This window comes from Physcomitrium patens, chromosome 6 (assembly GCF_059467195.1).
Source record: "Physcomitrium patens ecotype Gransden chromosome 6, ASM5946719v1, whole genome shotgun sequence".
NCBI classification, from domain to species: Eukaryota; Viridiplantae; Streptophyta; class Bryopsida; order Funariales; family Funariaceae; genus Physcomitrium; species Physcomitrium patens.
The window spans coordinates 20,647,521-20,791,699 of record NC_143415.1 but is presented as its reverse complement, the minus strand read 5'-3'; the positions used below and the strand labels follow the sequence as shown (position 1 = coordinate 20,791,699).

General features: G+C 33.6%; 8 protein-coding genes, 2 long non-coding RNA genes and 1 other non-coding gene across 28 annotated transcripts in view; 5 read left to right on the top strand and 6 right to left on the bottom strand.

Annotated features, from left to right (window-relative positions):
• LOC112283576 (uncharacterized) overlaps positions 1-2,505 on the top strand; it is a 4,766-nt gene extending 2,261 nt beyond the window's left edge. For all 11 annotated transcript variants that reach the window (XM_024522462.3, XM_024522464.3, XM_024522461.3 and 8 more), the window contains one exon: positions 1-2,505. This exon is cut by the window's left edge. In XM_024522462.3, the coding sequence (XP_024378230.1) occupies positions 1-2,230 (2,230 nt within the window). In that variant the 3' untranslated portion in view covers positions 2,231-2,505.
• A 15,322-nt stretch (positions 2,506-17,827) lies between these two features.
• On the top strand, positions 17,828-19,831 carry LOC141045478 (uncharacterized). Its single transcript, XM_073534478.2, has 2 exons — positions 17,828-18,126; positions 18,254-19,831. The coding sequence occupies exon 2, from the start codon at positions 18,587-18,589 to the stop codon at positions 19,517-19,519; it is 933 nt and encodes a 310-aa protein (XP_073390579.1). The 5' UTR covers positions 17,828-18,126; positions 18,254-18,586; the 3' UTR covers positions 19,520-19,831.
• A 1,111-nt stretch (positions 19,832-20,942) lies between these two features.
• On the bottom strand, positions 20,943-22,586 carry LOC149989209 (uncharacterized). Its single transcript, XR_016503483.1, has 2 exons — positions 21,585-22,586; positions 20,943-21,364 (listed from the first exon to the last, which is right to left on the bottom strand). It is a non-coding gene; the product is annotated as an uncharacterized LOC149989209 (long non-coding RNA).
• Positions 22,587-37,028: 14,442 nt separating this feature from the next.
• Positions 37,029-40,565, bottom strand: LOC112283831 (PHD finger protein ALFIN-LIKE 2). 3 transcript variants are annotated; one of them, XM_024523058.3, is made up of 6 exons: positions 39,831-40,565; positions 39,369-39,401; positions 38,980-39,202; positions 38,439-38,616; positions 37,910-38,165; positions 37,029-37,504 (listed from the first exon to the last, which is right to left on the bottom strand). In XM_024523058.3, exons 1-6 carry the CDS (start codon positions 39,928-39,930, stop codon positions 37,491-37,493), a joined length of 804 nt encoding a protein of 267 aa, XP_024378826.1. In that variant the 5' UTR covers positions 39,931-40,565; the 3' UTR covers positions 37,029-37,490. The 3 variants fall into 3 exon arrangements, with proteins under 3 accessions (XP_024378826.1, XP_073390869.1, XP_090107676.1); XM_073534768.2 differs by lacking the exon at positions 39,369-39,401 and having other exon boundaries at positions 39,831-40,075; XM_090251550.1 differs by lacking the exon at positions 37,029-37,504 and having other exon boundaries at positions 37,902-38,165; positions 39,831-40,520.
• An 800-nt stretch (positions 40,566-41,365) lies between these two features.
• LOC141045514 (uncharacterized) lies at positions 41,366-42,529 on the bottom strand. Its single transcript, XR_012217703.1, has 4 exons — positions 42,245-42,529; positions 41,873-42,027; positions 41,601-41,738; positions 41,366-41,503 (listed from the first exon to the last, which is right to left on the bottom strand). It is a non-coding gene; the product is annotated as an uncharacterized LOC141045514 (long non-coding RNA).
• A 25,722-nt stretch (positions 42,530-68,251) lies between these two features.
• On the top strand, positions 68,252-69,043 carry LOC112284098 (uncharacterized). The gene is made up of 2 exons (XM_024523638.3): positions 68,252-68,520; positions 68,674-69,043. Exons 1-2 carry the CDS (start codon positions 68,376-68,378, stop codon positions 68,820-68,822), a joined length of 294 nt encoding a protein of 97 aa, XP_024379406.2. The 5' UTR covers positions 68,252-68,375; the 3' UTR covers positions 68,823-69,043.
• A 4,537-nt stretch (positions 69,044-73,580) lies between these two features.
• Positions 73,581-73,654, bottom strand: TRNAN-GUU (transfer RNA asparagine (anticodon GUU)). Its single transcript has one exon. It is a non-coding gene; the product is annotated as a tRNA-Asn (tRNA).
• A 1,271-nt stretch (positions 73,655-74,925) lies between these two features.
• LOC112283091 (uncharacterized) lies at positions 74,926-77,671 on the top strand. Of its 4 annotated transcripts, none has more exons than XM_024521395.3 (7): positions 74,926-75,560; positions 75,788-75,922; positions 76,257-76,405; positions 76,581-76,634; positions 76,772-76,864; positions 77,021-77,116; positions 77,400-77,671. In XM_024521395.3, the coding sequence occupies exons 1-7, from the start codon at positions 74,948-74,950 to the stop codon at positions 77,442-77,444; spliced, it is 1,185 nt and encodes a 394-aa protein (XP_024377163.1). In that variant the 5' UTR covers positions 74,926-74,947; the 3' UTR covers positions 77,445-77,671. The 4 variants fall into 4 exon arrangements, with proteins under 4 accessions (XP_024377163.1, XP_024377159.1, XP_090107675.1 ...); XM_024521391.3 differs by having other exon boundaries at positions 77,021-77,163; XM_090251549.1 differs by lacking the exon at positions 76,581-76,634.
• A 1,190-nt stretch (positions 77,672-78,861) lies between these two features.
• On the top strand, positions 78,862-80,408 carry LOC112283119 (uncharacterized). The gene is made up of 2 exons (XM_024521467.3): positions 78,862-79,248; positions 79,473-80,408. The coding sequence occupies exons 1-2, from the start codon at positions 78,992-78,994 to the stop codon at positions 79,990-79,992; spliced, it is 777 nt and encodes a 258-aa protein (XP_024377235.1). The 5' UTR covers positions 78,862-78,991; the 3' UTR covers positions 79,993-80,408.
• A 2,869-nt stretch (positions 80,409-83,277) lies between these two features.
• LOC112283202 (defective in cullin neddylation protein AAR3) lies at positions 83,278-87,545 on the bottom strand. Of its 2 annotated transcripts, none has more exons than XM_090251548.1 (11): positions 87,354-87,545; positions 86,814-87,036; positions 86,547-86,634; positions 86,270-86,321; positions 86,052-86,130; positions 85,753-85,835; positions 85,538-85,634; positions 85,371-85,416; positions 85,136-85,266; positions 84,685-84,959; positions 83,278-83,566 (listed from the first exon to the last, which is right to left on the bottom strand). In XM_090251548.1, the coding sequence occupies exons 2-11, from the start codon at positions 86,893-86,895 to the stop codon at positions 83,549-83,551; spliced, it is 951 nt and encodes a 316-aa protein (XP_090107674.1). In that variant the 5' UTR covers positions 86,896-87,036; positions 87,354-87,545; the 3' UTR covers positions 83,278-83,548. The 2 variants fall into 2 exon arrangements, with proteins under 2 accessions (XP_090107674.1, XP_024377397.1); XM_024521629.3 differs by lacking the exon at positions 83,278-83,566 and adding an exon at positions 83,943-84,324.
• A 2,336-nt stretch (positions 87,546-89,881) lies between these two features.
• On the bottom strand, positions 89,882-92,509 carry LOC112284058 (ras-related protein RHN1). 2 transcript variants are annotated; one of them, XM_024523564.3, is made up of 8 exons: positions 92,435-92,509; positions 92,113-92,259; positions 91,905-91,982; positions 91,542-91,709; positions 91,103-91,151; positions 90,884-90,957; positions 90,672-90,765; positions 89,882-90,375 (listed from the first exon to the last, which is right to left on the bottom strand). In XM_024523564.3, the coding sequence occupies exons 2-8, from the start codon at positions 92,149-92,151 to the stop codon at positions 90,272-90,274; spliced, it is 606 nt and encodes a 201-aa protein (XP_024379332.1). In that variant the 5' UTR covers positions 92,152-92,259; positions 92,435-92,509; the 3' UTR covers positions 89,882-90,271. The 2 variants fall into 2 exon arrangements, with proteins under 2 accessions (XP_024379332.1, XP_024379331.1); XM_024523563.3 differs by having other exon boundaries at positions 92,113-92,217.
• Between the last annotated feature and the right edge of the window lie 51,670 nt (positions 92,510-144,179).

Genomic DNA, 144,179 nt, shown 5'->3' with positions numbered 1-144,179 from the left:
TCGGAAGGGTGACTTTCAGAGTCCATTGGAAGATAATGCCGGACATGACTCTTTACCGGGTTTCAGACCTGAAGATAGAGAGAGGGATTTCAGGAGAAAGGAACCCAGCAAGGATCTTCGTTCTACATTGGGTGATTGGTTCACATCTTGTAAAGATTCTGGGTTGGTGTGGGTTGAACAGAAGCTGCGAAACGAGGATTGGAGGGGAGCATATTTGAATGATGATAATGTTTCCATTTTACAGGAAGCATTTGCCCTCAGAGCTGAAGACAAACCACGTGAGACGGTGAAGCTAGCAACCAGGAGAATTCCAGCCGGGGAGGAAAGAACTGCTGGGCTTCATTCATCCCAAACGCAAGGCATTGCTGATTTAACAAATCTAGATCTTCGGAGGTCGTCTCACTTAGCTATCGACAGAAGCTTTGAAAGGCCTCCCTCTTCCGTTGTTGGGACTAGTGCTCGAGACCTTCCCCACAACATTTTCTCACCCCTCCCGAGTTTCTCTAGAGGACATGGCTCTGTCACGCCATTTGAGAATGCCATACCTCCCCCTATCGAGCATCATATGCCACCACTTGTAACCGGTCCTGCGGAAGTCACTGGTCCTCTTTACAAATCCTTCGAAGACGACATGGACACAAGTGATGAGGAGTTTGATCACCATCACTTCCATCACGATGAAGATATGTATCTCGAAGTTGGGGAGAGACCATCGGATTCCAGGTTCATCTCTCGGGGCGAGAAACCGGCGGCCAATGGTACTTATAACCATCCTCCTCCGTTCACGGTGCAAGAGGATGTCTTGCCTTCCTCCAGTGACAGTGACGAAGATGGTATTCTTTTTACAAGCTTGCATCATAGGATTGGGGCGCTGGAGCCATCTTTTCGAAAGACCGATGGCGAAGTTCACAATCGTGACATCAACGTGCATGACCAGCAATCAGCACATCCTACAGGAACTCGTGTGGAAAGAGCTTCACACCACGACAATGTTCCTGAAGGACATTCCCCTCCGGTTAAGATTCGGCATGAAGAGAAATCAGTTCCAGCACCGAAGAATCATTCTGAAAACTATTCTTATTCTTCAGCAGCTCACAAGGCGAGCTCACTGTCCGAAGGGGGTGTGGAGTGGCATGAAATGCCGGAGTTGGAGGATATACAACCAGCGGGGAAAAAAACTCGTGAATTTTCTTCCAAAGTAGCAGATAGTTCAGAGTTTACACCTAGTAACCTTCATGTCACAGGTGGAAGGTCTCGTGGAGTTTCAGTCAATCATAAGGAGCCTGATGCGGCAGATGTCTCTAGAGACCATGCTACTGTCAATGAAAGATTCCGCCATGGATCTGCCGTGCCCGCTGATCTCACAGATGTTTCGGGGGACCCACCTCATTTTGCTGAGAGATCAATGTCACTGCCAGGTTTAGGAGGCCTTGCAGACACCGGGAGTGTAGAGTCGGCTCCAGCTCACGAGGATCCACCCTCATTAGACGAGTCACTTCCTGACAAGGTTCAAGAGCCTGTGCATTCCACTGGAGTTTTGAACCACTCGATCTCATCTCCTGGTGCCACAAAACCACTCGACCCGATAATCATACCACGAAGCAGTGCTGACCAAGGACCTGTAAGTCCTGATACAGATTTCGGGTATGCTACCACTCCCGATCATGAGAGGCGAGGTCTGGCGGCAAGACGTTTTTTAGCACCGGAGCAGTACGATTCCGTCACCTCTATCAGTGGGGACGAGCTTGAGCATGGGCCGCCTGTGAGGCAACTATCAACGAAAGAGAAGATCGAGCAAAAACTCGAGGCCTTGAGCAATTCTATGCCGCGTGATGCCACTCCTGGTCCTGCAGATGTGTCAATGTTGGGGGCAACAACTGATGAGCAAGTAACTCATGTTGCAGACAAAATGAAGAGCTTTGTCAAGGACTCTCCATCCAAAACATTCCATCCTGATGCCCCGGAACTTCAAATCAAGCCACCGTCCACGAAAGTCCCGTTGAATGCATCACCCAGCAAGCCTGCAATCTCAGCTTCTGCTCTCCCAAGGCGACCGATTCGGTCTTCCAGGTATTCCAGCACACTAGACTCAAGCGAAGATAGTTCTGACGACGATGAGCAAATAGATTTAGACTCGGACATCGACTCACAGACAGATTCTGAGGTGGAGATTGCTCAAACACGGTTCAAGCCACCTCCGAAGCCATCACCAAAGCTGCGCCCATCGTGACTTCCTGTACATGCTTCGACGCCTTGGAAGGAACTTGTAAAGTGGCTGTAAGGCATCCCCTCCTACCGTGAGTTATCATTTTTCTTCATCATCTTTTAAGGATCTTTTAAAGTAGCGGCTTCTGCCTTAATTCTGCAGGATTTCTATCCCCAACTGCTGGGATTTGTAGGTTGTATATCCGCAATGAGTCTTGACTGTTCTACAGATACCTGCCCCTACATTGATATCGTCGTTCTAATATATCTTGCCAATATCTGAGGAGATTTTTATGATCAGATCTTGACATTTCGTGTCGGTATTTCATCGCTGTAGTAGAATTAAAACGCGAATGGGTATGGCTTGTTTATTCGTGCTTGCATGTCGATCTGCCGATTTTCATTTGTGCAGATTTTTTGACAGGGATTTCCTAGTATCGGAGTATTATTATTGTTTTATTTTTATATAAAAACAACCAAAAACAACAAAATAGTGCACTGATAAACAGTTGGTAGAAGCACGTCAAACCACCATGTGAAGGTGTGACGCTCGCCACATTCTACCACAATCTAAGGTTTCAGTAGAAGCAGAATTAAACGCAAAGTACTCAAAAGAGATATCTGGCTCATTGAGTTAAATCTCTCCAGGGCTGTAATCACTGAAACAAGTGTTGTGAAGGGTTTTGTGACCCACATGAGGTCAGAATTGGTAAACAAAATTGTGTCACAAAATCGCACAAACATGTTCGGAGGTGGCCAAAGATTCTGATTTGACTCAATGTTTTAACTCCCTCTTGTGCCCCATCCATCCATCCATCATGGCCCTGCTACAATAATAAGGTGAGAGTCCATTCATGAAGGAGAGGACTTCAACTGAAATTTTCCTTGAAAGGGTGTATTGCTTTTAGAGATATGTTCTCAAGAAAACAAACCTAAAATCTTTCTTTGCTTTGTGTGATCCATATATTGATCACTTTTGGATCCTTTAACCCTTGGAAAGTTTTGAAGTATCGCTAAAGAGCCACTAGTAGAAGCCAATTCCCCTTAAAAGTCATTGAATCTTAGTATACCTTTTGAAAATTTTAAAAAGTTGTTTATGTGAAAAAACTATTAAAGGATTTGGAGATAATGATGAAAAAAAGGAAAAAGAGAAGAAAAGAAGACACAAATAAGGTACATATTTATATTTTAAGCAACAAAATATGAATTTGTATGTGTATTTTTAACTAATAATAATAATAATAAGATATTTATTTATTATCTTTAAAATTTAAAAATATCTATGGCTAATTTTAAATCTTTAATGTTAAAAAAAAAGTATACAATAATACAAATCTAATTTGTTAATAGAATATCAAGAAACATACATATTTTTAAAATTTTTTATTTTTTACTTTTTATCTACATATTAATTTACATGCCTATATATATATATATATATATATATATATATTTATATGTATTAACTAAGAATAAAGTAAAAATGCATATGCATTACTTTGTATTTATAATAATAGTATCAAATATAATATAAATACTAAGTAAAATATAATTTGTATTCTTTCTATGATATCTATAATAAAAAATAATATTAGGATTTTTTTGGTGTAAATTAAAATTTGGAGATTTACATGAGAACTTCTTGCAATTACACACCATCCTACACAAATTGGGATATACTTTAAATTTTTTACATCCTACAAGTTTACATTATGTAATATCTATAATAAGGATGAATTAATAGGCTAAATAGGTACCTTAAAGAGTTTGCTTTAAAGAAGAGATTTAATTGGTGGCATCAATAATACATATCTTGAGTCTTCTTTTAATTCTGTAAAAACAATATGGGAACTTATTTTTCTACTTCAAATAGTAAATAACTGTGTTTTATTTCCTTGTTAATCTTACAGATACAAAAACTTAAACAAAAACTTAAACCACTGCAAGTATTTTAAACCAAGTCAAATAAATATTGAGATTAGTCATTTTTTTAAAATATTGAAAAAAAAATCAATGTATTTAAAAATAAAAAATCTTAAAACTAATTATATATTTTTTATAATATTTTATATAATATAAACAAGTAAATATTTTAAATTTCATACTTATTTAAATATTCATTTTAAAAAATAAAATAATCAAGATTTTTTTAAAACAAAAATTTATTATTATGATTTATAAAAAAAATAAAAAACTATATTTTTATATGATTGTGTGTGTGTATATATATATATATATATATATATATGTATTCTTTATACTACTACTACTTCTATTATTATTATTATTGGAATAGAATATAAATGAAATGTATTTTATTATTTTCATATTTATGAAACAAAATATTTAAGTTAATCATTTTTAGTTTTTAAAACATAAAATAGAATTTTTATAAATTTTATTGTTATATTAGCATAAATTTTTACATGATTCTCTAGTACTTTTATAGTTATAATTCTTTTAAAACAAATACTCAAGAAAAATATTATAATCATTACATAATAACATAATGTTATCTATATATATATGGATAGAGGCGTTAGCATAATATTACCCTTGTATTAATGGGACATCACTCTCTTTATCCAACACTTACTTTCTTTATATTAACATGTTGGTGAAGTGCAAAGTTCTTATGTCTCACCACATTTTTGCTAAAAATGAAGTGAAGGTCTATATTTTTTGTTTTCTATTGTCTTTATTCAATAGAGTTGGAATCAATAATAATGGATTTATATAACTACCAATGATAGTAGAAACTCGTTTCTTTAAATTTTTTCTTTTCTTTTCTTTTCTTTCTTTCTTTTAAGGCATGACTACAATATATGCTAAGTTTTTTTTGTTAAGAGATTTGAGTAGTCATCCATATTGTTAAGGGAATGGAATTTATGATATTGCTTAATTATAAGCTTAAGCATTTTAGTGGTTAAAATCTTATAATCTATTTGGAAATTTTCAACAAAGAAGAAATTGTATGTCATTTAATGGAAAATGATACATTCTCAACAACAACTTATTCCAAAATAGTTTTTTATTTTTATTTTTATTTTTATTATTTATTATTTTTTAAATGCTTGGTGGAGATATGTGATTTTTGTTTCAAGAATTCTTAGATAACAGAATTTTTTTGTTGAAAATTTACAAGTTCTAATTTTCTATACATAGCAAGAAGATTTCTTGTGAAGACATTCATTCATGCATTCATTGTTGTATGACCTTTCTTAAGTTGAGGTTGTGCAACACGACCTAAATAAGAAACATTCTTAATCCAAGCCTCTATAATTTTGATCTTGTATGTTATTTATAAATTTTTCAAATACTCCTATATCATTAGGAATACTAATATATTAATATTGGCTCAAAAATATATATATATATATATATATATATATATAAATCTTCTATCTTCTATCTTATTATAGTAAAATATTTATTATATCTTCATAACCTTATCAAATTGGTCATTTGCTATGATGAAGGATTTTAAAAATTGCATGGATGTTTTTTTAGCACATATCAAATGCAAAGAATATTTTGAAATTTGAAAGCACACTTCAATTAACAATCATCAAGTCTAATTTCCAATTTGTAACAAAAACTAAGTGATCTTAATATCACAAAAATATATATGTATTCTTATAATTACCTAAATAATATAGATAGATAGAATTAGAAAAAATAAATAAATTTAATAATATCTTATAAAAAAGCTTTCTAAAAGCTTTATAGACATGATTTCATCTTTATACGTATCTAAAGGTGATTGCTAGTGGAACACTTGACCAACAAGTTAGCCATGTATTGTACATGTTGATAGCTTGTGGTATAAGCTAACTATATGGTGCATGTATAGAAAATTTGCCTTGCAAGTTAAGACATGTGTCTTGCAAATTAAGATACATATTAGAGAACTTATAGAATATTTCCAAGTAGCTCTTAGTTAGATAATATATATGGATGCAAGAATAAAGCCTTCTTCACTCTTGTCTATTCTTTTTTTTGCTTCTAGTCTAGTTTCAAGGATCTCTAGTTTTTTTTGCTTTTGGCAATAACTATTCTAGTTTTTTTAAACATATATATATATATATATATATATATATATATATATATATATATATTTCCATTTTTTCATCTTTCTTTGAGAAAAGTCTCACTTATATATTTTCTTTTGTTGAGTTCTTGACTTTGACTCTTAATAAAGATAGTCTCTAAAATATTTCTTCATTTATTCTAATATCTATTTATAATATTTTTTTACTATTCAAAAAATAATATAATAGTGATAAAGACTAAATGGTGGAAGTGAATTCTATCTCATAGAGCAAAAATACTTCATACATGTATAATGCAATAATAATTAGAAGTGAATGATTAAAAATTAAATACAATTAGAATGTCAATAACTTTTGGAATCAAGAAGTTTAATAGTTTTTCTTGTAAATATAATTAAGAAGATTAACAAATTTTGATGAGTGTTCTTTAACAATCTCTTTAGAGTTTTTTGATATAAAAAAAGATGTATAAGCTTGTTATTTTTATTTTTTTATAAAATCATGCTTTATCTTTTTTTTGATGAAGATGTCTAACAAAGCTTTAATTGGTCACATACTAAAAATAGTTTTCACCTTCAATTTATACCTTTGATTGTAAATGTTTTAATACATTACTAGGCAATTTATAAGAAAGAAGGTTTTTGCAATGACCTTGGATGTATCAATGGCTTTCAATAATATAGGTATCATTGCTTCTTCTTGGCATTAATTCTCTCCACTACAAATATGTATTAAAATATTCTCAACTAGTGTCATGTTATAACAAATCTATTGGATGAAAAAGATTAAAAAAATATATATATGTAAAAAAAACTTGGTTGAAAAATATAGTAGCAAATTAATTTTAAAAAAATATAAATTAAAAATAGAGATGTGGTAAAAAAATTTATTATTAATTTTTTATTTTTATAAAAATATTTTAAAACCTTATAGGACCATAAATAAGAAAAAATAAGATAAACTTTGAAAAGCTAATATAACAAGAATATTTAGGTAACAACAAAGAATAGCTTTAAAATAAATTTACTAAAAACACCTTTAGATTGATACTTAGAGAGGATCAATTGTGAATCAAGGTGAAACCAAATCCCAAGACAAAAATTTGTGTACCTACAATAATTGTAAACTTTTCATGTTGATTAAAGATTAAGATAAGAGATTAGATTTAATAAAGTATCCTTGAGTATTGATTTTAGAGAATTTGAATAGATAATGACTTTGTGAGAACTTTACAAAGTCAAAGATATTTTAGGTGATATTGGATTTTGTTGAAAAAAGATTAAATTTTGGAGAATTTTTGTAAGTTTTGTAATAATTCTATAGATAAAAAAATGGATTTTTAAAAATAGTTGTACTAGATGTCCATTGGAAAATTAAGTTCAATTGGACTATTTGTTCAAAGGTTATAAAAATTCAAATATATTAGAATCTTAGAAATTAGATTTTGAAGATTAGTAAGGATTATTTTGTAATTTTGAGCAATTTTTTGATTGAATTAAAATGATTATTTATATGCTTATGATAGATATAATTTTTGGCATCTTTTGAAAATTTTGAAATGAGTACAAAATGCGAAAAAAAACTATAAACGCTTATAGATTGACATCTATGTTAAAAAAAGAAGATGACCAACATCCAAGTAGATTAGGAGATTTTTCTTCAAATCTATTCTTATTTAATTTCAAAATACAAGTTTATCTATCACAACCAAGTGCCTATTAAATTTTCAACTAAGACAACATGTCATACAATATCATATTTTAAGAGTGAAATATTTTTACAATGATAATATTCCAGCCATGATATATTTTCTAATTTCTCTAAAGAATTTTTAGAAAGAGACATCTTATTCTTACATTAGTTATACTTCTCAAATGTTGCTCTTTTATTTGAAGTTTTTTCTTCCTCATGCAAATAAAGTCCATCTTTTTTATTTTTAATTTAACCTATATTCTTTCTTTACAAATTATGCCTCTCAAACCATATATTCATTTTCTTTTGCAAAATCTTCCACTGCCTTCTAAGCTTCTTAAAAGATTGTATAAGAAATAAGAGGTGAAGCTTGTAGTAGCATCATATTGCAAGAATGTAGGATCTATACCTAACATCTTTCAAGTAAATTAATAGTGATTTTTTTTTTTTCTCTAATAACATTTTTTTAAAAAAAAATTAAAAATATATATAGAGACTTGTAAGAGCTTCTGACCAAAATTGAAAAAATACATAAGAACTTGTTTCATTACTAACAACTTAATTTGAAGCATGTACAAAATCTTTGATTTGGCATAGATCCGCAATCAATGAAAATCCTCTTGAAGCCTAAATCCTTCAAATAAATTGGTAGAAGGGAGCATCAATCCAAAATACAAAAATCATAGAAGTAGTAACAAGTAGATGATATTGGTTTGTAAAATCCAACATCATTAGATGATTTTGGCTATTATGATTGGAAATGATAGTAGTGTAGGTAGGGGTGCTAGACTTAATAAATGAAATTTGTATTTGATAGGTTTTATTATTATTATTTTTATATATAATTTTTTAATTTATATATGATGGCTATTAATAATAGAAGTTGATGTCTTATTAATATATAGATAATATCTTGCTACCACGTCTTATTATATATATATATATATCCACATAAAAAATAAGTATATTTTTTAAAGCTTCAAAATTTAATTTTTTTTATTAAAATAAATTTAGAATAAACTTGATTTTTTTTTCATTTTTTGAATATTTATTTATGGTCAAAAAAATTTTAAAAATTATATATATATATATATATATATATATATATATATGTATATAAATCTGACTTTATAGGTTATCACAAATAAAATAAAATGCTGAATCAATAAATCAAAGAAGATATAAAAGAAGAAAAAGAAGAAAATAAAATAAAAATAATTCTTTTAAAAAACTCTATAGAATACTAAAAGAAAAAAATTTCTTTTTAATACTTCCAAATTAATATAAAGTAATGAAGATTGTGGTTACTATTAGAAATTTTATTTTTTATTTTTTAAAAAATAAAAATCAATTAAGTAGTTATTTTTAGATAAAATTATATATATTTTTATAAAAATTAAAATTATTAATAATAAAATAATTTTATCTTTTATTATGATATTAAAAACATATAATAAATCCGTTTATATATATATATATATATATATATATATACACACAAACATATTTTTTATTTTTTTATTATTAATTATCTGATAAATAATAATCTCTAGTAATCAATAAAAATTATAATTTTTATTTCTATAGCACATTATTGATAATCTTTGATTTAAAATTATTTACTTATTTATATCAAAATTTATTAATTAATAATAATAATTACCACAACCTATCAAGCTAATATATCACAATAAATATTAAAATCAATATTATTGGATTTAAGTTAATTATAAAATGTGGTTAGATTACTACTTTTGAAGAAGTTAGTTGAAAAGGCTATTATTCAAGTTATTGTAATATATAATAATAATAATAATAATAATAAGCTTAATTTTATGTTGATAATGACTTTTATATATTTAAAGTCAAATTTATTAGACATTGGTGATTGTTAAAATCTTATTTTATTTGATGTTTAGGAATTATATTATATAAATCTTATTAAAAAAAAGATCAAGGAGAGATCTTTATATCAAACAAAGTAGTTAGGGCATCCATCTAGATGGATAGAGATGGATGATTGAAATCTCCATTCTTTTTGGCCAAAGATCATGGCCAAAATTCAAGGTCTTATTAGGAATTTAGATTATTCATTTAGAGCTATTTTTTTAAAGCCATTTGAACATATGGAATTAAAATCAAGAGTTTTAGATTTTTGATATAGTTTTGGTGCAAAAATTGAATAATTCAAAAAAAAAATTATAAAGAAGATATAAGCACTTTTTTGGCTAGACTTTGCATATATAGCTCAATGAATTCTAAGTTGTAGTAAAAGAAATATTGAGAGTTGAAGTCAATGGTTGCAATGTAAAGGCAATAAGTAACAAGATTCATTTGTAATTGTACTTCGAACTATATTTCAATCCTTTTGAAAAGTTTTTTGATCATTTTTTTATATATATAATGTATATTATTATGTTATAAGATAAAATAAAAATTAATATTTGAGATTTGAATTCTTGAGGTATAAAAAAATTATACTTAGATGTCTATAAATTAGGGTTTAAAAGACCTACTTGAATTTTTAAAATATCAGATGGTTAAAAGTGAATCTCCAACTAATTCTTTTTTGGAAAGCTGAAAGATATAAGTAATATTTTAAAAGATCACTAAAACATTGAATTATTAGATAAAAGTATTGGATCCTAAAATAAAATAAGAAAAATTACTTTTCAGGTGATTAAGGTATTGGAAGGATTCTATTACAATTTGATTATTTTCTACAAATTAAGATATTTTTAGAAATCAAAACTTTATGAAGTTGTAAAATATAAATATATAGAGCTATAGTAAAATTTAGATTTAAAGATAAGTTTTTGAAAGATGATTATGATTTTTGTTTTTTGAACTTATTGAGATTCTAACTTACAATTGATTATTTATGATTTGGTATATCAAAGGGTATTAAAATATTTTTAAATACCATACAAAAATGTGTATAAGTTTATTTAAATATAAAATATTTTTATTAATATAGTATTTTCTAATATTATTATAATTATTATTTTATATTAAAAAAATTACTTAATAGAATCTAACTAATAATTTAAAGATAAATTATTTATAGCTATATATTTAATGTATTCTTAGATTAAATCACATTATCTTATTGTACACAGCTATTGAAAGCCATCAATAAGACAAAAAAAAAGGTAGATTAATAAAAATATTACTATAAACATCTTTAGGTAGAAGTAAAGAGTATCATTTAGCGAAAGTTACTTAAATAAATTTTAGATTGATATCTATGGATGGTGGTTTTGAACCAAGGATAAAACTAGACCTTGAGGCACAAAATTGTATCCCTACTCCAAATAGAGTTTTTTTTTTTTTTTTTTTTTTTTTTTTGTTGTTGTTGTTGTTGATTAGAATGTGGGTTTTGGAAGGAAAATTGGTAAATTTTGATGAATATTATTTTTGAGAGATTTGAAAGTTAAGGAGAGTTTCTTATATTTTAAGAAAAATGTTTATTGAATTTAAAAAAATTAAAAAAATGTATTTCGATTGTTGACTAAGTTTTTTACATTCTTGGAATTTTTTTAAAAAAATTAATAGTTCAAAAAAGAGGTATTTAAGCTTAAAGATTTACATTGAAATTGGAAAAAGATGACAATTGATATCTAAGTAGATTTTGAGCCATTCTTTTAATCTATATGTTTGATTCTCTTGAAATCTTGTGTACTTATTTTAAACCAATAAATTGAGGTTTGTGAGAGATTTGAATTAAGATCAATGGCTAATATAAAACCTATTGAAGATTAAAATTTGTTGTGGCATTTACTAAAGATTTGAATAGGATTTGTTAGAATTTCTTAAAGAATTCTTTAAGTTCTCTAATAATTTCTTTAGGTATTCTAGAATATTTTTTTAGGATTTTGTGATGTCTTAAAGATTTCTATTTATCTCTTTGGGATTATTCTTTTATTTCTTAAGGATTTGATAAGGATTTTTTAAATTTTATTTAAATTTAATTATATTTTAATAAGTCTATTTAGTTTATTTAAGATTATTAAGATGTTTCTAAACACCTTATACATTATATTTTTTGTTTGGTTTAAATCTAACTTTAAAATTAAATCAAATCCTTCTATAACCAAATATTTAGTACATTTCTAAGCTAATTTTTATATACACAACAATACCACACAACAACACCACCTTTAATGATTAATAACCTCTAATAATTAATATATCTTATTACAATAGATGATATTGTATAATAAAGAAAATATTGTACATATAATAAATGATAGAATGATAATATTTCTATTTATATAAGATAATAGAATGAAGTAGTTTTATTTGTATGTGTATTATAATGCTTCTATAAATTAAAACATATCAAAATTTATTTTAAAAAATAATTCTCTAATTTATTTATTACTAAATCTTATGTCATTTATCTTACAGGAAACAACATGGTTTTTAAAATCAATTTTCAAAAAAATGAATTTCATCAACCATGTAAAAGCAATCACCAACATTGTGTTTGTAGATAGTTGAAATGTATTTAAATAATTGATATTAATGACACAATCATCATTTAAATTATAAAATCAAAATCAAAAACATGATCTACAGAAATCACCATCTTTTAAAATATAATATTTTTAATAATAAATTATATTTTATAAATATATCATTTAAAATACCTACTATAAAATTCTCAGTCTCATTTCAAATTTTAATTTCTATAATGGTTAAATAAATTAGCATTCTAAAGAAAAATTCAAAAAAATGCACTTTTAGTGGAAAAACAATTCTTCTATATAAAAGGAACTTTTAGTCCAATGTTTTTTATTTATTTTTTTTATTTTTATTTTTTTATGGAGCAAATCATGCATGTATCATTCTTGTGTGATAAAAATGACAAAACTAACATCAGAAACCAACCTAGAATTGGTAAATGAATCCAAATGTTATAATCTATTCAATACAAATATTATGAAAAATGTCAATGCACAGATGATAAATTAAAATATAATTTCATTAAATTAAAACTAACAACTAAACCTTCCTAATCATAAATCAGAATCCTAAGAAAATTCAGCCATATCACAGTTGACTGTTCTGATAGATCATATTAATGCAACATTTATTAGTCTTATATACTAGCATATCATCATTCTATATTATACATCAATTTTATTTCCACTACTTGTTACCGTTATACAACTGCACGTCACATATCTATATTTTAAATATTACAAAGGAATTCAAAAATCCAAACTTGACATTAAAAAAAGTATAACCATGTTACAAGTATTGTAAGCTTTCCATTGCAGAAATGAACATACTATAAATAATTATACAAAATTGAGAGACACCCATGGAAAAGTAAGTAAGCCTTAAATTAACGACTTCAAAGGGAAGAAAAATCTGAAAGCTCAAATGTTCAAAATAGCACAAAAGAAAAAGGAAAAAGGAAAAAAATTAGGATACAAGATGAAGAAAATACATAGTATATACATAATAAAAAATGAATTTGGTGATTCAAATCTAATTTTAAAGAAAAAACATTAATTTTGTATTAAATTCGTGTCTGAGATAATTGAGTATTAAAATCAAATCACTTTCATATGAATTAATAAATTTTTTATTCTTACATGTTCTAAATAATTATTTTTAAAAAATTAGTAAATATTTTTGAAGACCCTACATTTAATTTTATGAGTAGTTAATCTTAATTTGCTATATACGTATGTATATGTATATTTATTCATAAATACATACATACATATGTATAGTAAAACCTTAATGGTATTAGATTTACTTTTAAATGAATTAAAAAATCAAAGCAAAATAACAAAAATTCACTATCACATAATAATATGCCTGTTTGATAAATCATCCAACATTGAATTTTGATTAGTTTAGAAATTTTTTGTCGTGCAGAGATACACGAATGACACATTTTATTCACATTATTCACAAACTTAAGTTAAATTAAAATTATTTCCAGAATCAAAAATAATAATTAAACAGCTTGTTGTGTATATTGTGATGCATGAAGATCAGTGCAATCATAGAATAGATTATGTAATGCAAAGTGATATGGTGCACTGAATTACAATTTGATATAAGCATTATACGTGTACAGTGCATGAATTCATTTCTTTGCTTTTCTTTTTCTCCCAAGTACTTGTATTTCACAAAATGGGAATAAATAATAAAAATTCAAACCAACTTATTAAAATGGCTGATCAACCACAACATGAAAACCAACAAAAAAAATGTCAGAGTGCTTAGGCACTTTTTTTAAATGGTAGCATCTGGAATGGCACAACTTACAAAGTTTATAAGCGTAGAAGTAATGGGATTTTTTATAAGAGTCAAAAGAAACAAAATGGTGCCGGCAGAGGAAGCAAAGATTTTTTATTTTTTATTTTTTGAAATTATTTGTAGAAATAAAAGAATGAAAAAATAAAAATAAAAATAAGAAGGGAAGAGGAAGAAGAAGCTACCAAGCATCTTATAAACTTTATTTACGCTCTTAAAATTTTAATATTTTCTTCCAACAATAAAAATATGTGGGGATATCATGAAATTTTTTTTTCTTAATTTGAATCTTTAATGAAGGATATGTTTGCATGCCATAATTAAATAAATAGGATAAACTTCACAAATGCATTGTACAAGGTTTTATCAATTTGTTAAGTACTAGAGTGGTATGGATGGATGCCTAATACCTAAGTTTGCTTTTATAAACTCAAAGAAATGGTAACACAATACTGAGCATGTGCACGTAAGTTTTTTATGTTTAGTTTCATGTCTATACAGAAATGGTGGTATTTTGTTTGATTTCTCAATGCTCATAGATTCTAATACAACCAATCTCATTGTGAACATGGCAATGAGCTACATTTTTTTTTAATGTAGAGTTGAGCACAACCCACATGTTGATAATTTTGATTGTGATTCAAGGAATAACATACAATCACTCAAATCAAATTTTAATTATAAATATGAAATAGAATAAAAGTATAGATATATATATATATATATAGAGAGAGAGAGAGAGAGAGAGAGAGAGAGAAAAGAATCAAAGGTGAACTAAACCACAAAAGTAGAACAAAATAATATATTTCTATAATATAACGTCTAGAATGGATGTAAAGATATGGTAATATTATTTTATAAAAATAAAGGACAACGTGATGGTTTACATGTTGCATTGACCAAATCATGGTAAAGCACAAGATCTTTAAAGTCATAACCTAAATTTATGAATATAATTTTATAACAAGAGTGTATATTCATGTACACCAACCCTGCTGACATGTGTGGAGGCCAACATCCATGACATCATCAAAAACAGTACAAAAGAATAACTTGAGCATTTGATGCTCATGCACAAATAGTGGATTAATAAAGAATTATTTTTACAGTGTAGTGCATGTCACAGTCAATATTAAACGTTTCTCATAATACATGATGTTGATATCAATTATTTGTTTACATTATTATGTTTGTTTTCATCAAGTTTACCTTGTATTTTTTCTGAAGTTGACTAGTTGTTAGTAAAACTACCTTGCAATAAACTTTCCATTATTTACATTATTTTTTGGATTACAAATTATTGTAGCTCAAAGGATGTTGATTGATGTGTTATTTCAAACAGTTGGAACCAAATGTTTTTGAAGACAAAGGTTTTTTTTTTTTTTTTTTTTGAATTTCTTCAAATAGTGAAGAAATAAAATTACACTTTCTATTATTGGTAAAAATTAGTGAAAAAATTCTCCAATAATTGTAAAAGATATGAACCATTATAAGTGGCTAAAAGGACCAATAACCAACATAAATAAAACATTTATATACAGTATTATTTTTATTAATTTAAAAAATAATAAAAGAGCTTACAAATTCAATAAATGCATAAATTTTATTGTTTATTTATTTATTTATTTTTTGGTCTGTTATGTGTATAATTAGCATAATAGTATTTTTGTGGAGTGGAACTTGATATTTCAAGAATTTCATATGCACTATTTATAAATAGAAAGTATTTTTTCATAAAGATTTTTTTATGCAACAATAAAATAATTTACTCAAAGATGTTTGAAATGTTGAAAATATCTCTAATAAAATGCAGATTTTTAAAATATAAATTTATATAAATCTATGTGAATGTAATTCTCTCACATACAATAATTTTTTTTTTAAAATAAAGAAAAAACATGCCAAATACTAAAGTATGTTGTTACCAAAACTATTTACAAAGTTTTCTTTGAAAAGCATAATCATTCTCAAGTACTAGTATTTTTTTTTTATTGGATGCTCTAATGTTTTATTCTATGTTTATATCTTTGAACTTCTAACTATCACTGAGTGATTGTGTTTTATTTTAACATTAAGATATCTCACAAAAAATACATTTACCCATTTTTCAATTAGAATTGATTGACAAATAAACCTCCAAACTTTAAACACTTTGTAAATTGATTCTTTATCTAAAATCGTAATTATTTATTTTACCAAAGCATAATTTTAAAAATATTCTCTTAAAGTTGTTTTCAAACTTAAAGTATCTTTTATTCTCAAAGAGTGAAAAAATCATACTATAATTGATTCTTATTAAGTTTTGGAAAGTATTTTGAATTGGAATTTTAATTATAAAGAAATAAACAGAGATAAATTTTTGTAAAGATTTTATTTGTTTTATATCATTTATCAAGCTTGTAATTATTAAATGTTGTTTTAGATTATAAATTGGGCTTATGAACCTATTTTTGATGTACCAAATATTTTACTTTACAACTATTTTAAAATTTAAATTACAAAATATTTGATTTAGAGCTTATTTTGACCTCTCTTTGCTTTGTTTGTTCTTTTACCTTTGTAAGCCTCAACATTAGCATTATTTTGCACCAAAACAATGTTGAGAATTGTATATGTACACATCTCCTTTGCAAGTTTGGAATAAAATTAATAAAAACCAAAGCACTTAAAAATCAAACAATGTTTGATGCTAAGTCATCTTCAACAATGAGAACTTCTATAGAGAGACAAAAAAAACTAAAAAAAACCAAATAAAAACAACTTTTTGATCAACATTAGAAATAACATACCTTTTTGTATGTATTTTTGTATTTCTTTATTTTTTTTTCTACCAATAATTTTCAAAAAAGAGTGCATATACTCTCAATATTACTTGTGTAATCAACTACAAAAAGGCTTCCACTCAAGTATTCATTTTTATATGTATATAATAAGACAAAGGTATAAGACAAAGACACAAAAAAATCATGTATAACTTGCAAAAAGACCTCCAAGTTACAATCTACAAACAACCTATCCGATCCCAATGGCATCGGATTCTGCTACTATTAAAAACAAACAGACAAACAAACAAAAGAAATGAAAGAGACTTAGTTAGTTAATTGGATGAGAAACATCCATCCATCCATCCATCCATCCACCACCACCATTTCTAAGCAGAAGCAGGCCGACGAGAGGCAAGGAACAAGGAACTACAAATCCAGATAATGCAGAGAATCAATAAAAATGGGCATCAAATGGGAACCCAATAGAATCAAATGCACCGCATTTCGAGGACCCATCTCCAGAATGTGTGTGTCTGCATGGCCACCCCACCTCGCGAGGTCATCATTCATCCATCCATGTGAAATTCCGTTCATCAACATGTGGTTTGTTTGTTTGTTTGTTTGTGTAGCTCACCGGCATTTTCCTGCGGCGTTTGTGTGATTGCTGTGCGTGCGTGTGTTCGTTCGTTGGTTCCAAGCTCGTCTCGTTTCGTCGCCCGGGTCCAGCCCCACATGCAGAATGATTCGCTGGTCCTGATGCTCGCCCAACACACCAGCCACACTGCGGCCGTGATCCTTGAACCGGGATCATACTAGCTTTCACAAAGTGTCTGCGGACCGATTCAGACAACAGGGATCTGTCTGCAGAACTTACCCAGGTAGCTTGTATCATCCCTGGATTCAGCTCCCAGTACTGCTGCCCTACTACTGCTCAGTGTCGATGATTGTTGTGTAGGACATGATGCCAGCCTCAGAATATGGCAAGCTTCCGGTAGTCCTGTAATAATGTGGGCCATGCGTGTGATGTGAGCGTCCTGACACTCTGCAAAGGGCACGTCACCGGAAGACCCATGTTTCACCAATGGGGCTTCTGTTTGAGGCTTCAAATTCATGGGAGGCTGTCTGCAGGATCGGTAAGGATATCTGTCATGTAGTGTGTTCAAGATGTGTGTGGAATGCGTCTTCTTATCAGCGGATATCAATTTGGTGGCATTATTAGACTCTGTCGGTTGAGTTAATTGCATGTGGTAAATTTTGCAGACACAACGACAACGACAACTCGTTGGATACGCCCCAATTTTCTCCTGGGATGAAGAATCTTTGCGGACCGAAAATTTGGTATTTAAGTTCACTTGGGGGGAGGCCGCTGGAGTATGTTCTGGACTCGGGGCGGTTTTGAGCTCGTTAACATCCAGTGGAAGCTCAGGGGACGAGAGAGGCCTTCCTTCTGCTTGTTTTTATTTCTGAGTGTATTTTCCAGAGTACATAGAATTCTGTGTTCCAGTAGATTTCAAAACGACATTGACGCATGGTGTAGAGACCCTGTTCCCTTGAATTGACAGTAAGTAATCCAGCGAAGGTCAAGCCCTCAACATGGCTGATAATTTTGGGCCCATGGTGAAGTCGGGGCTCCGACCCGATCCCAGATTAGAGGTGAACAATACTTTGTTTTTTGGTCCTTGGAGGGCCGAAAGAGCAGACCAGAATGGTAGTAAGATTACAGCAGAGTACACTATGTTCCTGCCGACCAAAGAGAAGGCTTACTTCCACATGCTGCTGGACGCATCCGGATCCACTTGGCCGCGAGTGAAGACGGGTGATAAGAAGCGATTATACAAGCACCTGCTGAACAGCTTCGAGACGATAGTGTTGGGCGGGGATGCTTTGCGGCCGAACGACGTCGTTTACGTCTGGCTTTTCAACAGGAAGACGACGCTGTTGTGTGAATTTGAACGGAAGGACTTCAAGGGGAAGATGGACATGATTCGTAGCCGGTACAAGAGCGAGTTCATCGATTCCGACAATTATAAAGAGACTCGCTTGTATGACGCGGTTGCAACAGTGATGGAAAAGATCAAGGAGACGCACAAGACGAACAAGAAATCGGATTACTTTCTGGTGCCCTTCACTGATGGGGTCGACTACAAAAGCGAGAGGACTAACCTGAACAACATGATGAACGACATCTTCTCTGTTCAAGGGAGGTTGCATACTTTCTTCATTACCATAAACATGCCTGCAGATAACGAATTGCACAAGAGGCTAAAATCCCACCAAGGCGAATTGTCATATTTCAATTGCGAGAAAGCCGAGCCTAATGAGATCAGTCGAGGGTTCAACAGTCTTCGAGACTGCATCAAAGTAATTCTGTGTGTTAGTAAAGACAAGAACACGATAAGGGTCGCGGATTACGGCTACAGCAGGTGCGAAGTGGCAGAGAAGATGATGGCTGCTGTGGCACAAGGAATAAACAGCTCATCCTTGCTGGAGAGCTTCTACCATGTCAGAGGTATTGATAAGAAATAACTAACTCAATCTCGAAGGAGTATCCAGAGCTGTCAGTGAGAGATTGATCAATCACCGATTCTTGTTTTACGTGCATAAGTTTTTACACGAAGTTCCTGGTGAATTGGATAAATAGAATCTAGGTCTGCGTGTGAGAGGACTCGACAGTCTCTATGACTGCGTGTTCCACGTTGTGATTGAATTTGATCCCGCTTGTTAGTAAAATAATCTGGCATCAGCATCACGTCTATCTCAGCAATTCACTGGATACTGTTGCCTTTTATAAAGCTTTAAAGCATTCTAATATATCGAAGGGCCATTATTCTGTGCAAACCCACCTTGTTTCATGTTTTGGGACTGTTCACCTCTTACCCTCCATTGGTGTATTCAAGATTTTCCGCAGCGGGAGTCCACCGCTGGTCGATAGTCACTGATGCTTTCGTGGCAAGACGTATTTTGATTATTGAGAAACTCATGGTCGATCAGTTGCAGAAGACACCGTTCTAATTTCTTTGGTATTAGAGACTTTCAAAGCATCTGGGGTTTCATCTGGAGTTCGTCTCTCGATCAATGGCGTCTTCTTGCCACCAAAGTTCACTATTTCTTTGTCTGGAAGCACCTGAGTGTGCCTGAGATTCTTGAATCTCTATCTTGTGGAGATTTAGCACCCTGAGTTACAGAGTTGTTCTTCGACGGGATAGGCCAGGGAGAGAAGCTGATGAATGAGCTATGATTTCATTCGTATATCACATAATTGGATACAAGCACGACGACTTCTGAAATGAGTCCTGAATTTCGCGGCGAATGGAGCATCGCAATTTGTGCAAATTCGACCACTTACACATTCAGTCCATCTACAGTATCTTTTATAATACGAGGTCTATGAGCGGGACAAAGCAATTTTAAGGCCTAAAGTATTGATCATTCTTTCTAGCCTAGCTATTTCCACCTTCCAAGGACATCAAAAGCGGAGCTACACTATTCGTTATGCGTAGGTGGATCAAAGGACTGCCGAAAGCCTCCAAGTTGGGTTGGGATGACTGTGAATGGAATTGTTGAGTGGTTGAGCAGTTTGGAGGTTTTTCTAGCTAGGCCATTTCTCAACAGCAACAGAACCTTTGTGAAAATCGTCGTGTTCGTTAACGATAACTGCAGAGTGAGCCTGCTATCGTGGTAAGTACTGCTTTGGACACTGGGCGTGCCATCACATTCTTCCAGCTCATATTCCAGCTGGAAGTATACTTCACATATTTACCACCAAAAACATACAAAACAAAAAAAATAAATACAAACGATTCTTAAATGAAATTTAACAAACTATTTTATTTTCCTAACACTCAACCCTTCATCAATCATTTCATGGGAGAAGGAAAAAAAAAAAAAAAAAAAAAAAAAAAAAAGGGTGAAAAAGTAGAAGAAGAGATCCTCTCTCCTCTTGTTACGCTGAGGCGTCCAACTGCAACCAGTTCAAGGGACATAATATTGCGATTAGATAATGCAATCAATCAGCACATGGTCTATTGTTGATTGATTGCAGCCTGTGGTGCGAAGCAGTCTGCCCCTGTTGTGACTCGCAAGTGGATCCCCAGATTCGATGTTGATGTGAAGGAAGAGGGACAGAGCTGGATGCCCGCGCACTCTGGACAACAGGAACCTCACCAATCATGCGGCACATGTGTGCTTGTCGCCAACAGTTCCCTGTCTCCTCAGAGTTTGGATAGAGGTTCCTTGTTATATCGGCATCGATTACCCTACGAGACCCATGATGATCCCCAGCTAACAATCGGCACACGACTCTGCACACGCAACGTCGAGGAAGGAGAATGGGACTGTTGAATGACATCACATTCTCTCGAACCACTATGTCTGCAAGACCAATTGTTGCGTTGATTAGGAACAATTACAATCAAAATTAGGAACTATCCAGTTGTAAGCAATATAGCAACTAGCATGAAGTTGTTAAACCGAATGTAGAAACAGCACAAAAAATAAAGACGGCAGAATCCAAGTGGATGAGTAGGATAAATAACAAAGCCATGTGTTACACAATGATGATGAAAATAAAGGTTTCATTCTTCACCATTACCTCGGTGCAAGTTAGCTTGTTCTTTCTTTGATCCAACATGATATCAGAGCGAGGTTGCGAAAACTTAGAAGGTAGAAACTTTGACAGCACTACATCGCAGACACAGAAAGGCAGATGAGGATTCAACTCTTTCTAATTGTCAAAACAGCAAGAGAAGCACAAAGGCAAGAAGTTTTTGCCATGGCAATGGACAGAGGTGGAGCAACCACAAGCACTCGAGCAAGCCAGGGATCGGACTTCAGAGCTCTCTCACAAGCCAAGAGCCGGCGACTCCGAGGCAGAAGAGAGAGTTGTTCCATGCTCCGAGCATCATTAACTTAGAACAAACCTCCTCGATGACCGAGTCACACAAGCTGGAAGGAGCAACTTCTCGGTTTAGAAGGTGAAAATATGAATCCTTTTAATGAAAGACAAGCTTTGGCACGTTGTTTTTCTACAGGGTACAAGTTTGCAGCACGCGATTGACACCGCAGAGGTTATCAATCCTGCAAGCGCCACAACATCCCAACAAATACAACACGACAAGTATCGAGCAATGGCGATGTTGATAATGTCCGTCAAGGACAACATCATACACCACATTGCCAATTTCGATGACGCATTGCAAGCCTGGAAAGCTCTGCACGACCTCTTTGACAACAAGAATGCAGCAAGGACATTACTGCTGCTCAATCAACTCCATTCTACTACGATAGAGGAAGGGAGTGGCGTTGCAGATTACTTGCAGAAGATAAACAAGATCACAACACAGTAAAGATCATCGGGAGAGGAGATATTTTAATCATGGTTGGTCCACATTGCACTAAATGGGTTACCAAAGGAGTATGAAGGACTCGTTCAAGGCATGTTGGTTCACGACGAGCTCCCCAGCTTTGAGAAGCTAGCAGAGAAGCTTCTTGTCGAGGAGTCACGAAGGGCTCAAAGAACAACACAACATGGAGAGGCTATATTCGTTCAAGACCAAAAACGACATCCTCTTGATCGAAGGCACAGTGGAGGGGAACTACGAAGACCTGAAGAAACAAACCATTCACCACTGCACAGATTCTATTTGACACTCCCAAAACCAGTAACTAGACGTAACGGGAGGTGTAACAATTGTGGCCAATGGGACTGTTGGGCACGAGAGTGTACATGACCATTTCGGCCTGGAAAACAAATCAATCATCTATAGGCAAACCTCGCGGCAGTAAAAGAAAATCCAAAGGTAAATGAAAATCAAGAGGAAGAATAAGAATTCTTCGACATTGCGATGCTCGCAATGAACCTGGAAGAAGCTGATGATTCCTGGTACCTTGATAGCGGGGCATCAGTCCATGTCTCAGGAGATAGTGCACAGTTATGAAAGCTTGCTCCGGTCACAACAAAAAAAAAACAAAAAAAAAGAAAAGAAAAAAAGGTACGATCTGTAGATGGTCACTTCCACTTGGTTGTTGAGCAAGATTCTATTTTGATGAATCATAGAGGATCGCATCGTGCAATACACAACGTACTGCATGTACCGGGAGTCAAGAGAAATCTCTTGTTGGCGGGCATGATAGCGGACATGGGATGTGTAGTGATTTTTTTGTCTGACAGTTGCTGGATAATGAAAGAAACTTCGCCGCCTATTGTCATAGCTGAAGGAATTAGAGACCACAGCACGGGGCTCTACAGGCTTGCGAAGCTAAAAGGAGGGAGTGTCAACATGATCAAATCCTCCGAAATGCACCTCTGGCATCGGCGGCTGGGATACATCAACAATATATCGTTGCACTTGCTCTTACGTTAGGGCATCATAAACGGAATGCCATACATGCCACTCAACAAGACTTTCTGCTACAAATTAGCATTGGCCAAGACTCATAGAGCATCAAAACCAAAGAAGAGTTACTCTTGGACGAACAGAAGACATGATCTCCTGCATTTTGATTTGTGTAGTCCCTTCAAAAATCCCTTACTAGGCGGTTCGAGATACTTTTTCACTATTGCGGACCACTACAGTCGAAGAGCGTGGACCTTCTTTCTCAAGCACAAGAGTGACACTCTCACATACTTCACCAAATTGTACCAACAAGTCAACATAACCAATGACAAGATACAGAGCCTGCAAACAGACAGGGGATGCGAATTTGTATCAATCGAATTCTTAGAATTCTGCAAAAGAACAGGTATTAAACAACTTACGGTTCCACATACTCCATATCAAAATAGAGTAGCGGGGCACAAGAACCGCACAATATTAGATAGGGCAAGAAGCATGGCTTTAGATGCTGAACTCCCACACGCACTTTGGCTGAAGGTAGTCGCAACAGCAACATACTTAACAAACGTCAGACTTATTAAAGCATGAAAGATCTTCATTCAACAAACACTCAAAAGTCGTTAAATCATTTTGGAAACAAAGACTCATAGGTTCCATGGGCAATCCATATCGTCTTGCATTTCGAAGATAACCAACTTTTGACGACTCAACTACTCTCCGCCATTTCCTGTTCAACTCTTGAAGCCGCATCAGCGACACCAAACCCCTATTCGATCGTAACCTGTGCCATATGTATTCAGTAACTAGGTTGTTTGGCAACCCAGGCAACAGCTCAGCCTTTGCACCATCGAAACTTGCATTTTTTTAAAAATAAAAACACTACACTGGACAGGAGATCCAAAACAACCTGCAAAAAACGAGATACAAGCAACGAAAATAACCATATGAAAACTCCAAGTAACTCGGCCAAAGACAAAAAATTGATAACCAAAAACAGCGACATACTGGTCATACGGAGAGAAAATTCTAAATCCGGAATACGATATGAGGGAGAGCGTTGAATCACATCACATTTTCTTAAACCACTACGTCAGCAAGACCTATTGTTGCGTTGATTAGAAACAACTACGAGCAAAATTAGGAACTACCCAATTGTAAGCAATGTAGCAACTAACGTGAAGCGGTTAAATCAAATATAGAAATAACACAGAAAATAAAGGCAGCAGAACCGAAGTAGATGAAAAGGATAAATAACAAAGCCATGTCTTACACAATGATGATGAAAATAATGGTTTCATTCCGCACCGTTACCTAGGTGCGAGTTAGCTTGTTCTTTGTTTGATCCAACAGGGACTTGGTCCTTCAGAGGAATTAGTGGTTTCATTCTACTGTAGCCGGAGGTCATGCCAAATAGGTCGTTACATAGTGTCGGAAACTCCTTCTGGGTGAGGGCAGTTCAGATGATACACTCTATATAAGACCCACTCAAATTCCCATATTCTCGTATACCAATGTGCTTGACTATCTTGCACTTTTCGAGCATTTGCGCCGGCCCACTTCTTTGCACCTTCATTCTACATAAATCTGACATTGCTGTCAGTCTCCAGGTTTGCAAAATGAATCCCAGTGTAGGCCCTTTTCTCCCTTCTTCTCATAAAAGCTTCAACTTGGAGCTAGAAATCACGTTGTGGTTGTGGCATGAGCACTGCAACGCAACAACTTTACATCAACTCATGAAAACCGGAAATACGACAAGATCACATATGAGGAGAGGGAAGGGATATTATTAAACAAGTCTTCTAGACCCATGTGTCTTAATTGCCCCGACCCATGATGTGAAGATTTCTCCTACGAACACAAACTTTTGAGCTAGTTAGGAATGTAGGACTGAGGCTCTAGGTACCACTGGGTTGCTCTGTAATCTCATATCAATGCAACAGTACCTCAAAAACCACAAAGGAACAGGAATAAGAAACGAAAAATACATGTTATGGCTAGATTGGCTCTTCTCACAGCTCAAGTAGGCCTTGGTTCTCTACACATTGCTTGCTACTCCTGAGGTTATCAATCTGTTTGGAATATGCTTAGAATTATTATTATGGTCTCAAGCAGCCAGTGGGCTCATGATTGGGAGTGGAAATGGACATCAACTGGCACGAAAACATTCCTGGAATATCTGACTGAGCACCGAAGTGGGTTTAGTTTAGAATAAAAGGGGGACAAAACCTACCTTGTCTGTGATATATTTACACTTCTGGACTGTGATGTGTGGCGCTTGATCCAGGTGCTGGTTTCTGACAAGTTGGGTTAAGCATCAGTCAGTCCTTGCAGACGCCAGTGCATGTTTACCTCGGCAAGTTTTTGACATTAACGTTGGAATAGCATCAACACAAAGTTTTTCTTTTTTCTCTTTTGTTTGTTTTTATTTTTTGATTGTGTGTTGATATTCTAAAATAGTATGTTTAATAATGTTTTTTTGTTGGTTTGATTAGAGATGTACAGTGGTTTTCTTATAAAAGATGTCCTCCAAGATGCCCATCCACAAGGGACCTTGGACAGGAACTGAGGATATGGGCACTTCTATTGGTGATTAGTTTTAAAGTAGGAAATATTGATTGTACACATTATATATAGGGTATTGTTAATGCTACCATAATTTTTGCTATTGCCACCACAATTTACTACCCACTCAAAATTTATTTTTAGTTTTTTATTCCAAATATTCTTTTTTAATATTTCTACTATTTTTAAAATTCAAATTATATATATAAAAAAAATTTGATTAAAAATAATTAATAAATTAAATAAAAACAAGTTATGATGATAATAGCAAAATGTATGGTGGAATTTGGTAGATGGCAAATTATGATGACAATAACAAAAATTGTGATGGCATTAGCAACATCCTTATATATATATATATATATATATATATATATATATTGGCCAAATTTTAAGAATTTATAATTAAGAAACTTGAAATTTAAGGTTATCATTTTAAGAGAAGAAATATTCTATATAATTTTTGTTTTTAATAGACATTTGAAGATATCATATTTTCTTCTCCTTTGTACTGAATGCAGTATATGAAATATATGAACTATTTTCCTGAATGAAAATCAAAAAATTAATAAAAAAACATATGTTAAGTAAAATATTTTAGAAAAACAAAAGTGGATATTATTTAAATGAATATACAATAGATAGTCAAAATTAAAATTTAATAAATTAATTTAAAAGATTAAAAATGAACTTGGTTTACATTTTTTATATATATATATATATATATATATATATGTGTGTGTGTGTGTGTGTGTGTGTGTAATTATAATGAAAATAAGATTAAATTATTAATTCTATTCTATTTAGTTGTATAAATAATTTTTGAGTTTAAAGTGAGTTGACGCCATTGATCTATTATTTTTTTATTTGAAACGACAAAAGCTTATTTTATTATGCTAATTAGACCTATATATTATGCATTTTTAAACTTTTAAATATGCATCTATATATATATAAATTAATTGATAATATAATAATAATTTAGAATTTTTTTATCAATTTCCTATAAATTAAGTTATTAAAAAATTTTGGCAAATTATGTTATAAGTATTTTTAATTAATTTACTATTTTAAAAATATTTATTAAATAAATCTAGTTTTTCATAATTGGTTTTATTTTATTTATTTTTAAATTTAAATTTTAGATTAAATTAGTATTATCTATTTGATTTGAATATTCTTATTCTATAAAATTTTAAAATAAATAAAATTATATTTTAGTCGTTTTAATGTAACAAAAAATTCTTTGTTACTTAACATCCTATGACTTTATTTTTAAAAATGAAAAATATATAAATATATATTAAAATAAAAAAATATATACATATATATATATATATATATATTAAAATAAAAAATAGCAATAGCTCATCACAGTATTGAATTATTACATTTTTAAAATTTTAGATTACAATATTTCTTTTATAATATTTTTATCAGATCTTTCAAGTTTTCAGGTGTAATTTTTAAAATTTCAATTTTAATCAATATAATATATAAAAAGATAAATAAATAAAATTTAAGATAAATACAAAAAATTTATTATTTTCTTAATAAGAATAAAGATGTTAGATGTCAAAAAATTCAAAAAAAAATACTTTATATAAGTTCATAGTTGACATTTTTTATAAAATACTTAGAATCTATATTTTTTAAAATATACCGATTGAAATTTTAAAATTGCCCAACTATTTTAAAGTATCATGTATTAAATTTGATCCTTTTTTAAAAAATAAAATAATTTTACTTTTTAATCTTACTTAAAAGCCAAAATATTATTTTCCTACTTTGTTGTAATTTTATTACCATGTATGAAATTTCGATGGAATAATAGAGATTAATTTATCAATAAATAAAATAAATAATATAAAAATAATACAAAATATAATATTTTAATATTAAAAAATTTATTAGATTAATTTCAATAAAAAAATTAGATAGATTCTTTAAAAATTAAATAATATGTACACACATATATTTACTACATCTTTTTTTTGTCTTTTTTTATTTATTTTATTTTCCTATTTCTCTTATTAATTTATGAATAATAAAATACATCTAAAAGCAGGATTTTTTAACTTAAAATTTTAATTTTCTTTGAATATTCATTTATATTATCCATTACTTTAAAACTCTTATTAATCATATTGTATATACTACCTATTTTTAATATAAGATAAAATTATTCCATTAAACATATTTTATCATATAGATGTCAATTGAATATCTTTCCATTCATTATTAATATGTTATAATAAGATATTATTTTGTCAAGAATTTATTTATTTAAGAAAATTAATTTCTTTTTCGTAATTTTAAATTTTAATATCATAATCTTTGTAGTTTTACAAATACTTCAAATTGAAGAATTTTTGACATTCTAAACTTATATATATATATATATATATATATATATAATACCTCTATAACTTAATATTTAGCAACTCAATAAGTTTTGTTTCTTGATATTATTTGCCTCCACTAATTCTATTCTATTATAATAATTTAATATTTCTATCACATATTATCTAATATAATATTAAAATTTTATTAAGCTTTCAAATTTTATTGTAGCAATGAGATAATTTGAAAGCTTTGGCAACCTTATACATTTTTTTTCTTTTTTTGTTGTCATTATAAGCTCCATTTTATTAATGCCTTATCTAACTTGGAAAAAAAATCATATATTCTTTCTTTATTGAAGGATACACTAGTTGCATACTCTTAAGGTTCTCATGCTACTTCAAGTTGCAGCAGTTGATAGATAGCAAGGGAGATTTAAAAACAGATTTCAAAAATTTAGCATATGATACTATGAGAGACAAACAATATATCTACTATGTCTCATTTTTTATTCCTAACCTTACTATATTTGCTTAGTTTCTCTTGATCTTCTTCTAAAATTTTATACTTATATAACAATGTGATGCTTAGTTGGGATGTAGATAAGTGACTTAAGTAAGTAAGTGAAAATAATATTATTAATCTCTAAAGCTGACATTAAGTTGTTGTTGTTAGATTTCTTGTTGATTCTCTTATTATCATGAATAGAAGTATAAACTAAGTAGTAATGGTAGAGGTAGCATGTGACTTGGCATAAAATACTATGATTTGTAATTATACTATAGTTCAAAACTCCAAGTATTCATTTTAACAATATGATATCTTTTGTTAAGTTATATTATTCTTGTTCAATTAACATATTGAGTTAAATATGTATATATATATAAATTTATTTTTTAATAACTATTTATTAGAAAATGCTGCAAGTTTTGTAGACTGTTTTCTAATTTATTTGAATTTTACAATCTTTTGGATATTTTTTAAAATGAAGAAAATAAAATCATAATTAAAAGATTATACTTAGAAACTATCAATATTTTGAAGTATAAAATCCCAAAAATTAATTAAAGTGTCAAATTGAAAAATAATAATAATATTATTATAATATATATTAATAAATAGATTTTATAATTTTAATGTATTTATGAACTATTAATAGTTTAATAATGTAATTATCAATCTTATTGTTTTTTGTGTATGTTTTTAATAACATTGATATATATATATATATATATATATATATATATTAAATTAAATTAAATAATATTATTTACCTTTATAAATATTTGTATGAATATATATATATATATATATATATATGTGTGTGTGTGTGTGTATATATATATAAATATATATTTATGTAATTTTTGTTCTTATATATTTATTTGAAAAGAAAAGAATAAATTAAATGCTTGTGATAAATTATAAATATTGTAATTAAAATCTTAAATTTTATTTTAATTTTTTATCTAAAATTTCTTCTTCTAATTTTTGATGTGCTATTATAAATATTAGAATAGATTTTTTGAAGTTGATCTTGGCAAAAGCTTAAATAATATGTGTTCTTATAATAGTCTTTTCAAACGTAGATAAACAAAAATGATGTTCTCAGTTTTATAAATCAGTTGGCAATCATATGAAACAAGAGCCAAAAGTTATTTGTTAAAAAAAAATAACATGGCTGTTTCTTGATTGCAATTAATTTCACTTTTTGGAATTAAAAATCCTCATAAATCAATAAAAAATTTAAATTAATTCTTTCTTTAAGTGTTTTTAGTTTTTATTACTAAAGATTATTTTGCAATATATTATTATAAAATAAATAAATAGAATAATATAATCTTTTCTACAAAAAAATGATAATTATTTTTTAAAAATATTATTTCTGTATATTTTAATTTTAACATACATTAAATTTTCTTATGTATTTGGCTAGAAAAAATATATTTAATAGCTTATTAAATTAAAAAATAGTATAAAATATGATTTCATATAAAATAAATCCAAATTCTAATAATCTAAAAAAATTTGTTGTTTAAACAATAAAAGTTACTTAAAAAAAAAACTAGAATTTACTGAATCTATAGTTGATTGAATTGTTGAACTATATTTTACGAACCAATATGGTAGAATAATAGTAGAAAAAATATCTAAGTATGTCGGAAGTTCTAAGCTTTTTAAATCACAACTATTTATTAAAAATAAATTTGACCACTATATTTTTAATGATATTAAAAATAGGATTTATATTTAAAAACATTAAAAATATTGTATCAATTTTATTTTTGTTTTGTTGAAATCAATAAAAACTATCAGTATAAATAGTTATTTTGATAAAAAAAATTATAAAATCTTTAAACAATATATATATATATATATAAATATAATAAAATAAAATTTTATTTATTATTTTATTGGTTAATTGATTAAGTTATAATTTAAAAGATATTCATATAAAAGCATAGATTTTTTGTATTATGGCATGTTGTGGAAGTAGAGAAGAATATGGACCACTAAATTTTAAAAATCTATTATATGAGGTTTTTTAACAAAAAATTGTGGTCTTGTATATTTAAAAAAAAATTACGTTTGATTCTAAATCAAAATGTAAACTTCAACAAATATTTAGATTTATTATAATATTGGATTTAAATATTGAGAATATTGAGAACATTAATAAATCTAATTCTGCAAACACTACTTCTAAGCTTTACTTCCTCAGAAATCATTCTGCCAATCAATTTTTGGCTACAACGACATCACATCGAACTACCCACACAAAGTCAACACAACCCATCTGAACACGAAACCTTTGGATTAGAATTCAAGGTTTGAACCGAGATCATCACCAGTTTTTATTTTAAAAATGAAACACTGACAAATGGAATGTTTCCTTAAACCCACATGTACAACAAAAAATCTGAAGGACAAACCAGCTTCAAATTTTGGCGTCGAAGCTGAAAGACGGTGCTACTAACATGCACAAGAATGGTCGACAAGAAAGTGTAAACATTTCTGTTGTGTGTGTGTGTTTGTTTGTTATGTGTGTTGTGGTAATGGGGAACGATCCTCGTCTACGACGGCGTGGCGGTGACCCTCAAGAGCAGAAAGCAGCTTCGCCGGCGTGGGTCCAGCACTGTGGGGTCTCTCACTCTTTTGGCTTTTTTGACTTAGTTTTTTTGTTTTTGTTTTGTTGTGTATGATTGACTGGTCTCTTTGCTACGTGACCCGCATGGATTCCATCTCTCAATATGCACCAGGAATGCGACAAATGTATGACGTAATTTTCGTGTGAATCAAAATCTCAATCTGGCCAAGACATCTACGGATATGACACTTGGTGTGTGGGGTCTTCATGTTAAGATTGTTTAAGAAAAGTTTGCTCTGGTTTTTGCATGTTTCGTGGAGTGCTAGAAATGTTCAAAAGTTGAGGTTGGTGATGCTTTCCCAATACAGTAGTACAAATTTTATGGACCTATTGAGGCTATGCAGCAGTTTTTGTGGTATGATTTGAAACGCTTGGTGTGATGATTTCATCGGTGTGGGTTTACAATGGTGGAATAGGATATATTGGAAATATATTGGATTGTAAAACAAATATCACTTGGAAAGCATCACTTTGTCTTTTTATTTGATTTGACATCTCAAAAAATCTTGAGGGAAGAGATTCAGACAAAATTGAAGTAAAGTAGACCTTTGGAGTATATCCTTATTGAGATTTGTATTTAATATTATTTAAACTCTTTGAAAACAACATGGTTTGTAATATCTCTTATCTTGATGCTTTTATCTTGCGCCAAAAGAAAGAAAAGAAACTTGTAATCAATGGCAAATAATTCTTTTGAAACTCCAACAATTTCATTTTTGAAGTTTAAAATCAATAATATTAGTTGATTTAATATTTTTTAATCAAATTTATCTAAGTATGTTTTTAGGATTTCTTGTATACGACTTAAAAAATTTTAAAAAATAAAATTTAAAAAATAAAATAAATAAATGAAATCCTCTAAGTTTCATGATACTTTTAGGTTTAAATTCAAAGACAATCTTATTTATTTCAAACAATGCTCATATGTTCCAAAAGATAAAGCACAACTACATTTTCTTTAAGTTCATCATAATTTTGGTATAAAAAAATACTTTTAACATAATAAGACTTTAGAGTTAGGCTCAAGAGATATTTAATGACCTTAAATATTGAAGAAAGTAAAAGTATTTGAACAATCATGTGATATTTTTTCACTTAATTAATAACTAATTGTCCTTGTGACAATTTAGATTATAATAGACTTGGATCATTTTCTATTTGTAAAAAGAAATCAATCTAATTGTATATTATTTATATCTATTGGAGTCAATGAAGATTTATCAATCTTTCTGCACATCTCTTTTTGAGACATTTAAAATAGTGGATATATTTTTTTTAAATAATTATTATATCTATATATAGAAGATGATATCAATCAATAGTTTAAAATAGAAGAAGTCTTGAATTCAAAGTAGTGCTAATATAAATTAAAATATCTTGTACATTGGCTCAAATATAATATTAATAAATACATATAGAAATTCTAAGGAATCTTGCTAATGCAATAAAGAAGGTTGATATTTTTAAAAATCTATCAAAAATGTAAAAAAAAAAAAAAAAAAAAAAAAAAAAAAAAAAAAATCTAAATAGCTTATGATATAAAACAAATGAGGTTTAATCTAGAATCCTTTTTTATTTCATTTTTTTGTATTCTTCATAATTATTTTGCAAGATTTTTCCTTTATTAAGATACAAAACCAAAAACCTTTAAAGTCACTTCAAAAATTATTATTTGTGGAGTTACCAAAGAAATCATTGAGAGTTTTTTAGCCTTTAAAACATTGTAATCAAAATGAATATTCTCAAGAATTTTTTTCAAAATAAATAAATTGAAAGATACAATACATTTAGTATTACAAACTTGAAAGAGAATCTCAATTTTTTGTGATATTATTAAAGATAGAAACTATCATAAATGGCGTCTCAAATGTAATATTTAAAAAAAGTTATATAGGTTACAACAATGATCAAAACATATGGTGGTCTTTTTACTCTTATATGGAATAATATAGTTGGTTGGAAAGACATATTAATTACCTTTAAAGTGAACAAAGATTATAGTATATGGCAAATAAAATCTATTGTATTTTAAATTTTCTTAATATATAATTACATTTCTTTTTTGAACTCATTTCTAAAATAGAAAAAAATAATATAAACACATATACTTACTTTTGTTTTCATTTGGATTATTAGAAACAAATATAATAAAATAAAAGTAAGTAAAAGTAAATTAAATTAATAATATCTTATTAGAAAAATTCTTAACAACTTTGTAGATGCATATTTGACTTTACAAGTGTTTATAATTAATTGATTAGTTGAAAACTTGGTTAAAAAATTGGCTATATGTTGTACATATTAGGCACTTGTATTATAAGTTGGCTTTATGGTGCACATATTGGAAAATTGCTCTATAAGTTAAACATGTCTCTTGCAAGTTGGATACATGTTTTGTGGCCTAAAGGACGTTGCCACATAGCTCCTTAATTAAATAGTATATATAAAGGCAAGAGTTAAGCCATTCTCACTCTAATCAATGCATTTCTTATTTTTAGTCTAGTTTTAAGAATCTCTAATCTTTTTGTCTTTAGCAATAGTCATTCTAATTTCTTCTTGAATATATACATTTTATAAAAAAATATATAATTTCTTTTTTTATATACATCTTGTTTATTTATTTATATTCTTCAAGTTCTTATCCTTGATAATAATTATTACAAAAAAAGTAAATGTAATAATGCATTCCAATACTTTAATATAAGAAAATTAATTAAAAGTTTATTTTATAAAATAAATAATTAAAAACTTAAAATAAAATATTAAAAGAGATCTTTGTAAAAAAAAATTTCTTAACATGTAATTACAAATTTTCAAAAATAATTTAAAAATAATAGCAATTGACATATTAAAAATTATTATACATAGATATCAAAGAAGTTGTATAAAATAAAAATTTATAAGTTGTCTACAAATTATAACTTTAAGTTCCACAAAAATTACAATTAAGAGTATCAAATTTTTAAGTTTCATATATCTATATACAAACTTTTTAAAAAAATCAAATATATTAAAATAAATATTTAAATTATTATTATTATATTATATATAATATAATTTTTACTTGACACAATAGAATGTCAAAAAAAATTGTCTTAATAATATAGAGTTACAACATATTTGATACAAGAAAATATTAAAATTAAGTCGATCAAATTAAAAATTTTAAAAATAATAAGAATATTATAGATCTAAAACAAAAATAAGAAATAAATATGAATATGTAACTAAAAGTATTTTTATATAAAAAATAATATACTAAACATTTATTTGAAAGATTACAGGATAAAAAAAATTATATAATAAATGTATTTGTTGCCAATTTTATTTTAAAATCCTATAAAGTTAGACTTCTTATAAATAAATTTTATATTTATTACTTAAGACTAAAAAAGTTATCAAATCATGCAATTTATAATTTGGGATCTACTTTGAATTATTTAGAATAACTCAATTTGATTAGGTCTCTAAAACTTTATTTATTAAGATATAGCAAGATGCACTCCAAAATCAGAAAAGATAACTTTGAGTATATTATGTCGTACAAATCTAATAGCTAAGAAGAACTAAGACTTGTATTTAATTCAGGTTTAAATAAATAAATAAATAAATAATGGTGGATCAAATAGATAGTTAGGTAAAAACAAACTAATTGTATATTTTTTTTTATTATTTTTATAAATCAAAGTATAAAAACCTCTTTAATGATGTTCTGGAAGTAATTTGGTTTTAGAAATTCTTCACCAAATTTGGCCAAATAAACACTAAAGATCTATCTATAAAATACATATAATATCCAACTATTACCTAATTTTATTAACATTAAAAATTAGTGAATTGTAATAAGTCATGTCAACTAAAGTTCAATTAATTAGAAATAAAAATTTAAAAACATGTACCTATATATTCAGAGAAACAGATTAAGTAATTAATTCTTTCAAGGAATTAATTACTCTATGTTAAAATATTAAAATGACCCAGGCTTTCGTTAAATTGACCCACAGATTTAAACCATTATTGCACCCCGCCGTTCCCTTTGTCGATGTTCCCCATGTTCCGAACCCTCGTCCCCAGTCCACCAGGATGTCACAGGCATTTCAACTGCGAGGTCGAGTTCACAGATGGTTGTGATTTACAGGAATACCAAAATGCTTGACAATCATTTTTAATTCTTTACAGGAGCGTTTTGAACAAGGTATCCAATTCTGCTCACAACGTCGACGCAATGTACAAAGTTGGAGCCAAGAGACTGAGCATGGAGGTGCAAAAATCTTTCAGCATGCCAATGCTCATCGTCGACCATAGCGAATTGTACTCGGAGTCTTCTACATGCCCATCTTTGCGGTGCAAGTTGTCGATGTATCTGCATCGCAAGGCGAAGTCCGCTATCTCCTTGTGCGTCGGGATTGTTCTTTGCGCCGTCGTCCTCTCCGTCCTCACATTTGCGCTAGACCTCTGGAAAGTTTCTGAGGCTCCTCGATTGCTGGTCTCATTTCCTTGCAGACTTTGGAATTACGCTTTGTTAGTGAAGCCTGGCGATGTGGTGGCCGGTAGGCGGCCTGAGATGATTGTGATGCGAGAGGAAGAAGCTGCGCTCGAAGGCAAGGGCATCCCTACCAAAAAGGAAAATGTGGAATGCCACAGATTGTTGTTGCGCATTTGTCTAAACCACAACTGCCAAGGATCTAAAGTTATTTGTTTGAGGGATCCATCGGAGCGGCCATTCGGCTAGGGGGGACCTTGTGCTTCTCTTCCCGTGGCAACCTCTTCCCCATTCTTTGCAAAAGTTATTTGCGACAAGGAGTTACTTTCAGAGACTGCTTGTGCTACATCACAAAGCGGGAGCTAGGAGGCCAACGGAGTTGGTTCATGAATCCAAGCTCAGCATTTTCAACGGGAACGGAGACGGGGGTTGGGAACAAGGGGAACGAGATGGGGCTGGGAACGGAGGGAACGACGGGGGTGCAATGATGGTTTAAACACGTGGGTCGATTTTACAAAAGCATGGATCATTTTAACATTTCTCTTAAATTGTAGTGAATACTAATATTTTTAAAATGTAAATCAAAGTGAAATATTTGTTAGTAGTTAGATTATAATGAACCAAATAAATTTTACAAAAGAAATTATTAAATTAAAAAGATGGCAAAGAAACAAAAGGTCGTCAATATGAGTTCTCAATGGTACATTCAAAACCACTAACTGATAACAAAATTATAAGGTTGTTGTAATAATATTTCTGTTTGATATTTCCTTACCTCTTTTCATCCCAGAAATGCACATCGATGAATCAACCTTATTTGATGACGCAAATAATCGTACAACTAGGAATTTCTTTCAGATTCACCCCACCTGACTATGACATCGGGATTTTATTGCTTCCGTTGCATTACGAACGTCAAATGTTCTTTTACTCATAGTTTACGATCCATTGCGTCAGCATAACCTCAATATGAAGTCAGCTTCCATGGTATCTTCACAATGGGACAATTCAGATTTTTGATGAGGAAAGTAATAAAAACATTTCAAGTCGGCTACATGCATCAAATACAATCCTTGAAAAACTTTCAAAATTAGCCCTCAAAAGATGTGAAATTAAGGGAGCCAGTGTGCTACTTAGTGCGACCATGAAACGTAAGAGCACACCTTTTAAACATGTGGCGAACGTGCACCTTCAACTACGTATTCCTCAAATCAGTGGACTTTTCGTACAATCTTCACACATGGATGCAAATAACAACTTCCCAATCTGTACAATCATGACCACCTGCTTGCAGGCATTTCCTTTGGCGGATCCTATTCGATCCTATTTTTTAACATGCGCCCCAAAAGCATCAGCCTTCCTGTGAATGTTAAGGTACACAGTGAAGCATTTTGAGGTATCAGCCTCACTATGAACCTCAAAAATCTGGCAACAAAAGCCAACTTCCGTGAATAATTCAACCCAACTTAATGTCATTCCCCATTTAGTAATATGACCTGCATATTCGAATCTACAGCAAATGTCTTCGCACGCATCCTTTCCATCTACTAGCCAGCGCGGGCAACTGCAACAGTCGAGAATACCATCCTCACGGATACAGTCAATGATCGCGCAATGTCGCATCTATCATGGGAAGGAAGCTGCAAAACAATATGCAAAATCTTGACTCAGCTGGGTCCTTGCACAAGAGGGAGAATCACATGAAAGATTATAATCTAGAGATGATTTAAAGAAGTAAAAATCGAGAGCCACCTCGATGAAAACGAGTTTGGACATCTAAACAAGCACGTCACGAAAATCAATACCGACTACCGACTACAAACAGAACAAATGATCACAACGATACTGCCCACTCAATCCTGAAATATCTTCGGATAACAACATATGACAGCAGAATTCTAGTGCAATGTCAGCCGAGTGCTCTATAAAACGCTCAACCAAGTACATGACCCTACTGCTGCGGGACGTTTACCTCACACGACCTTTCATACCATTTCTGCATCTAACTCGAACTCGGCAATACTAACTTATGTTCTGTTACGTACGCGCTCTTTTGTTGCTGCACGAAGGGCACTTGTATTGCTTGATGTGCTCCGCTCTTGCAGGAGTTATCTTCACACACTTTCCATGATACCATTTTTCACAGATGTCACACCCTATCCAGAACTCATCAGCAGTGTAACTCCCTCCACAGGTGCCGCAAGTTGTATCTCCATGTTCCTCCTCGTCGTCCTCAAAATAGTCTTCATCCTGGGGGGAAGGGGGGGCAGGTTTTGGCTTGACGGGTTCAACCACACGTTGCTGCACGGAATCGTACCAACCAGGAACACAGGCATGATGACCAGCGCACAAGCACTCAACCAAAAAGGTGAAAATACAAAGTTGTTCCTCCGCTGTCAAAACTATCACTCGCACGAGGGCATCAAATCACTTCAAAGACAGTTTCAAAGCTTATCTTGACGCGGACGTTACTAACTACGCCCCGACGTGCTATAACATAACTGCATCCGAACAGATCGTGGTGAATCCAAATCCACCTTTTTAAGGGCCACCAAACAAAAATATATCACTCACCACTTTAGCAGCAGACTTTATTTTATTTCCACCACTGTTGTTGTTGTTGTTGTTGTTGTTGTTGTTGTTGTTACTATTGTTGTTGTTGTTAACACTGGCCTTTTCCTTCACAGGCTTCTTCCCAGACACTACATCAAACACTGTAGGAAGCTCATTGATCAAATTAAACAACCGCTTCCTGCCAATGTACCCACCAATATAACCACAGTAAACGTCCAAGAGAGTAAAATAATAATAATAATAATAATAATAATAATAATAATAATAATAAAAAGGCTACATAACTTCACCAAACTAGGTCAAGAGCAAAAGTGACTTTGAAAAAATTTCGTAACCTAAAAGTACAGAAAATACAAATTTTCGTTTTTAAACAAAATTAAAAAAGGAACTCCAAGAACAAGTCTGACGAAGAATTATCACCAAATTTTGTGGTTTGAATAGCACTAACAGGGCCAACTCGGCAACAGAATTATTCATCAGTCTTACTTACGTTACCACCATTTCCCATAACATTGCCAACAGGAAAATCGTACGCCCTTACCTTTCATTTTTGTCGAATCGAGCTCCATAATAAAACGCTACGGCAAGCAGCCACGCATCACTATGGACAGCAACTAATGACAACCAGTCCTTCCGTTGCATTCCGTCGCGGGCGAAGTTGATCCCCAGCGCAGGCTCCGGTAGCTCCGGGGGCACTTCATCAGCTGGAAGGTTAACCTCCCATGATTCATCAGGGTATCCGTATAAACACAAGTTTTCCTTTTCTGCACGTTCCACAACTTTCCATCAGCAAGGATTGCTATGGTCGTATCCAGCGTTAAAGATCTCTGCTAATACTCAGTCAGTTTCCAAAACCGTGGCAATCAACCAAAGTCAACAATGCATCATTTCACGATATGATAACACCGTTTAGGTTCACGGAAATCGAACCTGGATCACATTGCCGATAAAATTCTTCTACGTCTTCACAATTCAAGGAAATGCAAAAATTAGATGCGGATTACCGTGCAGAACCACAATGTATGCTGAAAAAGGGAGAAATGAAAGAAAGATAGAAAGAAAGAGAGAAAAAAAGAAAGAAAAAAGAAATAAAAAAAGAAAAAAAGCATTCTATGGTTCGTTTTATATCGTGAGTTAACTATCACCATTTCTGTAGTTCTCAAACACACACAATCCTAAAAAGAATAATACGATCATTTGGAGGAACCAAATGCGACTTACAAACTATCTGAGAGAAAGCTGTACGAAGCTGCACATTTTTTTCTGAACTACAGAAACCAGTGCTCTTTTCTTTTCCTGATGAGGACACGATGCTGAAGACGCCTAACCCTACTCTGGCAAACCTGATGTGATCATCCAAGGTTCAAACACAACAACTGCCCCAAACCTTACCAGCGATGAGCGCCTTGAGCATTCCTCCTCGGCGCCCCCTATAATCCTTGAAGACTTCATCCACGGACCGAGGGTTTGTGGACACTGAAGCACCTTCCATAACGTCGCCAGAACTTAACCAAACTTCTCCGCAAAAAAAAAGAGAGAGAGAGAGAGAGAGAGAGAGAGAGAGAGAGAGAGAGCAGGAGGCGAACACTCCGCGAAACGAAGCTGTCTACACAGAGAGTGCACGAAAAAACCTAAAACGCCTCAGCCAAGGCAATCGACAAATCGCAGCTGCAACTAATTGTAGACCAGAACGGATCCTCTGTCACCCCAAGCTGCACATTGCTACAACACTTTCTGCTCCCAGCCATAAACTAATTCAATCGCACCGACAAACCAGAGATAGAGTACCCGTTACTCTTCCTGTGTCACGAGAAGTCAGAAAATCACAGCGAGGAAGCCAAACACCAGGGGAGAAAAAAATACAAATAATAATAATAATAATAATAGAAGTAGAAGTGACTAACTACTCAATAATATGAAAAAATATAAATAAAACAAAACAAAAAAAACAAGAAAAACTCGAGAAAAATCTTGTAGAACAAGCAAAGCACGTCCTCGCGATCACGGCAGCAAGCAAGAGGAGGAGGAAGAGGACGCAGGCGGAAAGCTGGCGAGATTACGAGCAGCAGCAGCAAAAAGAGGAGAAGGAGGAGGAGCTACAGAAGGAAGAGGAGCTACAGAAGTAGGTAGTCTGCAAATGAGCGCGGGAAGGGCTCCCTACCTCTCGCTTCTCTCGAAATCGTGCATTCAATACTATATGTGTATATATATATATATATATATATATTGTAATTTAAAAAAAATAGTTTGGTTATAATATTATTTACTAAATCATTTAGAATTATTCTTTAGAATTAATAAATAAATAATATATCAGAATAACATTTTTCGTAAAAAAAATTTTGTATGCGAAATTCTAATTCTTTACGTTTCAAAGTATAATTTAATTTGGGATTTTGATAAATTAATTCATAAGTTTTTCTAAATCGTAATTTTATTCACCAAGAAATCAGAAATTATTTAAATAGTGAAATTAGTAGAATTGGAAATTTATGTTACAGATTTTATGATTTTTTAATAATTAATTTACTTTTTTAAAGATACTTCTTTCCCTGTAAAATTTATTTGTCAATTTGAAAAAAAATTGATGAATTTATAGAGACATTTCCAATTTTATCTTCATGATTATTACAATTATAATCATTTTATCCTTTTGTAATATCTAAATTTTCGACATAAAAAAATCACAGAGACATGGATTGAAATGTAAACATCAAAGATTAAGAGATTGCACGAAAGGGTTTTCACAATAATGAACAGCATTCGAATGAACAACGTTGATGCGCACGAGACAATTCATTAATTTGCTTAACATTTGTGTCAAACAGATTATCTTCAGTAATTTACCTACCGAACAACCGATAAGATGCAGTTCTGCAAACTTCATAACTGCTCGGTGACCCTCCACAGACATCAGAGCATTCCATATTTTCCTACTTAGGGGAATATGGTAAAAGACTTCAAAAACCTACCTCACGTGCAGCGGCAAACTCAATTGAGGAGCTCCGAACGTGTTGAGCTGTGAGATGAATTCAGCGCAGGTCGACCATGTGAGATTCCACCATCTGCAACACTAAAGCTTGAGGTGCAGCTGACTTCAAAAGCATGGGAAGTAACTGAGAATTCTTGCAACTTGAGCCTGAGTGAGCTTCATATTCTCACCTATCCAAGCTTGCCTAGACGATACAGAAGGCGCTATTATTCTCCGCAATCCATGAGATGCATTCATCCTACCATCAGATCCTAATATGGCTGAAAACAGAGACAAGCTCTTCACATTGGCCATCTCGAAATGATGCCCTGACAGCAGTTCAAAAATTGAGTTTCGTTACTCCAGTAGCTGAACCTAACATCAAGCTTGGGAATCATTTGTGAACACAACTTTATGAAAAAAATTCTTACAGAATAGAAAAGCAGCAGAACGTCAAACTCACTGGCACAAGGTGACGCAAATTTCCAACAACTGCAACAAGAGATGGACCTCCTGCATCAACAGATAGGTTCTGTGGCTTATCGGAATTTCTGTGATACTGATCTGTCGTCAAGGGCTTTCGTCCATCCTTGAGAGTAACCGGTCTAAGCTGAGCCCCTGTCTCGCAAAACAAGACGGATAATTGGTCTACTTATGAATGTTAGGGATACTTTACGTCGGATCAGCACATCAGTAACTTTGTCAGCAATGATATGTTACAAAAAAAAAAAAAAAAAAAAAAAGGGAAAATAGTGAAAAGAAACATCGGGAATTAACGTTCTCCCAACCATACATGCGACTAAATGAGAATAAACTCGAAGATAGAATCTCTCACCATGACATGAGATGTGACCTTAAACCAAGAGTCCATGCCTGTACTGGGCAGGGTTACTAGCCACTCAGTGTTGAGAAATCGCCATGGTCATCTTACATGTCTGCATCTGGCTGCAAAACTAGACGTTGCATGCGATTGAATCCTCCACCTTGGCTCATCTCCAGCAACACTTCCAAACCTATCTGACTGAGCTTCTCCTTCTGGATCTGAAAGCCATTGTAAAGATACTCTAGAAATTGAACAAGCATGTCACAGAAGATATTCAGTTTCTAAAGCATGATCAGCATCCGGATCATCATAGCTTAAGTACAGCTTAATTGCGGCTACCTTAAAGCCCAGAAGTTCTTAATTAGGGTTAGGATAAGAATTGAGTTGCTAATCTTGGTACACGTGGTGTCATCCTATGTCACAATGTAAACATCGACTTTTCAGTCTACAATGCCGAATGTTCTGGAACAGAGGGTGGATGAGTCTGATTCATTCAACACTCCCTCTTGCATTCTTCATTTTTACAGAATGCAGCAGCGCAAGTTCCGTTTGTCTGAGGCAGTTCGAGTTTTGCAGATGTAGGTTGACGATTTGAGATCGGGGAGATCTTCGTTCTTGTTGTTGATGTCGTTTGTTTTGGGTTTTCCTTTGACTTGCCGTTCCTTAGGGTTTCGCATTTTTTGAGTATTGACATCAGTACAGTTTGAAGTTTTATTGATAGGAATATGGGCCTTTTTTGTCTTGCTTCGTTGCCTCTGCAATTTAATCCTTGTTCAAACAATTGGTCACCTGAAGTAATCTTTGAGAGGTTTTTCGAAGGAAGAGATTGATGATTTGTATTTGACTTCCTTCGAAGCTGAATTTGAAGGGGAAATTTCTTGCAAATTGTGTTCGGTAGGTGTTTCATAGGTTCATTCTGTTGTGACCTCTTCGATTGGTGTTAATCTTGGTTTTGATGCTTCTCGAGTTGAGGATCCAAGCTGTATCTCTTCTGAACCACTTTAGTTTACGCGATCAGAGTCCAGTTTTTTGAGGATAAAGTACAGTGATGCTTGTTCTTGAAAAGACTATTTTGCCGACCTTAGCAAGTGGTGGGATAATAGGTTCAACAACGTAAACCCGAGAGCACCTGATTTCAAGCACAAGATTACAAAGAAAGGGCTTTGGATTGTTAGCTCATCTACACTAGAATAGGTTAGAGCTAAGTTTCTCTAATTTTCAATTGAAAGAATTTTTATGTACCAAGAGCTTTTTTGAGCTTTTTGGAAGCTAAGATTAGCCCAAGACTGCCTCTTGCTGCGAGGTAGGGATGCAGTTCACTTGTAGGTTTCTGGCTTTACTTTTCTCTTGAATAAAATGGTGTTGTATTTCAATGTGCTTTGTTCTTACGTGAAGTACATGATTGTATACCAACTTTATACAACTCTAATTGTTGCTCAAAATTTTTAATGGCTCATCTCTTATGATTTGTAACTCTTGAAGTAGGGATTGAGATAGATCAGGTTGCAAGCGACTTTTATTTACACTTTGTACTTAGCTTTGATTGTGTTGAGGGCTATAGTAGGTTGCTATTTTGAGTTCTAGTCAATCACACCATCTCCGAGTTTACTTCAAAGTCCGAACAGCTTCCATAGTAGGCATCAATGAAAGTCGTGAGTTCTATTTTTTGTCTTTTAGAAAGAACAATCCCCAGACAAATGTTCCTGCTAAGTATCGCAAGATTCTCTTGGCTGCAATGTGGTGAGGTTCTTGCAGTGTAGTGATGAATCTACTGATACATCTTTCAACGTAGCCAGTGTGGATTCTTGTGATTGTGGCACAAATCAGGCACGTAATTGGAGCCCGATACAGTTGTTTATTTACTAATTTTTCTCCCATGTCTGTATTGAGTTTGCTATTTGCACACAGTGGAGTAGATGTAAGTTTACAATATTCCATGCCAAATCTTTGGAGCAACAATAAAATGTATATTTTTTTGGTAAAGCCACAATTTGTGATTTGTATGTTCAATTTTACTCTCAAGGTAGAATTTTACATTGTCCAATTTTGTCATGTCAAAGGTGTTCAGTAGGTGTCAAGTGATTCTATCGATGTCTTCTAAGTTGTCTTTGGTTATCAGAAAGTTGTCTACATATAAGAGTCCTACGGTGTGTTTTCTCTTGGATATCAAATAATATGGATTGGGATCATTTGAGCTCTTCTTTAGTTCACATGGGAGCAAGAAGGAATTGATTAGTGAGTACTAAGCTTAGGGAGCTTGCTTCAAACCGTAAAGTACTCGCAGTAATTTGACTACTGTCCTGGTGTTCTCTTTGTTATTGAATCAAGGTGGAGTGTGCATGTAGATGTCTTTGGTTACTGATCTGTTCAAGAAAGCCATTATTGCATCAAATTGACAAAGACTCCATCGTTTGTAGGCTGTTAGCCGGAGAATGATTATTATAGTGTTCCAACCCACTATGTGTGCAAATATATTAAGGAAAACTTCTCCTTCCTTTTGTTGATTATCCAATGCAAGCATCTTAGCTTTCTTCTTAATAAATTTCTTATTTTTGTCTTTTTTTATTTTAAATACCCATTTGACTCCAATGGCTTTTTTCACTAGAGTAAGATGGCATGGTATCAATGTTTTTTTTTGGTAGCAAATATTTTTTTAATTGAATTGTTAATTTCTATTTTTGATCTAAGATTGCCTCTTTATAATTAATGGGTTCTTTATTTGTTTTGGTGATTATTACATAGTAATTTTTGAATTGGTTTGGATGTCTTCAATTTTGAATTGATATTGGTATTGATACTAGAGGTTCAGTATTCGAACTTCTTTTTCTTGGTTTTCTTTGTATAATCTATAATTCAATAGTTTGGATTAAATTTTGTAGAATTTAAATGACTTAGATTTATGGATAAGTCATTTGGTTCTAAATTAATGGATTCGTTTAATAAGCTTATGTTTGTTAGTTCTAATGATGGTTCTTCTATATGTAATTGTATTTGGAAGCTTCATAATGTAATTCTTCTGGATTATTCTTTGCAAATAAGTTTGATTCTTTCATCTCTAGTAAATTATTTTGATAATATCTGATAGACTAGCTTCTTAGAAGTTTCATAGATATATTTTTATTTTTATACATGTTTATAGGTAATTGGTAGGTTAGAAACTTAGCCAACAAGTTAGCCATATTTTGTATGTATAAGTAGCTTGTGGAACAAGTTAACTACATGGTGCATACATAGGAAACTTATCTTATAAATTAAGGACATGTCCTGCAAATTGGACATGCATGGGAAGTCTTATAGAACATTGTCATATAACTCTTATATAAATAATATATATAGAAGTAAGAGTGAAGCCTTCTTCACTCTTATCAATTCTTTTCTTGCTTCTAATTTTGTTTCAAGAGTCTCTAGCTTTCTAGTCTATGACAATAGCTATTCTAGTTTCTTATTAAATGTATTTACTTTCTTATTTCTATTTTTTCATCTCTCTTTGATTCATTTCTCACTTGTTTATATATCTTCTTTGAATTCTAATCCTTGACAAATTGAGAAGAATCTTAAATCATTGTTCTTGTTTGGTTCTTAGAAGTGAGTGGATTATCCCATTTCTATTATTGTATTTTGTAGTTTGCGGACAATCCATCTTTGAAATAACATTCTTTATTTTTTAAACCTTGAATTATTCTATAAATAGATAAATTACCCCTCTTTGTAGAAATTTTTATTTGACATTTAAGGTTGTAAATTATTATCAAGGATATGAAAGTTGAAGAAAGAAATATTCAATATACTCTTGTGTCATTAAAAAGAACTAAAAAGTCACTCAAAGATGATATAATATTGAATTAAAAATGGCAATTGTCAAAAAAAAAAAAAAAAAAAAAAAAAAAAACTAGAAAGACTTGAAATAAGAATAAGGATCAAAAAGGCATTGACAAGAGTGAAGAAGACTTCACTCTTGCCTCTATATATACTCTTAACTAAGAATTATGTGGCAATGTCCTATAGAACCTCCAAAATGTGTTGACTTTGTAAGACACATATTTTAACTTGCGAGACTAGTTTTTTATATGTGTACGACATAATTAGCTTGTTCTATAGGTTATTAATACATGGTTAATTTGTAGACCAAATTTCTAACCTATCAATCAACTACAAATACATATAAAGTCAAAGTAAGAAGCTATTCAAAAAGTATTATAAAATTAATCTATTTTTATCTACTTTTACTTACTTTTATTTAAATATATATGTATTTATTAGAATACATATGTATATCCATGACAAATATTATATATAAAATTATTTCTTTAGATGTAGCAATTAAAGATCATAATTATAAAATAATATTTAATGTGATAAGATTTTCATCCAACCTAGTTATTTTAAGATTGTAGTAGTTAAAAAATTATAACCCTGAAATAGATTAGATTTCTTATAACCTTAATTTTTGCTATATTTTAATCCAAAATTTCTTTATAAAAATATAAAAGTCTAATACATCTAAATCCTTATTAGTATGTGCAAGAACTTTTATGCATGCAACAAAAGAAAATAAATCTTTTGATATAAATGCCACACTTATTTCTAATAGTAGAAAGACATCAAGTAATATTCCTAGCCAATATCAAGACTTTTAGGATGTTTTTGAAAAGAAGAATAGAATTATTCTTCCAAAGCATCAATATTGTAATAATTCAATTAATCTTTAAGGAGAAGTTCAACTGTCATTTGGACCAATTTATAGCTTATTGTAGAACAAGTTAGTTGCATTAAAAGAGTATATTGACAAGAATTTGGCTAAAAACTTTATATTCCATTTAAAATTTATAATTGGAGCTTCTATCTTATTTGTGAAGAAAAGCGCTAGATCTTTGCATATGTATATAGACTATCAAGGACTTAATAAGATCACCATTAAAAATAGATATCTTTGGCTTTTATTTGTAGGAGTTCTTAACCAACTGAATTAAGCAAAGATTTATACAAAAATAGATCTATAAAGAATTGTCAAAGAAAAGAACTTAATAAAAATAAATAAAGAAGTAAGATATTTTTTCAAAAAAAGATGACAAAATAGAAATAATTAAATATGTATATTAAGAAAGAAACTAGAATGGCTATTTTCAAAAGACAAGAAAACTAGAGACCCTTGAAACTAAACTAGAAGCAAGAAAGGAGTTGATAAGAATGAAGAAGGCTTCACTCTTGCCTCTATATATACTATCTATCTAGGAGCTACGTGGCGACGTTCTATAGGACCTCCAAAAAAGTGTTGAGTTTGTACAACACATATCTTAATTTGTAAGGCAAGTTTTCTATGTGGGTGCCACATAGTTAGCTTGTGTCACGGACATATGCATGTAAGCCAATAATTACATGTATAAATAAGTAGAAGTAAGTAAAAGTAGGTAAATATAAGTTAATTCTACAGTATTTGATATGAAAGCTTCTTAGAAGCTTTATAGACGCTGCTTTGACTTTATAGGTGTCTTTAATTGACTTTTTGGGATTAGAAACGTGGTCAATAAGTTGGCCATGTACCACATATGTTGTTAGTTTGATGACCAAACTAATTATATGGCCCACACGTAGAAAAACTTGCCTTGTAAGTCAAGGCATGTGTCTTAAAAAGTCAACACATATTTAAGGTCCTATAAAATGTCGCTACATAGCTCTTAGTTAGATAGTATATATAGAGACAAGAGTGAAGCCTTCTTCACTCTTATCAACTTTTTTCTTGCTTCTAGTCTAGTTTCAAGGGTCTCTAGTTTTCTTGGCTTTTGGCAATAGCCATTCCAATTTCTTTCTTAATAAATATATCAAGTTATTTCTATTTTGTCATCTTTCTATAAGAGAAGTCTCACTTGTTTATTTATCTTTATTATGTTCTTGTCTTTGACAGATTGACAAGAGTGCAGTTACAATATCAGAGCTTTGTCTAATCTTGATTAAGAGTAGATTACCCTTTTTTCTTGATAAGACACAAGCATATTAGAAGTTGTGAATTATCCTCTTCTAAACTGATAGTGTCCTTAGTATTTTCTTTGATCTCAAGTCCTCTCTTCTATTTGTCTTGAGCGATATTAGATATCTTCTCTTTTCTAAGTGTTATCATGTCAGAACTTGCTGAAATGAAGAGTGCAATGGCATAAATGCAAGAGCAATTGAGGGAGTTAATGCTTGCGATGCATCAACTCAATTTACCACCACAAGGAGTAAAAAGATTGGCAGGAAGTGAAGATATAGAAATGATTGGAGCTACTTCAACATCTGTACCAAATCATGTCTCTTCTCTTATGGTGGAATGCCCTTCCAATGTTAGAGAACCAAGAATTGTCCTAACCGAGAAGTTTGATGGCACAAGATCCAAGTTTTGAGGATTTATCAATCAAGTACAACTTGTGATTGAACTTCAATCCCAAAGCTATCCAATTCCAGGATCGTAAGTTAGATTCATTGATATGTTTCTTTCAGGTTCAACATTATCATATTTATCATCTTTTCTTGAACGATAAGATCCAATATTGAATAATCTAGAGGCTTTTTTGGTGGAATTTTGATCTATGTATGGAGAACATGATGCAATTCATGTTGCAACCAATAAGATCCGTATTATACGACAATCTAATCGATCAGTAACGTTGTAAGCTTCACAATTTTGACAACTTGTAATTGATATCAAGTGGGATGATGCTGCACTTATTAGCCAATTTCTCTATGGATTACTATATGAGGTAAAAAAATTAATGCTCAACTTATCTGATCCTCAAACATTGAGTCAAGCAATTGACTTTGCTATGAAGTTTGACAATTACCTTCTTGAATTTTGATCTGAGAACTGTACAAGTAGACCTCAACAATACTATAATTCAAAGGCAACACCAATACCTCTTCAATACATACATTCGAAAGTAAAGGATATGTAAATTAATGCAGTACGTTTCAAACCTCTTATTGAGCAAGAAAAGACTTGTTGTTGTCAAGAAGGATTGTACTTATATTGTAGAGAACCTAAGCACACTATTTAGCATTGTTCAAAGAAGTGATACAACCATAAAATGAAGAGTACGGTGATCAAAGAAGATAGTATGTTAGAAAACGAGTTTTTTCACCTACAATAGAGACCAAGCGGCTGAAACCTTGTACAATATCTTATAAAGGTCCTATTCTTTTCTCGGAACCCTCTACTTATTTTACAATAAATGTTATTTTAGGACCAAAACATCTCAAAGCCTCTACCTTGTTAGATTCAAGAACATCAACATGTTTTTCAGATGAAGAATTTGCTAAAAGACATAACATATTTTTACTAAAGAAAACTAAACTTGTTCATGTAGAAGTCATAGATGGTTGTCCATTGTCTTCAGGAGATGCTATTCATGAAACTCTTCCTATAGAAATAGCAACTAATGGTCATAGTAGCTTTATAATATTTAATATCATTAAATCTTTTCTAATCTAGTCATTTTAGATTTATCATGGTTAAAAAAATATAATCCTAAAATAGATTGGACTTCTCGTAGTCTTGACTTTTCTGAAAGTATAATTAAGAGTGTAGTTAATCAAGCAAAAAGTCATAAGTCTAGTATAATTAAACCTACATTTGTAGGTGGAAGTGCTTTCTCGCATATTGCAAAAGAAGGATCAGCTTGTGTCATTTGTGCTACACTTGCTTCTATTGGTGGAAAGACTTCAAGTGGCATTCCAAGCCAATATCAAGATTTTCAATATGTATTTGAGAAAAAGAATGCGGATACTCTTCCAGAACATCGTTCCTATGACTACTCAATTGACCTTCAAGAAGGAACACAACCGCTATTTGGACCAATCTACAATTAATCTCAAAATGAGTTAGCTAAACTCAAGGAGTATATTGAAGAGAATTTGGCTAGGAACTTCATACGCCATTCCAAATCTCCAACAGGAGCTCCAATTTTATTTATGAAGAAAAAAAATTGATCATTGCAGATGTGTACTGATTATCGAGGTCTCAACAAAATCACTATCAAAAGCAGGTACCTGTTACCTTTGATATCTAGACTTCTTGATCAGTTGAATCAAGCTTAGATCTATACAAAAATAGATCTACAAGGAGCATACAATTTACTCTGCATCAAAAAAAGAGATAAATGGAAGATTGCATTTCGAACAAGGTATGGAAATTTTAAATATAACATCATGCCTTTTAGACTTACAAATGTATCAGTAGTATTCCAACATCTAATGAATGATATCTTTCGGGAGTTTTTAGATGATTTTGTTATTTTTTACCTAGACGACATCTTAATCTATTTTAAGAACCTAAAAAAATATGAACTTCATGTTTGTGGTGTGTTACAAAAACTAAGAGATGCAGAACTCTATGCCAAGATAGAAAAGTATGTATTTCACACTACTCAAGTTGACTTCTTAGGATACATCATTTCAAATGATAGACTTATGAAGGATCCTAAGAAAGTTTAAGCTATTATAGATTGGAAGATCTCAAAAACAGTAAGAGATGTCCAATGCTTTTTTGGATTTATCAACTACTATTGGATCTTCATCAAAGACTTCTCTGAAGTTGCAGCTCCACTTATATGTTTGACTTGCAAAGACAAACTTCAATGGAATCAAGAAGCAGAAGTAGCATTTAAAGCTTTGAAGACAGCCTTTATTTGTGTACCAATCTTGTATCGCGTCGATTTTTCTAAGCCATTTTTTATGGAAACAGACACATTGGACTTTGCTTTGAGTATCGTATTGGCACAAATGGGTACAAATGACAAACTTCACCTAGTAGCTTTTCATTCCAAAAAATTTTGAGCAACCAAGATTAACTACGAGATCCGCGACAAAGAACTTCTTGCAATCGTGGATTCTATTCAAGAATGGCGCCATTATCTAGAAAGTACTTCTAGCCCAGTCATAGTGTATATGGATCATAAAAACCTTGAATATTTTATGTCAACACATGTTTTGAATCGTCGCCAAGCCTATTGGAGTATGTCTTTGTCAAGCTTCAAATTGAAGATTATTTATCAAATAAAAAAACAACAAGGTTTGTCAGATCCACTCTCTAGATGATCTTATCTTTCACCAAAGAAAAGAGATGCTGCTTTTGATCAGCAACGAAGAATTCTCTTGAAACTAGAGCATCTTCACCTTTGAGCAATGAAATCAACACTAATTATAGATTCAACTTTCATTAAGCAAGTTCAGTCAAGTATGTCTTCTGATCCTCTTATTCGTGATATAAAGAAAAATACTTCAAAGTCTCATGATACTCCTAAGTTTGAATTCAAGAAGAATCTACTATATTTTGAGGGATGCCTATATTTTCTAGAAGGTGAAGCTCGATTATGTGTTCTTTAAGCTCGTCATGACTTTCCAATAGCAGGACATTTTAAGTATAATAAAACTTTGGAACTAATATCCAAGGACTTTTGGTGGCGACAAATATGAAAAGCAGTCAAAGATTTTGTACAATCTTGTGATGTTTGCTGGAGATCAAAAACTCCTCGTCTTCGACCTTACGGACTTCTTCAGCCATTATCCATTCCACAAAAACCAAGATCTTCTATTTCTATGGATTTCATCATAGATCTGTTAATCTCAGGTTTTTATGACTCTATATTCATGATAGTAGATCGTTTTATCAAGATGGTACATTTTGTACCATGTACAAAATCTATCATAAGTGAAGAAACAGCTAAGCTCTTTCTTGACAATATTTATTGCTATCATGGATTATTCAAGGATATTATATCACATAAGAGAACTCAATTTGTATCAAGATTTTGGAAACTCTTTTCAAGATTCTAAAAGTGGATATAAAACTATCTTCAGCATTCCATCCTCAAATTAATAGACAAATGAAGCATGCTAATCAAGTTTTGGAGTAGTATTTAAGATATACCATTAACTACCAATAAGATGATTGGACAACTATTTTGCCATTGGCAAAGTTTGCTTACAATAACACGATACATTCTTTTATAAAACAAACCCCTTTCTTTGCTAATTATGGTTATCATCCATGACTTGATTCTTTTGACTTTTCAAAAGTTGATAATCCTCCTGTGAAAGATTTGGTATTTCATTTGTCAGAGCTACATGCAATGATGGAGGCTCAGTTAAAAGAAGCTCAAGAACAATAAATGATCAATGGAAATGTCTATCGAAATGAACAACCACCATTCCACATGGGTAATAAGGCATGGTTACTTCATCGTAATATTAAGACCACTCGTCCTTGTGACAAATTGGACTATTGAAAGCTTGGACCACTTTCTATTTCTGTACAAATTAATCCAGTTACATATCATTTATACCTATCGGAGTCAATGAAAATCCATCCAGTATTCTACATGTCTCTTCTTGAACCATACAAGATAATAGATATACCAAGAAGAAGACAAGCTCTACCTCCTCCTATAGAATTTGACAATAATGAAGAGTTTGAAGTGGAAGAAATCTTAGATTCAAGGCAATGTCGAAATAAATTGGAATATCTTCTTCATTGGCATGGATATGATATTAGTAAATAAATATGGGAGCCAGTAAAGAATCTTGCAAATGCAACAAAGGCGATGGAGCCTTATCATCGACGACATCCATCAAAATCAAGATGAAAACCTTCTTTTAAAAAGAAACAAGATCTAGGCAAAATAACATTCTACTTTTAATCTTTGTTTGAAGCTTCTTTGTAGTTGTGACGCTCAGGAAATGGAGAACCAACAACCAACGGATTCGACTCAACAACCTTCATTAACTAATCTATCGGATGAGACATTACGATTGTCTCAACCTTCAAGACGATGCAATCGAGATGAGGATGTCCAAGAATGACATGTTATTCCTCGAATAGATGGCAAGATACAATGCATTTGGTATCATGACTTTGGAAGGGTTTTTCAATGTTTGATCATTTTACTAGAAGTAGGAACAACTCCTAATTGTGTTCCAAATATTTTATTTGAAGGAAGTTCTGAAGGCCTCAACAATGATCAAATAACTGGGTGGTTTTTCTCGCAATAATATGGGACACTATCAATGGTTGAGAGGTCCTATCAATCATCTTCGTAGAGAACAAAGATCAGAGTATGTGGCGAATACAATTCATCGCATTATAGATTTTTTCAACATATGATTACTGCTCCTCGTGGAACTCGTCCTTAGAAGGAGGGATAATGTCATGGATAAATGCATGTAAGCCAATAATTACATGTATAAATAGGTAGAAGTAAGTAAAAGTAGGTAAAAGTAAGTTAATTCTATAGTATTTGCTATGGAAGCTTTCTAGAAGCTTCATAGATCGTGCTTTGACTTTATAGGTGTCTTTAATTGATTTTTTGGGATTAGAAACGTAGTCAACAAGTTGGCCATGTGCCACACATGTTGTTAGCTTGAAGACCAAGGTAACTATGTGGTCCACACCTAGAAAAACATGCCTTATAAGTCAAGGCATGTGTCCTACAAACTCAACACATATTGAAGGTTGTGTAGAACGTCCCCACATTGTCATGTTGTAACATGACTACATGGTGAAAGATGATAATATGGATCTTATTATAGAAGAGTCAAGTTAAAAGAAAAGGTAGAAAAATATGGATAAAAGATAGGAAGGTTGTAAAACTTTTAGTAGTAAAGCTACTCTATTAGAAAAAATAGCTTTTATTTACTTTGTAGTGCCAAAAATAAGTCAAAATAAGGTAGATTGGAAAAATAAATGATATAGATATCTTTAAGAAGAAGTTAAGAGTAAATTCTAAAAAAATTCCTTGAAAAAACTAGTTTTTGCTATTCAGAGAGGACTGCTTATGAACTAGGGTCGAAATCAGACCCTAAGGCACAAAACCGAGTCTCGAAGATGACTTTAGGACTTTTAAGCAAATTGAAGAAGTGAATTTGATAGGAGATTAAATAAAGTTTTTATACCTATTAATTTTGGGTGATTTGGAGTTGTTATGACTTTGTAAGAGCTTTGCAAAGTCAAGGTTTGTTTCGGATGACTTGGGTTTTATGAAATAAAACAGGGTTTACATTTTGGATGATTTCGAGAGTTTTGTAGCAGATCTATGGTTGAAATTTTTTAGATTTATATTTATATTTGTTATCAATATGTATTGTGAATTTGAACTCGATCTAACGGTTGAATTGAAGGTCATTGAGGTTTAAGTGGGTCAAGGTCTTAGAAAGAAGAATTTTAGGTCTAGTGAGGATTTTTAAGATTTCTTACATTCTACTCCTTGAATTGGAGTGAAACTTATGTAAGAGGATATTAAACTTATTTTCCTATATGCATGAGAATTTTGAAATCAATCGAATAGTGCAAAAGAGAGATATTGGCTCTCAAAGATTGGCATGAAGATTGGAGAAGGAGGCTGGCTAATACTCAAGCACATTTTTGAAGTTATCATCAATTTGGTAACTCCGATCATTTTCAATTTTTTTGTACTTGTTTTTAACTTATATTGAAGTGCGAAAAATTTGAGTTAAGATCGATGGTTTATTCATTAGTTATTGAGGTTGAAATCTGTTATAGGAATTACTAAGGTTTGATTTAGGGTTTGGTTAAGCTTTGATTTAGGATTTGGTTAGGGTTTGGTTTAAGGTTTAGGATTTGGATTAGGATTTGAATTAGGATTTGGTTGGAATTTATTTAGGATTTAGAATTTGATTAGGGTTTGGTTTAGAATTTAGAATTTGAATTAGGATTTGGTTAGGATTTGATTTAGGGTTTAAGATTTAGTTAGGATTTAGTTTAGGATTTAGTTTAGGATTTAGGATTTGGTTAGAATTTGATTTAGGATTAAAGATTTGGATTAGGATTTGATTTAGGATTTGATTTAGGATTTAAGGTTTGGTTTAGGGTTTGGTTAATATTTGGTTTAGGATTTGGTTGGGATTTGGTTTAAGGTTTGTTTAGGATTTGATTCAGGGTTTAAGATTTTATTAGGATTTAAGATTCAATCAGTTTTGGCCTAAATTTTGAATAAAGTTCAATAGGATTTCAACTAGAATTAAATTAAGATTGAATTGAGATGTATTTGAGTGATATTAGTGATCCTTCTAATATTTCTTTAAGAATTTTTAATATTTGTTTGAAATTTCTTTGAGTTTTTTTTGAATTTGATTAAGGTTGCTTAGTATTATTATAGTCTAATTAGAGCATTGTTAGTATTCAATTAGAATTAAGATTTCGTTACTGCAATTTCCATTCTTCCTTCCATAGCCAGGTGCCCGGAGCATTCTCAAGCAAGACTTCACGTATTATGACAATATAGATCCTAGTTAGATAGTATTTATAGAGTTAAGAATGAAGGTATTGTTCTCGTTGTATTTAAGCTTCAGTATACCAAAGCAATTGAAATAATAGAGGTGGGTTCGAACATGAGGAAAGACTAATTATATGAATTGGGTCTGTTAGTATCACAATTGACTATACTCTAGCTATCTAAAATCAATTATCAAACTAAAAAATACCAAGGCTTACTACTTCCATCTTAATTCAACACATAATCCATTCTACGACTATCAATTCAATAATACTTCTCTCAATCACAATTCTTCATAAGCAAATAATAAAAGCAAAGAAAATATAGAGTTAGCACCAAGCTTATCCCAGCTTACAACTCTCACAGTCTGGCTCTTGCTTACGACTCTCATAGTTTAGTCCCGATGTATAGTAAAGTTTAAGCCGATTGCCATTGATCAGTGTCATAAATTTAGTATCCATAAAAACTTCCAATTCTACTAAACCATTTGGAAATCCGTCAATAACTCGATATGGTCCATGCCATCGAACTTGAAATTTTTTTGGAATTTTTTTAAATCGACTATCATAAAGAAGTACCAAATCATTTGGCATAAAAGCGTTTGGTCTAAGCTTACTATCATAATAAGTCTTCCTTCGTTTTTGTGTAGTTTTCATGATCATTAATGCATTCGCTCTAGTTTCATCCAATTTTTTTTAATTCTTCTAAATAATACCATAATGAATCTTGATCTCTCAATCTATTATCTAGAGTAATTTATAAACTTTAGACTTCTAATTCAATAGGTAATATTGCTTCCTGGCCATAATCCAATTGAAAAAGGATAGCGTTGGTAGTAACTTTATACGCAGTACGGTATGCCTAAAAAGCTGTGAACAACTTAGTGTCCCAATCTATTCCCGCTTCTAAAACTATTTTTGTTAAGATTTTACATAAAATGCCATTAGTCTTTTCCGTTTGTCTATTGGCTCTAAGGTGATACGATGTAGTCTTAGGATGTTTTATCTTGTATTTAGCCGTGAGTGCTTTGATTGTAATATTTATAAAATGAGTTCTTCGATCACTAACCAATTCTCATGGACAATCAAACCATATAATAATATTTTCATACAAAAAAGTTGCTATTGTACTTGCACTATCGGTTTTCGTAGCAACTACTTCAGCCCATTTTGTTATGTAATCCGTTGCTACCAATATATACTATTTTTGTCTATTTCCTGAGGCTGCTGTAATTGGCCCCACAAAATCAATTCTCCATTTTTCAAAAGGCGCTTGAACCAGAATTTGTATCAATGGCATTGCTAAAGTTCCAGTATGTCGACCCATTCTCGGACATGGGTCACAATGATGGACGAATTGGTTGGCATTTGTAAACATTGTTGGCTACTAATAACCAACCTATAAAGCTTTATGAGCCGTGCTGTCCTCTGCAAAATATCCACTACAACTGTCAAAGTAACAACCTTCTAATATAATACTCACTTCAATCTGATAAATACAACGTTGCAAAACTCTATCCTTATCTTGTTTATATAAAGCGTCACCAATCATCGTATAAGTTATATATTTTAATATTAAGCATTGTCATGTTGTAACATGAGTATACCGTGAAAATATAAAGAAAGGGGACTTTTATTAATGTTCAGTTACTTCGAATATTAGAAGCAATGATCGATTTCAGTGCCAATATTCAAAGGCCAGTTCAGACACCCCATCACAGTCGGTTAAGGCAGACTTACCAGTAACAAAATACTCCGTTCGAGTCCAATAGTGGGAGTCAACAGAATTGAAAGGACTAAATCGATGACTGAGCGAGCTTGACGCGAAGGACCAATTTGACCCAATTACAGGAACATCCAGGTCTTACTACGGGCCTCTTAGCTAATATGAGACGTGATTTGGTTAGGTGACTCAATGTCGTCCCAATTATGGGGGTTTCGATTCCATTTCGGGCTGTCATGTTCTCTGTGCCGTTTCAGGGAACGTTGTTTCTGGAAAAAGAACCTTTTAAAAGGCAAAAAATGGAGGAGAAAGCTCTGACGGTAGAGCCAATTTTGAATCCAAGACGGAAGATTGAAGAAATTCAGAGGCTAAGATTTGAGAGGAGGAGAAAAAAAAAAATTGGAAATGATTAGGATGGAAGAGAGGATTCAGAGATTCAGGAATTAGGGAGGTTAAGAAAAAGGGAGGATACAAGGTTTTTAGGTAGGGGTCAGAAAAGGGACTTCTGGAAATCAATGCTAAAAGTTCGATGTCTTGTATTGGTGAATCGGGGTTTTAATGAAGTGGGTGTGATTACTCTTGACTGTTTTGTGGAAAAAAAAAAAAAAAAAAAAAAAAAAAAAATTGCAAATGGTTAGGATGGAGGACAAGATTCAGAGAGATGGGAATTAGGGAGGTTAAGAAAAAGGGAGGATACAAGATTTTTGGATAGGGGTCAGAAAAGGGACTTTTGGCGATCAATGCTAAAAGGTCGATGTGTTGTACTGATAAATCGGGGTTTTAATGAAGTGGGTGTGATTACTCTTGATTGTTTTGTGAAATTGAAATTACGTCTATGATTGAAGAATTAAAAGGGCATTTATAGGATTGAGTATGCGGAGTGAATGAAATTTTTTTGGTTAATCTAACAAGACAGTCAGTCGATACAAGGTCGTGAGTATAAAGCAGTATCGAAGATTAGCAGATTGGGTCATTGGGTAGAAGTAGTCTAAGCTGTCTTCCATATGCATTCACTAATATCATATCCGCACCAATGGATAAGACATTCTAATTTATTTTAGCGCCACCTTTAATCTATGACTTCTTCTACATCAAACTCTTCATTAATTTTCACTTCTATAGGAGGAGGTAGATCTTGTCTTCTTCTTGGTATGTCCATTCTCTTGTATGGTTCAAGAAGAGATACGTGGAATATTGGATGAATTTTCATTGACTCCGATTGATATAAATGATATGCAACTAGATTAATTTGTGCAGAAATAGAAAATGGTCCAAGCCTTCAATAGTCCAACTTGTCATAAGGACAAGTTGTCTTAATATTATGACAAAGTAATCATACCTTGTCACCTATGTGGAATGGTGATTATTCATTTTGATAGACATCTACATTGATCTTTTATTGTTTTTGAACTTTATTTAACTGAGCCTTTATTGTTGTATGTAGCTTTGACAAATGATTTGCCAAATCTTTTGCCACATGATTATTCGCTTTTAAAAAGTCAAAAGTATAAAGTTGTAGATGATAATTATAATTGACAAAAAAAGATTTTTGTTTTGTAGAAGAATATATCATGTTATTATAAGCAAACTTTGTCAATGTCAAAATAGTTGTCTAATCATCTTGTTGGTAGTTGATGGTATATCTTAAATATTACTCCAAAACTTGGTTAATATGCTCCATTTATCCATCAGTTTGAGGATGGAATGCCGAAGATAGTTTTATATCCACTTTTAGAATCTTGAAAAAAGTCTGCCAAAATCTTGATACAAATTGAGTTCTCCTATCTGATATAATATCCTTGAATAATCCATGATAGCGATAGATATTGTCAAGAAAGAGCTTAGTTATTTCTTCACCTTTGATAGATTTTGTACATGGTACAAAATGTACTATCTTGGTAAAACGATCTACTATCACTAATATAGAGTCATAAAAACCTGAGATTAACAGATCCGTGATGAAATCCATAGAAATAGAAGATTGTGGTTTTTGTGGAATGGATAATGGCTGAAGAAGTCCGTAAGGTCGAAGACGAGGAGTTTTTGATCTCCAGCAAACATCACAAGATTGTACAAAATCTTTGACTGCTTTTCATATTTGTCGCCACCAAAAGTCCTTGGATATTAGTTCCAAAGTTTTATTATACTTAAAATGTCCTGCTATTGGAAAGTCATGACGAGCTTAAAGAACACATAATCGAGCTTCACCTTCTAGAAAATATAGGCGTCCCTCAAAATATAATAGATTCTTCTTGAATTCAAACTTAGGAGTATCATGAGACTTTGAAGTATTTTTCTTTATATCACGAATAAGAGGATCAGAAGACATACTTGATTGAACTTACTTAATGAAAGTTGAATCTATAGTTAGTATTGATTTCATTGCTCGAAGATGAAGATGCTCTAGCTTCAAGAGAATTATCCATTGCTGATAAAAAATAGCATCTCCTTCCTTTGGTACAAGGTAAGATCATCTGAAAAGTACATTTGACAAACTTTGTTGTTTTTTTGGTCGATAAGTGATCTTGAATTCAAATCTTGATAAGGACATATTCCAATGGGCTTGGCGACAATTCAAAATATGTGTTGACATAAAATATTCAAGGTTCTTGTGATCCGTATAAATTGTGACTAAACTAGGAGTATCTTTTAGATAATGGCGCTATTCTTGAAATAAATCCACGATTATAAGAAGTTCTTTGTCGTGGATCTCATAGTTGATTTTAGCTATTGAAAAGCTACTAGGTGAAGTTTATCATATATTTCTATTTGTTCCATTACGGCACCTAAAGCAAAGTCTGATGTGTTTGTTTCTATAAAAAAATGGCTTAGAAAAATCGACACAATATAAGATTGGTGCACAAACAAAAGTTGTCTTTAAAGCTTCAAATGTTACTTCCGCTTCTTAATTCCATTGAAGTTTGTCTTTACAAGTCAAATGTATTAGTGGAGCTACAACTTGAGAGAAGTCTTTAATGAAGATCCGATAGTAGTTGGTAAATTTCAAAAAGCATTGGACATCTCTTATCGTTTTTGAGATCTTCAAATCCATAATAGCTTGAACTTTCTCAGGATCCATCATAAGTCCATAATTTGAAATGATGTATCTTAAGAAGTCAACTTGAGTAGTGTGAAATACACACTTTTCTATCTTGGCATAGAGTTTCGCATCTTTTAGTTTTTATAACACACCACAAACATGAAGTTCATGTTTTTCTACGTTCTTAGAATAGATTAAGATGTCATCTAAGTAATAAATAATAAAATTATCTAAAAATTCCTGAAAGACATCATTTATTAGATGTTGGAATGTTGCTAGTGCATTTGTAAGTCCAAAAGGCCTAATGTTGTATTCAAAATATCCATACCTTGTTCGAAATGCAATCTTCCATTCATCTCTTTCTCTAATGCGTACCAGATTGTATGCTCCTTATAGATCTATTTTTGTATAGATCTTAGCTTGATTCAACTGATCAAAGAGTCTAGATATCAAAGATAGCAGATACCTGTTCTTAATGGATTCTCTTCAATATACTCCTTGAGTTCAACCAACTCATTTTATGACAAACTATAGATTGGTCCAAATGGCGATTGTGCTCCTTCTTGAAGGTGAATTGAGTAGTCATATGAATGATGTTTCGGAAGAGTATCCGCATTTTTCTTCTCAAATACAACTTGAAAATCTTGATATTGGCTTGAAATATCACTTGAAGTCTTTCCACCAGTAGAAACAAATGCAGTATAAATGACACAAGATGATCTTTCTTTTACAACAAACAAGAAAGCTCTTCCATCTACCAATACAGGTTTAATTGTACTAGACTTATGACTTTCTACTTGATTAAATATACTCTTAGTTATACTTTAAAAAAAGTCAAGATTACGAGAAGTCTAATCTATTTTAGGATTATATTTTTTAAGCCATGATAAATCTAAAATGACTGAATTAGAGGGAGATCTAATGATATTAAATATTACAAAGCTATTATGACCATTAGTTGCTACTTCTGTAGGAAGTGTTTCATGAGTAAAATCTCCTGAAGATAAGAGACAACCATTTATGACTTCTACATAAACAGATTTAGTTTTCTTCACTAAAAGTATGTTATGTCTTTTAGCAAATTCTTCATCTGAAAAACTTATTGATACTCTTGAATCTAACAAGGCAGAGGCTTTGAGATGTTTTGGTCCTAAAATAACATTTATCATAAAATAAGGAGAAGGTTCTGAGGAAAGAATAGGACCTTCATTAGGTGTTGTACAAGATTTCAGCCACACAGTCTCTATTGTAGCTGGAAAAACTCGTTTTCTAACATACTATCTTCTTTGATCACCATACTCTTTATTTTATGTTTGCGTTACTTCTTTGAACAATGTTGAGTAGTGTGCTCAGGTTCTCTACAATATAAGTATAATCCTTCTTGACAACGATAAGTCTTTTCTTACTCAATAAGAGGTTTGAAACGTACCACATTAATTTACATATCCTCTACTTCCGAATATATGTGCTGAAGATATGTTGGTATTGCACTTGAATTATAGTAACATTGAGGTCCACTTATATGGTTCTCAGATCGAAATTCAAGAAGACGATTGTCATACTTTATAACAAAGTCAATTACTTAATTGAATATTTGAGGATCAGATAAGTTGAGCATTAATTTTTTTTATCTCATATTGTAATCTATAGAGAAATTGGCTAACAGGTGCAGCTTCATTCCACTTAATATTAGTTGTAAGTTGTCAAAATTGTGAAGCATATAATTTTATCTATCGATTGTATTGTCAAAAAGTACGGATTTTGTTGGTTGCAGCACGAATTGCATCATGTTCTCCATACATGGATCAAAACTCCACCAAAAAAGCCTCCAGATTATCCAATATTGGATCTTGTCATTCAAAAAAATAAATAAAAACCATGATAATGCTAAACCTGAAAAATGTGTACCAATGAATCTAACTTGTGATCTTAGAGTTGGATAGTTTTCGGATTGAAGTTCAATCAGAAGTTGTACTTGATTGATAAATCCTCTAAACTTTAATCTGGTGCCATCAAACTTCTCGGGTAGGACAAATCTTGGTTTTTTAACATTGGAAGGATGTTCCATTGTAGAATAAGTAGTTATTTTTAGAATGTAGATACCTAGTGTATAGTGTAAACACAGATAGATAACTGCTGAAAAGGTGGTTCAGCAGGTAGAATAGATGAATAGTCAGGAAAAGTAGTTATCATCTGTAGTATAGGAGTTGGTATCTTGAGGTAGTATAAAGAGGATGGGAGAGGGGAAGAAAATGCCAGACTGTGAGAGTTGTGAGCCGAGGGCCAGACTGCGATAGTACTGAGCTGGGGATAAGCTTGGTGCTATCTCTTCTTCTTAGTTTTCTTATTTCTTTTGTGTTAGTAATGATTCTAGTGAAGAGAATCGATTTAATGAATTAATGTTTGATTTATGAAGTTATTTATGGATCACTGTTTATCAATTGTTGTGAAAGATTGAGGACGTATGAAAGTTTCCAGTCATTGTTTATCGCAAGGTTGTAAGTTTAGTGGAGAGGAATTGTAATCGAAGGAATTGTCTTGATTAGATTTTATGGATTGGAAGTTGTTCGTTTCAGGGTTTGGGACATGCTTGTATATTTGTGAATTACACAAGGTACTGAAATCGTTGTCGTAGATGTTATTGTATTGATATGAGAGAGTGGACAGTAGGAGGAAAAGTTAAGTGTTCTTCGATATGGTAAGCATGCAGCAGTAGCAATTAATTACGTGATCCTAACAATTGGAACTCATATACATGATCATTCCTAGTGTTCAAATCCTCCTATATGGATTTATGCTGGGAGGTTTCTTGTGGAATAAGTAAAACGAGCAATCACATCCACTATGGAAAAAGGTACATGATTTGGTGCAGATGTTGAAGTAGCTCCAATCATTTTTATATCTTTACTTTATGCCAATCTTGTAGCTCCTTGTGGTGGTAAATTAAGTTAATACATTGCAAGCATTAACTCCTTCAATTGCTCTTGCATTTGTACCATTGCATTCTTCATTTAAGCAAGTTTTGACATGATAATACTTAGAAAAGAGAAGATATCTAATATTGCTCAAGACAAATAGAAGAGTGGACTTGAGAACAAAGAAGATACCAAGAACAATATTAGTTTAAAAGAGGGTAATCCGTAACTTCTAATATGATTATGTCTTATCAAGAGAAAGAGGTAATCCAATCTTAATCAAGATTAGACAAAGCTATGATATTGTAAGTACATTCTTATCAATCTGTCAAAGATAAGAACTTGATAAAAATAAATAAATAAGTGAGATATTTTTCAAAAAAAGATGACAAAATAAAAATAATTAAATATGTATATTAAGAAAGAAACTGGAATAGCTATTGCCAAAAGACATGAAAATTAGACATCCTTGAAACTAGACTATAAGCAAGAAATGAGTTGACAAGAGTGAAGAAGGCTTCAGTCTTGCCTCTATATATACTATCTACCTAGGAGCTATGTGGCGACGTTTTATAGGACCTCCAAAAATGTGTTCACTTTGCACAACACGTATTTTAATTTGCAAGGCAAGTTTTCTATGTGGATACTACATAATTAGCTTGTTTCGCAAGCTATCAATATGTTTGGCACGTGGTTAATTTGTTGACCAAGTTTCTAACCTATCAATCAAGTATAAACATATGTAAAGTCAAAGTAGCATCTATGAAGCTTTTAGGAAGCTTCTCTAAAAGATATTATGAAATCAATCTATTTTTATCTACTTCTACCTATTCATATCATTTTGGTAACAATTACAATAAATATATGTCCGTGACATGAACATACAACTTAGTTCACATCAAAAAATGAGATGAAAAAAAGATTACTTTTTAAACTAAGTATAGATATTTTAATATATTGACATATCTTTTTGACTTATAAATGCACCAACCCCTTTTCAACATTTGATAAATGATATTTTTTGTGATTTTCTTGATGATTTTATCATATATTATTTAAGCAACATTCTTATTTATTCTAAAAACACAAAAGAACATGAACTTCATATTTGTTATGTATTACAAAAACTTAAAGATGCATGATTATATGCCAAGATGGAAAAAATTACATTTCATAGTATTCAAGTTGACTTCTTAGGATATATTATTTCTAAATATAACCTCATAATGGATCATGAAAATATCCAGATTATCATAGATTGGCAGATTCTAAAAATAATAAGAAATGTATAATATTTTTTGAACTTTGTTAATTATTATTAAATTTATATAAAGAATTTTTTTCAAATTAGAACTCTACTTATACTTTTGACTTGTAAAGACAAACTTCAGTAGAATAAAGAAGCCAAAACATTGTTTGATGCTTTAAAGAATAAATTTATTTTTACACCAATCTTATATCACATCAAATTTTTTAAGGTATTTTTTTATATAAATAGATGCATCAAACTTTACTTTGAATGTAATATTGACATAAATAGGAGCAAATGAGAAACTCTATCAAGAAGTTTTTTATTCCAAGAATTTTTTAACAACAAAGATCAATTACCAAATTCATATTAAAGAACTTCTTGAAATTATAGATTCTTTTTACATATAACATTACTATCTAGAAGACACTTCCAGTTCAATCACTATATATTTGGATCACAAGAATCTTGAGTATTTTATGTCAATACACATATTAAACCATCATTTGGCTTATTAGAGCATGTCATTATTAAAATCACATATTAATTTAAAAAATAATAGGATTTGTTAGAAGCACTTTCTAGATTTTTTTATCTTGTACCAAAAAAAAGATACATAGATTTTGATCAATAAAGAATGGTCATCTTGAAGCTTGAGTAATTTCATTTTTGAATAATAAAATCAACATTAACTGTTGATTCAATCTTTCTCAAACATCAAATTTGTCCTATGATATTTTTATTTATGATATTAAAAATACTTCTTTTAAGTGTCATGATACTTCCAAATTCAACTTCAATAACAACCTACTTTATTTTAAAGGTTGTTTATATGTTCTAAAAAAAGAATCATATTTATGTATTCTTTAAGTTTGTCATAGCTTTTTAGGAGTATGAAATTTTGGATACAATAAGACTTTAGAACTTATATTTAGAGATTTTTGCATAGCTTCAAATGTAAAAGGTTATGAAAGACTTTGTATAATCATGTGAAATTTGCTCAAGGTAAAAAACTCCTTGTTATTAAGCTTATAGACTTTTTTAACTATTGCTTATACTAAAACAACCATAGTCTTATGTTTCTATGGATTTTATTATAGATCTTTTAAGTTTAAATTTATATGACTCTATATTTGTAATCATAGATTGTTTCACTAAAATGAAATATTTTATATTATGTACAAAAACTATTTTAGGTAATGAAATAGCTAAGTTTTTTCTTAAAAACATCTATCACTATCAAGGGTTGCTAAAAGATATTATATCAGATAAAGGAATAAAATTTGTATCAAGATTTTGGAAAATCTTTATTAAGATATTGATAATAGATATAAAATTATTTTTGGCCTTTCATCCTATAATTGATGGATAAACAAAACAAGTGAATGAAGTTTTAGAGCAGAATTTGAGTTGTACCATCAACTATCATAAAGATGATTGAACAACTCTTTTGCCATTGATAGAGTTTACATACAATTATTTGATATATTCTTATAGTTAATAAACACCTTTTTTGCTAATTATGGTTACTATCTACAATTGAATATCTTTGATTTTTCAAAATTTGATAATTTTGTAGTAAATGATTTAGCAAATCATTTGTAAAAGATACATGTAATAATAAAGGCATAATTAATAAAAGTTCAAGAATCACAAAAGATCGACAAAAATGTCTATTATAAGGAACAACAATAATTCAAGATGGATGAGAAGGTATGGTTACTTCATTGCAATATCAAGACTATTTGACATTATAATAAATTAGATTATTATAGACTTGATTTTTTTTTATTTGTAAACAAATCAATCTGATTGTTTCTTAATTATACCTACCAAAATCAATGAAGATTCACACTATATTTTATGTATTTTTTTTTAGCCATATAAGATAATAAATATCTCAAGAAGAAGATAAATACTACCTCCTTCTACAGAAGTGAATAATTATCAAGAGTTCAAAGTAGAAAAAATCTTAGATTCAAGACTGCAACAAAATAGGTTGGAATATCTTATTCATTGGCAGAGATATAATATTAGTGAACATACATGAGAGCCAATAAAGATTCTTGCTAATGTATTAGAAAAATTTAAATTTTTTTATCAATAACATCCATCAAAATTAAGATGAAGAGTCAAGTAATTCTTTGCTATAAAAAAAAGATATTCAATAAAGATTACATCCTATCTTCTATCCTTTACTATAACTTATTTATATTCTAAAAATTCTTAGAGATGGAGAATCTATAATTAATAGATTCAATTCAAGAGCCATTATTTGCTGAATTATTGGACAAGATATTGTAATTGTCATAACCTTGAAGATGACATAATAGACATGAAGATCTTCAAAAAAGACATGTTTTTTTAAATAGATGGCAAGATCTAATGCATTAGGTATCATGACATTGGAAGAAACTTCCAATGTTTGGTGATTTTATTAGAGGAAGAAACAACTTTTTGATGGTATAACTAATATTTTATTTTTAAAAAATTATAAAAGCATCAACAATGTTCAAATAACAAGGTAATATTCTTGCTTTAGAATAGAATATTATCAATTGGTAAGAAGACCTATCAACTATCTTCAAAAGGAACAACAATAGAGTATGTGGCAAATACAATTCGTCACATCTTAGACTTAATTAACATATGATCACTGTTCCTCATGGAACTTATCTCTAGAAAGAAATTTAGAAGTTAGGGTTTAGGGTTTCTTGAATAATTTTAAAAAATCACAAAAAAATTAAGAAATTACTTGTAAAAAAAATATTCAAGATTTTTTAGGAAAACCATTTATAAATACTATAAAGTATTATGAACCTTGTAATAAAGATTTAGAGAGTAGTCCAAAAAAATCAAAATGTATTAATTCTATGATCTTAATATCTCAATGAATTAAGTTTGTTTGGAAATCTTTTTCTATGTTGTTTTCCAACTAAACATTTTTCACATATGTCTTTTGAAGATGTTTTTGTTTTAAAAATATGACTTTGAGATTGTGCATTGGACAAATATTACCAATTTGGATGGAGATAGACTTTCTTGTAATTTAAGTCCTATAGAAGAGGACTTAATCAAAATTCAATAGCATAGAAATTATAATAGAGATGTAGATTTTGGATGGTATGAAATCACATGCTTCACTTTCATGTCTCACTCTACAACTATGATACTTAATTAAAGTTCAAATGAAGAATCTAATAGAATCTAAGTGATTAACAATATATGGAAGGACTTTGCAATCTTGCATAAGTTTTAATAAAAGATATTTTTTTAAACTATCTCTATTATAGAAAGAAATAGGATTTATTACCAAATAACAAGATTTTGTCGAGAGAATATTTTTTTTATTTTATGTGTGGTCTGATGGACCTAGGCACATACTTTAAGGCCAGATCAAATCTGATTAATAATAGATTTGATAAATCAAAATATTATTAAATTTGGCATATCAGATAAAATATTTATTAAAAAAGAAATATTTCTCAAGGTTTGGTATGCATTAAAAGTCCTTAAAAAAAAATCAAAGCACCCCACGTATAACACCATTTTGCACAACTTGACTGAAGTAGCCATTGTAGAGGCTAAGAAAAAGAACTAGTTTAATCACAGGGGGAAATACCGCCCCCGGTATCAGCCCCGATTTAAGCACCAGAATAACCCCCGGTAACATCCCCTGCAAAATCCCCGGTACCGGCCCCGCCAAATGCATCCGGTATTTGTAGTGGCAGTAGCGGCAGATTGGACCCGTCACGGGCACGAAGGCTGGAGTGCGAGCGATGTAGCATCCATTTCTCGTAGCCTCCGATCTGCCTCTCTCACTCAGTGCTTCTCTTTACCTCTTAGGCGGACTCGTTTGTCCCGTGGTGTCGTGAATTTGTTGCTGCGTGCTCGCCATTGTCGCAATCACGTCCAGGCTTGTGGCCTTGAGTTGTGTGTCTTCTGCATCGGTGCCGCGATGGGAATCTTTTTGGACGAGCCCAAGTTCCCTGTCATCGAGCGCAACCCTACGGCGTCGTCGACGATTTCCAACTTCAGCTTCAGCGACTATGTCCGCATCGCAGCCTTCACCGGTGGTTCTCTTCCCGTCGGTTACCTCGCTGGTGGGTTGCTCCGGTTCCTCTCAATACCCTGACAAGCCCTAAAATGACTCCCTCGTTTTTCTTTCCTTGGTTTCGTGTTTGGTTGGCTGCATTCGTGGTTTTCAGACTAGCGCCGACAAGCCTCAGGTGTTGTTTTGGTTTTGTGGAACGTAGGTGGGAGTGTGAACATCAGGGGGCCGTCCATGTACACGGCGGGAATTATAGGGCTGATGGGAGGGTTCATGTATGCGTACCAGTGCTCTGCTGGAAGGCTGATGGGCATGTTCCCTAATGACGATGAGGTTGCACGCCACAACCGTTAAGAAGCTCCACACAGTTCTTATCTGGCGTTTCGAGCGGGGTGGACGATTTTCGGCGTCTCGCCAATATCTCGTAGAGTTTCTTTAGGTTCGATCTGCAACAATTGTAGCAGCGTTAGTGAAATGCTTTATTAACTGCTGCCATCATGGTGGCTGTCTTTCTCTACGTTATTATCGTCATGTTGTGTTGATAATCACTAGGAATCCTATCTACATTCGAGGCACTGAATACTGGTCCTCTGTTTGTCTTCCAGTGAAAGTTTTTAGTGTAGAAAAATATGTCTTCCTCGGTGTATGTGAATGATTGATGCTTAGTTTCGATTCTAATGAGTGGTTCTGAGACTCTGTCCGCGTAGGAGGGCTTGCAGACCGGTGGGGATCGTTCATGAAAGTCCTTTACGATGAAATCATAGGATGTCGTCGGTGAGATTTGCAGTTAGGTGTCTGACGAAAGTGCCTGGAGGGATGTAATGTGTTTCAGCGTGGTAGAATCGTGGTATCATGTTTTGAAAGGAACCCTACTCTGTCTGGGGAAATAGAACTTTTGGCAAGTCTGCCATGGGTTATGACATGGAGTCATGCTCACGCCTTCTTCACTGGTCATTGGCGGGATCGTCTCTTGCAGTGAAAAAGTTGGCCAGGATTGATGCCACTGGCGTTCCTTGATCGCTCCTTGGTCACTGTTTTGTTGATAATGGCCGGAAGTTTTGAAGTTCAACAGCTCGGACACAACACAATCAACATGGAGGACAAAGACCGACAGTGGCAACGCAATTCTGTGACAGTGTCTAGTTCGAAACACCTGTCGCCGGGAGGTGTGCTTCACTGCTGTTGCGTAGCAGGCTTGGTCTAAATTTACTTTACAAGGCTGCCTTTCTTCAATTTGCTGCGATTTCCTCTTGAAACAGTCGCCAACAATATGAGCTACAGCAGGATATTTCCACTGAAGTAGTTGAGGAGAATCTTCCAATTCCGCATGCGCAAATCTCTGTTAAGTGGCCATCCGTGATAATGTAATGTTAGTCTTCCACAGCACATTGCGTCTCTCTTGTGGGTGTATATGGGTCTGCTGAATAGTGCCTCATGTTGAGGTACAGCAGTTCTGGCTTGATCGTAACCTCAGTCTTGTCTAGCGTCATCGACTTGATCAGCACGGCTTTGTTCGCGAGAATTACCGACCGTCTACCTCATGCAGGTTCCTGCAATATTTGTACATACGGCTCTGGTGTAGGACATTAGGCGCACATCAGTAATAACCTGTAATTGATTCGTCCCAAAGCTAGTATGCTATAGACGTCTGAAAGAGTGGCCTTAGCATGTCAGAGTGTTACATCGATCCTGACGGACGTTCCGTGGTTTTCAGCGTCTTCTTTCATGCTATGCTGAGAAGAAATCCTTGGAAACCCAACAATTTCTGCACTAGTTATAATGAGATGCTGTCGTTCTCTAGTCAAACGTACCAAATCTCGTCTCGATTTGTTGGATAGTATATGCCACGATTGAGCGCATCCTTCTGTTGCGAACCACGAGGGAACTCTCCTCAAGCATAATCCCTTCAATTGGCCAATTAAACGTGGCAGGCTACTGTGCCCCAAATGCTGGCACGTAACAGTCATAACGGCAAGGGCTGTGGCATCTGCAGGAGGTCACAATGGGTGAGAAAAGCTACGTATTCATACTTGAATTCTTTGCTGCTACTCTTACTGTTGTATTCCAGGCCGGTGGATTACTTGACTTCTGTGGAAATTTGTGATGATGCAAATTTCTGTAAGATGGCAATCTTGAATGATGTAAAGTTGGATCCCCAGGCACACCACCAAATACAAGTAATTTTGACAGAAAATTACTTGTATTTGGTGGTGTCAAAAGAAATTACTCATTGCTTTAAAGAATACAAAAAATAATATAAAAAATAATTGCAAATACATGTCATGAAACAATTTGCGGCATCTTAGACTTCCTCTACATGTGATCACAGCTTCTCGCGGAATTTGTTCCTCGAAGGGGGGATAATGTCATGGACATATATTTATTGTAATTGTTACTTATGTGATATGAATAGGTAGAAGTAGGTAAAAGTAGATTAATTTCATAATATCTTTTAGAGAAGCTTCTTAGAAGCTTCATAGACATTACTTTGACTTTACATGTGTTTATACTTGATTATATTTATATATATTCCAATATAAATGGACATCCTTGTCTCTTTGAACGTTAAAGAAAGAATTGCTCCAAGTACTCCATTCAACATTACTCTAATAGAGGTTTCAAAATATTGTCTCAGTACTAATTTTAAGCAATCTGTGGGAAGCCCATATATACTATGGTTTCTCTCAAGAAGTTCGAATTTATCCTGTCATAGGCCTTTTCAAAGTCTAAGAGGAAGAGGATGAGATTTGGCTGCTTTCTACAACCAAGTCCATTGAGGATTGGAATAAAAAGATGTTGTCAAAGATATAGCATCCTAGTACAAACGCAGTCTGAAAGCTACGTATCCAGGTAGGTAGGTAGGTAGGTAGGTAGGAGATCATTCTATTAGCTATAAGTTTGGCCACTATTTTATATACAATACCAAGTATGGAAGTTGGTGAGAAATTGTTCAAAAGTACCAACTCACCTCCCTTTGGTAGCAAGCTGATCTTGCTTGTATTTAGCGTTTGTATTGTAGAGCTTGTTTTGCTTTATTCACCTGCCCTCCAAGTTAAATAAGAGTGTAGTTTAAATAAAATCTATCTAAATGGGAATATATCATTGTTGGGGCATTACATCGATTGTCCCAAGAGAACTTCTTCATGGCTAGTTTCTTAAATTCGTCCGCCCTATAACTATCATGTAGGCATAGGTGTACCTATAAATTCCCCTAGGCTACTTGTTCTCTTTGGCCACGACCTGTGGTGTCTTGTCCTCCCTGCTTGTCATCTAACTGATGGATCATAGTGAAGTCTCCGCCTAGGATCCAGTGGGCTTTGGATAGTGATGTTGTTGTATTTTAGTCCATAGCCTTGTTCAAGATCCAGTATAATTAAATGCACATAAATTTATAATTCTGACTTTTAGACAAGGTGTCGATAGGAGGATAACATATTGTACCTCCATATTCGCAGATGAGGCTATTTTTTCCGATAATAGTATGCATGTGCCCCCTTTAAAACTGCCTTTGTGAATGCGGTAGCTTACTTCATTCCAGAGAGAGACGCCTCTTGCAAATTCAATCTGTTTTGTGTGTCTTTTCCCTTCTTCTAGTGATAACTTGTGCTCTTGAATCAAGATCATTTTTGGTTTGGGTTGAAAATTATGGAAGAAATCTCGTATCTCACGTCGCTTACGGACTCCATTGATGTCTCGACCCAGTCCTTGCACGTTTAGCCAAGCGAGAGTAAGGTGGTTATTCATCTATCCTATCCGTTTGCAGAGTTACGGACTTCCCTTCTTTATCATCTTTATTGTTCGGGGTAGTAGTGTTATGTTGTGACGTTGCAGCCCCTGTAGGTCTTGTGGTGTTAAAGCCAAGGAAGACTAGTGGTTCACTTGAAGCTAAGTCCCAAGCTTGTGTTCCGTCCTGTGTGCATCGCCCAAGGTCTTCTTGTATGTTCATGGGGAGTATTTCCCACTATTGCCTGGTGTTGTTACGCAGTGTACAGACTTCCTCATCGTATTTGATTAATGCTGTGATTGTGCATAAAGGTGGGTGTGTGGTCGATTTTGACCATGTGAAGAGCCAGCACGCGTCCTCCCACTCCCGAAGTGGATTGACATGTTTGTGTTTCAGAACAACTTGTCCCCGCATGTGAAGCATGGTCTCATTGACTACATGGGTACGGGCCGATAGTTGGGTCCATTATTTTTTGCTCCTGTCCGTGTGTCAAAGTGAGTATGTTTTGCGGTTTCCTTTGGATGCCCTCGGTCTCGGTGAGAACCTCTAAGACGCCTGTATTCTCTCTGTAGAATCCCGTCGCCACACATTCTAACCAACCAAATAACTCCAGCAGGCTTGGCACTTTGCACTTGCCAGGATTCGAATTCGAGCATGTACAGTGGCAGTGTATTATTCTACTACTAAACTACCGGGGCCTCGCAGCAGAGGCCGATTCCGCCACCGCCCCGCAACGCCCGAGAATGCTGCCCGCTCCCACGACTGCCTGCGCGCCTGCCCCACACTACACCCTCTCCGAACTACCCACTACCTGCCCGCGCTTGCTCCTCAATACCCTCCTCCCGTCCCTCCCCCGGTCTCTTATCTTCTCCAGAATGGGGAATGAATCCAGCCTTCACTTTGGTTCACCGTAACCCAATCGACCCCATCAACTCCCATCATCCACAACCCAGTTTCAGCCCTTGATCCACCCTTTGTCCTCAATCTAAAAAAACACGTCTATGATTCTCAAGAACTGGGTTGATCCATTCAATTTTTTAAGAAAATAGCCATAATAAGTTAATATTCTTGTCAAAGGATAAGAGACATGAACAAAAGACAATATATTGATGTGTCAATGACAAAGAATAGGAAACATAAGAAAAGAAAAGATAATTATAAGATAGAAATAAACTAGAACAACTACCATTTAGATTTGTACATTCAATGACAAAGAATAGGAAACATAAGAAAAGAAAAGATAATTATAAGATAGAAATAAACTAGAACAACTACCATTCAGATTTGTACATTACATCACTATAGTAGATAGCAAAACGTAAGGATCGAAGTACACGTACAGTAATAGAGTCCCCAACTTCGACAGATTGAGCGAAACGCACTAGATCCGCTAGAAGGAGGGGTCGAACCTCCGACCTTGTGGTTAACAGCCACACGCTCTAACCAACTGAGCTATTCCAGCAGCCACGGTACTCGTTGTCTGCCACTGCTGGGAATAAAGTCTAATTCTGTACCGTGACAGGGTATTATTCTACAATTAGACCACCGGTGCCTCTCAGCAGGTTTCGATCTCGCCACCGCTACCCGGAGCCCGAGAATCCCGCTTGATGCGATGTTTCTCAACCGTACTGCCCCGTCCTAAACCCTCTCCAAAACGCCCACCACCTGCCCGCGCCCGCGCTCGCGCCTCAACACCCTCCTCCCTCCCTCGTGTCCCTCCCCCGATCTCTTCACTTCTCCAGAACGGGGGAATGAATCCAGCCTTCACTTCACTTCACTTCGCTGCAACCCAATCGACCCCATTAACTCCCTAGTCCACGTCAACGTCCCAGGTTCAGCCTCTTGACTCACCCTCTGGGCCACCCCGTAACTGTATCACCAAACCACAACACCACGAAAACGCTATTTCCATCCCTTCCCAACACCTCCCCTCGCTCCACTACCTCAATCGCATGGGCAATGAAACCGAAGTTTCGAAGGTTTCAGCAGAGCATATTCAAATTCACTAGACTGCACATCATCTATTTCGATCGATTAAGTGGAACGACAGTATTCTAACAAGTTTTTCATGAGAACAGGGCCATAAGGAGATTCCCGGTTACTGTACGAGCAACTAACCAGAATCGGTTGCGAGGTGCTGAACGAGTCGGGCACGTGAGAAGCTGGTTTTGAAAGTGGAAGGATTTGAATGGAGAGAAGGCGGGTGTCCATCAGGATGGCGGGAGAGACGATCCATGCTAAGCTCCACTTCATCCATGTCGGATCCTCCTCTTCCATCTGGCTGCCCTCTTCCGACGAGCTCCTTCCGCAGGGTGAGAGTGCAAAAGGGATTTTTATCACCCTGTTTCCAGTTCCACCTTTTAATTGAGTCTACCCTTTCCATACTCCTTCTTTGGGATTTAAGGATCCAGTTACTTAGTTTGGACGTTTAAGTTTTTCAAGGAAATGAATTATTGAGCAAAGAGAACTCTCATGGAATTCTTTATACCTTTTAACGGTTTTTTAATTTTTTTTTATGCACAAAGAATGTCGATCAGCAAGTTTGGCGTTAAAACAATATGTAGCATTCCTGAATTGGTTATTTTCATTGAAAATCCAACAGTGAAATCCCAAATGAGAAAAGGATGCTGGCGCGAGCAGCGGATGCTGTCATTCATCCGTAAGAGAGAGCGGCAGTGGTCAATTCAGCATGTGGTAGTGTCCAGATGAGGAACTTGGCCATGGTTGACACGCTGATTGCGTTGGAGGTGCAGCTATGGCGCTTGCTTCTGCGTCGTGCTTCGCAGCACTGAAGCCCCCAGGAGTGGATCATCACATCGCATCCATTGTCCCGATCTGTAGTGAAAAATTTCTTGGCTCAGCACGTGATTGTGGATATCTTACAGGCAGTCAATCGTCTCGAAGGTTGTGGGAATCAAGAAATCCTGCATCGAGAATCCAGACCTCCCATTCCCCGCAAATTCTAGGGTACTACACTTGCAACGACCGCGTGCATTACTGCAAGCCATTGGAGAATCCAGCGCTCAGTACAGGATTCGATTGCTTTGTTGTAGAGTCATTGCAGAATTTGCTGGTCAGTCACTGTAGAAATATTGGCGGTGGAGGTGCAAGGAAATTGATAGCGAGAGCAGCGGGTTCTATGATGCAGCAGGGACAGAACAATGACGCAATTCTGTTGGTTGGGGTTACTGGTGGGACTGGGAGATCTGCCGTGAATGGCCTTCTCGCTTCTGGAATCGAGAGTTCGAGGCTGCGCTTTTTGACTCGCTCGCCGGAAGGTGCTGCAGCTCGCAATCTTGCGGGAATAGGTGCGCAGGCAATTGCAGGAGATTTGGACGATGCGAATAGCTTGAGCGAGGTCATGAAAGGTAGGTCAATTTGAAGGTTGCTTAGGAATTATCTGGACGAAAGCTCGAATCAACACATCACAGAACATTGCCCCTTCGAACGTTCGCACAGTAAATGGTTTTGAAGATTTAATTTTGGTTCGATCAATTGTAGCCAGAACAACTGGAAGCTTTAAGCTGCAAATTGAGCTATGGTCATGGAATGTTCGTCAGACGTCTTTCAACTACTCGCTTGTCATTTTTGCCAGGAGTAAGGGCCATCTATTGCCATGCTACTAGCAAAGATGGTGCGCAGGCTGATCCAGCAGGTGAAGTTCGAGCGGAGAGACTAGTTAAAGCTGCTGATTCTGCGGGTGTCGAACACATCGTTTATAATAGTTCAGGTATTGCTTGTGGAAATTACGGGAAAAGATATTGTGGTGGCCTGTGTAATATTTTCACCAGACCACCAGATATCCCAACGAGGTGTAATATATTGAGAGACGAATGCACCTATCATTCAATGTTAGTGTTATGGCTACTCATCCTCTGTCTCCCTTGTGATTTGCAACCTGTATGCATCTTTATTCTGATGTTGTCCTTGATATGTGTGTGAGTGAAGCATCTCCTGAGAGTGACAACACGTAGGACAGGATTGAAATGGTGTAAATAATTGTGCACTTACATGTTTGAACGCCTCTAGGGTAGTAAGTTTATTGTTAAAGTTTGTTCCTGTAGGAGGTGCTGGGCATGGAATTTCTCAGGTGGAACAGAAGTTCAACATCGAAAAGATATTTCGGGACTCAGGCATACGGACTACCAATCTTCGAGCAACTATGTTTATGGAAGAGTTTTGGAAGGTTTACACAAGACCTCAAATCTTGAAGGTTATTAAATTTTACGAAACCCCATTTAAAGTTTTCGGCCTCTTGTGTCCGCTTTGCCTGCCATTTGGTTATTTTATCATCTGAGCACTATCATGAGGGTCGTCAAGTTACGGTGAAATTACAAATATAGGAAGGAAAAGTGCATTTGCTGAAGACATCCACCATTCTTGTTCAGTGTGCAGAAGTTCTAATAAGTTCATGTCTCTGTTTCGTATCCGGCTTACACCGGGTATGGAAAGCGAACGCCAAGCATTCTGAGTCTGTGTGTGTGATTTCAGTTTCGATTTCTCACGGGATAATTCTTTCTCGAACTTGTTTTCTCACAGAAGACTCTCTCATCTTTCTTTTTCTTGCTCATAATTACAGGGGAGTTTCCCTTTCAGCATGCCGAGTGACAAGCCCCTACAACTGCTTTCAGTCAAAGACATGGGGTTAGCCGCAGGAATTGCTTTGAAGGATGTACGTGCATACTTGTATCTGAACTTCAAATTCTAGTGCATAATCTTGTGTTGGTAACGCATTGAAATCCATACATTGTTCACGATTTTTAGGACCATTTATGAAGTTTCACTGAAGGACATAAGCTGCGTCTAATTGACTAGTGATGTTACGTAGCCAGAGGAGTATGGTGGAGTAAGTTTGGAGCTGGCAGGGGATGAGCTTACTCCAGCACAAATGTGTGAAGCCTACTCAAAAGCTCAGAATTCAAGTGTGAGCCATTTCAGCCCTCCGAAGTTCTTGTTTTGGTTCTTGAACAGGCAAGTTACCAGTACTTCCATTATGCGCAATCTCACAGCACTCCGCTGATCTTAGCGAGCTTTGAAATTTCGGATTTGAAATGCGTGTCAAACATGATGTGTTCCAATAACACCTTGTTGAACTTGTGAAATTGCTTATATTATGAGTGGTGATTTCGCCACGTTCACACGAACAAAACTTTGCTCTTAGAGAATGGATATGGAGAACTTGACAACGCTTCTTTTGTGTGCTCCAGAGACCTGTACAGAATAGCAAAGTTTCTCTCCGAGGAAGGTTATGAAGCAAACATTGCTGACTGTCGCCGACGTTTTCCAGGATTGCTTACTTTCAGTGAATTTCTGGAGCTTACCCACTGGGGCGATACCTCTAGAACTTACGCTGATGGGTTCAAATACTGAGGGATTACAGTGAAGATACAAACGCGTGGTTGATTTTTAATATATGCCGGTATCTTGTTGATGAATCTCAATCTTAATTTTGCAAGTGATCTTACATTATTTTCATGGATACCCTCAGTCTTGTGCCGAATGAATAATGACGGGTAGCATCTGGACAGGATGTTTTGCCAAGGTTCGAAAACTTGTCTCATTTCTTGTGACATACCAACATGATTGCATTTCTTTGTCACGACGATAGATGTTACCACTGAAACGATATGAAGAGATGTGAGGGTTTTAGGTGGAAGTTGGAGTATGTTGTGGACCATTTTGGAGCAGTGTTTGAACTATTTGAATTTTGTGTAATTTGTGAAAAATTTATCGAGATTGTGGTCATTGCACAACTCTATTATATATAAGTAATTTTATTGTGGCATCTGCTTTGTTTTGGAAATAACGTGTTCAAGCAAATCATTGAGGTGTGATTTAGGTCTAGCCTTCAGGAATCTTGCTTTGTACCAAAAGTTGAATAGAGCATTTAATTTTTATCATGCCTAATCAACTAAGATGTTTTTGCTACATACATATATATATCAAAGACATCGTTCATTAAATACTAATTATTAAATTATTTCTTTTGAATTTAGTTAATATTTTTTTCATTCTGATATTTTTTCCAAATATTATGTAAACTCTAGTTAATACTTTTTTGTTTTGAAAATATCTCATGTACACAAAAATTAATATATTAATTAATAACACAAAAATAATTGGCCAATAAAAACACTAGTTTACATTTCTTTGTTTCCTGTTTTTCATATAATTTTTTTTCTTTTCTTTTTATTATAAAATAGACAATTTTTGAAATTCAATCAGTATTTTATAAATGATCCTCATTTCAATCATAGAAATAACAGTACTATGTTGCACAAAAAAAAAATATTGGGTTTCCAATGCAACAACAAAATGAAACATCACATACCACCTACTTCATAATTCTTCAGAAAAAAATTACTCAAAAACATTAAAAAAATCACTCATTACTAATTTTTTGTCAGGTAACATTTGTTTGTTTATCTCGACAATAGGATAACTTCTCTAAAGAAAAATACGCGCATGCAGTAAATGTTTTACACCAAACTTTTTGCAGAATCAGCAAGTGGCCCACTATCAAGAATCAATCTGGAACGACTGCGGAGACATGCGAGCTATTTTTGCATGTGGGTGTATCAAAGGAGCACACAGTTTATACTGAAAAAGCGCAACATTCTCATGCCTTAAAATGTTGATGAGGCTTCCACGCTCTTGTGGAGATTAGGCTACAGACTGAGATTTAGGGTTTGCGAAGGTGTGTTCACGGTGAGAGTGTGAGTTGCAAGACGACGACGACGAGGAGGAGGAAGAGGAGGAGGAAGAGGAGGAGGAGAGTGATTCCTAGCAGGTAGAAACGATGGAGGAGGCCGCGGGCGATGAGGAGTGGTACACGATCGCGCTGTGGGGTTATTTCGCCATGGCTGCGATCATGTTCGTTCTAGTGAATTTCTGCTTGTCTGCGCCATACGGGCGCCATGTGCGGAGGGGCTGGGGTTTCAGCGTGCCGGTGCGAGAGGGTTGGATTATCATGGAATCGCCAGCTTTGTTCGTTATGGCACTTGTCTACCACGCGGGCCAATTTCACTTGCAGCATGTTCCCCATGTCCTCCTAAGGTACAGTCTTGTGACAACTTCGGCAGGGTTTCGATTGCAAAAGCATTTGAATTCATCGCACCGTGTGTGTGTATGTAAACATACCTGTATCGAGTATCGTGCTTAATTGTTTGCCACTTTTTCGGATTCCTAGCCAGCTGAATGATTGTGAGAGGGTTGCATGGTGGATCATCATCTTGGATTGGTGGGGTTGAATCTCAGTAGTGATGTCTTCTTTTGACCAGAATGCATCAAATGCATTACTTCCACCGAACGCTTGTATTTCCCTTCCGCATGCGAGCCGATGGGAAGGCCATGCCAGCCGCCGTAGTGGCCTCAGGATTTTTTTTCAATGTATACAATTCATACATTCAAGCACGGTGGATATCCCACATTGGAGTTTACCCTTCCTCGTGGCTGACAAGCCCACAATTCTTGCTGGGCGTCGCGATCTTCCTGGTAGGATTTTTGGGTAATATCTGGGCTGACAATGTGTTGCTGAATCTGAGGGACCACAAGGAAGACCGGTCATACAAGATTCCAAGAGGGTTTCTGTACGAGTTCATCACATGTCCCAACTATTTTTGCGAGATAATCGAGTGGCTTGGCTGGGCGATCGCGACGAACTCGGTTGCTGGGTTCTTCTTCTTTCTGTCCACTCTTGCAAATCTAGGACCCCGTGCGAAGACCCATCACGAGTGGTATCATAAGAAGTTCAATGATTATCCCAGGAATCGCAAGGCTCTTATACCCTTCTTGTACTGAACAAAAATGTGAAGCATGAGAAATCTATTAGAGTATGTGCTCTCGAGATTGAAAGATCCTGTTTTTCATAGTGCATTAAGGTGTCGTGGAACTGCACTTGTGACCCTAAAATCCTGCCAAGCCTTGGAATTCTGCAACCCCGAGCAAAGCAGGCAATGTCACTCCCATATTGCTGGGTGTTTCATCCGTGAAACACAGTGGGTTAATTACTTAAGCAAGAGCACAACAGGTAATGTTCCGGGTTTGCATTCCTGTAGAAGAAAAACTTGTAAGCATATGTAGTATTAGCAGAAGTTTGTGCTATTGAACATGAAAATAGTTCTTGTCATTTCCAACCAATCTCCCTTTCTGGACTTCGGAGATATTTCATGTGCACTCCCTTTGACAAAGTAAATATATAATTTTGACCAACAAAAGGAGTTGTTAATGGAGATTGTTTGTCTTGATTGAGTATCTTTCATTTGAATTCTCTTCTTTATTATGCAGATTTGGGCCTTTCAAAGTGGGGAATGTATTTACAATGTTACATATGAACTCTTTCAAATGGTTTTATCTATCAAATGTGGAAAACTGAAACAATGCAAAGATTGTTTGCTAAAATTGACAAAAAAGTATTATTGATAAAATTTGGAATTATGGTTGAATCATAATAATATTGAGATTTTTTTATTTAAATGTAAATCTATCTTGATGATATTTTATATCTGTTATTTGTTTTATAAAGATAAACATAAAAAATTATTATTACAATGTTGTGCATTATTTTGACTTTCTTTGGCATGTAGTTTTTAAAATTAATTGTAAATAATGTATTCTTTCAAATTGAATTTAGTTTCATATGGTAAGTAATTGACAATTTTTTTTCAATTATGTTTTATCTTTTTTATCTTATATTTTATTGTCTTGTATTTTTTTAATTATCCAATATTTTTACCATATTATGGTCAAACCTTATTGATTTACATTTTTGTTATATATTTAACTTCTTTCTAATTACCTTTTAATAGAATTTTTTTATTAATCATAATAGTTAATACATAAATTAAATAATTTAGTTTCTTAACATAGATATATATTGATTATTTTATAGTTTGTAATTCTATTAGTAGAAAAATAAAGTTCAACCATTATTGGTACAAAAGAAAATGTTTATTTTTTATTTTTCTACTTATTGTAAAGAATGGAATATGAATTATTTAATAAGATATTATAATAAATAAAAATAAATAAATATTTTTGTAAGTTCTTGTTTTCAATTGTTAACTATTCTTTTAATATGTATTCTAGATAAATGTATCTACAATAATGAAAAAGAAATTACTCTTAAGCATATAAGTAAAAAATATCTTTATAGAAGACCATAAAAGAAGAAGTAAAAAAAATAACTTTATCAAAAGGTTTATTTTTATTTCTTTCAGGTTAGTATAAAAGACAATGTCTTATTAATCTTAGTTTAGATCTTATTTTATTACTTAATAAGAAATAAATTATATTAAAAATGACATATCAAAAAAAAAATTATATAGTTTTTACATGCATATTATCTAATTTCTACTAAATCTTCTTTATAAAGTTAATAGTAGCATTACTACATAGAAAATATTAAGTATCAAAATAGTTAAACTTGAATTGTTAAAAAATATTGGAAGATTATCAAACACATAAATAACAAATTAAATGACCAAATATTATTAATATAATTGTAAACTAATTCATCTAATTGTTGATTTTTTTACAATTAAAAAAACTACAATATTATTAGGGAGTTGTTAAAACCACATCTCTTCTTAACAATTTCATAATTGATTCATTCTATCTCTTGTCTCCTTCCTCCATTCACCCTCCCTTATTCCCTATTCCACGTCTCAAAATCCCCCCCACCCCCTCCCCTTCCTCCCTCATCTCCATTCTCATTCCTCATTCTTTGTCTCCCAATGTTCCTTGCATGCAATCAACATAAACTAGCATATTTTGTCTCCAATTCTTCGAAGTCTCTTACATCATAATGTATTGACCAATTCCATTTTTACATTCCAACATAGGATGTTAGAACTCCTCGGCCCATACTACAAATACGTCCTATACTTCCTTGCAATAGGGATCAAGCACAATGACCATCACATCACTGATCAATCTAGCAAAGCTTGAACAACTTGGGCAAATATTTCTCACCATTCCACATTCCAATAAATGAGAGAATGACTTGACAATACCAAGGTCATTGCCTCTTGTCAAAAATGGTTACTAGCTCTTAAGACTTCCTGCAAAGTTACATATATTGACACAAGACCAACCTTCTTTTCCAATTGCTTACCACCAAAAATTGGCAATGGGACTTACAATCTGTGATAGCCAATTCACCATATAATACTTGGTGATCTTCTTATGACCTCCTCAGAGAGTTGCATTGTTGAGAAATTGACCTTCACTCTTCATTGATCGAAGTAACACATACTAAAAAGTATCTAAGTAATTCTAGTAGTATCCAAGTACCCCCTTACAAACATCAATGTTAGGCTCAAAGAAGGTAGCAACCAATCCACACAAGGAACAAGAGATGGAAACAAAGGCTGGAGACTAGGAACATGGGATGAAATGTAGGAACAAAAACATCAATTCTTATGTTTATATATATTAACTTATTCTCATAATAATAGTAGGGATAAACTATTTTATTTGCTTATTGTATATTTAATATATATGATAGCATCGTATTGTACAATAATCAAATAGACTTGCACAAAAAATAAATTACATATTTCAATGTTAGTAAATAAATAAATTGTACCTGTATATGTATCAAAATAAATGAATAAATAAATTGTAATGCTTCAAAAAATTAGAAATATCAACTACATGAGCTTATTTTAAATTTATCTTTATTATATCTAATGTCTTTAAAAATGGTTGTGCTGGCATTAGACATTATTCTTGATTTTTCTTCATAGGTTTCATATGCTCATCACTTCCATGTACCCTGCTGATACTCTGATTTGGATTTACACAGTTGTTGAAACTTTTGAATTGCATATTGTATATGTGATGCTTAGATTATGAGTTAGTGCAAGTTCTTGCGTACAATCCGCAGAATTTTGTTTTATTTATTTTAATTTTTTTGTGACTAGTGTAAGCATTTCCGGTAATTTTCTTCTGACACTTCAGTCCATGGTGAGTTGGTTGCATAATGGACTCTGCTGCTTTGGATTGGTCAGATTTTAAGCCCAATAGTGACATATCCTGCTGCCAGGATGCATCAATTGCTATCATCTGCAAGTGTCGAGCATGTGGAGTAAAAATTTCAGAATCAAGAATAACGATAAGTTCCAAGCAGCTAACAGGTACTTTTAGTCCACACAATCTGTAATCTTGTCTATCTAATAAGGACCAACAGTAGCATCAGAGTGCAATTAAGTTCGTGAATTTTCAAATTCCGATCTTGGATCAGCATATTAAGCGTCGATAGTTCTGGATGTGGCGGCTGACACCACATAGCTGAATAGAAGATCCCGATTCTTTGAACCTGTTGAGAGGATACCTGTATTCCACAGGATCCCACCTATAACATCCCGAACTCCTGTAAATGCCAGATTAGACAAGATTCAGAACTCAACGAGTTTGGTCAATGAGTTTATATAATTGACTATACTCTTCAACTATGGTTAGCTAGATAATTTAAGGATCTCTTAATGCAATCAGGCATCTGCGAAAGTATTTTAAGAGCTATCAAACCAGAGCGTATCTCCTTCGCCAAGTAAGACACATAACGGCATACCAAACACTAACTCGCTTTGAACCAGAATGATGCATCAACTTGGCAAAAACGGCCACCACTGAGGGCTTGTAGTATTTCTCAACTTTTTTTCACGAACCTCTTGGACAGTTACAAAGATTGCGACGCGTTTCTCATTACATCATTTCCTTGAGAGAACGATCTCCAGCCACCAAACAGGTCACGAAAAAATCATCTACAAATCTTTATTGACAAAGAATCACGACAATCATGAAAATCCCAAGTATAGGAAAAAATTGTATGAGGCGCAACAGGGTCAACATCGTCAGAATACTCTCCTGAACCAGACAGAATCTATCATGTTTACAACCTATGGGAAAACAATGTGCCGTGCATCACTGATGCAAAACCAGATCTTGTTGCAGACTCATGACTGCAGAATAACCTCCACAAGCGGTAGGTTTTTCTGCCTTTTGGATATTAGAAGACCCATGAAACTGACCCCAACGACGGTTTTCAGTTCTGCTCTGACTTGGCCATGGCTGCCATGAAGGAGACATGAAGATATCATAGCGACCCGTGCTCGTATGAGATGGTAGATCCTGACGAAATCAATAGCTTGGGGCGTCAGTACATCAAAACCAAAAACTAAATCCATGGCTAAAATAATATCAGAATATTGATAACAGCTGAATAACATAACTGACTCAAGATGGTTCTCTTCCTTTCCCAATCAAGGAAAAGAGTCCTGCAGCCAACTTCAGCATACAGAAAAATTTCCAAGAAACAATGTTTAGACAACTCTAATCCTTCGTGCTTACGAAATAAATTCGAGCCACCAAGTACAAGATACACCCGCATGCTTACCTCAATAAATGCAGGAAATATACCTCTCGGTGGAACTACATAACAAACAGGTGCTGATAAAAGCGCAGCATACAACAAAATCTAAGAAATTTCACCTGAGCCATATTCGATCCGTGGGCGAGTTGATCCGAAACATTGCCTCTATCACGTTGCTCCCAAGTACCTCGTTCCTCCTGCACACTACCATCAGCATCTTCCATGGGATGGAATACTTCCAATGGAATACTTCCACTTGTCCGAATACGCTTCGTGCCCAGGGGACTGGGCATTTTCGCTAACCTTTGAGAAAGGCAGTTCACTGATTCTGCTTGGGCGGCCTCCTCAGTAGGGTCTTTCCACCGCCTTTTGCTTCCAGCCTGCGCTGTCATACCTAGGTGAATAAAAACATGTGAGTGCAGGGTAAAAGCAAGAAACGCAATAAAGCTCCATTGAAGCAAGAAACTACGATCGATATAAAAGCTCAAAAAGTACCTTCCACCCCAACAAATTTCAGTTAAAGAACAGCTTCAATGGAAGTTTCACGAGTATGAAGAAAGCGGTTCTTACCGGGCAATGTATTAACTCGGCAAAGCAAAGACGACCCTGAAGAGTCATCTGTGTTCAACATCGGCAAAGCATCTACTCCGCAACTACAAACACGGTGGGGATCCTTACTGCAACGAGAACAGGCATTCTTCCTGCACAAATCGACGCGAACTAAGCAAATTCATAAAACCATGGAAGCAGAAGCTACATACACCCACGCACTTCAACATTGCAGAAAGAGAGTGCAGTACCATACCTGTACATATTGTCGACAAATTCGTCCACCAGTACTGGCCAAGCACCTGCGCATGCAAAGCACAACAGTTTCTTTTTAGCGACTGCGGTGCATCGATGCCGTTGCATGATGCCCCAAAGCGTAACCATAACAAATGTACCTTTTAAGCTCCAAAGCGGAAAACTCACCCTCTGGGTCGTAGTTGCTAAGATCTTCATGTACGCTACGGCTAAATTCAAGAACTTGTCTCCAAGTGTCTTCTGATATAGCATGTCGCTGATGTATCTGCAGGGTCAAACCACACAGTTGCATTAAACCCACTTAATGCACTGGACTGTGTCTTCATTAAAACATTTGTAAGACAAGCATAGTACATGTGAATATACTTCAACAGGACATATACCTGGACAAAAGCACACCATTGATCAAGTAATCTGAAACGTCCCGTCAACGCCAATCTCCACGCTTTGACAGCGGTACTAACAGCTGCACCAATCATGCCAAAAGCTATCATGTAAGTCTTGAGACGACCTACGGCAGTAGTTTGCTACTGAAAAGCAAAAGAGAATCATATAGGTCATTCTTCTTTGTTGTCTTTCAAATCATGCTTCCAGTACTTAGCCCTGGTAATAGAGTTTGAATTTCTGTTCAAGTGAGCATGTAAATCTTTCGGCAAGAAAAGAGTTGCAAAAGTCAGCTTACAGATGCTCTTTTGACCAAGCTCTCGGCACATGAAGAAAACAAAACCGTAAAATATTGAGAAATTCCGCGTGTCCATAAGCTGCAGTGCACAGTACATCCACCTTAGCCACTAACCTCATTCATGATCCCAAAATGTTGACCAACTTCATCGAACAGCGAAGATTGGCACTGACGGCTTACAACCATAACTCAAAATCTACTGGTAGACATAAAAGTACCTCAGTTTGGAGTTGAGAGCATAAACTCCGAAGGCCATCAAATGCTGCCTGCCTGCATACCAAAGAGCTGTAACTAAGTGAGCATTACCAGAATCTCAGAGCTGCAATCTGATCATCAACAATTTTTTGAGCCTGTAGAAGATATTCTTCAAGATGATAAACCCTAATCAGATGCGCTCTGTTATTCAGTCATAGGTTAATCACGGTGCGATTTGGGATACTACAACACCTTCAGGGTTATGAAATTGCGCTCATCACTGCAAGGAAAGACACTAACCCTGTCAAGCCTTGGGACTCGGCAAACACGGATAAAGCTGACAGTCTCGCCTTTATCTTGCTGGGTGCCTCATTTGCTGTTACCGCATCTGGGAAGAAAATGGAGAGAAGGTCAGTCATCCACGCCAATGCAAGAGATATCAGTAAGAGTACACTCATACAATATTTAATTAGAAGAGGAGATAAAAACACAATCTCTGACACATAGAGACCTAAACCTAGTAGTTCCTCTCCCATAAAGCCAACATGCCTCCAAATGGACAATTACCTGCGTACTCAGAATGGATATCCATCGTTCGTGTGTCGCCAACTCCTCGCCCCAGGGTTCGGGTGGCGTACGCCGCGGTCATGGTGTGCTGGTGACACGGCGAAAACAAGCCTCTCGTGCTCCTCAGCCAAAAGGCGGATTTCCGAACACAGTCCTGAACAGGCTCCTGAACGGCATCGATCCACAGCTCACCAATTCTATACAGTCATCGCCCTCCTCAAATCTGAAACAGGAGAGGCACGCACTCAAAATTCAAAGGAATCATTGAACAGAACACCAACTATATTCGAAATGCGGCAAATAAGGAGTCAACTCAAAAGCCTAAAACTGCGAGAAACAAATAAACTTCAGAGAACCAACAATCTGTTAAGCAACGACCTGTCCACTACTCCTCTCCCAAATATATCATCTCATCATTTGAAATCTAACTTTCAAATCTCGAACGCCCTCCATTTCCTTGCTATGACTCTCTACGAGAAATTGGTCCCATAATAACACCGCAGGCATCCAACACCAATGCCGTTTACAAGGGAAACGCACCAGTCTCGCGAAAAACCCGAAGCAAACGACAGTAGCCCGCAGCACTGCTACACTCCTAAACCGACAGAGGCGAGATGTTGACAAAGCTTCTTCCACTTCACGATTGTGTCACTCCGCCGAGCAAATCAACGTCGCGATTGTCGACGACGACATGATCCGTTTGAACCGATTAGCGTGACACTCGCAAACGACCGACCGAATAGCGGCACGTCCCTCTTCTAGCTCTGTCTGTATCATTGTCAAACGCGAACGAACGAAAGAACGAACGAACGAGCGAATGAATAAACTATTTGGTTGAAATGGACGAATAGTGGAATTCATCTTTGGACGGATGGTTTCCCTTGGTTGGATGATTGTTCTCTCATCCAATGGTTCACTGATGCACGACTGGTCTCTTCGCCCTTTCACTGGGTTTTTGTAATCCATGTTCTTAGAAAAGTGAATAAAGTATACATATTTTAAGATCCATTTGCATTTCGATTGATACTATAGTTATTGGTAAAATGAAATTGGAATGAAATTAAAAAATATTGAAAGATAAAAAAAACCAGGACTTGAAATGCATTGTGGTGTGCAATACAAGTTTAGGGCAGCTGTGGTGGCATTACCAATACATGTGATGATAATAACAAAAACTGTGGTTTTACTAACAACACCTTATTAATATATCTTCTTATATGTATAGATATGTTATTTTTTATATTTTACGATAGAACTCTCAATTTTTTCTTACATTTACAGAGATTATGCCCATAAAATTAATGATATAAGACATCTTTTTTTAGTATTGTTTTGGTCTAGATCACTACAAAATTTGATAAAATTTTATTTAAAATAAAAATAGGAGTTAAATTGGAATATCTACATCAACTGGTTGCATGCATTATAGATTCAATGTAAATGAAATAAAAATCAATGGTTCACGAAGGTAATTATTACACTAAAGAAACAATTGATCTTTATTATTGAAGTTATTGGTAAGCAAAACCTTTGTGTTTTGGATGCAATTTTTTGAATTACAAAATAAAAACAAGGATACTGAAATTTTGTTTAAGTCTTTGTTTGTGCAAAAAAATTCAGAAATAGAGACTTTGATCTTTAAGTAGTTGGTATCATCTTCTAGTAGATGTTGAGTATTTTAAATAAATTTGTTTTACTAATAATCAAATGGCCAAATAATGGAAAGTGCAATAAAATTTTAAAATACAAGAAATTGCAAAATAGGATGTAAAATTTGTATTTAAAGTATTCTAAAAATATACTTTAATTGTGGAGAATTAGTCATGGAGCATGGACGAAATTTAGATACTATATATTTAAATGATCTTGTATAATATATTTAATAATAAAATAAATCATAGATATTTAAAGGATTTGAATTCCAAAAAATATAGCAACAAAAAAAAATTTAATGTTTCAAGGTTTAATAGTAACTTTCTAGAGTTGAGAAAAAAAATTAAAAAATAAATAGTATAATTTAATTAAGAAGAAGTTTGACTAAGTATTTTTTAATATTTTTTGGAAGAATTAATCACTTACTTTTTTCATCATGTAAAAAAAATATATATCTTTTTATATTAAAAGAAATCAACTTATTTTTTTAACAAATGCTTGAATATTTTTTTTATAATTCTATTTCTTCTATTATTATTACTATTATTATTTTATTTAGTCTAAATCCAATTAAATTGTCATAACTTTTCATGGTTGGAATTTGATTCATGTCATGTTTTATACATAGATTATATTTTATTAAATGGAATCTACTCCATTAATATCCAATTCTTAAAGAGAATGTTAAAATTAAATAACAGTATTAAATATTTACATTTAAAAAAAATGATTTTGAATCATAAGATAGATTTCTAAAAGAAACAATACAATGATGCAAATAAATAATTAAATATCATCTACATATAATGCAAACAACTATGGATATCTTGCATAATCATAATTCAAGTTGTAGTAATAATAAATTTAATAACCACTTAAGATATTCATGGCTGGTATTCATAAATAAAATAAAACAGCAGAGTAAAAATAATATATGTATATACATTTCAATATCAAGTTGTACAAATGAAAAGATCACTATCCCTTCTTATAGCTTCTTGGTGACTAGTAGGGTTCTAAAAGGGGATGAGTTTTTTTATTTAGTGAGGAGACTATTAGAGAATTTAAAATAATTTTATCATATTGTGGAATTGATAAGGTCCAGTTTCCTAAATCAAATTCCGAAAGAGGATTAAAAAATGTATATACACAAAAAATGAGCTCTCACTGAATATTATTAAAATACCTTAGCACCACCTTCATCCTCAATGTCATAAATACGTCATACTGTAGAATTTAGCCAACTTAAGTTGGGTAGTTAAGCAGCAGTGCACAGAACCAAAATTCTGAGACATAATCGCAAATCCCACTGACTGAAACATACGCAACCAAATACTCTAAAGCATGAGAGGAGATAAAACAAAAAACGCATTTTCTCTGCATATGCACGATGAAGAAAAAATTCAGGGCACAAATTTCCAAAATCAGACGCGCACATATCTGCATTGATCGATGCGACAAAATGAATGACAATTTGAAACTGAGCCTGTACACAACTCACTCATAAATCTCTTCTACACTGTCTGTTGGGACAAACTTTGTACAAGGTATGCCAAAGATGCAAAGCACCCTAAAATACATTCGAAGTGCGTGCACAATGAGCATGGACACCCGCAACCAGACAGCTGCGCCTCTATACCCTTCAATCTCCTATCAACCTTGCTGGTGTGACCAACCGCAACACCACAGACCACCACCCAAAACATGAGCACCATAGGGCCTGCTTAACCTGCTGTCCTTGTTCTCAGATCCCCACTTGGAGCAAAGACAAACCCTGCTAACAGCACCTGACATTCACGTTTATCTCAAGCGCAACATGTGGTTTTAGCAGGGGTAAGGCGGCTTGACGACTTATCTGTGAGTGAAACTCCAGTTGCCTGGGCGGGTTGCGCTTTGGGTAGCTTCCTTGCTGCGAAAATCATAAAAAAATCAGGTCTATGACAGACACCAAAATAACGTGGTGTTCAAATGCAGTCACCTAGTATAAAAGACAAGCTATCAGAAACGTACGTATCAAAGTTACCCAGAACAAGAGCATCAAATGTACTTCTCGACCATTCTTATAATGGGACACGAAGAGAATTCCTTCAAACATGTGCAACCATGATGTTATCCTCACCATCACCCTGTCAAGAACCTCAAAAAATACTTTTCCCATACATGAGATCGAACTGAAACCAAATTAGAAAAGCAATAAGCAAGTACCAATTTCGTAGAATAACTCGTTCACATTCTGAGCAGTTTTAGCTGAAGTTTCCATGAAGAACAGCCCATTCTCCTCGGCGTACGATTGACCCTCCTGGAAATGAAAAGCACCCTGTTGAGCCCGCCAATCACACCAACAACTTGCTAGCAAGATTCAAGTTCCAAGAGTTCCTTCAGACGTGCACGCTAGGAAGCAGGTAAGTGCAACAAACCTCTGCTTCGACTTTTCTCTTCGCAGATAGATCAGCCTTGTTTCCCGCCAACGCCATCACCAAATTGGGATTGCCTGTACAATCCACCAATCAACAAACTTAAATAACCTTGATCGTTGCCATCCAGTTGGGCCACATGCATACTCAAGAACGCATTATATTTCATAGAAATACTCTGCTTCCACAGGACTAAGTTACAGCAAAATCACACTCCAGTACCTTGTCTTTGAAGCTCTTGGACCCATTTCTTCGCTCTCCCGAAAGAATCCTGAAAACCCAGAGAAAAGGATAAGCATGAACCACACTGGCATTCCAAAGGCCACATTCGAAAAAGGCGAGCCCCTAAATTAGAATTTCTTTGTGTGACGCTGTTGCAGTCCACATGTATTATAACTAGATCCCCAACTGTTCTACACACGCACCATCTCTTAATTCATACGCCATGGAGGTTTATGTCATTAAAGCTTCACAATCCCGAACACAATAAAGACAAGGACAGGCTCAAAAAGCTTCACTGGATTCCCCCAATTCTAACTACCATCAACTTGAAATTCACATGAAAAGCTTGTCTGTCCGTGGCGATGACGCCCAAATCCACCGACTGCAGAGCCTTACTCTAGATGTTAAAACATGTATCAGATGGGCATGAACTACATACAGAGTTTGTGATGTCATATACGATGATAGCTGCAGCAGCACCCCTGTAATACATAGGTGCAAGACTGTGGTATCTTTCTTGCCCAGCTGTGTCCCATATCTCAAACTTAACCGTAGTCTCATTGACTGCCAATGTCTGTGTGAGGAAAGCTGCTCCAATTGTAGACTCCTACAAGAATAACCCACCCCCATTCAAAAACATATATTAGGTTTTACACATAGCAACTGATCAAACACATAGATCGTGCTCGGTCTCCAATCCCGTTAATTTAGTCATTCACCCAACCATGATCTTGAAATATAGACATGGAACTAATTGAGAAACGAGAAGGAACAATAATACACCAAATGCACCACCCAGTACCTGATAATCAAAGAACTGGCCCCTCACAAACCGTAGAGAAAGGCTCGATTTCCCAGCTCCCATGTCTCCAAGCAAAACCTGCAACAGAGGAAATTCGATAAAACCGCCAGCACATAAAATAAGACGAGTCCTCTAATCCAAATCCCCATGTGACACAAAACAGCACAAAACGAAGAAGCCGCCCCCAAAAAAAGAAATCACTACTCACAAGTTTCGCTTGCGTGTGATTAGCGCCTGTGGTGGCCATAGTGCTCAACCCAATTCGTCGCTGGCTGCAATTCTCCCCTGCCAAAGCTCCTGGTGACACCGCAACCTGGGAATAACCCAATCACCGACGAAGCGAGAAGCACGGGATCTGAAGTGAATGATTTGTGAGAAATGCCAGAAGTACGATGACAACAGAGGAATAGTAGGGTAAGAGGAGGGTGAGCAGGCAGGCAACCCCGAAAGAGGGTGATGAGCAGAAAGCGGGGTTGCAAGCAGAGAACGACGAAAAATGAGAAGGGGAAACACACACTGGTAACAAGAACCTTGGTGGGCGAAATACGTTGGAGAGACAGGCGATGCGCGGCGAGACAGGAACGTGAGGACGAAGACTGCAACGGAGGGAGGAGGGTGACTGACGGCAGCGTAGGACGAGGAGGAAGAGGAGGACGGAAGCTTCCAGCGTCGTCGGGGCAGGACTCCTCGTTGTGCGCTGCCATGTCCAATCATTCCATGCCACCTTAACTCCTCCCGCGGGTCTCAGGTGCCTACGTGGACTACGGGTACTGATTGGTGCCTGGGTCCTTCCCCTGCGACTTTATTCTTCAGGAATGCCACTGGATTTGCTTGCCTTCGCAAATTGGGTATCAACGACGGTGAGAAGCTTCTTGGATTCCTTTGAAAGGCATAATGCAATTATTACAAATCCAAAACTAAAAACAAGAAAGGTATTGACAAGAATTAAAAAAACTTCAATCTTGCTTCCATATATACTATATAACTAGAAGCTACATAACAATATTTTATAAGACCTTCAATACATGTCCAACTTGTATTGAGATTGAAGATCATTTAGTTGTACTTCACCTTCTAGAACACATAAGCGTCCTTCAAAATATAGGAGATTGTTCTTGAATTCAAACATAAAAATATCATGAAATTTAAAGGATCACTTTTAATATTATAAATAATAAGATATAAGGACATACTTGATTAAACTTGCTTAAAAAAAGTTGAATTGACTTTTCATATTGATTTATAGCTCAAAGATGAAATTACTCTAGCTTCAAAAGAATTATTTAATATAAATAAAAAATTAAATATCTTTTTTTGTGTAATATAAGAGTATCTAAAAATAATATCTAATAAATATTATTTTTTTTATTGATAAATAATTTTGAATCCAAATCTTAAAAAAAAAAATGCTTAAATAGATGCCAAGGATAAGATGTTCAAGACATGAATGTCAAAGAATTAAAAGATCAATTCACTCCTATATCACTCAAAAAGACTAGAGAATCATTCAAAGATGTATAATATTAAATTAGAATGGCTATTGTTAAAGACAAGAAAATTAGAAGGTCTTGAAATAAGACTAAAGATTAAAAAAACATTGAGAAGAAAGAAACAAGCTTCATTCTTGCCTCCATATATACTATCTAACTAAGAGCTATGTGACAACATTCCATAAAACCTCCGATATATGTTTAATTTATGAAACATATGTTTTAACTTGCAAAGAAAGTTTTTTATATGTGCACCACATTGTTAGCTTGTATCACAAGGTATTTGCATGTATGACACATAGCTAACTTGTTGGCTAAGGTTCTAATCTATTAATTAATTATAAACATCTATAGAGTCAAATATGTGTTCGTAAAGCTTTTAAAAAACTTTTCTACAAGATAACATTAAATCTACATACATATATCTTTTATCTAGTACTTTTTATTCAAATAAATATGTATGTTTGTGACATTACCTCCCTTTTTAGGCAAAAGTTCCACAAGAAGCAACTATCATATGTTGAGAAAGTCTAAGATGTGGCATATTATATTTATTACATATTCTAATCTTTATTCTCTTTGAAGGTGGTTAATAGGTCTTCTTAGCCATCAATAGTGTTCTATATCAAGGCAAAAAGATTAGTATGTTATTTCATCATTTTTAAAGCCTTTATAATTTTTTTCAAATAAAATATTTTAAATACCATCAAAAAATTTTCTTACTTCTAATAAAATTATTAAAATAAGAATATTAGAAGAAATTCTTAATATTATTCTAAAGTTCTAATATCAAATACATTATATCTTACTATCTATTTGAAGCAAAATATATTGTTCTTGAAGATCTTTATTTCTATTATATTATCTCAAATGCTATGACAATTGTAATATCTTATTCAATAAGTTAGTAAATGATAGTTTTTGAATTAAATCTATTAGCTATTGGTTTTCTATCTCTTTAGTACTACAAATAGATAAAAATAATAATTAAGAATAGAAATTAGGTTGTAATCTTTTATAAATCTTGTTTTTTTTGTAATAAAGATTTATTATTTTTATCTTGATTTTGATGTATGTTGTTAACAAAAAATATTAATTTTTTTCCTATATTTGTAAGATTTTTGGTAGGCTCTTATATATGTTCAGTAATATTATATCTATGCCAATGAATAAGATATTCCAACCTAATTTAATATCACCTTGAATCTAAGATTTCTTCAACCTCATATTCTTGATTATTGTCCACTTCTATAGGAAGAAGTGATATTTGTCTTCTTTTTGAAATATTTACTATCTTACATGATTCAAGAAAAAACTTAAGAAATATAAGATGAATCTTCATATACTTCAATAAATATAATCAATAAGTAACATGATTAATTTTTTCACATATAAAAAATGGTCAAAGCCTATAATAATCCAATTTATCATAAATATGTCTAGTCTTGATATTGCAACAAAGTAATTGTATCTTATTGCCAATGTAAAATTGAAGGTATTCTTTGTAATAGGCATCCACATTAGTCTTTTGTCATTCTTGAGCTATTTCTAATTATACCTTAATTATTCTATATAGCTCATGTAAAAAATTTGCCAAATCTTTTATTATAGAATTATTAACTTTTAAGAAGTCAATAGCATCAAGTTGTAGATAATAACCATAATTAATAAAAAAAATTGGTACATAGAAAAATATATCATATTATTATAAATAAATTCTATCAAAAGTAAAAAAGTTATATCATCATCTTATTGATAGTTGATGATATATTTCAAATACTTCTCCAAAATTTGATTTATGTACTTTGTTTGTTCATTGATTTGAAGATGAAAAGTAGAAGAGAGCTTTATGTCTACCTTTAAAATCTTAATACAAATTAAAATCTCCTATTCAATATAATATTTTTAGACAATCTATAATAGTGATAGATATTGTCAAGGAAAAACTTAGTTATTTCTTTACTTATGATGGATTTTGTAGATGGCACAAAATATGTCATCTTTGTAAAATGATGTACTATTAAAAATAAAAAATCATACAAATCTGAGACTAAAAGAACTGTGATAAAATCTGTAGAAAGAGGAGACTTAAGTTATTTTGAAATAGGTAATGGCTGAAGAATTCTATAAAGTTGATAACAAAGAGTTTTTGATCTTGAACTAATGTTACATAATTTAATAAAGTCTTTGAATGCCTTTCACATTTGAGACAAGTAAACATCTCTTCATATTAGTTCTAAAGCCTCATTGTATCAAATATGTTTGGTAGTTGGAAAGTTATGATGAGGTTAAAGAATACATTATTATATAATAATATAATTATATAGTGAAAAATAAAAATATGGATGTTATTATAGAAGATCTTATTAAAAAAATATAATAAAAAAATAATAATAAATGATAGAAAGATAGTAAAAGATTTAGTCTTAATATTATCTTTTTGTGTTAGGAACTATATACAAGACAAGGATTCAAGACCAAGAAATGGAATTAGCTTGATATTAGAATAATAATTGAATATAAGGCAAGAAGGTCTTGACTAAATCATAAGAAGTGAGTTGTAGAGACTGAGGATCCCTTCAACCTCGACTCCTATATATACTAGGTCTTAGAAAGCTTCTTGAAAAGTTTCCATGAGGCTTGGAAACAAAGCAAGCCTAAGATCCTTCTTCGACAACTTCCTAAATCATCTAAAGCCTCTTAGAATCTACTAGGATCTCTTATGACCTTCTAGAATTTTCTTAGAATCTACTAGAACCTTTTGGAACCTTCTTAGAACCTATTAGAACCTTCTAGAACCTTCTAAGATCTATAAGAACCTTCTTAGAATCTTTTAGAACTTATTAGAATCTTTTCAAATTTTCTTCAATTGTATGTGAATGACATCACCGCCTCTTCTAGCTTTGAGGTCTCCGAGAAGCAATATTGCTGCAAGTTAGTATATGTGCAAGAAGTTGAAGATCTGTTGCATAGTGTCCGCTATATATTCTAGTTGTTTTTTGCAAGGCAAATGGTTCATAGGTCCTTATAGCCACTGATAGTATTCCAAGTCTTTTACTTATGATTAAGCATGAATTTTGGTATCTTCATTATGAAATTGTCTTACAAACATTCTTTTTGGATGTTCTTTATATACAAGTTCTATCTCAAATACAATTACCAATGACCTATTATTAGATATCATTTGATGTCTTTGTGGTTTAGGGGGCTCTTCATCTTAAGGTTGTTTCTGCAAGCTAATTAGTTGAGATGGTATGACTGATAGGACATCTATCTCTTGACTATGTAGATTACATAAAATAAAAAAGACCAAAAGAATATAAATAAGCTATGGTCGTGAACTCAAACTATTAACTTATGTTCTTTTAAATATTTGAAAATATTGTCTCTTCAGAGATTGCCTCCTTTTTTTTTTTTTTATGAGGCCAAGAACTAAGAATCTTCTGGTGAAGCCATCTTATTAAGCTAGTGTTCTTTATTTTATCACTTTTGGTTTAGATAGATGTTGTTGATAGAACTTTTGAACCTTCATTTGTGCACTTACAAGATTGCCAGCTAGTTTCCACGTGTGATTGTTGATATCATACCAATGCCAATGAACTAGATATTCAAGCCTTCTATATCTTATCCTTGAATCTAATACCTCTTCTATCGCAAATTCAACATGATCATTGATTTCAACCATATGAGGTGGTCGTTCTCTTCAACCTGATATGTTCAATTTTTTATACCTTTTCAAAAGTAAAACATGAAAGATTGGATGAATCTTCATGGATGAAGGTAATTCCAAGCAATAAGTTATGTTATTAATTTGTTTTTGAATTCCAAATGGTCCCAACCTTAGGTAGTCCAACTTATGACATGACCTGTTGGTTTTTATATTATACCTAAAAAACCACACTTTATCACTAACTTAGAATAAAAGACATTCTTTCCTCAATTCATTTGCTATTAGCTTATAACATTGTTGAGCCATTTCTAGGTGAGTCTTCATGGTTGCTTGAAGTTCGGCCATTTTTGTAGCAAACTCCTCTACTGTTGGATTTGTCGACTTTAAAGATTCTATCATATCCAACTTTGGATGATGACTATAATTTGAATAGAATGGTGTTTGTTGCATAGATGCATGGATTGTGTTGTTATATGCAAACTCTACCAACAACAAGTAGGAAGTCTAGTTGTCTTGTTGATAGTCCATCTCAAATATTACTCAAGAATTTGGTTGACATGCTCCTTTTGGCTATTAGTTTGAGGGAGGAAGGCAAAAAAAAGATTGATATTGATCTTATGAATCTTAAAGAGTGCCTTTCAAAACCTAGATATAAATTGTGGCTTACGGTTTGACACAATACTATTTGGCAATTCGTTGACATATGGCATGATTTGTTATCTGGGAATATACTAGATATCTAGTTGTAGAGAATGTAGCTTAAATCTTTATATGAATCTTATGTTAGCCTCCCAAAACTCCTTTATTTTGCATAAAACTCAAAATATAACAAAACCCCTTCAAAACATATTTTTCCCACGAAAGATTTTTTTGTCTAGAACTTTAAAAAATCGTAACTCTTGATCTATTTGTTTGGTTTGTCTCAAAATTATAGAATAGATAGAATTCACCCTTAAATTATATTAAAAAAAAACCAACTCCAAATTCAATTCAAATCTTTTGATAACTAAGAAATCCTAGCAGACGCTCTAAACCCTAATTTACAAGCACTTGAGTACTATTTTCTTAATATCTCAAGAATCCAATATTCAAATATCATAAAAATTATATAAAAAGTTTATTAACATAAAATTACACATTTTTTGAAATTTTGAACCAAAACTTTATCAAATTGCTTAAGATATAGCTCAAGAGACAACCACTAGCAAATTAGGTTACTTACTACCCTTAGATTGCATGCATTGACTTCAAAATCCAATAACTCTTTTATTTCAACTTCGAATCCAGTAAGCAGTATATAAAAAGTATAGCCGCAAAAGTGCTCTCTTCAATTACAATTGCCGATTCTCAACTGCTATCTGTACGCGTGCGTTATGCCAAAAAGAGTGACAGTAGCTCCCAAATCAATACCTTAATTTTGAGTGCCTACATCTCCTTTATATTAACTCCAAACCATACAAAACTTGTACCAAAACCATATCCAAAAACCTAAGCTTGCTGATTCTAGCCTTTAAAGCTCAAATGGTCTCGAGAAACTAACCCTAATCTCTAATATGGCCTAGGAGAGCCGCCTCAAAGTCCATTAGTCCTGATTTTTGACCAATAGGAATGGAGATTTTCATCATTCATCTCCATTCATTTATAATGGTGCCCTAATTACTCCTTTTGCTACCAAAACCCTTCTTCAATCCTTTTTCTTATAAGATTTATATAATTTATGCTCTAAACACCAAATAAAAGAAATAAAAGAAGTTTTCAAAGATCACCAATGTCTAACAAAGGTGACTCTAAATATTTAGAAGTTACTATCAACCAAAACCAATCTTAAAAGCCACTATCAAAAAAAAATTAAAGTTATACAAATTCTATAGTAATCTTTTTAAACGACCTCTTTTCAAAGTAATAATCAAATTATATTCTACAATCAACTAAAATCTACTAACATGGCTTTTACCATGTTACTTAGTAAATTATATATTAAGTACATAATTACATTATTTTCATCTAATAGCCGAACCACAATACGAGATCATTCCCTAGTGATTCCAATCATCAAGTTCAACAAACTTTGAAAGAAAAGGACTTACGAGATCCTAAACAAATTGGCCATTAGTTTATCAATAACACTCAATGAGTTAAAAATAGGATATATAAATTTTCTATTACATGTTGAAGAAATGAAATTTAGAAAGATGTTAAGTCCACATGGAAAGACTTTTACTTTTGAACCTTTAGAAATTACATGTGTCAATCCAAGTATTGTGGCACCAATGATTATATTTACAGTTCTGCATATTTTTTGGAATTTAAGACCAATTTTTGTTCCTAAATACCATCTACCTAAACTTATGGAGCTTTTAAAAGAAAAGATACAAATGAAGATCCTAGTGCCATCATTTGCACCACATTCTAATCGTTGGTTTACAATACCAAAGAAAAATGGAACACTACAATTCATTCAAGATATGCAACTAGTGAATCAAGTAACTATTAGAAATACTGGAGTTGGAGCAATTGTTGGAGAATTTACTAAGGCATTTGCTGGTAGAGCTATTTACTCTATTGGAGATATTTATTCTAGATATAATCAATTTCAACTAGCTGAAAGATGCAAAGATATTACTACTATGAGGACATCTTTAGGGTTGGTTAAGATATGGACATTGCCACGAGGAGCAACAAATTGAATAGCTCACATGATGAATGGCATGAATAAGGTTCTTCATGATTTCATTCTAAAAAAGACTTTGCCTTTCTTGGATGATATTCCAGTAAAAGGGTGTGTGAAAGAAGAGAAAAATAAAACAATGGATTAGAAGGGGTGTTGTAAATTTGTATCTAATCATATTTCAGACTATGACAAAATTTTATCTCAATTTGAGGAGGTTCATTTGATACTATTTGGAGCTAAATCTACCTTTGGAATTCGAGAAGTTGTTATTGTGGAACATTTGTGTGGATGGTTTGGTTGCAAACCTGATCCTAATAAGGTGGATGCCATACAATGAATGAAAGATATTTATAGCTCACAAACAGAGGTAAAGAGGATTTTAGGAGCTTGCATATATTATTATGTATGGATTCCTCATTATGCATATGTAACTGATCTTCTTTATAGTTTGCTACGAAAAGAGAAGAGATTTAAATGACAGAAGAAGCACATAAAAATAATTCAAAAGCTAAAGCAATTATTATCTTCTCTACCTATATTACGAAAGATAAGTTATGAAGTTGGCAAATCGGTGATACTTACAGTTGATACTAATCCAATAGCTATCGGTTGGGCTTTAGGACAAAACGATGAAGAAGGTAACAGATTTGTTATTAGATTTGGAGCTAAAGTATTCAGTGAATGACAAAGAAACTATCCATAGGTGAAACGGGAGCTATGGAAAATAGTTACAACTATGAAAAATGAAAGAGATTATTTAATTGAGGCACCAATGAGAGTAGAAACAGATTATTTCCTGCTATTGGAAATGATTACTAATTGTAACACCCCTGATATTGCTATGCTAAGATGGATTGCATATATTAAATCTTGAAATCCTGAATTTAGGCATATAGCAAGTAAGGATAATCTTGTAGCAGATATGCTATCCCGAGCTAGATATGAACAAGAAGATTTGATTGAAGATACTGAAGATATACATACTACCTTTTATTCTAGGGCACAACAAGGAGAGGATGAATATCCAAGACCATTTACAGAAGAATTATATGAAGAAGAATGGATTGATATTGGACACTATTTAAGCACATTATCAAGATAATTAGGATGGAGTGATATTCATTTCAAACAGATTAGATGGAAGGTTTACAACTACCTCTTACAAGGTGGTTACCTATGGAAGCAATGCAAACGTGATAGTAGAATGCCACAAAGAGTAGTTTGTAAGAAAGAGATGCAAGAACAATTAATCCATGAATTCCGTGATAGTTTGTGGGCTGGACATAGAGGTATTTATGCCCCCTTTAATAAGCTCAAAGAAAAATATTGGTAACATAACATATATAGTAATGTGATGAAGTTTGTAGAATCATGTCAAACTTGTCAAATATACTCGGAGATTCGACATAGAGATGAATTGCATCCTATATATCCACTTGTAATACATTATAAATGGGTTATGGATCTAGTTACTATGCCTATGGGGATATGGAAAATGTGGTACTTGGCCCTTGCACGAGAAGATTTATCTAATCAAGTAGAAAGAAAAGCTCTACAAACAAAATCCACTAAAGGATTTTGTAGATTTTTACTAGAAGATATGATTTGTAGATATGGATGTATTAGAAAAATTACTGCTGATCGTGGGGAATTGGATGCACATGAGGCTAGATAGTTCTTTGAGAGATGTAGAGTCAAGTTAGCACTTATTACATCTTATAATTTGGAAGGCAATGCTAAGAGTAAGCGAGGTCATCCTCCTATTGTAAAGGCCATTGTTTAAGCTTGCAAAGGAAGAACAAGAGAATGGGGAAGATTATTACCATTTGTTCTTTGAGCTGATCGTACTACTCACAGTTCAATGACAGGATATATGTCGGCAGAGCTAATGCAAGGACAGAAGCCCATTATGTCCATTGAAGAGCAAATACCTATTTAGAGTATCTTGCCTTGGCAAGATAATTTATCTAAAGAAGAATTTTTTGTACTTCAAATTTATCAACTAGAAAGAAGACTTGAAGATATAAAAAAAGTAATTATAAGGCTGAGGAAGTCGTGCTTGAAGAATAAAGATAGATTGAGGTCAAAAGATATTGAAAAAGGTGATTGGATTTTGGTATATGACAATAGCTTGGATAACCAACATAATGCTCTCAAAAAGTTTTCTAAGGGTTAGTTTAGATCTTATGTGGTTGTACATATTTTGGATAATGCTATATATACGTGAAGGGAATTACATGGATCAAGACTCAAAATTCCAATTGGAAGAAAACGTATAAAAATTTTCAAACAATGAGATTAAGAACTAGTCCTCGAAGATGTTGAAGAAGAATTTGATCTATTTAGGTATGAGGAAGAAAAATTGGATTTTAAAAAAGACATTAATGAGGAGGTAATATGATGCCGACTACAACTTTGGTTCTTCTTGGTGCATATCGGAGGATGCACAGGTTTAGAGGGGGTGGATATCATGTTGTGGTTCAGCTACTATATGAAAATAATGTAATTATGTACTTAATATATAATTCATTAAGTAACTTGGTGAGAGCCATATTAGTAGATTTTAGTTTGTTGTAGAATATAATTTGATTATTACCTTGAGAAGAGGTCATTTAAAAAGATTACTATAGAATTTGTATAACTTTAATTTTCTTTTGATAGTGGCTTTTAAGTTTGGTTTTGATTGATAGTAACTTCTAAATATTTAGAATCACCTTTGTTAGACATTGGTGACCTTTGAAAACTTCTTTTGGTTCTTTTATTTGATATTTAGAGCATAAATTATGTAAATCTTATAAGAAAAAGGATTGAAGAAGGATTTTGGTAGCAAAGGGAGTAATTACGACACCAATATAGATGAATGGAGATGAATGATGAAAATCTCCATTCCTATTGTTCAAAAATCATGACCAATGGGCTTTGAGGAGGCTGCCTGAGGCCATATTAGGAATTAGGATTAGTTTCTCAAGGCCATTCGAGTTTTGAAGGCTAAGGTCAGCAAGTTTAGGTTTTTAGCTATGATTTTGGTATAAGTTTTGTATGGTTTGGAGTTTATATGAAGGAGATACAAGCATTCAAAGTTATGGTATTGATTTGGGAGCTATTGTCACTCTTTTTGGCATCACGCATGCATACAGACAACAATTGAGGATCGGCAATTGCGACTGGAGAGAGAACTTTTGTGGCTACGCATTTTATATACTACTTATTAGATTCTTAGTTGAAGAAAAGGAGTTATTGGATTTTGAACTTAGCACATGCAATCTAAGGATAATAAGTAACCTTATTTATTAGTTGTTATCTCTTGAGCTATATCTTGATCAATTTGATAAGGTTTTGGTTCAAAATTTCAAAGAATATAAAATTTCATGTTAGTAAATTTTATGCATAAGTTTTATGATATTTGAGTATTGGATTCTGTAGAATAGATATTAATTCGTTTTTGAAAGATATTGATAAAATATATTAATAGTCCATATAATAGGAAATTTAGGAGGATGGATGAGTGATTTAGTTATTAATAGTAGTTAACTATAGAATTTTGGTTAGAATCTAGAGAATCAAGGAAAAGTATATAGGAGTTGTAGAAGTTAATTAAGGTGCCATCGCTGTGATAGTTGTGAGTCGAGGTAAGCTTGATGCTATTTTTTTTTTTTTTTTTTGTTATTTTCTTTGAATAAGAGGATTGAGAGTTTTTGAATATTGTGAAGTGAATTATAGAATGGAAATATGATTGGTATTATTTGAAAAGAAGAAAGATTGAATGCTAAAATCTGATTATAGTTCAGTAGAGAGAATGAGTCTATATTTGTGTGAAACACCGTAATGTGAAGGAGGAGATTATAGTTTCCTTGTGTATTCAGATATTGGAAATAGAGACGATACATTCAGGAGGTAATTGATTGTGTGACCCTAACGTGAACGCTTAAGCAACTAGTCATTCTCCATATTCGAATCCCCTTATACGAGTTTATTTCCATTAGATTAATTTTGAATAAGTAAAACGAGCAATCACATTTTGGCGCCGCTGTTGGGGAGTGATAATAGCTTTGAGTGTTAGGAATTAATTAACAAACATGTGAGAAAATTGGCAATGGAAGACGATTTCAATAGTGTTTGAAGCAAGACTATGGTTAATAAGAACGAGAGCATTGCATTGAGGAAAATAAATCAGTTGAGAGAAAGACAAGGAAGAGCGCAAGGAAGGAACTTGCTTAGAGAGGAGTAAGAACGTAATAATAAAAGGAAGCATCAAAAAAATTGGATTAAATCATGGTTGCAAGCTTGTCAACGCATCCGAACATATCAAGAACTGGACAGACTTTTAATTCTGCAGTCATATGTATCATTAGAAAAACTGCCAAGAATACTCGTAGAAAATTTTGTTAGCATTCCAATGGAAATCTTGAGGCCATTAATTAAAAAAGAAGGAGGCATAGAAGAATTTGGTACTCCATTAGGTATTTTTTCAAAAGGAGATACCACTAAAACGAGTAATAGTGGCTCTTCAGATTGGTACAAATTAGTCGCCAATAAAGATTACTATATTGTATTTCAAAATTTGACGTTTTCACCTGCAATTCAACCAATAAAACTATTTGTGGAAAATAACAGTAAAATTGAGGAGCACTAAGAGCTCGAAAATTAGAATAAGAAAAAGCAGAGATTATTTTAAAATAGAGTTTAGCAGAACAAGAAATTCAATGGTGTCAGAAGGACCAGCCGTTTCGATTGCAGTACAAATGGGTGCAGTAGGCGATTGTACGACTAGTGTCGTGCCACTACATACTTTTCAAGGATTTTTGGGTACAGATCTTGATCAACATTTGTCACAGTTTCTTACAACATATGTAGCTAATAATGGCAGAACTGAAGATATTTGGTTGCGATGGCTGCCAGCAATCTTAAAAGACACGGCATTTGAATGGTACAACTGCCAACCAGTGGGTCAATTTTTGAATCAAGAAACATTGAAGAATACATTTTTATCTCATTTTTGATCAATTGGTTTCAAGGACCGCCTTCGAGAGAGGTTAATGAATAGCAAAATGATCCTAAGGGAGGCGATGGAATTGTACTATGGCCTAGTGGTTGATATACTCAGTAAGTGGCCAAATCACCAAATGTCGAAGGCATTTATCTTATCCATATTAATCAATGGTTTGCACCCACCAGAGCTAAAAATATTTGTAAAAGAAGCTCAAACCGTTGCGGTGGTTGTGTCCTTTAATAGAGCCAAGGTTTGGGAGGAATGCCATTATAATCAGTTTTTAACTGCAAGAGCCACGATGATTCCAGTTCAAGGTAGATATCAAAATGTAACTTGGAACGAATCAGTAGATAGTTATCCATGGATGTTAAAAATAGGGGACAATTCCAATAGCAATATTTAGGGGCCAGTTAATGTCATCCCATTACAAGCTATACCATCGAATGTGACAACAACGTATGCTCCATATTTTTCGTATCAACAACAAGCGTTAACTACGACAGAGATACGAATAATGCCAGTCCTAAAAGATTCCAATGAAACCTTGTTATTGAATTTGACGAAGAAAATAGAAGAAATGGCCGTGAATATGGTCAAAGATAAGGAGAAGAGGCAAAAGCCTACCAATACTAGGACCAATGTATGGTGCAGTAATTGTAAGGACCACAGTCATTTTGTAACAGAATGTCCCTTACCCTCACAAATAATAGATCAATGTATGGTGCAGTAATTGTAAGGACCACAGTCATTTTGTAACATAATGCCTCTTATCCTCACAAATAATGGATCAATGTATATTTTGTGGAGGAAAGCACCTAATACCAAATTTTTGGAATTGACAAAGACAACAATAATAATTTAGTAATCAGACCATGATCCTACCAACCCAGTGGAACGTCAATCAAGTACAAATAGGAAATACGTTTGGATGGAATAGAAATCGATTTAATCGATAAAATCGAGCATTCAATAACTTTCAAAGTTCTAATTTTAATCAAGGGTATGCATCGAACCCCCAGAACTATAATAAAGAGCAGCAGAGATATCAGCAATATGCTCCACTGACGTCATCAAACTAAGTTCCCTCAGTACCAACAAGACAACCATGATCATTTTCTAACCCTACATGGAACAAGCCTAGTAGGTATATACTGGTGGAGATACCCAATATGCCTGATGGAGGTGCAAGAAGACCACTTCGTTGTTTCCATTGTAGATAGATTGGTCATTATGCCAATGAATGTCCCAATCCCAGAGCCAATGACGATTATGCGCCAGTTTGTAGAAATTGCAAGTAGTTGGGGCATATGTATTAGCAATATAATGCTTCGTTCAATGTCAATAATTGGGATCAATAGATCCAAAGCCAAGAAAAAATTTAGGAGATAAATCGAGGTTGTCAAGATTTTCAAGTAAATTGGATAGAATGTGTCTAAGTTGTTCTTATCCGGAGTCAGCAAAAGAAAAAAAGACCAATTCAACATTTGAATAATCCCGATGGAAAAGACCAATTTGACCCAATTAGGGGACCATCTAATTCAGGTCCTGTTACGGGCTTCGTACCCAGTATGAGACCTGACTTGGTGGCACAAACCAATGAGGTCCCAATTACGGAGGCTTCGATTCCGTTCCAAGCAATTCCAATCTCTACACAGTTTCGAGAAACATCCTATTCATTGAAAGATCCTCTCGGGGGCAGAAATTCTAAGGAAGCCCCAGATGCTATTCCAATTTCGGGTCTAGGGCGGAAGAATATCTTACCTCACGGAGTTAAACTCAAACTAATGAAAAAAAAGAGGGTATTGGAAATTACCCTAAATATGAAATCCTATGATATTTTGAAGGATTTGGACGCTATTTGGCCTTTTATTTCTATGAAGTAACTTCTAGCGGTCGCACCAGAGTGCCGTTCTACATTGAATTCATTGTTAACACTGCATAAGCACCGTAATAAAGAAGTTTGTGAAGTTAGTTTGAACCCTGACCCAGGTGCACCAACCATCGATGTTTTGATTGACGGTGTTATGATCTCGGGTGTTCAGGTGGATGGTGGTTCCAGCGTCAATTTAATAAATGCTGATATAATGGATGCTTTAGATTTGGAACACTTAGTACCCACGATATTAGTATTACGGATGGCAGATCATAGCAGGGTTAAATCAATGGATATCTTACAGAGTATTCAAACTATGATTGCTGGTATTGCATATGTAATCGACTATATCGTCTTTTAATTACAATGTTTGACTTTATCATATCCAATTTTATTGGGACGACCCTGGCTTTATTAAACAAAGGCCAAGAACGATTGGAGTTGGGATACTTTGATAATTGGTAAGGGCGGAGACAAAATGGTGTTATAAATGTACCCAATATACTATCATGGGGAGTCTCAATTGCCAGCATCTGAATTAACCTCGGACGATGAGCTTAGCTCTGATGACAACACAACAGCACCAATTACGGAGGCACCAGTGGAGGCAGCTCTACACCCTGGAGTGGTGTACCAATGTGGAGGTCTGCGGGAGTACTTGATATACCTGACAGACTCAGAAAACTCGGATTATGTTAGTATTGATTGGATGACCAAGTATAATGTGCACTATGTTAGTGCCATGGACACAAGATTCAATACTTTGTACATGTCAAACTTATCGACTGACTTTAAACCAGGTTGGGGATTGAAACAGAACATCGCCATTGCACCTTTATGTCAAACTATCAACTTGGTGACCACAATAGAACCTCGGATAATTAAGGTCTACGAAGGTATTAAAGAACAAGAGTTGACCTACTGGACCGAATTTTTCTTGCATCATAAATTTACTTTTGCTTGGACTTATGATGATTTAAAAGGTATTCCCGCTGAAGTCTGTGAGCATCATATCATTTTAGAGGAGAACGCTAAACCGATCCGGTAGAGGCAACATCGCCTTAATCCTAAATTTTTCCTCATGGTGAAGGAGGAATTGGACAAGCTTCTTGCGGTTGGTTTTATTTACCCGGTACCAAATAGTGAGTGGATTTCTCCAATCATGATGGTGCCAAAAAAGAATGGAAAAATCCAAATTTGTCAGGATTTTCGGAAACTTAATGCGGCCACCAAGAAAGATTACTTTCCATTGTCCTTCACGAATAGTATATTGGACGCTGTAGCAGGTCATGAATGTTATTCGTTCCTAGATGGATTTTTTGGATATAATCAGGTTCAAATTGCAATGGAAGATCAACTCAAGACGACCTTTACTATGGATTGGGGCACATTCGCTTATCGTAAGATGCCTTTTGGGTTATATAACGTCCCAACCATGTTTCAGAGAGTGATGACTCAGGCCTTCCAAGACTATCTCCAGTTGTTTATGGAGATCTTTTTAGATGACTTCTGTGCATTCAGTACAAAATAAGATCATCTTAATTATCTCGAAAAATGCTTGACTGAGTATGCTTAGTTTGGAATATCGTTGAACTTGGATAAGTATCAATTCGATATTCCGTCACGAAAATTATTAGGACATATCATCTCTAGCCATAGTATCACTATGGATCCGGACAAAGTGACACATATAATGAACTTGTCCAGACCAGAGACGATCTTTGGTGTTCGAGGATTCATCTGCCATGTTAGTTATTATTGACGATTTATTCGTTTGTTTGTAGTTATTTGTCAACCTTTAACGAACTTACTGAAGAATCCTCCGTTAGATGGGACTAGTCCCATCTGGACCATGGAGTGTATTGTGGCCTTTGAAGTATTGAAGTCAAAATTGGTGTCTGCACCAATATTGATGGTCCCTCGTTGGAATGAGCCCTTTCATGTGTATGTTGATGCATCCAATGTGGCTATTGGATCGGTGCTAAGTCAGAAGGATGACCAGGATCTGGATCATCCTATCTATTATGCTACTTGGCAATTGGTAGCTACCGAACATAATTACACTACTATTGAATGAGAAGCGTTGGGTATGATATACTCGATTCAGAAATTTTGGCACTATTTGCTTGGATATCCATTTGTCTTTTATGTGGATCATGATGCCTTTAAATACATGATTAATAAGCCTCAATTGAGTGGACGCATAGCTTGATGGGTGTTATTACTTCAAGAATTTAATTTTACTATCAATGTATGACCAGAAAAGAAACATGCCAATGCGGATCACTTGTCCCTATTGTCCAATATCTTGGGTAATGAGCCTATTAATGATACACTTCCTGACGCAAAGTTATTTGCCGTCGAAGTGATTACAATCGACTATAGTGAATTGATTCAATATTTGACATTTCAAACATTTCTACCTACATATAGTGAGAAACTCAAGAAACGGATGATTTTAAAAAGTGCACCATATACGATGATGGAAGACGCCTTGTATAAGCAATGTCGGGATGGAATTCTACGCCGTTGCATCTTTTCTAGTGAAATACAATTGATACTAGAGGGATGTCATTTAGATAGTTGTGGTGGGTATTTTGCGGGAGATAGTAATGCTCGTAAGGCTTTAATGGCCGGATATTGGTGGCCCACAATGTTTTTTGATGTGCACCAATTTGTTCGTTGTTGTGATCCCTGTCAACAAATTGGCCGACCCACGGATATTTCAGTGATGCCGTTAATACCAATCTTGGCAGAGGCACCATTTGAAAAATGAGAAATGGATTTTGTTGGACCCATTGCACCAACATCGAGACATGGACAAAAGTGGTATATTTTAGTCGCTACAGATTATGTATCAAATGGGCGAAGGCTATTGCAACCCGTAATGATAATGCCAGTACGGTGGCCACTTTTCTATATGAGAATATTATTACTTGATTTGGGTGTCCAAAGGAATTGGTTAGCGATCGCGGTGTCATGTTGTAACACGAGTATATCGTGAAAATATAAAGAAAGGGGACTTTTATTAATGTTCAGTTACCTCGAATATTGAGAGCAACGACCAACTCCAGTGCAAATACTGAGTGGTCAGGTTCAGTCACCCCGTTACAATCAGCCGGGGCATACTGAAATGCTCCATTCGATTCCAATAACGAGAGTCAGCAAGAAGAAAAAGGACCAATTCACACGATGGGTGAGCCTGGTTTGAAGAGCCAATTGGATCCAATTTCAAGAATCCAATTCGGGTCCTCTTACCCAATATGAGACCTGAATTGGCCGGACAACCCAATACAGTCTAATTACGGGAAAATCCAGGTCTTACTACGGGCCTCAGCCAATCTGACGTGAAGGACCAATTTGATCCAATTATGGGGACATCCGGGTCTTACTAATGGACTCTTAGCCAATATGAGACCTGAATTGGTCGGGCGACTCAATGTGGTCTCGATTACGGGATTTTGATTTTGTTTTAGGCTGTCCTGTTCTCTGTGCCATTTCAGGGAACGTTGTTTTCGGTAAAAGGATCTCTTAAAGGTAAAAACGAGGGAGAAAGCTCTGATGGCGAGAGCCAATTTTGGATCCAAGCTCTGACGGTGGGAGCCAATTTCGGATCCAAGATGGAAGATTGAAGAAATTCAGAGAATAAGGTTAGGGGAGAGAATAAGTTTTGGGGGGAGGTTTTTGAAGGATGGAGGGGGGGGGGGGGGAGAGCTAGCTTCCTGCTTTGGGCGGGGAAAGAAGACAGAGAATTGGATTTTTTTTTCTTCATAGGGTTTTGGGAAGACTGAGGCAATCATTGCTGAAGTTAGTGTTGTAATGGTGAATCGGGATTTTTAATGAAGTGGGTTTGATTACTCTTGGCTGTTTTGTGAAATCGAGTTACGTCTGTGATGAAGAATTAAAAGGGTGTCTATAGGATTGAGTATGCAGAGTGAATGAAATTTATTGGATTAATCTAACGAGACAATCAGTGGATACAAGATCATGAGTGTAAAGCGGTATCGAAGATTAGCAGTTTGGGTTGTTCGGGGTTCTCTGTAACATCTAGAGACCTACCGGCTGGGACAAAATGGACTTGAAGAGAATACTTCTATAAATAATTCGAAGAATGTTTCAAAACAAGGATATGTACAAAGATGCATTTGGTGTGATGATGCTTCACACACTAGAAAAGATTGCAATGAATTTAATAATATGATACGGCAGGGAATTATTTGTTGGAAAGATGGAAAGATAGCATTGAAAGATAGGGATGATCTTCTTCAAACCAATTTTGGCAAGGGAGGAATGAGAGCATTGATTCAAGATTATCTAAAAGAGCATGAAACAGCAGCATAAGAAAGTGCAAGTTATGGTGCTAGAGTAGATGATGAAATTGGTGGAAGTACGAAAACTAGTGAATTTTGGGCTTCTGTCGTTTCTAGAATGCAAGAAGGGAAATTACCTCGAGAAGCATTATTGAGGACTACAGCTACAATATGAAGTAGAACAGGTTGGGAGGATCCTGTTGAGTCTCTTTCAGTTCATGCATATATTGCTAAGAGCCAACATGAAGCTTTGATGGAAGAAAAGAGACGAGGAAATTTTGATGATACAAGAGAAGGAAATTCTTCTAAGAGGCAAACTCGAGGAGACAAGGCTCGGGAGGCAGCTTCACAAGAATTGCCTGTAAAAGATACCTCAGCATTATTGGGAGAAAAAACAAAGGAGACAAAAGATAAGGACAAATCAATTGCTTATAAGCTACTTTTTGACATTGAAGCGGCAGCAAATTTGAAAGGGGTGTTGGAAGAACGTATATTAAACACTAAGGTGGAATTCATATTGAAAGAAGTTTTGGAAATTGCAAAGAAGGAGTTTCATGATGTTATCATTGACGGCATTAAGCGAAAGAGGTAATTAATGGGTGAAACTGGAATGAGTCATGCTATTGATGCAAGAATATATAAAGAAGAAGAGGAGGTTGATATTGGTTACAAGCAACCAACAAATGAAAAGAATGGGTATAATCAACGAGTACATTTCGAAGATTATAGTGATAAGAAAATGGAAACTTTGAGCCATTATACTCGAAAGCATTGAGCAAGAGCAACTACTGAGGTATTGGTGAAAGTAGGAGATATAGAAGAACCAATTGTTGCTTTAGTCGACCATGGTTCTGAAATAAATCTCATGTCTAAAGATCTTTATAAGAAGCAAAAATGGCCAATTAATATGGAACATGGATGGGCAATTCGAGTAGCTAATAACATACGGGGCGAATTATATGGAGCTTGTCCAGATGTCAAAATTTGGATTGGAGATGTTGCGACGGAGCAACATTTCTTTGTTCAAGATACAACGTCTTATCCGTTGATTTTAGGACAACCTTATATTACGGCAATACGGATGGAAACAAAAGTACTTGACGATGGTTCTGCTTATGCAAGGGTACGGAGCGAAGATGGGAGGAAAGCTGTACAATTTCTAACAGTACCTCCTAATCATGAACGGAATCGAGATAGGTTGAGGGAGAAACCATTGCCAAAGATTGTTGAAGGATTTAAGGATTTTGGGGAGGTACCACAGTAAAGCGAGATTATGGAGGTACAAAAGAGGAGGTACTCTTGCGAGATGAAGGTGCCTTTGATGCGAGTTTTATTGGTGTATTGGAGGATGGAAATATTATGTATAAGAAAGTTAATGATTTTAAAAGAAAAGAAAGAAAAAGATTATATGATATTGAAGGACAATTATGCAAGTTAGGGACATTGCAAGATGATTAGAGGATTTTAGGTGTTTATGAAGAAAATGGACTGGAAGATTCATTGGAATTGATTACATCTATTGGGTTAGGAGATAATGATAAGATTGTTGAGATTCATTCAAAAGAGGTTTATACCATACTTGAATCTTTTCAAGCACCAAAAGTCACTGTAGAGACGAGATATAAAATGACAGATAAGAAGGTAAAGCCTGTTGCCGGACCATTACCACAAGATTCTAAAGAACAAATGGGAGAAGCATCAAAAGAAGCAAGTTTAAGAGATCCAATGAGTATTGGACATCAGTTTATTAAAGAGACTTTTGAAGAATTGATGATTGGTTCTGATGTTTCTTTATTGCCGGAGGAAATTACTTGCTTCAAAAAAATGTTGGCTAAACAAGGTAGATCGTTTGCTTTCGGATCTCATGAAATTGAGTGTGTGGATCCAAATATTATAACACCTATGGTTATCTTCACTATACCGCATGTATCTTGGAATCTAAGACCGATTCCAGTACCGAGGGCACATTTACCAAAATTGGTGGAACTATTGAAAGAAAAGATAAAGATGAAAATATTGGAACCTCATTTGCGCCGTATTCTAGTTGATGGTTTACTGTACCTAAGAAGAATGGGTCACTACGGTTTATTCAAGATATGCAAACGGTGAATGCAGTAACTGTCAGGAATGCAAGAATTGGACCTATTGTGGATGAATTTGCTGAGGCGTTTGCCTGAAGGGCGATCTATTCAATGGGTGACTTATATTCAGGTTATGATCAATTTCAACTTGTCGAAGGAAGTAGAGATATGACAACAATAAGGACACCACTTGGATTGGTTAGAATGTGCACTCTTCTTCAAGGCGTGACCAACTTAGTTGCGCATATGATGAGTGGGATGAATAAGGTATTGAGAGATTTTATTCCAAAAAAGACTATGCCTTTTTTGGATGATGTTCCTATAAAAAGGTGCAGAGAAGGAGACAAAGATGAAACTTTAGATACGAGGGGGTGTCGCAAATATGTTGTTGATCATATACACGATTGTAAAAAGATTTTAACTCGGCTTAGAGAAGTTCATCTTACATTATCGGATATGAAGTCCGTATTTGGAGTACGAGAGGTGGTGATTGTTGGACATTTATGTGGATCTTACGGAAGAAAACCAGATCCGACTAAAGTTGATGCAATTGGAAGGATGAAAGAGGATTGTGATTCTTTAACAGAGGTTCGCAGGTTTTTGGGTACATGTGTATTTTATCAAATCTGGATCCCTCATTTTGCTCACATAGCGGATCCATTATATGAACTGTTATGCAAGGGTTACCGATTTAAATGGGAAGAAAGGTATATTCAGGCAATGCAAAGATTGAAGAAATTATTGATGTCACCTCCAATATTGAAGAAGGTTGATTATAAGTGCAATAGACCTGTGATTCTTAGTGTGGACGCTAGTCCAATTGCCATTGGATGGGCTCTAGGTCAAGATGATTTAAATGGAAATAGATTTGCAGTTCGATTTGGGATTAAAGTTTTAAGTATTCGTCAGCGTGCATATTCGCAAGTCAAAAGAGAACTTTGGAGAGTTGTTTCGGCTATGAAAGCTAAAAAGGACTATTTGATTGGGGCTGTAGTAGTAATTGAAACAGATTGCTTGCCATTGCTTGGAATGATTATTAACTGTTCAACGCCAGATATTGCAATGTTGAGATGGATTGCTTATATTAAGTCACTAAATCCAGAATTTAAGCATATCACTGGGAAAGACAATTTAGTAGCAAACATGCTATCTCGAGCAAGATACGAGAGAGAGGACAAAATGATTGAAGACATTGATGATGTCGGATTGAAATTCTATTCAATATCAAATCTCAACAGGGAAGACAAGCTATTTCTTGAAGAATCTTATGAAGGAGAATTATTGGATATTGGTCATTACTTGAATACCTTGACTAAGCAGGAGAATTGGTCTACAGAAAAATTCAAACAAATAAGAAAAAAGGCATATGGATTTTTACTTCGAGATGGATTCTTATGGAAGAGTCCGAAGAATGGAATTGGGATGCCACGACGAGTGATAGGCAAAAAGGAAGAAAAACTAAAATTATTAAAGGAGTTTCATGATAGTTTATGGGCATGGCATAGAGAAATCTGGGCTACTTTTGCTAAACTCAAGGAACGATATTGGTGGAAAAATATGTATCGAGATGTGCTCTCATTTGTAGAGTCATGTGAAATCTGTCAATCGTATTCTAATATCCGACATCGAGATGGTCTTCATCCTACGTATCCTCTGACTATTCATTTTAAATGGGTTGTTGATTTGGTTATTATGCCAGTTGGGTTATGGCAGATGAGATATTTGGTTTTAGCTCGTGAAGATTTATCAAATCAAGTAGAAGGAAGAGCATTGAGGACAAAATCTACAGAGGGGATTTGTAGGTTTTTGCTTGAAGATGTCATTTGCCGTTACGGGTGCATAGGAAAAATCACTGCAGATCGTGGAGAATTAAATGCACAAGAAGCTCGTAAGTTCTTTGAAAGATGTGGAGTTAAACTATCACTGGCTACTGCTTATAATCCGGAAGGGAATACAAAAAGCGAACGCGGTCACCCGCCGATTGTGAAAGTATTAATTAAAGCTTGTAATGGGAAAGTTAAAGAGTGGCCACGGCTTTTGTCATTTGCATTATGGACTGATCGAACAACACATAGTTCGGTGACAGGATATATGCCAATAGAACTTATGACAAGTCGAAAACCAATTATGCCGATTGAAGAAAAGGTACTTACTTGGAGTATGCTACCATAGGAAGATGGATTGCCAAGAGAAGAACTTCTGGCTATTAGGATTCGACAATTGGAGCAAAGAACGGAAGATGTCCAGATAGCATTTGGAAGGTTAAAAAGAGCAAGGTTACAAAACAAGGCGTGATTCGATAAGCAACATCAATTGAGACCAAAAGCAATCGAGGAAGGTGACTGGGTACTTGTTTATGACAATAGTCTGGATAATCAACATAGTACTTTGCGGAAATTTTTAAAACGTTGATTTGGACCATATGTAGTAACAACTATTCATGATAATGCGACTTACTCGTTACGGGAGTTAGATGGTACAAAATTGAAAATACCAATTGTAGAGAAGCGAGTAAAAATATTTAAACGAAGACACGCGGAGATGAATATGGAAGACTTTAATAAAGGTATAGAGATTCCACTGTCGTGTGACGTGTTTCTCATTCTGGGAATACACGGGGTATCTAGCTGTAGAGAGTTTAGGTTTCCTTTGTATATAATGCCTTAGCTCCCAAAAAAAAAGGTCTTTGTTTTGTATAAAAACTCAAAATATATTGAAATTCTTCAAAATATATTTCTTCCCGCCAAAGACTTTTTTACATCAGACTTTGGAAATTCATATATGTTGATCCAACCGTTCACTTTGTTTCAAATTTCTATCTAAGCTAGATGCTATACTTAACTTGTACCACAAAAAAAACCAACCGCAAATTCACTCCCGATCATCTGGCATCTAGCAGACTTTCCAAACCCTAATTTACAAGCACCCGAAAACTATTTTCCTTATGTCTCAAAAACCCGAACTCCAAATCACACTAAACTTGTATAGAAAGCTTTATAACAAGATTACACTCAATCTTGAAAATTGTGAGCTAAAACCTCATCAAATTGTCTAAGATATAGCTCAAATCACTAGCACAAGGAATTCGGGCTACTTACTACCCTTAGATATCATGCGCTGACTTCAACTCCCAATATCTCCTTCATAAAAGCTTGGAATTCGATAAACAATATGCACAAACTGTAGCCGAAAAAGTATTCTCTTCAAATCCGGTCGCCGATCCTCGTTTGCTGTCCGTACGCGTGCGGTATGCTCAAAAGAGTGACAGTACGTCGAAAACTTACACCTTAACTTTGAGCGCCTATAACTTCTTCATATAAACCCCAAATGACACAAAACTTGCACCAAAACCATATCCAAAAACCTAAACCTTCTAACCCTAGCCTTCAAAGTTCGAATGGCCGCCGGAAACTAACCCTAATCCCTAATATGGCCTCGGGCAGCCTCCTCAAAGCCCATTGGTCATGATTTTTGACCAATAGGAATGGAGATTGTTATTTTTCATCTCCATTCATCTATATTGGTGCCCTAATTATCCCTTTGCTACCAAAATCCTTCTTCAATCCTTTTTCTTATAAGATTTACATAATGTATGCTCTAAACACCAAATAAAAGAACCAAAATAAGTTTTTAAAATATCACCAATGTCTAACAAAGGTGACTCTAAATATTTACAAGTTACTATCAACCAAAACCAATCTTAAAAGCCACTATTAAAAAGAAATTAAAGTTATAAAAATTCTATAGTAATCTTTTTAAACAACCTCTTTTCAAAGTAATAATCAAATTATATCCTACAACCAACTAAAATCTATTAACATGGCTCTTACCATGTTACTTAATAAATTATATATTAAATACATAATTACATTATTTTCATATAGTAGCCGAACCACAACACGACATCCACCCCCTCTAAACCTGTGCATCCTCCGGTATGCACCAAAAGAACCAAAGTTGTGGTCGGCTTCATATAACCTTCCCAATATTGTTTTTTTTTTTTTTTTTTTTTTTTTTTCAGATTTTTACACACCTCTTTGCTCTCAATTTTGTAAGTCACTAAGTTGTGTATGTACAACATATTCATTCCTATATAATTTTGTAACACCTGTATGAAAGATATTATTCTTTCCATGCGAGAATACTTTCTTTGATGTACCACTATATTCCCGCTCTATAGTGGTACTGTGCAAAAATCTTTAAACTCTTAACTGACCCTTGGTAGTAATTCACTTCGTAAATAATTTCGATTGCACTCATGATTTGCAGGTACTGTTAGAAATTGCACTGCTTTTTTCCCATCTTGACTTCTAATACGGGCACATGCTGATCCATCATCCAAAATTTTGGTCTCCATCCTCACAGCTGTAATATATGGTTGACCAAGAATCACCGGGGTATGAAGTAGTATCTTGAACAAAAAAATTTTGTTCTGTGGTCACAACACTGCAGCAACAATTTTTTTTTTTTGTGGGCACAACACGACACCGCAGCAAGAGATTGAAAGTGATTTGGATAATGAAGGTGACGAAGACGAACTGGACAAAGACGTAGAGGATATTTTCAAAATCAAACAACAATTGGGTAAATTGGTGCATACCGAAGGATGCACAGGTTCAGAGGGGGTGGATGTCGTGTTGTAACACGAGTATACCGTAAAAATATAAAGAAAGGGGACTTTTATTAATGTTCAGTTACCTCGAATATTGAGAGCAACGACCAACTCCAGTGTAAATACTGAGTGGCCAGGTTCAGTCAACCCGTTACAGTCAGCCGGGGCATACTGAAATGCTCCGTTCGATTCCAATAACAAGAGTCAACAGGAAGAAAAAGGACCAATTCACACGATGGGTGAGCCTGGTTCGAAGAGCCAATTGGATCCAATTTCAAGAATCCAATTCGGGTCCTCTTACCCAATATGAGACCTGAATTGGCCGGACAACCCAATGCAGTCTAATTACGGGAAAATCCAGGTCTTACTACGGGCCTCAGCCAATCTGACGTGAAGGACCAATTTGATCCAATTATGGGGACATCCGGGTCTTACTACTGGACTCTTAGCCAATATGAGACCTGAATTGGTCGGGCGACTCAATGTGGTCTCGATTACGGGATTTTGATTCTATTTTAGGCTATCATGTTCTCTGTGCCGTTTCAGGGAACGTTGTTTTCGGTAAAAGGATCTCTTAAAGGTAAAAACGGGGGGGAAAGCTCTGATGGCGAGAGCCAATTTTGGATCCAAGCTTTGACGGTGGGAGCCAATTTCGGATCCAAGATGGAAGATTGAAGAAATTCAGAGGATAAGGTTAGGGGAGAGAATAAGTTTTGGGGGGAGGTTTTTGAAGGATGGGGGGGGGGGGGAGGGAGGAGAGCTAGCTTCCTGCTTTGGGCGGGGAAAGAAGACAGAGAATTGGGTTTTTTTTTCTTCATAGGGTTTTGGGAAGACTGAGGCAATCATTGCTGAAGTCAGTGTTGTAATGGTGAATCGGGATTTTTAATGAAGTGGGTTTGATTACTCTTGACTGTTTTGTGAAATCGAGTTACGTCTGTGATGAAGAATTAAAAGGGTGTCTATAGGATTGAGTATGGAGAGTGAATGAAATTTATTGGGTTAATCTAACGAGACAGTCAGTGGATACAAGATCATGAGTATAAAGCGGTATCGAAGATTAGCAGTTTGGGTTGTTCGGGGTTCTCTGTAACATCTAGAGACCTACCGGCTGGGACAAAAAGGACTTCGGCGAGCAGTCGAAGGGCATCCGTATAGATTTATGGTGTATTCTTGCAGTCGTTTATATTCCAACAGTCAAAAACTGATAGGCTGCTTGACTATTGGCGAATCTCCATACTACCTTCTATAGCGAGACGCCCGGCGTGTTCTCGAGCAGGAAAGCACGTAATACGACAGCGACACCCATTTCATAAATGCTACCATAGCAGCCTTGACAAACACATACGAAATCAAGCACAGGAAAATAACACCATATCATCCTCGGGTCAATGGGCACATGGAAAAGACCAACGGTATTCTATGTAAAATTTTAACCAGAACAATTTTGGGCACGGGAATGGATTGGGATACTAAATTGTTTGCGGCATTGTGGGTGTATCGTACTGGATATAAAGTGACTACCAATTCTACAGCATTCCAATTGGTGTACGGGCAAGAAAAAATATTACCAATTGAATTGGAAGTTCAGAGTTTGCGCATTACATTGGATGAACGTCTTGGAGATAAGGAATCACTCCAATATTGATTGGCAGAGTTGGATAAATTGGATGAAATACGGGCTACAGCTCTCTTCAACATGGAAGCTACTCAAAAATGACAGAAGAGTTACTATGATAATAAACTGCGTCCGAAGAGTTTTATGTCCAATGATTTGGTATTGTTGTATGATAGCAAGTTTAATCATTTTTTGGGCAAATTTCAAGTTTGCTAGCATGGCCCATATTGTGTGATTGAAGGATTTTCTAATGGATTTGTTCAATTGGAGGATTTCATGGATCATCGATTCAGTACCCGCATTAACGGGAACCGATTACTGTTATATCATATATAAAACCTGGGATGGGTTTTCAATTTCTCGAGGAGGTCATGTCGAATGTACTTAAGATAGACCTAATTAAATGCGGTAGAGTGTAGATGCGACTGAAAGGATAGTTAGTAATTACTAATGTGTCAGATGGGACGGAGGTGAGAAATGGACAGTAGGGGTAACATGTTGTCGTTATCACCACTAGGTAAAAGAATAGGAATGGGGCATCCATTTATGGTCATTCTTAGGTGTTGCATTCTGTTATTGTTTCTTTTTGGTGTTACAATTTTGGATGTTTTGAAGTACTGGAGCGTAGTATTGACGGTTAAAGCTTGAAAGAGTGTGCGTCATGGCGATTGAGAGTGCAAAGAGAGCTACGGACAGAGAGAAAAGTGGCCAAAATGTAAAAGCTAAATGCAATTTAGGACCACCATCCATAGTAATCGTTACCAATATGGAGCCTATGAAGTTGGAGATTTGCTGAATGCTAAGGAGAATACAAGATTTTTGAAACGCGCAAATATTTCAATTTTTACGAAGGTCAGATAGTTTGCCTTCAATTAATGTGGCATTAGTGGAAGAATACATCGTGAACTATGACCTATAGGATGGATCGAGCATAGTACAAGGATACGTTATCGATATTGATGAGAAGATCCTCGAAAAAGTATTGTTTCTTCTAGTTGGAGAGATTGCGGTGGATGCTGAGGAGTCCAATGACTTCCGACTTGGAAGTTATTTCAAAGGTGGCATGTCATCGTTTGAGAAGAACCAAGGTTGGCAGACGGCTGAGGCAATTACACCAAAGCTCATGGAATGCTTGTGCTTCGTGTTGAGGCATCTAAGATTGTATCGACACAACACATATATGCCAAGACGGTTAATGTTTGCAGTAGTAGGAATATTTGAAGGGATGGTATTCAATTGGGCAGCTTATGTAGCAACTCGTATTCATGCAGAAATAGGAGTCAAGCGCAAAATAGGAAAGTTTACAGCATTGCTATGTTTCAATTATGTGTATGCTATGATCGCGTACACATTGCGATAAACATCGCCAGTAGAGGGAAGTTCTGAACCAGTGCCAATGCCTCCGCAGCGAGAACAGAATTCGTTGGTATAGAATGTCAATACAATGGAGGTAATACATGAAATTGGGGAATCCAGTCGTCCTGTGGCACCAAAAATGGATCCGATTTGTTCGGTGGTGAAGGAGAAGAATGAAGTCCTGACGTTATTAGATATCAATCAGTTAGCGTTTCCATAGGGCTGACTATCGGAAGGCGTACATCTTAAAAATGCTCTATTGAAGTGCATTTCATAAATACATTATATGGTGCGAGCATTAGATGTAGAAGGTAGTAGTAAATAGGAATTAGAGGCAAGCAAAAAGGTGATATCAGAGCAAACCCAAAGAATTGAAGAGTAAGAACGGATCATCCAAGCGAATGTAGAATCCAAGCTGCTATTGGAGCGAAAAATTAGGGAACAACAGGAAGCTTGGAACAAAGAAAGAGAACGCATGTTAGAGACTTATAGACAAAAACTATTCCGGGCTCGCACTCATTCAATTTTGGAACTGAAAAAAGTGAAGGGTGAGTTGGTAATGGAATGAAAAAAGGCTGAGTTATTGGCGCAAGAGAAATTGGTATTGAATGATCAATACAGATGTGAAACAGAGTGGTTAAGGGCTAAAATTGAGGCCTTGAATACTGAGGTGACAAGATTGGTAGAGGATTTAGTCAATATTGGTCAAGCATAAGTATCAACGTTGCCAGTTTTCGAAGTTCCAAAAGAGAGGAGTCACATTTAGCACCAGTTGGAATTGAGAGATGCCCAAATCTTGAAATTGGAAGCTCAAGTCCGTGAAATGAGCGAGTATAATGAAGATCTTTCAGCTCGATTGAGGCAGGAGCCGATGGAAGGATTGGAAGAGGATGAAGATTTGCAGTTGGAACTAGAATCAATGGAACCAATAACAGATACTGTAACAATTGATTAATTAGATAGGCCAGAGGGATCGCAATTTTTGTAGAGTTTTTTTAGATAATTTTTAGATAGGTATCAATTGAGTGTTTGCGAGGACACTGCACAGATAGGAGTGGAGCTATGTAGAATAGATATTAATTCATTTTTGAAAGATATTGGTAAAATATATTAATAATTCATATAATAGGAAATTTAGGAGGATGGATGAGTGATTTAGTTATTAATAGTAGTTAATTACAGAATTACGATTAGAATCTAGAAAATCAGGAAAAAGTATATAAGAGTTGTAGAAGTTAATTAAGGTGCCATTGCTGTGATAGTTGTGAGCCGGGGTAAGCTTGGTGCTATCTCTTTTCTTTTGTTTGTTATTTTCTTTAAATAAGAAGATTGTGAATTTTTGAATATTGTGAAGTGAATTATGGAATGAAAATGTGATTGGTATTATTTGAAAAGAAGAAAGATTGAATGTTGAAATCTGATTGTAGTTAAGCAGAGAGAATGAGTCTATGTTCGTGAGAAACATCGTAATGTGAATGGCAGTTCTGTGTGAAGAATTCTAGTGATTGGAATGAAGGTAATTGTGTGCTGAAAGCTGTGAGGGCATAGTATTATAATTGGAGATTATGAGGGTGAATATATTAGTAAAAATAGTAGTTATTGATATGACTGAATTACTGTAAAGAAGAGATCGATAAGGTGAAGGAAGAGATTATAATTTCCTTATGTATTCAGATATTGGAAATAGAGACGATACATTCAGGAGGTAATTGATTGTGTGACCCTAATATGAACGCTTAAGTAACTAGTCATTCTCTATATTCGAATCCCCCTATATGGATTTCTTTCCATTAAATTAATTTGGAATGAATAAAATGAGCAATCACAGATTCTTGAGATATTAAGAAAATAGTACTCGGATGCTTATAAATTAGGGTTTAGAGAATCTGCTAGAGTTTCTTAGATACTAGACGATCAAAAGTGAATTTACAATTGATTTCTTCTATGATAAAAGTTAAGAGTGAATTCTACCTATCTTATAAATTTGAAACAAACTGAATGGTAATATCAAGAATTATGAATTTTTAAAGTTTGGGACAAGAAAACAATTCGTGGAAAAAATATGTTTTGAAGGGATTTTATTATATTTTGAGTTTTATGCAAAATAAAGGAGTTTTGAAAGGCTAACACAAGATTCATCTAAAGATTTAAGCTACACTCTCTACAGTTAGATATCTAGTATATTTCCAAATAGCAAATCAAGCCATACGACAATGATATAGCTACAAGTTTAATTTTCCTCTCCACAGTCTTGTATCTAGTTTCAACTTTGACTTCATAATCTTGAAATGCTTATATAGCTAAGTAGAGCTTACTTCAATGTACTTTCACCACTTGATCTTCATTTCCTTGTTCAACCTCTAAAAGTTCTTCCATAAAATCTTCTTATCCAATCTCCATATATATACCTACTATCTTATCATCTCCATCAAGCACACCCACTCTTTTTAGGTCTTTTTCAAATTTTTGCATGACTTTTTTCCCCCACTTTGGTAGATCAATAAGTTGTGTACAGATAGCAAATCCATTCTTAGATAATTCTACAACACTTGTACAAAAGGTACTTTCTTTTTCATGCAAGAGTACCTTCTTTGATGTACTACTACATTCCCGCTCTATAGTGGTACCTTGCAAAAATCCGTAAATTTTTTCTTAATCCTTGATAATAAATCACTTCGTAAATAATCTCGATTGCACTCATGGTTTATAGGTATTGTTAGAAATTGCACTGTTCTTTTTCCTTCTTAACTTCTAATACGAGTACATGCTGATCCATCATTCAAAACCTTGGTCTCCATCTTCACAGCTATAATATATGGTTGAACAAGAATCACTGGATATGAAGTAGTGTCTTGAACAAAAAAAATATTTTGTTCTGTGGTCACATCTCCAACTTTTATCTTCATATTGGAGCAAGCACCATAAAGATCTCTTCGTGTATTATTTGCTGCCCAAATTACCCATCCATGGTTAATATCAATGGGATATCTTCCACGTTTATAGACTTCTTTTGATATAATATTAATTTCAGATCCATGGTCAATGAGAGAAATTACTGATTCTACAAGATCTTCTATTTTTACTAAAGTCTCTGTGGTGGCTCTTGCCCAATGTTCCTTAGTATAGTGTCCAAGGCCCTTGTCATCATTCTTGAATTCATTCAAATCAAATTGTCCCTTTTTATTGATACAACATTTTGTCAATTCATGTTCCTCTTCTTCAATCAAGAATGTATCCAAAGCATTAGATACAGCACATTCTCCTATCAACTCCCTCTTTCGCTTAATGGTGTTGATGATGACTTCATGAAACTCTCTTTTTGTAATGCTTAAAATATCTCATAGAGTAAATTCAATTTTAGCATTCAATACTCTTTCTTCTAAGTATCCTTTCAAATCTATTGCTGCCTCAATATCTGATTGTAGCTTATAAATAACATGCTTACTCCTCCCTTTGTTTTTATCTACTTCCATCCTTTCTTCCTATTTCTCTTTTTACAGTGGTACTTTTTCAAGATATGATGTCGATGGCCCAGCCTTGAATGGTCTATTAGCTTGTGGTATAGATATTTCTTTATTTTGTGTTGTTTCTGCATATCTTTTGGATCTCCTCTTGTTGGTTGGCTCTTCAAAATTTTCTTTTATTTCATTTCTTTTCCTTTTTACCTCCATTAAAGATTCATATTTGGATTTTGCCAAATAAGTATATACAGACGTAATATCTACATGATCATTTCATCTTGTATCATTTCTAATTATTATGGCTATATTAAGTAATTTTTGTCTTATTATATTTTCTTTATTAATGTTGATAATAGCATGATTCTATAGATTCCCTGTGTTTATATGCTTGTCAAAAACATCTTCCTTCTCTTTTACAACCTCAATGCCATAAATAATAGCTTCTCTTGTTGTTATAGCTTGTTGAGATAAATGCTCTTTCAAAACCTTTTTCATCCCTCTTTTTCTAAAATTGGTTTTGAAAAACTCACTTGTATCTCACAATGCAATTTTTCCATCTTTTCATAAAATTACTCTTTGCCACAAAATATCAACAAAATCTCCACACTCCCTTCGAGGATGCTCCATACTATTGCACCAAATATATCTTTGTATATATTTTGGCTTTAATATAGATTTGCTCTCAAATAATCCTTCTTTCTCATCTAGCTTTGTCAGTTTGATTTGTAAGTCTTTCATTCCGTTTATCAACTCATCAATTGCATCTTTCTGCAGTGCACCTGTTGACATAGAAATTGGAATAGTACTTACTGGTATAGTTGGTTTTGGTAATTGCCTACGAGGTATTGTGTTTGATAGAGGTCTAGTTTCTTGCTTTACTACCATCTTACCTATCTGGTACTCTCTTTTAGCAAGTATGCTTACAACTTCACAGACTTTCTTCCAATCAGTAGTAAGTCCATTGTCCTCTATATTATCCTCCAATAATAATTCCAACTCTCTTTGTAAATCATTGCTAGTTGATTGAAGAAATAATTCTATTTTATCATTTTCAAGTGTAAGCTTTTTCACTCGAGATAATTGAAGAAATTGTCTTTCAAATTCTCGAAATAACTCTGTTGCAACCAATCCCTTGTTGGATTTATTGATCCATTCCATAAACGATTTTCTTGTCATCCTTTCTACATCTTCTAAAGAATACTCTTCTTTTAGCTGAAGGATAAAATCCTCCCATTTCTCTCCATGAGTTTTAATAATCTCCTTTATATACTCACAAAGCTCTGGTATAGTTACAAACTCAAATGATAGGATCATATCTTTCTCCAGTACTTTATTGAGCTCTATCTCCTAAGAATAATACTTAAGATACTTGGAAATATTTCTTCCATCAAATTGATCCAATAATCCAATAACAGATCGCAAGGCTTTAGTAGCCATTGCCTCCTTGCGTTCCATTGCTTGTTGTTGTTGCATAAAAAGTACAAATGCTTAAAACATTTGAGTTGTAGCATGATCAAGTTGTAATGGAGATATCCCAGTGCAATCCCTACTACTACTTCCTTGCCTCCTTTCCATAATAGAAAGCCAAAATATTTCTTCAAAACTCTCTATCCTAGAAATTTTCATGTTGGATTCACGAGGTCTGTCATATGGCGTGATTTTCTATCTGGAAATATACTAGATATCTATCTATAGAGAGTTTAGCTTAAACCTTTATATGAATCTTGTCTTAGCTTCCAAAAACTCCTTTAATTCCATAAAACTCAAAATATAACAAAATCCCTTCAAAATATATTTTTCCCACGAAGGGTTTTCTTATCCCAAACTTTAAAAAATCATAACTCTTGATCTAACTGTTCAGTTTGTTTCAAATTTATAGAATAGATAGAATTTACCCTTAAATTATATTAAAAAAAAACCAACTCCAAATTCAATTTCAATCTTTTGATAACTAAGAAACCCTAGTAGATGTTCTAAATCCTAATTTATAAGTACCTGAGTACTATTTTCTTAATATCTAAAGAATCCAATATTTAAATATAATTAAAATTATGTAAAAAGTTTATTAACATAAAATTACACATTCTCTGAAATTTTGAACCAAAAATTTATCAAATTGCTTAAGATATAGCTCAAGAGACAACCACTAGCAAATTAGGTTACTTACTACCCTTAGATTGCATGCATTGACTTCAAAATCCAATAACTCCTTTATTTCAACTTCGAATCCAGTAAGCAGTATATAAAAAGTATAGCCACAAAAGTGCTCTCTTCAATTGTAATTGCCGATTTTCAATTGCTATCTGTACGCGTGCGTTATGCCAAAAAGAGTGACAGTAGCTCCCAAATCAATACCTTAATTTTGAGTGCCTACATCTCCTTTATATTAACTCCAAACCATACAAAACTTGTACCAAAACCATATCCAAAAACCTAAGCTTGCTGATTCTAGCCTTTAAAGCTCAAATGGTCTCGAGAAACTAACCCTAATCTCTAATATGGCCTAGGAGAGCCGCCTCAAAGTCCATTAGTCCTGATTTTTGACCAATAGGAATGGAGATTTTCATCATTCATCTCCATTCATCTATATTGGTGCCCTAATTACTCCCTTTGCTACCAAAATCCTTCTTCAATCCTTTTTTTTATAAGATTTATATAATTTATGTTCTAAACACTAAATAAAAGAAATAAAAGAAGTTTTCAAAGATCACCAATGTCTAACAAAGGTGACTCTAAATATTTAGAAGTTACTATCAACCAATACTAATCTTAAAAGCCACTATCAAAAAAAAATTAAAGTTATACAAATTCTATAATAATCTTTTTAAATGACCTCTTTTTAAAGTAATAATCAAATTATATTCTACAACCAACTAAAATCTACTAACTTGACTCTCATCATGTTATTTAATAAATTATATATTAAGTACATTATTACATTATTTTCATCTAATAGTCGAACCACAACACGACACTGTGGTAATGATAGATATTGTCAATAAAGAGTCTTGCCATCTCTTCACTAATAATTGACTTCTTGTAAGGTATAAAATATGCTATCTTAGTCAATCAATCAACAACTAAGAAGATAGTGTCAAATGAGCTTGATGGTAGAAGATCAGTAATGAAATCCATGGAAATAGATGACCATGGTTGTTTTGGAATAGGAAGGGATTAAAGAAGTCCATATGGTCGAAGTCAAGGGTTCTTTAACCTTGAATAAGTATCATATGATAGTACAAATTTTTGAATGTCATTTCATATTTTAGGCCACCAAAAGTCTCTAGACCGAAGTTCTAAGATCTTGTTGAATCTGAAATATCCGGCCATAAGAAAATCATGGCATGTTTGAAGAATGTGTAGGCAAGTTGGTCCTTCAGGAATTAACAAACGTTCTTCAAAGGCCAAAAGGTTGTTTTCATACTTGAATTTTGAAGACTCTTTAAAAAGATTGTTGGCAAGATGCTTGATATTAAAAACAAGAGGGTGTGTGTTTGAGGCTTTGTGAACCTGATTAAAAAATGAAGAATTCATAAGCATTGATACATTGATTACTCAAAGATAAAATTTCTCAAGTTTTAACAAGGTTGCCGATTCTTGATCATATGCTACCTTACTTTCTTTTGGTTTAATGTAAAAATATCTTAATAATGCATTTGATAAATCTTGTTGGCTCTTGAATTAATATGTCATGCAAAAATCAAATTGTGATAAAGATATACTCCAACGTGCTTGGCAATGGTTTAAAACTTGCACTGGCATAAAGTATTCAAGATTCTTGTGATCTGTATATACAATCATCTAATAAGAGACACCTTCAAGAAAGTGGCGCCATTCTTGAAAAGAATCCACGATGGCAAGCAATTCTTCATTATGGATTTGTAGTTGATTTCTAACATTGAAAATTTTCTAGAATAGAACGTAAGTGGAAGAAGTTTGCCATCTTTTCCATATTACAACAAGACTACTTCTATTACAAAGTCTGAGGCATTGGTCTCCATAAAATAGGGCTTGTTGAAATTTGAATGTATTAAAATTGGAGTTGTTTTGAAAGCATCTTTTAAGCTTTGAAAATCTTTATTTGCTTCGAGGCCCCAATCCACCTTATTCTTGCATGTCAACAATGTAAGTGGAGCAATAATTTTAGAATACTTCCTAATAAAAACTGTGTAGAAGTTTATGAATTCAAGAAAATATTGGACATCACATACAATTTTTGGCTTTGCCCAATTAATGATTTCTTGTACCTTCTTTGGATCTATAAAAAGGCCTTTGTTAGAAATAATATTTTCAACAAATTTGACTTGATGTGCATGAAATTCATACTTCTCTAGTTTAGATATAGCCCAGTACTTCATATCTTTTCCAATACAAGGCGGACATATTTTTTGTGATCTTCTAGATTCTTAGAAAAGATTGGAATATCATCAAAATAGATCACAATAAAATCATCAAGATGCTCACAAAATATGCCATTCATTAAGTGTTGAATTATGGCTGGTGTATTGGTAAATCCAAAAGGCATGACATTGTACTCAAAATGTCCATACTTGGTGCAAAATGTTGTCTTCTATTCATCTCCCTCCTTAATGTGTACCAAGTTATACACACCTTATAGATCAATCTTCATAAAGATCTTTGCTTGGCTAAATTGATAAAAAAGTCCGGATATCAATGACAATAAATATTCATATTTTATTGTGATTTTATTAAGACCACGATAATTGACACACATTACTAAAGATCCATCTTTTTTTTTTACAAATAATATTAGAGCATCAGTTGGTGAATTGAAATGTCAAATAAAAATTTTAGCCAAATTTGTTTTAATGTACTTCTTTAAAGTCGCAAGTTCATTTTGAAATAAATTGTAGATGGGTCCAAACGATAGTTGAACACCTTCTTGAAGGTCAATTAAACAATCATAAGAGTAATGCTTTGGTAAGATGTCCACATTTTTCTTTTTAAATACATCTATAAAATCCTTCTATGCCTCTAGAATTATTGTTATAGCATCCACAACGTCCAATTGTGAATTTGTATAGATGTAGAATATATAAATAAATTTTGTGGTAAGTTACTAGTTGATTATTGACAAACTTGAAAACTAGACTTATGGTTAGGTAGTTTAGTTGATAATAGTAGGTTGTTAGTGGAACAAATGGTTAAGAATTCAAAGGGTCATAACCTTTGGAATCTACTGGCCGATGGTCCATCTTTTGGTAGGATAAAGAGGTTGAGAAAAGGGAGGTTGGAGCCAGACTGTGAAAGTCATAAGCTGAGATAAGCTTGGTGCTACCTCTTTGTTTTCTTTGCTTTTATTATTTGCTTATGAAGAATTGTGATTGAGAGAAGTATTGTTGAAACTGTCATTAGAATATTGTGAAATATGACTTTGGAGTGACCATTTTGGAAAAAATCTGTGACTTTGAGAATTGAGATTATCGAATTGTGTTGTGTTAAGTAAAGATATTGAATTCTGTGTGATGAATTGAGAAACTGAATAAAATAGATAAGCTGAAGATCAATAATTGAATATATATTAACCACAAAGAGAATAAGTGGGAGATGAATGGATAAGAATATGGAAGTATTGTTGAATTGATAGTCATAGAATGGATTAAGTGTTGAATTAAGATGGAAGTAGTAAGCCTTGATGTTGTGTAGTTTGATAATTGATTTTAGATAGCTAGAATACAGTCAATTGTGACACTAATAGACCGAATTCATATAACCAGTCTTTTCCCATGTTCGAATCCACCTCTATTAGTTCAATTGCTTTGGTATATTGAAGCTTGAACACAACAAGAACAACATTTTCGTGGCGCTGCCGAAGAAATGATAACAATATGAAATGTTAAAAATTGATCGTATGAAAGATGGAATTATTTTTTGAATGAAAACATGAGGAGAATCAATTGTAGGGTTACAAATACATGAGTTATAATTCAAGGCAGTATTGATTTTGTAAAGAAGAATGAAAGATTATGAGTGATAATGATGAAAGAGGATTATCAAAGAATTAATCGACAAGCAAAAGAAAGATAGGAGCGATTATGCATAAGAAATCTCCTACGAGAATGGCAAAAAAGAATTGTAGGTCTAAGTAAAATCAAAGGAAGAAAAATTCAAATTCAAATAGTAAGGAGACCACTTATAACACCAATGGCTGCGAGAGTGCCAGAAGTACCAATTGCACTACAAATGAGAGCAGTATGAGACCGCACTACAAGTGTGGCACCATTACCTACTTTTAGTGGTTGGTCGAGCTCTGATCTTGATCACCACATCTCTCAATTCTTGACAGCCTGCGTGGCTAATAATTATAGAACTGAAGACATTTGGTTGAGATGATTGCCAACAATTTAAAAGATACAGCTTTTGAATGGTATATTCGACAACCAGTGGGTAGATTTTTCAACTGGGAGGCCTTGAGGAATGCCTTCCTAACCCATTTTAGACCAATTGAATTTGAAGATCGGCTTCAAGAAAGTTTTATGAATAGCAGGATGTTTGCGAGGGAATTAATAGAGTCTTGCTATGGCCAGGTCGCGGATATACTTTGTAAATGGTCAAATAATCAAATGGCAGATGTATTTATATTGTCGATATTAATCAATGGTTTGCATCCACGAGAATTAAAAATGTTTATAAAAGAGGCTCGACCAGCTACGGTAGAGGCATCGTTGGCACGAGCAAAGTTGTAGAAAGAATGTCATTATGACAAATTGTTAACAGTGGGGGCCACAATGTTTCTAAGTTCAGGAAGCCAACAAATACAACCGAAAAATGTGTTAATGGATAATTATCCACGAATGGCTGCCTCCAATGTGAAGAATGTTATGTTGCAACAACCAATTAATGCTACAACATTCCAAGCAATAGTGCCAATAATAATGACAGCTTATTTTATATCGCCAACCTATCAACAATCGGAGTTATTCACAAATGCGACTGTTAAAGATCCAGATGAAGCCTTGTTATTAAATCTAAGAAAGAAGATGGAAGAATTGGCCGTGAATTTGGCTAAAGATAAGGAGAAACGACATAAGCCTTCTAATACGAGACCTAATGCATGGTATAATAATTGTAAGGGACAAGGTCATTTTGATATGGAATGTCCATCACTCAAATAAACGGATGTTCAATGTACATTTTGTCGAGGAAAACACCCTACCCAAAATTACTGGTATTTACAAAGGCAACAATAATTCAATAATCAGACCATGATCCCATCGACTGTGTGAGAAGTCAATCAAGTTCAAATGAGAAATATGTATGGATGGAATAGAAATTGATCTAATCGATAAAATTGAGCATTCAATAACTTTCAAAGTTCCAATTTTAATCAAAGGTCTACATCAAACCCCTAGAATTATGAGAAGGAGTAGTAGAGATATCAACAATATGCTCCACCGGCGTCATCGAACTAAATACCTTCCATACCAATGGGACAACCAAGATCATTTTTTAACCCTACATGGAACAAGCCTAATAGGTATATACCAGTGGAGACATCTAATATGTCGGATGGAAGTGCAAGAAGACTACTTCATTGTTTTTGTTGTAGACAAATTGGTCATTATGCCAGTGAATGTCTCAATCCCAGAGTCAGTGACGATTATGCACTAGTGTGTGTGTGTGAATTGCAAGCAGTCAGGACATACTTATCAGTAATGTAATGCTCCGTTCAATTTTAATAATTGAGATCAGCAGATCCAAAGCTAAGGAAAAATAGAGGAGATAAATCAAGGTCCTCAAGATTCACTAGTTCACTAGGTAGAAGTAGTCGAAGCTGTCCTTACAAGAAGTCAACAAAAGGAGAAAGGACCAATTCAACATTTGGGTGATCTTGAAGCGAAGGGCCAATTGGACCCAATTATGGGGCCATCCAATCCAGGTCCTCACATGGGCCCCTTACTCAGTATAAGACCTGAATTGATTGTGCACCCCAATGAGGTACCAATTACGGAGGCTTTGGTTCCGTGTCAAGCTATTTTGTTCTCTATACAGTTTTGGAAAACGTCCTTTCTATTGAAAGATCCTCTCAGAGGCATGAATTACAAAGAACCAATATCAGCGCAATTGGAAGAATAATCTTATCTATTGAAAGAACCAATTTTACATGCTTCGTCAAATTCAGTTCCAGTAGCGTTATCAATTTCCAATTTAGAGAAAACTTAATTTATCTACGTCGGTATCTAGGACTGGAAAGAAGAAATGGGCATTGGAAATTGCTACTAATACAAAATCATATGATATTCTAAAAGATTTGGGTACCATACAACCCACGATTTCTATGAAGCAACTATTAGCAGTAGCACTTGAGTGCCAAACTACCTTAAATTCCTCATTAATTTGTCGCAAATCTCAAAATAAAGAAATTTGAGAAGTAAGTTTGTATCTTGATCCGAGTGTACCAATGATTGATGTCTCAATTGATGGAGTATTATTATCGGGAGTGCAAGTAGATGGAGGATCTAGTGTAAATTTTATAAATGCTGCTATAATAGAGGAGTTGAGTTTGGATCACTTATTGCCTACTATAGTAGTTTTGAAAATGGCTGACTCTAATCGAGTTAAACCTATGGATATTTTATGAAGTATTGATACAGTAATTGTGAGGATTGCCTATAAAATCGATTATATTGTTTTTTGATTGCAAAGCTCTATATTGTCATATCCTATTTTATTGGAGCAACCATGGTTGTATCAAGCTAAAGCTCGAAATGACTAGGGCTGTGGTACATTGATAATGGAAAAAGGTAATGATAAAATTGTGCTTCGAATATACCTTATTCAATATCATGGAGAAACTCAAGTTGCCAGTTCAGAATTCATGTTGGATTGTAAAGATGAGTCTACAGAAGAAGAAATTGGTGCACCTGACCCAATTTATGTAAGTACAAGTCAAGTTGTTGAGCACACTAGAATGAAATAACAACGCAGGGGACTGAGAGAGTACTTAATTCCTCTAGATGTTATTGAAAATTTTGATCATATGATTGCATATTGAATGAATAGACAGGATATTAATCACGTTAGTACTATGGAACTGGAGTTGGAAAGTTCTAATGTGTCAGATTTTATGAAAGATTTTGAAATTGAGTAGAACATTATTCCAGAGGCTCTTGAAATTCCACGATGTCAACCAATTAATTTATATACAAGAGAGGTTTTCCAAATCATTCATATTTACTATAGTATAAAAGCAAAGGAGAAAGAAATTTGGATGGATTACTTTTTATTGCATAAAACTACTTTTGCATAGTCGTATGCAGATTTAAAAAGAATTTGAGCTGAAGTTTGTGAGCATCGAATTATATTAGAGGAGAATTCTATACCAGTACGCCAAAGACAACATTGACTTATGATAGAATAAGAGTTGGATAAACTCTTGGAGGTTGGATTTATCTATCCAGTTCCTTTTAGTGAATGGGTTTCATCAATTGTTATGGTACCAAAAAAGAATGAAAAAATTTGCATCTGTCAAGATTTCTACAAATTAAATACGACCACCCAGAAAGATTACTTCCTATTACCTTTCATGGACAGTATGGATAACATGTTGTCATTATCACTAAGTAGTAAAAGTATAGGAGTAGGGCACCGGTTAAAGTCATTTTGTGGTATTATTTTGGGTTGGCTGGAGTGCTATTTTCTTCTATTTCTTGTGTTTTCAAGAGTAGTAGTTCCAGTTAAGAGTTAACAGTGAGGAGTCGGTCACAATTGTCGATTGAAGATGTTTCAACATAGATGAGTCAGTAGCAGCAATAATTGGAACTTCGAAATGTCTAGATCTTGAAACTGGAAGCTCAAGTTTGTGAATTGGGAGAGTATAATGAAGATCTCTCAAACCAGGTAAGGAAGGAATTGATGGACATACTAGAGGAGGAGGAAGAAGATTTGTAATTAGAACTAGATTTGGTGGAACGCACATTCGATAATGTAGCAAATGATTAATTGGGTGGGCTTGAAGAAATAATATCTTTATAGAGTTTTGTTAAGTAGTTTTTAGATAGGTAACAATTGTGTATTTACGAGGGCACTGCACAATTAGGAGTGGAACTATGTAAAATATGTAAATAAATTTTGTAATAAGTTACTGGTTGGTTATTGATAACCTTAAAAACTAGACTTATGGTTAGGTAGTTTAGTTGATAACAGTAGGTTGTTAGTAGAACAAATGGTTAAGAATTCAAAGGATCATAACGTTTGAAATCTATTGGCCGATGGTCCATCTTTTGGTAGGATAAAGAGGTTGAGAAAAGGGAGGTTGGAGCCAGACTGTGAGAGTCATAAGCTGGGATAAGCTTGGTGCTACTTCTTTATTTTCTTCACTTTTATTATTTGCTTATGAAGAATTGTGATTGAGAGAAGTATTATTGAAATTGTCATTAGAATATTGTGAAATATGACTTTGGAGTGACCGTTTTGGAAAAAATCTGTGCCCTTGAGAATTGAGATTATCGAATTGTGTTGTGTTAAGTAAAGATATTGAATTCTGTGTGATGAATTGAGAAACTGAATATAATAGGTAAGCTAAAGATCAATAATTAAATATATATAAACCACAAAGAGAATAAGTGGGAGATGAACAGATAAGAATATGGAAGTATTGTTGAATTGATAGTCATAGAATGGATTAGGTGTTGAATTAAGACGGAAGTAGTAAGCCTTGGTATTTTGTAGTTTGATAATTGATTTTAGATAGCTAGAGTACAATCAATTGTGACACTAATAGACCGAATTCATATAACTAGTCTTTTTCCATGTTCGAACCCACCTCTATTAGTTTAATTGCTTTGATATATTCAAGCTTGAACACAACAAAAATAACAATAGACAACAAACATATTATCCTATTTGGCCAGTCTCTCAAATGCTCTAACTCCAATAAATTAACATTGTTTAAGTTTTGGCTTGTCAAGTATTAGAAGCTTTTTCATAGATCTGGAGGTTCTATGATCTATAAGAAGAAATTCTAACTTTTGGGATATCCAATCTATCCATGGATTGTATTTTTTAAGGCATAAGAGTCCTAAAATGATTGGACTTGTTGGTGATCTAATAACGTTATGAAGATAGAGAGAAGTTGCATCAAGAAAGCTTTGAGCTACTGGCTATCACTAATTGCTCAATCAAGCTTCAAAATAAAGAAAGCTTTAAATTTATATATAAAATTTCTCTTTTTGGAGCAATTACACTAAATATATAAGCCTCAAGTAACCAATAACATCCAAAATGTGATAAAATCCTCTAAAATATTGTATATTCTTATGTCAAAAATTTTCCAAACTTTGATATGTCATACTTTTTGATCTGACCATCCAAACTTATTCAAATTTTACATGAAGTACTAATGTACTTCTAAAAATTATCACAACAAATTTCAACTACAAATTCGTCGTGAATCTTAAGATATCACCAAAACTCTAACAATAGCTTCAAATCCTAGTTTTTATACACCCACGTATAAATTTCTTCATATTTCATAAACTAAGCATTGAAATGCTATAAAATTTATATATATATAACTTCTTAATATAATAATCTACCTTCTTCAAAATATTTGAGTCAAAAATTCGTCCAAAAATTCAAGATATGATTCCAACCATTACTATGAACAAAATCATTTACTTACTACCTTCGATTTGGATGTGATGACTTTAACTCTTTATAACTTCTTCATCCAAATTCCAAATTCATCAAGAAGTGGTCTCTCCAACCATAGTTGTCAATCCTTCATTGCTCTTTGTAAACATATATTATGCCTCAAAGAGTGATAGTAAGTACAAAATTGACACCTTAACTTTGAGCGCCAATAATTCCTTCATAAAAATTCCAAATCATATAAAATTTAAACCAATCCATATCCAAAAACCTAAACTTCATGATCCTATTCTCCAAAGCTCAATTGACTTCAAAAGAAATATCCTAATCCCTAATAAGGCCTCGGACAACCTCCTTAAAGCCCATTAGGCATGGCCTTCAATCAATAGGAATGAAGATCCCCATTCCTTGCCTTCATCTAACCTTGCCTTGTTTTCATTCCTCCCAATAAGCCTCCTACTAGTTAAGATTTTCTTCTTTAGGCTCTAATCTCCTCTCAAGGCTTCATATTAAATATTTAGGTCCTATAATTTTTTGAAATGCTATAATAAAAAAAAAATTAAAATTAAAAAAAATTTCTTAAATCAACTCTCTTTAAATTAATTTATTAACCATTATAACATATACCAAGACTTATGAACATATTATTTGTTCTAACTAATTTTTACATACTATAAGCAATTTTAGTATGACAATGTTTAGTACTACTTAGCTGCAATGGTTGTTAAAGCTTATTTCTAATGAAATCATTTCATGAGTGACATCTCTAGAGCATAAAGGTCAATCATCTATTACTTCTACATGTATGGCTTTAGATTTTTTGATTCTATAAATTTTGTAAAATCTAGAAAATTCTTAATCAATAAAATATGTATAGGCTCCAAGTTAAAAAATGCATGATACTCTAGTTTTGTGACTCTTAACCATATAAGTATAATAAAACAATGAAAAATATTGGTACAGAGGTTAAGACTTTTTTTGGTTTGTGATAGTGAAGTATCTAGCCGCATGGTCTATATTATGGTTCGATGTCCTCATTTTCTTGCAATGATTTTCATGATGTTGCCGCATTCTTCATTAGATATATATGTTGGTGTTTCTCTAAACAATTCTTAATCTTGTGGCAAAGTTTTTTACAATATAAGCATAGGCCAAGTTTCATTTGACATTTTTTTTTCTTCCTCAGAAAGAAGTTTGAAGTAGATTGCATTAATTTGCATATCTTCTACTTCCAAATGCTCATCAAAATTGAGTGGTGAAGAAGTTGAAAAATAATTGGTATATATATGTGGCGTAATTGAAGAATGTTTATCTTCTTGTTGTTAAAATAAATGGTTATTACACTTCACAACTTGACTAATGGCTTCATTGAGTGTTTGAAGATCTGGCATAGACAACAATAAGTTCTTGATTTTAATTCTTAATCTCCAATGAAATTGGCTCATCAATGCATCTTCTCTCCAATTTATATCATATAATAATTATTAAAAATTTGTAGCATACATTGATACAGAATGCATTCCTTATTGAAGGCTTTGAATTTTAATTGTTGAAGAACAAACCTTATCATGTTTACCAAATGCTTCTACAAATACTGCCAAAAATACTTCAAAATTGTACAATATAGAATTTTTTTTTTCAAATAATAGAGCAAAACAAGATAAAGCTTAACTTAAGAGCAAGATTCCAACCAAACTAATAGAAGATGCTTCAATAGAATACTGTTGAGGTTGAAGCAAGATGATTAGTTGTACTTAGTTTATGAAGCCATGAAATTTTGGGTGCGTACCATCGAACTTTTTTGGAAGGCTAATCTTTGGTTCTTTTGCTATTATTGTTGTCAAATCATTGCCTTGAATGGATGCACCTTCCATATTTGAAGCAGACATAGTCTTTTGAGAATTTGAAAACTCTATTGCTATTTGATGTGGTGGTTGAGGCACTCTGGCTCTTTCACCATTATGTATGGTCATATATAGTTCTTCATTCTATTTTAACAAAGTCTTTGTCTTGATCTTCAATGCTTCAAGAGCTTTAATAATAGAATTTAATTTGATCTCTTTAGAGTCTAGCATATTGACTTTTCTACCTTCTTCTATAGAAAATCAAAGAAACACAAACATTCAAAAAAAAAAAAAAAAAAAAAAAAAAAAAAAAAAACTTGATCTATGATATAAAGAAAAAAAAATCAAAAGAATATTAAAAAAAAGAACAATATTAGTCTAGGGGAGGATAATTTGTAATCTCTAGAATACTATAGTACTTCTAAGATGAGGGATAATCTACTCTTTGTTAAAAAAGACAAAGCTTCTAATATTATTTTATGGCAGTCTCGACAAACTGCTAGGAATTATATACAAGATAAGGATTCAAGACGAAGAAATGGAATTAGCTCGATATTATAATAATAACTGAATACAAGGCAAGAAGATCTTGACTAGACCATAAGAAGTAAGTTGTCAAGACTGATGATCCCCTGAGCCTTGACTCTTATATATACGAGGTCCTAGAAAGCTTCTTGAGAAGTTTCAATGAGGCTTAGGAACAAAGCAAGCCTTAGATCCTTCTTTGGCAACTTCCTAAATCATCTAAAACTTCATAGAACCTTTTAGGATCTCTTAAGACCTTTTAGAACTTTCTTAGAATCTATTAGAATCTTCTAAAATCTTCTAAGATCTATAAAAACCTTTATAGAACCTTCTAAAACTTCCTAGAACCTTCTTGAATCTTCTTCAATTGTATATCTGTGATATTTTGTAGAAGGAATTTCTATTTATTTTGTAGAGATATAAATGAATCAAATTAAAATAAATAAGATAAGAAATTAATATAAAAATATTTAAGAAGAAAGTAATTTAATATTAAAGCAAAATTTACCTCAAATTACTAAAAATTAATATTTAAAGAAGACTAGTTATAAGTCTAAGTCAAAATCAGATCCTAATGCCTAAAATTGTATTCATATGGCAATTCTATGATTCTTTTAGAAATTAAAGAATAAAATTTGAAAAAAAATTTGAAAAAGGATTTTTAAAATTTTTTTTTCATGTTACTTGAATTAATATTGAAAATTTGAAGGATTTTCAAAGTTAATAATATATTTGGCAAGATTTGGATTTAATAAATAATAATATATTTATAAATTTGAAGATTTTTTAATTTTTGTAGTGTATATATAAGTAAAATTTAGGGATTATATTGGAGTTCTTATTGCAAATTTATATGTAAATTTTGAATTCAATTAAATAATTAAATCAAAATATATAAAGATTTTTGTAGATGGATGCCTCAAAAATTGGAGTTTGAAGATTAGTGAGTATTTGTAAGATCTTTAGCAATTTATCAATTGAATTGAAGTGAATTTCTTTAATATGAATACTAAACTTGATTTTCAATGTTTGAGTGAAATTTTAGAGCAATTCAATAGTTTAAGAAGGAAATATTGGAATTGAAAGTTCAACATTCAGGTTGGAATAAGAGGCTGTCCAATACTTAATTGGAGTATCTTTCAATTCTTTCAATTACTCAATATGATTGATCTTATCTTTTTTGAATTTATTTCTAATTAAGGTATTAAAAATTATAAAATATTTGAGTTGATATCAATATTTTAATCATTAGTTGTTGAAGTTTCAACCTGCTATAGGATATGTTAAGAATTTGTTTGAGATTTAGAATTTGATTAAGATTTGCTTAAGATTTGGTTTATGATCTTTTTGGGATTTAGGATTTTATTAGGATTTCAATAAGGATTTGATTTAAGATTTGATTAAGGTTTAATTAAGTTTTTAATTAGGTTTTGATTTAAGATTTGATTAAGATTAAGTAAGATTTTAGTAAAGATTAAACTAGAATTAATTAGGACTTATTTAAGTTTTTTATTTTTAGTAATTCTTTAAAATTCTATATTTTTTTTTAAGTATTTATTTTTAATATTCTTTTAGGATTAATTTCTCTTAAATGTTTATTTTTATATATATTTTTTTAAAGATTTCTTGTTATCTTCTTTGAGATTAGTTGTCAAAGACAAGAACTTGATAAAAATAAATAAAAGAGTGAGACTTTTTTCAAAAAAAGATGACAAAATAGAAATAACTAAATATGTATATTAAGAAAAAAACTAGAATGGCTATTGCCAAAAGATAAGAAACCTAGAGACCCTTGAAACTAGTCTATAAGCAAGAAAGGAATTGACAAGAGTGAAGAAGGCTTCATTCTTGCCTCTATATATACTATCTATCTAGAAGCTATGTGATGATGTTCTATAAGACCTCCAAAAATGTGTTGACTTTGCACAACATATATCTTAACTTATAAAGTAAGTTTTCTATGCGAGCACCACATAATTAGCTTATTTTGTAAGCTATCAACATGTATGGCATGTGGTTACCTTGTTGACCAAGTTTCTTACCTATCAATGAAGTATAAACACATGTAAAGTCAAAGCAACATCTATGAAGCTTTTGGAAAGTTTCTTTAAAAGATATTATGAAATTAATCTATTTTTATCTACTTCTACTTATTCATATCATCTAGGTAATAATTACAGTAAAGATATGTCCATGAAATTATTCCCCCTTCTAGGAATGAGTTCGACAAGGAGCGGTGATCACATGTCGAGGAAGTCTAAGATGCGGCAAATTATATTTGCCACATACTCTAATCTTTGTTCTCTTTGAAGATGATTGATAGGGCCTCTCAACCATCGATAGTATCCCATATTAGAGCGAGAAGACCACCCAGTTATTTGATCATTGTTGAGGCTTTCTTAACTTCCTTCAAATAAAACATTTGGAACACCATCAGCAGTTGTTCCTACTTCTAGTAAGATCACCAAACATCGGGAGTCCCTTCCAAAGTCGTATTATCAAATGTATTGTATCTTGCCATCTATTTGAGGAAGAACATGTCTTTCTTGAGGATCTTCATCTTAATTGCATCGTCTTGAAGGTTGTGACAATCGTAATGTCTCATCTAGTAGGTCAGCAAACAAAAGACTCTTGAGTCAAATCAACTAGTTGTTGGTTCTCTATCTCTTCATCATCACAACTACAAAGAAGCTATAAACAAGGATTGAAAGTAAAATATTATCTTGCTTAGATCTTATTTTTTTTATTAGGAAGATTTTTATATTGATTTTGATTAGATGTCATTGATGAAAAGCCTCCACTGCCTTTATTTGTATTTGAAAGATTCTTTACTAGCTCCCATATGTATTTACTAATATCATATCCACACCAATGGATAAGATATTCCAATTTATTTCAGCGTCACCTTGAATCTAGGACTTCTTCTATTTTGAACTCTTTATTATTCTTCACTTTTATAAGAGGAAGTGGAGCTTGTCTTCTTCTTGGTATGTCCACTGTCTTGTATGGTTCAAGAAGAGACACGTAGAATACTGGATGGATTTTCATTGACTTCGGTAGGTGTAAATGATATGCAATTAGATTGATTTGTATAAAAATAAAAAATGGTCCAAGACTTCGAGAGTCCAACTTGTCACGAGGACGAGTGGTCTTGATATTATGACGAAGTAATCATACCTTATCACCTATATGGAATGGTGGTTGTTCCTTTTGATAGACATCCGCATTGATCTTTTGTTGTTCTTGAGCTTCTTTTAATTGTGCCTTTATTGTTGCATATACCTCTAACAAATGATTTATCAAATCTTCTGTTGCAAGATTATCAGCTTTTAAAAAGTCAAAAGTATCAAGTCATAGATGATAACCATAATTGGCAAAGAAAGGTGTTTGTTTTGTAGAAGAATATATGATGTTATTATAATCAAACTCAATCAATGGCAAAAGAGTTGTTCAATCATCTTGTTGGTAGTTGATGGTACATCTTAAATACTGCTTGAAAACTTGATTAACATGCTCCGTTTGTCCATCAATTTGAAGATAGAATTCCAAAGATAGTTTTATATCCACTTTTAGAATCTTAAAAAATATCAGCCAAAATTTTGATACAAACTAGTTCTTTTATCCGATATAATATCTTTGGATAATCCATGATAGCGATAGATATTGTCAAGAAAGAGCTTAGCTATTTCTTCACCTGTGATAGATTTTGTATATATTATAAAATATGCCATCTTGATAAAATGATCTACTATCACGAATATAGAGTCATAAAAACTTGAGATTGGAAGATCTGTAATGAAATCTATAGAAACAAAAAACCATGGTTGTTTTGGAATGGATAATGGGTGAAGAAGTCCATAAGGTTGATGATGAGGAATTTTTGAACTTGAGTAAACATCACAAGATTGTACAAAACCTTTGACTGCCTTTTACATTTACGGCCACCAAAAATCTTTGGATATTAGTTCCAAAGTTTTATTGTACCCAAAATATCCTGCTACTAGAAAGTCATGACGAGATTAAAGAACTTGTAATCAAGCTTCACCTTCTAGAATATATAGGTGTCCCTCAAAATATAATAGATTGTCCTTGAATTCAAACTTGAAAGTATCATGAGACTTTGAAGGGTTTTTCTTAATATCACAAATAAGAAGATCAAAAGACATACTCAACTGAACTTGCTTAATGAAAGTTGAATCAACAATTATTGTTGATTTCATTGCTCAAAGATGAAGATGCTCTAGCTTCAAGAGAATTGTCCATTGCTGATCAGAAGCAACATCTTGTTCCTTTGGTGCAAGGTAAGATCGTCTAGAGAGTGCATCTGTCAAACCTTGTTATTTTTTTGGTTGATAAGTGATCTTCAATTTAAAACTTGACAAAGACATACTTTAATGGGCTAAGCCATGATTCAAAATACGTGTTGACATAAAATATTCAAGATTCTTGTGATCCGTATACATGGTAACTAGACTAAGAGCACGTTTTAGATAATGGTGCCATTCTTGAAACAAATCCATTATTTGCAAAAAGTTCTTTGTTGTGGATCTTGTAGTTGATCTTGATTGTTGAAATTTTTTTGGAATGAAAAGCTATTACATGAAGTTTATCATTTGTTTCCATTTATGACAATACGGCACCAAAAGCAAAGTCTGATGCATCTGTTTCCATAAAAAATGGCTTAAAAAAATCTATGCAATATAAGATTAGTGCAAAAATAAAGGCTGTCTTCAAAACTTCAAATACTACTTTCGCTTCTTAATTCCATTGAAGTTTGTCTTTACAAGTCCATCATGTAAGTAGAGCTACAACTTGAAAGAAGTCTTTGATGAAGATCTGATAGTAGTTGACAAATCCCAAAAAACATTGGACATCTCTTACCGTTTTTGAGATCTTTTAATCCATAATAGCTTGAATTTTCTGAGGATCTATCATAAGTCTATCATTTAAAATGATGTATCCTAAGAAGTCAACTTGAGTAGTGAAATACATACTTTTCTATCTTAGCATAGAGTTTCGCATCTCTTAGTTTTTGTAACACACCACAAACATGAAGTTCATGTTCTTCTGTGTTCTTAGAATAGATTAAGATGTCGTCTAGGTAACAAACAAAAAAATCATCTAAAAACTATCAAAAGACATCATTCATTAGATGTTGGAATGCTGCTAGTATATTTGTAAGTCCAAAAGGCATGACGATGTATTCAAAATATCCATACCTTGTTCGAAACGCAGCCTTCTATTCATCTCCTTCTTTCATGCGTACTAGATTGTATGCTCTTTGTAGATCTATTTTTGTATAGATCTGAGCTTGATTCAATTGATCAAAGAGTCTAGATATCAAAGGTAGCGAGTACCTGTTCTTCATGGTGATTTTTTTGAGTCCTTGATAATTGATAGATATCCTTAATGATCTATCTTTTTTCTTCACAAATAAAATTACAATTCTTGTTGGAGATTTGGAATGGCGTATGAAGTTTTTGGCAATATTCTCTTCTATATATTCCTTGAGTTTAGCCAACTCATTTGGTGATAAATTATAGATTGGTCCAAATGGCAATTATGCTCCTTCTTTGAATTCAATTGATCAGTCATAGGAATGATATTCTAGAAGAATATCTGCATTCTTCTTCTCAAATACATCTTTAAAATCTTGATATTGGCTTAGAATGCTACTTGAAGTCTTTCTACCAGTAGAAACAAGTGCGTCATAAATAACATAAGGTGATCCTTCTGTTGCAGCATGCAAGAAAGCTCTTGCACCTATAAATACAAGTTTAATTATATTAGACTTATGACTTTCTACTTAATTAACTACACTCTTAGTTATACTTTCAGAAAATTTAAGATTACGAGAAGTCTAATCTATTTTAGAATTATATTTTTCTAACTATGATAAATCTAAAATGACTAGATTAGAGGGAGATCTAATGATATTAAATATTACAAAGCTAATATGACCATTAGTTTCTACTTCTATAGGAAGTGTTTCATGAGTAACATTTCCTGAAGACAACAGACGACCATCTATGACTTCTACATAAACAGATTTAGTTTTCTTCATTAAAAGTATGCTATGTCTTTTAACAAATTCTTCATCTAAAAAACATGTTGAGGCTCCTGAATCTAACAAGGCATAGGCTTTGTGATGTTTAGGTCCTAAA

Excerpts from the sequence above, each read along its gene's own strand:
- LOC141045478 (XM_073534478.2), top strand. The coding sequence starts at position 18,587 with ATGGCTGATAATTTTGGGCCCATGGTGAAGTCGGGGCTCCGACCCGAT.
- LOC112283831 (XM_024523058.3), bottom strand. The coding sequence starts at position 39,930 with ATGGAAGGTGCTTCAGTGTCCACAAACCCTCGGTCCGTGGATGAAGTC. Across the intron at positions 39,402-39,830 it reads GCTCAAGGCGCTCATCGCTG|ACGTAGAAGAATTTTATCGG; the intron begins GTAAGGTTTGGG and ends TGAATTGTGAAG. Across the intron at positions 38,166-38,438 it reads TAAAGTCTGCTGCTAAAGTG|CAACGTGTGGTTGAACCCGT; the intron begins GTGAGTGATATA and ends GATTCCGTGCAG.
- LOC112284098 (XM_024523638.3), top strand. The coding sequence starts at position 68,376 with ATGGGAATCTTTTTGGACGAGCCCAAGTTCCCTGTCATCGAGCGCAAC. Across the intron at positions 68,521-68,673 it reads TCCCGTCGGTTACCTCGCTG|GTGGGAGTGTGAACATCAGG; the intron begins GTGGGTTGCTCC and ends TGTGGAACGTAG.
- LOC112283091 (XM_024521391.3), top strand. The coding sequence starts at position 74,948 with ATGGCGCTTGCTTCTGCGTCGTGCTTCGCAGCACTGAAGCCCCCAGGA. Across the intron at positions 76,406-76,580 it reads CAAGACCTCAAATCTTGAAG|TGTGCAGAAGTTCTAATAAG; the intron begins GTTATTAAATTT and ends ATTCTTGTTCAG. Across the intron at positions 76,865-77,020 it reads CAGGAATTGCTTTGAAGGAT|CCAGAGGAGTATGGTGGAGT; the intron begins GTACGTGCATAC and ends GATGTTACGTAG.
- LOC112283119 (XM_024521467.3), top strand. The coding sequence starts at position 78,992 with ATGGAGGAGGCCGCGGGCGATGAGGAGTGGTACACGATCGCGCTGTGG. Across the intron at positions 79,249-79,472 it reads GTTCCCCATGTCCTCCTAAG|AATGCATCAAATGCATTACT; the intron begins GTACAGTCTTGT and ends TCTTTTGACCAG.
- LOC112283202 (XM_024521629.3), bottom strand. The coding sequence starts at position 86,895 with ATGACCGCGGCGTACGCCACCCGAACCCTGGGGCGAGGAGTTGGCGAC. Across the intron at positions 85,836-86,051 it reads GCTTGGTCAAAAGAGCATCT|CTGTTAGTACCGCTGTCAAA; the intron begins GTAAGCTGACTT and ends TGATTGGTGCAG. Across the intron at positions 85,635-85,752 it reads AATGGTGTGCTTTTGTCCAG|ATACATCAGCGACATGCTAT; the intron begins GTATATGTCCTG and ends TTGACCCTGCAG.
- LOC112284058 (XM_024523564.3), bottom strand. The coding sequence starts at position 92,151 with ATGGCCACCACAGGCGCTAATCACACGCAAGCGAAACTT. Across the intron at positions 91,983-92,112 it reads ATCACACGCAAGCGAAACTT|GTTTTGCTTGGAGACATGGG; the intron begins GTGAGTAGTGAT and ends CCTCTGTTGCAG. Across the intron at positions 91,710-91,904 it reads GCCAGTTCTTTGATTATCAG|GAGTCTACAATTGGAGCAGC; the intron begins GTACTGGGTGGT and ends TTATTCTTGTAG.